This window comes from Leuciscus leuciscus (assembly GCF_965113295.1).
Source record: "Leuciscus leuciscus genome assembly, chromosome: 13".
Taxonomy (NCBI): domain Eukaryota; kingdom Metazoa; phylum Chordata; class Actinopteri; order Cypriniformes; family Leuciscidae; genus Leuciscus; species Leuciscus leuciscus.
The window spans coordinates 16,589,381-16,719,097 of record NC_138737.1 but is presented as its reverse complement, the minus strand read 5'-3'; the positions used below and the strand labels follow the sequence as shown (position 1 = coordinate 16,719,097).

Sequence of the window (129,717 nt, the reverse complement as noted above, 5' to 3'; positions counted from 1 at the left end):
TATCGTATGGATTAGGAAATGACCTGAGCAGACCTCGGGACACCCCAACGTAAAAATTCATTGTAAGACGCGATAAGACCATGCGCATCTTGATACAGTGATAAGATGGTAGGGATAAATGGTAAGAATGATACTGAGACATGACGTGAAACAGATTCAAACCTATATTTCCAACATGAGCACCAAGGCTCAATGTGTTGGGTCATGGCTCCAATGAGGGTTATTTGTTGCAAGATACAGCACAAGTTTATCAAATGGTTGAAAAACAAAAACTGGGCATGCATGATAAGACCAGTACTGTTAAAAATGCCTATTATGAATGTACTTTAATTTGTGCCTTCAGACGTGTACTGGCGATCAGCCAATGTTAGAGCGCACTGTCAATGCTGCAGCATAAAGACATACTGGCATACTAATATTCGTTGTTTAAAGGACACTTTACACAGAAGTAGTCATTTGATTGTGTTTGTATATTTACATGTGAATGCTGATTATTGTTTATGGAAGGGTTTATGCTATATTTACTATGTGTATCCATTTAGTTAGTGGGTTTATTCCAATTCTGTAATATATTCTATTATGGTTAAATATATCTATTATATGCTCTGTTTCAGACCACACACACACACACACACACACCAATCTAATCGTTTTTACTCATGTGCTCAAACTATTGAGCTAAGGTGGAAACTAATGGAAACATCAAAAGTTAGTTGTACAGCAGGTTTAACATGCAATTTCAATGAGACAACCTTGAGACGACCTCAATTAAACAGATAATGGCTCATTTCAAGTCTAGGCCACAATGTATTGAGCAAAATAAGACCTGATTCAATAAGAAAGCTTTCTCGTAAGTAAAACACATACAGCTACATAACTCGCTGCTTAATCGGCATTGTACGATGCATCATTGGAGAACTCCGGCACGTCCGACGCTACTAGAGCTACGTACTCCTCAAAAACCAACCACACAAATTTGCGATGCTGTTTGTCAATGTTCGTTGGATCTATGGTTTTAGGAAAAAACTAATCTTTGAACTATGCTGGTAACAATGGAACTTGTGGCCATAGTTGGCAAACGATGCTTTGGGGAAACACACTGCAACACTGTTTCATTAGTAAGACCAAGTTCTCCTGCTATACTCAAGGTTGATATAAAATAATAAGGATGTATCAAACAAGCACCATCTTGATGCAAATTAAGCTGCAGAAGGCAACGCAAAATTACAGAACAATGGTTATGTGATTTACAAGCATGCTGGCCAAAGATAACAGAAACTGGAAACTACTGTAGTTCCTCAAATGTTACTGTTTGAAGAACATTAGAAGAGTAGTGAATGGCATGCTTCCCTTGAGAGCAGTGAGCATGACCACAAATTCTCACTATGACAATGGAACACTTCCCTTTTCCTACATGTCTTTGTGTTTACACAAAAAAAAGTTGTGTGTGTCTGCCTCATAAAAAAGTATGTTAATGAGCATTTACATTCCTTGGCGATCAGAGTTAACTAGAAAATCTACAAACAGAAAAAAATCAGTTTTTAATGGGGAACAATAAAAGTGCTTAAGTTCATGCTTAAGTTCATTTTGAAAATGACTCAGACAAGTATTTGTGTCTCACTGATTCATTTAAATAACTTGTGAGTTAAAGGGATACTTCACCATTTTTTCACATTAAAGGGGTGGTTGAGTGTGATTTCACTTTTCTAACTTTAGTTAGTGTGTAATGTTGCTGTTTGAGCATAAACAACATCTGCAAAGTTACAACGCTCAAAGTTCAAAGCAAAGGGAGATATTTGCTTTTAAAGAAAAGGACTACAACAAACGGCTGGGTGGGACTACACGACATTCCTCTCGGGTTAGTGACATCACTAACCCTAGAATTTACATAAACCCCGCCCCCGGGAACACGCAGTCCATGTTGAGAAGAGGAAAAGTTGTTGTATAAGAGTACATTTGTGAGTCAGCTCAAACTCTAGCATCCATCTTTTCACATGCAATAGAAAGTCACTCTGTGTGCATCTCACAACAGTTCATATATGAGCAATTTATAGATTTATCATGACAGAATATCCTAATTGAAGATAGTTAACTCCACATCAGCAACATAAATTCATCAACTAACCATTCAGAGACGTCCTGTTGCATTCTACATGTTCACTTCTTCTTGAGTCTCTCCATCCTTATCTGACTCCGTTTAACATTAAAGGCAGAACAGTTTCTGTCATTTTAGTGTGTCTGCGTGAGGTAACAGCAGCTGCTAACAGACAGGAGCTCTTGAAACCCCGCCCTCTGCAGCAGCTCATTTGCATTTAAAGGGCCAGGCACAAAACGGTGCGTTTTTGCAAACCCTCAAAAAGTGACAACTTTAACTTGCTATATAAAAATATCTGTGGGGTATTTTGCGCTAAAACTTCACACACACACTCTGGGGACATCATAGATATATTTTACATCTTGTGAAAAGGGCATTATACCACCCCTTTAAACTATGTTATTCCCTTAACTAAGACGAGTTGATACATACCTCTCTCGTCTCAGTGCGTGCACTCAATCGCTCTGGCGCGCAGCAACACTTTGATAGCACTTAGCTTAGCCCAGTTCATTCATTAGGATCCAAACCGAGATGAAGTTAGAAGCGACCAAAACCCTCCACGGTTTTGGTCGCTTCTAACTTCATCTCGGTTTGGACCCTAATGAATGAACTGGTGAAGTATCCCTTTAAGGATTCAAGACTGATTCGTTAGCCAATCGGACATCACGGATGACAATGTTCATTCTTTCTTTCAGCAAGCACAACGCAAAAAGCTGCCCTTTCTCTGAACTTTGACTGGAGCCGTCGATTTCAGAACGATTGCACCGTAGGAGGGGATTTTCCTTCACCTAATCCGTTTCATCCTTCAATTAAAATGTGGGCTTATATATCTCTTTATCTTTATCAGGCACAGCATCAAAAATACAAGAATCAGGATCCTCAAACTCAACCAAAACATGCAGCATGTTCGCTAAGATTTCCCAAGTCTGTTGGCAAACCCTTGATCAGACATGCTGCTTCAGGACGTAGCCTCGTCCAAGAACAACTGGCAAACAGGAGAATGTAACTGAAAAGGTCAGGTCAGAGTCAGCCCACAGCCACAGTGAAGGTAAACTTCACTCACAAATTTTGCACAGCACATGATTTGATGACAAATTAGCAGTGGCACCTTAGCAAGCATTAAAGAACAATAACACAGGATATGGCGTTTTCCTCCACTGCGCTGGAAAACAAGAGCAATTAGTTTGGCCTCAAGCTGTGCAGGTGCAGACTACAGTATTCAGAAACAAAACAAAAGCTTTATGACTTTGTAGGAACTAGCCAAAAGTATGAGCAATTGTTTCTTGTTACTGATTGAAAATGTTTTCCTGTAAGGGTTTTGCCCATACAACATAAAATCTCTCTGAAGGTTAATTGTTTTGATTTATCTGCTAGCCCTATGACACCAATGACCGGCACCAACTAAAAATAGTCACTTCTAACTTAACTGCACTACCATTCACTTTGTGGTCAGTAAGGTTTTTTTGTGTGTTTTTTTTTTTTGGAAAGAAATTAATACTTTTATTAAATCAAGGATTCAACTAATCAAAAGGGACAGAAAAGACATTTAAATAATACAAAAGATTTCCATTTCATTAAGCAGCACAACAGTTTTCACCAAAAACAGGATATTAGAATTATTTCTGAAGAATTATGTGACACTAAAGACTGGAATAATGGATGCTGAAAATTCTGTTTTATTATCAGAAGAATAAAATACATTTAAAAAAAACATTAAAATAGAAAGGATAAAAGGATATCCCCATTTTAAAGTAGCAAGCTACTTTTTTCAAGTGAATAGGCATGGGCCAGTATGGTTGACTATCCTATTAGACATTTAATAACCAACTAGTTAAGTCAACTAGTGAATGTTTTCAGAATTGGTTTTTAAATATTTAAAAGACACAATTTATCGAAATAGTGGTTTAGCATGCTCAAAGTGTGCTGTGCTCCAGCATGCTAACAGCAGAGTATTTGTTCTCAGTGAAAACCTCAACACTACAGGCTTTTCAACACAATCTCTGTTGGACTTCAAATGTCCTGTTGTTAGCAATGCGCATGTTATTATGCATAATCCACAGGTTTATTGTGAGGTCTTGTGGAAAGATTAAAGGATAGGAATTTTCTGGTGTCTGCTTTTTAATAAACAGATGGTGGCTTTAATAAGCTTGCAGCAGACAAAAGGTTCAAACTATTGGACAATGTGAACTATATGTTTTACAACCATAACATTTCAATTCAAACTGTTTGAACTTTTGAATGAGGAATGAGAATCCATGAGACTAAGTCATTAGGTTAAAATGAAGGATCACAAGACTTCTCGCATGCTCGCTCAGTTTTTTGAGAACAGTATGTTCTAGGTAGATTCACAGCAGTGCCATACTTTCCCATTTCAGAATTATTGATTTAACTGTACTTTACAGCATATTCAACGATTTGGAAATGTTCTTATATCCATCTTCTGCTTTGGGCTTTTTAATTACTTCTCAGAGTTGATTCAATTGTTATTTTTCTTCAGGTCCAAGTTCTGACACAATACTGCCTCAATGCAGGAAGATGAGTGATGAGGTATTTTGCAAAAAATTCAAATATTGTGTTTATCATGCATAAATTGCATTTGTGTGTGTGTGTGTGTGTGTGTGTGTGTGTGTGTGTGTGTGTGTGTGTGTGTGTGTGTGTGTGTGTGTGTGTGTGTGTGTGTGTGTGTGTGTGTGTGTGTGTGTGTGTGTGTGTGTGTGTGTGTGTGTGTGTGTGTGTGTGTGTGTGTGTGTGTGTGTGTGTGAACAGGTATGCTAATAGTTAAATGACTGGCTGTCAGTGTAGCTTGCTATATAACTATAATTATATGTCATCATAAAAACTTAATTACAATGCTTAATAATCTGTTGAGTCACAGAATGCAGTCAATAAGGCAATAGCAATATTAGCGAATTGTTTTCGTGTAGAGACAGGAGAACTTAGAGTTTCCAGAGCTTCAGACAGATGAAAAAGTCCCGCCCTCAGCTGCGCAGCGCGTCGTTATTGGCCAATGGTTGCAGCCCAGAAACATCCCGGGCACAATTCAAGAAGAATATAACAAAATACAGGCACAGGGCAGTGTCTCTGTAGACAGAAACACCACCACACACTTCTAGTGGATCATAAGTAATGATTGGGAGGGTTTATTTTTGCTTGAGTCTACAGAACATAACACGAATATGCAGATGGTTGAATACATTTAGGTGGCACTCTACATGGTCAGATGAAAGTTCAGGGAAAGTGGCCAGTGGATACTGGCCTTGCTGACCTGCTGGCTAAAATGGTGAGAGAGGATTTGTCTGTTTAATTAAGCACTGTGATTATATCGCCGTGTGGGAATTTAATCCCTCTGAAGACGCAGAGAATCTACATCGTTGGTTTTCAAAGACACACATTTAGATCAAATAAACCAATTCAACTACAGTCAATTCTTGAAAATGTGAGTTTGAGCAGTGAAATCGGATTCATACTTACCAGGCTGCCCAATTTAGAAGATGAGGAACTGGTTCTCTGCTTGTATAAAGTGTGGCCCTCCATGCAGTGAGGATCCCTGAGGTTGAGGTGAAGTCTGGGTTCTCCTGCGCCCTCAGAGGCCGACCGTAGACGTCTCTCCATGCGCATCACCTCATGGTATGGGCTCACGCTGCTGCACATGGACACTGCGAAGGATACAACACATAGATTAGAGACAGAAATAATCACAAAAATAGAGACAAAACAAAGAGATAAATGGCCAACAGTACTGAGTTATGAAGCAGTTCTGGAATGTGTACAATAACAATGACAATTCATAATTTACAACAAATCTCATTAGTAGGCACCAGGGGAGTAACGATTCACTCGTTTTGTCGATGCATCGATTACGAAACCTGACTATGCAAGTGCGTCAATCTTGAAACATGGATTTTTGAATCGTGAATGGTTCAGTCAATAATCGTTTTAAAATGCAAAGAATTGAATGGATCTCAATTCGATAACGATTCAAACATTAAACTACTACATGAATGTTTCATAGTCTGACAAAGCTGCTCCATCACAGCTTCCTGTCAGACCCGCACAAGGAATTTGGAAACTAAGTTCTGAACAAAATGCAGGGTTTAGAAAGTAAGCACCACAGTGACAGGCAACCTCCTCCCTAGATGGGTCTCCATTCAGCAGGAAGACTAGTGGTCTTGTACACAAAACGAAATAGTCAATGTTTACTTGATATGGAACACACAGAGCCTGAGTTGGCAACACAAAGTCAATTTATCACTTGAGCTGGGAGAAGAGAACTCGTGGAGTGAACTTCCAGACGGCTTAAATACTCTCCGCGGGAACACCACCATCACTCCACCTCTGACGACCGTAACTCACTGCACCTGTGCGCTCTTAACAGGCGAAGAGACAGATGGAAGTGCACAACACAGCACTAAGCAACATCACATACATAAATGAAAATGTTACGTAACAGTGAATTAATGGAGATGTTGTGCGGCTTTGTTCACGCCCTCAAAGATATGTACAAAACAAAAGAAGCAGAGAGTGCTACACAGGTGTCTTTACGTAGCCACTGGTGCTTATTGGATAAACCTTATTGGAGGTGGACATCAAATTATTAAGATGAAATAGTCCAAGGCACTTATGTGAACTAAAAAGCCTTTAATTAACTGGGCTAAATCATTAAAAACAGTTAAAAGTGTAGATACACATTTCAAATAAACAGCCTTCTTCAGGATAACAAATGTATTGCTGCTCATTAGCTATTACTTCATGTTAGTTAATACATTAACAAATGTTAAAAAAAATGAGAGACCTCATTGTAAAGTGTTACCAATAAAATATTTTAAGATATTATAATATAGATAAATATTTAACATTAGTATCTCCTATAAGCAAATATCAGTAAAAAATAAATAAAATATTATATATATATATATATATATATATATATATATATATACACACACAAAGCTTTTACTCAGCAAGAATGCATTAAATTGATCAAAACGTGACACTAAAGGCATTTAGAATGTTACAAAAGTTTCTTGAGCACCAAAATCAGCATATTAATATAATTTCTGATGGATCATGTGACAGACAGACTGGCGTAATGGCTGCTGAAGACTCAGTTAAATATATTAAAACAGAAAACATGAGTTATACATTTTATATATCCAAGTTATTATAAGTCTTACAGAAAATACTTATGAATGGCTTTAAATTGCATTTCTATGGAAAACAATATCCAGTGAAAAAAATTTAAAAAATTATAAAAACAACTGTTTTCCACGTTTCCTCCAAATGATTAAAAAGTCTTCAGTATCTTGTTGTGTACAGAGACAGACCTCAATCAGGTTGTAGGTCACAATCTGAAGAATATGTAATGCATCAAACAAAAAAGTTAAGCCTGGGGCACAAACTACAATTCACCAACCTACTGCACCAGATTTGCATAAAATTCATTCAGCTCTTAAACAAGATATCAAAGCTAAACACGGATAGGTGAAACAGTTCAGCAAAACATTAATAGTTTTATTTTTAGTACAGTCCAGTACAGTATCAAACAATTAAAAGCCTGGATCCTATTGACACAAATACACACTGCAGAGAAAATACAGTGATGTTCAGTTAAAAAGCCCAAAACCTACACAGTCACAAGAAAAGCTGCAGGACAGACCCAATAATACTGATTACTGTAAATATATTCACAAGGAAACAACATACAAAACACAAAATAAAATTTCTAGCAAATTAAACCAAGAACCACAATAATCTGCTGTCAACATGGTAAACAGATTTAACTGCATCCATACATCTTTCCGCCTATAAAAATACGAGAGTATGAATAAAACATCTTAATATCCTTAAAAAAAGCTTAATCATTGGCATGAATATTAATGAATCACCCCAAGCCAATAATTGTAAATGAACACAGAGTGTAGAGTTCACTCTCTCCTGCAAGAGGATCCGTAGTAAAGCCAATATCAAGTCACCACTAGAGGAAATTCAATACTGTGGAGCTGGTTAGTTTCCCATAAACCTTCTAAGCCACAGGCACTCTGGAGTGAAAGCACTCGCAACGTAAAAGTATAATTTACGAAAAAGAGAAAACATGGGTCATAAGAAAAATGCAGCCAAAGTGAAGCATAATACATTGTTACAGGAGGGGGCTCACAGTTTTTGTATGCGTTTATAAAAGCTTTCAGTAGTTCTAGAACTGATCAGTTACACATTCAGTTTAAGGCTACATGCTATGCAGTGCCTTTATAGCTCAATACTTGAGGGCATACATGTAATTTGTGTTCTGATGTTTAATATTTCTCAGCAGTAACAGGCTTCTCAATCAGCATATCACACAGATCTCTGGAATACTTTAGAGGAACTGGTTTGAAGATCAAAGATTAACTTGTTTTCGTCATGGAACAAGCAGGTGAATCATTTCCCTCAATACGTCTTTCTTAAAACAGAAAATAGCCTCTATAAAAACTCAGAACAGCAACTGAGTTCACTGACATTACCTGTGTGTGGCTTTCTTAGGTGGCTTGGCCTGGTCTCCAGTTTGCTCAGGCCAGATGACCTTCCTGCCTGCTGGATGAGAACAGCATTCCGGGACCTCCTCTCACGAGTGTCAGGATTGGAGCTGCTTTCCTCACTCAATTCTGGAGCTTGTTCAATCTCACTGGCCTCTGACTGTTCAGGGTTAGCATCTGCATTAGGATAAGTGTCAGGGTTCAGCTCTTTCACTGTCTGCAGCGTTACTGGTTCCGTACGGGCAGTTGTGCTCTCGCACTGTGTGTTGGCTGTGTGGCTGGTATCTGGCAGTAAGGGCTTTTCCGTGGTGGCCTGGGCTGGGGTGAGGGACACCTGCGAGGTAGAAACAGCTTGGCTAAAGTTTTCAGGTGGAGCAGCTGGACTGGGAGCCGGCAAAGCGTCCACTTCCGAGACAGAGTCTTCGGTGGCGTGAACAAAATCTGATGGCGTGATTGCTGTGGTGCGGTCTTCTGAGATCATGGGCGACTGTAGAGAACTCTCAGCCAATTCTCCAGGCCAGGAACCTGGGGTACCAGTTTTAGGAGGCTCTTCTGTACTATCCTGACCTTTACACTGGTCCAGAACATTGGACGAGTTCTTGGAAAACCGTTGGTGAGCTGAGAAGGACTTAGGCAGCATCTTCTTATGCTTAGAAGACCTCTTGCTGCTCACGTCATCGAGGAACCCTGAATCATCTCCCTCGTTCGTCCGTGAGCTGATGCAGTTAATGAACACACTGCGGTTGGCCGACGTTTTCTCAAGGTTTTCTGTCTGAGATCGGGGGATCTTCTTCTTGTGTCCGCCGAATCCGAACGAATGCCGTGTCTTTGAGATGCAACTCTCTCGAAAGATGACTTCAGACCCCTGGCTGCTATTGTCCAGGCTGAGCTGGGTCGGGTCGCTGTTCCTCTTGCAGTGGAAGCTGAGTGACGGAGTGCGGAATAGGCTGCGCCGTTTGCCTGTGCTGCTGGAGCTGGAGTTCGTGCTGGAGGGAGAGGAAGTGTGGACGCCATTGCCGACACCACCGGAGGAGGGCGAGGACGGGAGCGAGTCCTGTCTCTTTCCCACACTACGTCTGAAGATGGGAAGCCTGGAGACCAGGGTGGAGCGCCGTGACCCTGATTCGCCCATGAAGATCGAGCACCAAATCAGACACTCTGCAGACAAGAAAAAAAGACAATCAGCATTAGCATGATGGCCTGAAAACAGACACAATCAGGAATGGAAGTTACCACCAAACGGCTGTACAGTAAAGTGTGTATCGGTCACCCTGCACTGTAAGATAACAGCTCAGCCATTTAAAAAAAAAATTTTTTAAACTGTACTGTATATCAAATGACTATTATAAATGTAAAAGCACCCCAGGTTCACTTGATTTTAGACATTTGCACAATTCCAGATAATTTAAAATATTATTTAAAATGTCTAATATGTCTAAAACAAATAAAGAAAAAAAGAACAGTGATAAAAACAATGTTTTGTTAATTATTGTTCTTGTATTATTCTTGTATTTTTTTGGGAAAGGGAAAGGTAAAATACTGTCTCAAAGCTTTTTGGCTAACCTAAAATGGGTTCCAAAAACAACAGCGGACACAGACCCATCATGAAAAATAGGTCAGCATCCATGTATAAGGTCAGCCACAGTGTCACTTTTTGTTCCTCAAATGTGGAAATAAATCTGAATTAAAATGCTGTATCAGTTCATTGGTTAATTTAACAAATAAACGGCTAGTAAAAACTTGAGTGGCTGGTAAAACTCACTATATCTCACTGCATTCACTGTATCTGGTAGGCAAAAATTCCCACAGACACAAAGATTTAGATTCACAAGGGAAAAATCCAGTAGGGCTGCATTACTGTTTGCTGAGCACAATTAATTTCAGCACATTAAGCACACTGTATTTCAGTATTGTCTTATACTGAAAATCACAGTAAAGTTAGAGTGAAGGTGTTCCCTCTGACAAATTTACAAAACATGTAGGCCTACACACCCCATAATACAGTAGTGACGGTTGGAGATACACCCTTGACAGCATTACTTAGCTTGATTGACCTGATGTGTTTTAATGGGTAATGACAAAGACTAGAGCACACTTAATCATTTTTAGATAACTTAATAATCATGATAATGCCAATGTAATAAACAACAGACCAATTCAGTGAACTTTTATGTAATAATAAAAATAAAATAAAATATAATAATCAAGGTTTTGTGGAGACAGGTGCATAACATTTAGAGGCGTTATACGCTAGAAAAAAAAATCAAATAAGTAATTAAGCTGAAATAAAATCTGACAAACGATGCAAAGAAAGCAAGAATATCCATAAAGTGCGATGATCAGTGAATCAAAGCAAAAAGGGCCCATAACCTACAACAAGCTGATGCGAGCTGACTCTCTAAACATCATTTTTCAGCACATTTATCATATTTGGGAATCTTAGCACTTCTACTGAGTCCAAAAATGCTTCCTATTTAGGTAACTCGCCATGTTTTAGACTCAGCAATTGCGGGCTACAGACATATAATTATTATAAATAGCCATCATATCATCCTCACTGATGGACACGGCGTCAGGAAACACTGGATAACCAATAAAACAGCGACATTCAGCAGCCGCCTGCAGCAAGAGCTCTGACCGCAGTACAGCTCCGCATACAAACATTACCTTGAGACGAATCCTCCGTTTACAAGCCGCAGATATTCCGTTCGCTGTCAGTTTGAGCGTAAAGCCTAAATGCTCGTGGCATCACATCCGGCGAGTTTCACGTCAAAGCAAGCGCTATATTATCCTGTCAGAATCCTGGCTCGCTCGCGCTAAATCCACCTCAAGTGACGTGGAATGTTGCTTCCGCGTTTCCGCATCTGCGCGTGACGCAAGATACCTGCGTGAGCGTCATTTAAAGACGGCACACAGGTGCAGTGGCCCTGCTGGGATATTATATGCAATAAAATACAACAAAAGAATTGTGTTATAAAATGATACAACGGTGCTATCCTGCAAAATGTTTTTACAAAGGTTTATTTCTGACGACTTTGATGAAAATTGCTCCTTCTGTGGTAGCCCTTGAAGATTTGTCTCATCTGTTTTGGGATTGTGAGTTTACTAAGAATCTATGGAAAAACATTTCCATTGTTTGTGGTAGCCTATAATTCCTGATATCTCGTTGAAATATGAAAATGTTATTCTTGGTTATACACACTGATAGAGATGATTCTGATGTTTTTTTATTTATTTAATCTTATTTTGATCTTGGCTAAATATTTTCTAAGTGTAAATTAAATTGAGTAAGAATAAGCCTTTCTTCAGCCTTTTTCTTGACGATGTAAAACTCTGAGCTATATGTATCTGATTTCAGATTTTTGTAATAAGAAAGCTGTGAATCTTTTAAAAAGGTAGCCTACATAATTTTTGTTCAATAAAAAAAAAAAAAAGCCCTGGGATAGGGAATGAATTACAGAATTATCATCAGTATCATTATGTAATTTTCATATATTTACATGTAAAAAAAATCAATTTATAAATAGCTTTACACAATATTGTTGAATTTTGTGAAGGCTAAATGTTATTGATTGATAGGCTAAGTGGCATCCTTTTCCTCTTTATTTATTTATTTTATTTTATTTTTATTATGCCTTGGCTCTGGCACGTTTTTATTGTAGGCCTATGCTACTTTATTGTTTGCATAAATTATGTAGCGTGAATTTTATTCTGTAATGAATCGTTAAAACTATAGGAGTATTAGGCTATATATATATATTTTTTTAATAAAATCAAAATGGTCCGCTAAATAGCCTACTATAAGTCTACGAGCAAGATATAACATTAGTTAGCAGATCGAGTCCGGAAATACAAAAGTGCATGAGTTAAATCACGCCTAGTTTTTCAACGTAGGCTAGCCTACAACAACAAATGATGTTTATCCTTTCAAACCCAACATCACTGAGCTAAAATTCCCTCATAGCCGTAATTCTTTTAAATTCCACGCGGTGTCCCTGTTGCCACAACATTGAGCTTTAGAAGGCATATGTTAATGGAAAAGTAAACAAGTTATGTTTTAGAAGCAGCTAATGTTTGTCATTTGAGACTTCACTGGCTTTTCATTTATCATAACAGCCTTAAAGGAATACTTAAGCCAAAAAATGAAATGTCACTCATCATTTGTTAAGCAGAATGATGGGCTTAGTCACATATGGGAATTTTTATTTTTTATTTTAATTCTTATGAAGTAACTAATTATTGTTCAGTAAGCTGCGTAATCCTTTGCACAATGTGTAAGTGTCTGTGTGTAATGAGTGCAAAGGCTTGTGCATAGCCAGGGAAGGCTATTTATTTAAATATAGCTTAAGATAACTGAAGATCCAAAATGACACCCATATAAATAAATAAATAGGCCTATATAAACATCTTGAAATGCTATGAAAAAATCTCTAAATAATGAATATATTTTTTGAATTTATAAATGGTTTCATCATCTGTCTGCGTCACTGCCTGTCACTCGCTATAGCACTAATAAACCACATCTGAATCAAGACAACTTCTGTGTGTCTGAGGGCTGATTCATTAAATCACACACTGATATGTGCATAATAGCAAGCTCTTCCCTCTCTGTACCCATTCATCCTCACATAAAAGAAATCCAATAATGTTCTTGTTTTGTATTTAATGCATTTCTGATGATGTATGATTCAGATGTACCCAAATAAGTATATGCTATTTACAGAACATGTTGTTGGGGTGTAAGCTATTGTTTGAGGAAATGGAAGTGGGTTGCGGACAGCTCTCAGAAATAATAAAAACTGTGCAATTTGTCAGTTATTTTTAAAAGACAAAACAGTTGAGTCGGTACATGATTGATGTATAATGAGGTCAAGTTTGTTTTACATTATCAGAGAGAATTCTATATAAAATACCATAATGTTCCACTTTTTTTTACTTGAAAATAATTGCACCGTAGAACGTTCGTCAACCAATCAGAATCAAGCATTCAACAGCCCAGTATAATGTTCTCTATTGTCCTGAAAGTGTTTTTCAGAATCAGCTTCATTAATCTCCTCTTCCTAATGGACCTCATCCTCATAATCATCATCTTCTGTGGAAGCCTTTTCTTTTCTTTTCTTTTCTTTTCTTTTCTTTTCTTTTCTTTTCTTTTCTTTTCTTTTCTTTTCTTTTCTTTTCTTTTCTTTTCTTTTCTTTTCTTTTCTTTTCTTTTCTTTTCTTTTCTGCCTTTCATTTCTTGTTTTTGGTCTTCTCTGAGATGCTACAAATTTCCATTACCATCCGTTATTCTTTTTTATATCTGACCTCAATAAAGGGCTCTCGCTGGCTTTTCTCCTAAACATTTTAATGCTAGGCTAATAATTACCTTTCTATCTGCCTTTGATTTTATTTCTGTAGTTTCTTTGACTAATGCTTGCACTTTCTTTCCTTGAATATGGTTTTATCAGTGTATCAGCTTTAAAATGACATGATGATGTGGACAGCACAAAGAGGCAGTTGCTATGAGACAGGTGATAGTGCTACTGCAGCAGAGCTTTATAAGTGTGCCGGAATAATGCTGAGTTTAAAGTGACCACTGAAGTTAGCCCCCGATGGAGTTGGACAAAGGAACAAAGTAAGGGTATTCCTTTCCCACATGCACTCTTTGATGGACTTGAATAAAGAGTTAATAAAAGCCCAGTTAAAGTGGCAGCCAGTGTAGTCATAAATCTGTATGGCTGGACCACCTCCTCAGATGTATAAGGGCTAGAATTTGTGATCACCTTGAAGTTTCCATCAGAAATTTAGTGCAATATTTATTGTGCCATTTTGTCAGGCTCCAAAAGAAAAATCAATAGATTTGTGATGTTGAGCATCGATTATGCCCCTTTTTACAAGATGTAATATAAATCTCAGTTGCCCGCAGAAAGTTTCAGCTCAAAATACCCCACAGATCATTTATTCGTGAGATGTTATAAATGCCTATTTATGAGTGTAAGGAAAAACATGCTGTTTTCATGCATCTTTAATTGCAAATAAGCACTGCTCCCCAGTCACTTTTCAGAAGAGGGTGGAGCCTTTACAGCTCATGCTCTCTATAGTGAGAAATGTTGTGTAGCTTATAAGTTGCTGAGCTATTTTACTGATAAACTCGTCAGAGCAGCACTGACAACTGCAAGTGTGTGTCTGTACTGTATGTGTGTGCGTTTGTAATAATTTGTCGTTTTTATCCCATTGTTTACTATATTTATTTGCTTAGTCTGTGTCATTGTGGGTTTTTGGTATAAGGACCTTTGAAATTGAACAAGTGATATGGACATGTAATGCGGTCAAGACTTGCCTGGAACTACTTTAGCCGTGAGTTTCCCTGAAAATAATTGCACACCTCTGAACATTCGACTACCAGTCAGAATCAAGCATTCAACAGCCCCGTAGTAGAAAAGGCATTTAATCAGCCAACTGTGAATTATAAAATTAGTGCAAACCCTGATATGTGGTTTAAAGTGGTCATATTTAAAATCATTTCCACTGTTAGATCTGCTTTTAATGTTAATAAAGAATTTATGTGCCAAAAACAATCATAATTTAGCTTATGTATGACCATTTGTCTTATAATTTGCACCGCACAAACTGCTAAAATCAGACTGAAATAATCAGCGATCTTATTAAAAATTTACATCACATATTCAGATCTGTTTGACGTCAGTGAGACGTGAGAGGAAAAATGTATTCCCTCTGATAGCCTAACCCTTTATTATCTACAAGTTATTTAACATAGGCTACCAGACAGTCATAAGATAAACCACTGATACTGATGCACACACTGCAGCCCCCTAAAATTTTTTTTTTTTTCTGTGCTGTAAGACCTTTTTATTTCCTGTCCATTGTCATGTTTCCATCATCCAGTCCCTCCAGACCGAGCTCTGAGCTGCACTAACATGGTGCCTTAATGGATTGTGGACATTTAGGTAAAAGCAGAAAGATGTTGTCACTCTGTTAAACACTGAAGTCTGTTTACCTTTTTAAAATGTCATAGGTCAGATTACATGCCACTTACAGCAAGTAAACAAGAATTAAATATCAATTAAAAACATCAAAAGACAAAATAATAATAATTTAAAGTCGGCATAAAACAGAAGTTGCAATGGTGTTTTTTCCCCTGTTGTGACGTATATCCGAGTGAAATGGCTTCTCGAACAATAAAAATGTAGGGCGGGACTTGATTTTGGGTGCGTCTCAATCAGCTCCCTAGTTCAGTATTCAGGGCAGGAGGTCGGCCATTTTAAGGTCTGTCTCAAGTGCAAAATTCTTCCAGCACTGGAACGTTCACTCCCTAAAAAAATCCTACAATGCACCACAAAAACCAGGGAGTGCCGATGCTCTGAAGCGCGAAACATAAAATGCACGAGCCAACTCAATAAATATAATGACGCGTATATGGCTATATGTCAGCATAAACACACATCGCTAGACAGGTAGTGAACCCATCTAGAACATTTATAATTAATATTTGGCTGAAATGTTGTAAGGATATGTAACAGAACAATGTGTTTAAATAGCATTAAAAATAATATCAAAAAGATACCTGTGTTGATTAATACCAGCGGTGACGTTCTTCAACAATGTACTTTGATGTTGTACATAGTCATACCAGAAATCAAGTAATCACTGTCCCAATGTGTAGTGAGCCAGGGTCCTTACCACTGCCCGGATTCGTGAAAACGATATACTGATTCACGAGCTCGGGAGCTAATTGAGATGCTAATCGGGAAGTAAGTGACTTTCCCACGCCACGTAAAACGTAAACGTCAGATGTTGTTATAACATGCTCAAACTTGCTACAGAAGCGAGGTTGTGTTGTTGCAAAGTGCTGGACGAGCAGAAAAAGACAATATAGCAGAGACATGTTTTGAAACCGGTGGAGATGACAGCGCAGAATAATGCCGCTCATACCAGCCTCCTATGTTTCTGTCGCTGCCTCAGAGACGCAGTAGTCCACCATGTCGGCTACACATTTTCATGTGGTAAATAAGACAACATCTCTATTCCAAACCCCTCCATGTTGCTATTGCTGTTGTTGTTGTTGTTGTTGTTTTTTGCATGTAGGCCTACCTACCAACTCAATGCCATTGCCATAGAAAACAATGCAGATATTCTGGAAAACGAAAGAGCGGCATGGACACACAAATCGGATCTGAACACTTTGCTATATGGACACTGGACAGTCAATCATTTTAGATCATATTCCAATTGTAAACACAAATAATCGGATTTGAACTGACAGTGTGAATGTAGCCATAGACTCTATGCACAATTTCTTTCGCGTTTCTTCTCAGCCAGCTCAGTTACATCTGTGCCAGAAGCCGTTTTTGCTATTGGTGATAACTATGTGAAGATGGTGCTGGAGAGGATGACAAATTACACTCGCTGTTTACCAGAGCTTCTCCCCATTACTGTAAATGACTTTAATTGTATTGTGAGGCAGTAAGCTGTCACACACAACAGTAAGAAGGAGAAGGGCTTAAATGTATATATTTCGAGTTACATCAAGTGCGCCTTGGCCATTTCACTGGAACAAGATGGATACAGTTCCCTTCCTAATGAATGTCACTAATGAAGTGACAACTGCAGACCTTTTGTATGTGATGTGATGTTAAATCCCTCATGTCGAATGTTGTGTATCCACTTTCTACGTGTTTCTTCGTCCACAGGAAAAGTGTGGAAATATAGAGTTGGACTTTGAGAAGGTCTCACATAATGGGACACAACAATGTTTGGCCGAACTACTGTCTTCCCTCCGTTTGCTTTCTGGAAGCCAACTATAATGCTTAACTATATAATAAAGGAAGATATCTGGAAGAATGTTACCAAGCAGATCTCGGGCCCCATTGACTACCATAGTATTTTTTTTCCTACTATATGGTAGTCAATGGGGCCCAATATCTGCTTGGTTAATTTAAACATTCTTCAAAATATTTTCCTTTGTGTAGGCTACAGCAGAATGAGGAAATTTAGATATGTTTGGAACAACTTGAGGGTGAGTAAATGATGACAGAATAAAAAATGTTGGGTGAACTGGCCCTTTAAATAACGGATCATTGAATAATAAATAAATTGAATAGTATAACATTGTTTTTCCATAGTATGTCGCTGACCGCGGCTGACAGGCAGAAGCTGGCAGTGACCGAACGCGCCCTGGAGCGGCGGATGATCTGTGTCAAGAGGACGGACCACATCAGCAACGAGCTACTGAGGAAGACGAGCAAGGTCAAGGATGCCGTCAACCAGGCCGAACAGGCCAAGAAGCGCTGGGCCGGACACGTGGCCAGGAGGTCGGACAGGCGATGGACGCGGGCCGTGACCTAATGGCCTCTCGACATCAAAAAACTTTCGGCCGCCCCGCATCACGATGGCGGGACTCGCTTACACAAGACGTCTGGCCAGGGACCGAAAAGCCCGGCAAAGTTGTTTTGGCCTGCGTCGAAGGACCGAAGTACAGGCCGATTGAAGATTGAAGATTTTGCTATAGAACATGTTATGCAGAAGTAAAGTCGCTGGCTGAGATTCACTGGAAATATGGAAATAACTGCATAGAGAGGTGCAGGTATGACGTCACTTTTTAGGCCAGCCGGCAGTTCACACATCACACTGGTGATGTCACACTGGTCAACAAAAAACCCAATAGGAATTTTCCATTTTGGATTAAAGCAACAAAAAAAAAACAAGCTCTGTGATCAACAAAGGTTTATGATACTTACACATTTTGTCCATCAAGATCATTTTCACTGATAAACACTACTTTTATGAATTTTGAAGCCTAAATGCAGTTGCCAGAAGTAAAAAGCTAAAGGTAGGCTATAAATGAATTACAACAAGGTCCCACGAGTCACGACTTCAATGTTACCACCACTAAGCTTTCAACAACTCTTTCAGTTTTTATAAAACATTTTTTTTGAGTTAGAATAGTTTTTAAGACCATGATTCTAAGCATAACAAGGCTGTAAAAGCAGACTGAGCTAACATACCAACAGTCTTTGTTGTCTTATTTAGCAACCACCTTTTTCAAGACACATAGCAGCTAAAAAAAAATCACGAATGGGGTAATACTGATTTATTTTAAGTTGTAGAATAAAACGTGAAAGTATCTTGAGCTTGTGTTAACCACAGACCTTATTTCAACCACATTTAAAAAAACCCAATTGACTTCGGGATGATGGAACCGGAAGTGCTACAATGCTAACTTATTTCCGTGTTTTGGCCACTGATCTATATAGATCAGTGGTTTTAGCCTACAAATTTACGTCATGCCTGCTGTGGTGCTGTGTTCTGATATGAGTGACAGGTTAACCCATCCTCACGCCAGAAGAGAAGATATGTTGTTGTGAGAGGGAGGGAAATTATTTTGATTAAAGATTATGAGCACACATATATATAAAAAAATATAAAAAAATGATGTGGACAGATAAATAATTTATAATGAATACTGCAGTTTTCCATAAAATATAAAAATTCAACTTTAATAGTCTATTTTGTACATGAGAACTGCGAAGTCTAGGAAAAAATATTTCAACAAAATACTTGATTCACAAATGTGAATATGTACATTTATTATGTATACGATAATATACAGTATGTACTAATATATGATAATATACAGTATGTACTAGTCAGTAAAATTGTAGGCTAGACCTATTATTTATGTAACTGATCTGTCATCCCAGAGACATATTCATCTTGATGTTTGGTTTCTATAAAGAAAACATTTTGTTTTTCTTTTTGTTTACTTAGAATTTTCTTCATAAGGAATTCAACCCTTCTCTCCTCCTGCTGCTGGAAAAAAGAAGCTGCTACTTTCCTCCGAAGGCGTCGAGCGTAAACCTCCAGCGGCAGCAGGGTGTAGCTGAACAGATAGAGGAACACCAGCGCCATCACTACACTTGGGTTCAACTTACTGGATTGGGCCTCACACATGTTTGGATCAGAGTGAATGAGGGCTGTGTAAGGTCTGTTGAAGTTGACATATTCTACCATACAGTTTGAGTTGAAGAGCTGACAAAGGTCCACCTTTGATTCAACCTGAGATGATTAGAAATATAGGGGAAGAGAAGAGAGAAGGGTTATTGTTTTTCACAAAAGTGAACAGTAACTATTTACTTTCTTTATTGGAGTATTTTCATTTTGGGAAACGTGTAGGCCTACTTCACTTAACTACATTAAATGAATTTTGTGGGAATTCATACAATGTGATTCTTACTGAAACCTAATTTCTATGAAAAATATGAAGGTCCACCCCTTAAACTAACCATCAGTGAGGCATAAGTATCATACAATGGTGTAGCCTGTGAATGAGGTTTTTCATTAGCCATACATTCGACAAAACGTAAAATAGCTAGGCTTGTGTTGGGCCTATACTAACGAATTTTGAAATGGTTTATTGTAAATGGAATTCGTATTTAGCTTATAAATTACATGTAAGATGTTTATGCGCAAAATTAGTTAAAGTCTCATAATAATTAATAAACATGACAGACTAAGCTCAAATCTTCTAACGCTCTATACAGTATATGTGAGAGATCTTATGTATTTTGAGCAGGAGCCTGGATATCAAAATGCAATAAGTTAAGTAATGATGTACAAAATTGTCATTATATACTGGTACTTAATTACTTTTTGAACATTTACATTGGTAGAAATTGAAAAGAAATGCAATTTTTTTTTATATATTTTTTTATATTTCATCAGTATATCTGTATTTTAAGGAGAAACTGGTGGAGTGGATTACCTTGAAGTTGACATTGATGCTGATGTTAGTGGATGGCATGTTTGAAATCCAAGGGCCTCCTGATTTCACCAAGTAATACAAGAAATGGTCCAGCACTATCAAAAAGATTGTCATTAACAGATACAGAGTGATCCCCAGGGCAGGAACCAGACATTTGAAAAGTTCCCTTTTAGTTATTCTGAAACTGGTGGAGTTTACTCCATTTTTCACATCCTTTGCTTCAACCGCGATCCCTTTTTCGACTGCTTTCCTCCTGAGCCCACCTGTGATATACGTGTTGTCAAATCTTACAGACGTCAAATAAGAGCGAAGGTACATGACAGACTCTGTCAACAAATACAGAACAAAAACAGCTGCAAAGATTCTGCTGAATAGCAGCTTCAGATCCTGTACTTCACTTTTAACTTCAGAAAAATCCTCCTGCACTCGCTGACTCAAGAAATGCAACCGTCCCTTCACTTCTGAGACATTAATGTTTGTGGTGTGATCAAAATCACGTAGTGTTAAACTGCTTTTCCCTTGCTCTGCGCTTCTGACTAAATCGCCCTTGATGGTGTTGATGAGCTCTGAGCTGCTTAAAATACTTTGAGAGAGTTTTTCTGATGCACATTTCACAACATGTGTTAGAGTTGCAATGTTGGCAGCCATGTTGGGTAGAACGTAGAGCACTACAATCATCACAGATGCGGACAAGAGCAGTTTACGGCCCTGTCGGGTAAACAGTGTCGGGAAGATTAGTGTGAAGGCACATCGGAACGGATGGATGAGAGATGACAGGATAAACACAGCTGTGGCATAGATACCAACTGCAACAAATGCCGTCTGGATGTCATATTTCAAAAGGTCTGTGAGCCAGTGGAAAAGTAGTGAGGCAGTCACAGCAGCCATTAAGAGACAGAGAACCAGTAGAGCGAGCAGATGACCTGAACTCTGAGGAGTTGGAGAAGAGTAGCACAACCAGAGCCTCTCCATAATGTTCCTCACTGAGGCTCTAACACACACAAACACATAAATAGGAAAAGAGATGAGAACATAGACGAAGGGAAAATATTTGTCTCTATAGCAGAGTCAGTATAGCCTGAAGGTGCTGTAAACGATTTTTATGGAATGGTATGCAGAAAGAATACTAATTTTGTGGGGAAATTTCTGATTAAAGCTGTACATCTAAATAATAATTCAAAAATAAAGACAAACAAGTATAGCAACTTTGATAACTCATTTCACAGCGTTACACAGTATTGTAATGAATTGCTATAGCAAAATCAACACCTACATGTATGTAACTAAATGTAGTGCAATAATATTATATACACACTGTAATATAAAGTGTGACAGAACATATTGACATACCTGAGGGAAAACAAAGAGAGACGGTAGTTTCTTAAGGGCATCATTATTGTCGATTAAAAGGAGGCTTGAAGAAGATCATGGATTTATCTCAACATTAAAAGGTCGGTCATCATCATCAAAGCAAAACTGGTCAGCTCATATTGAGCTTGGCACCAAATACACCCATATATATACTGTACACTCAATCCTATGACTCTGAGCTGGATGCTGAACACACATGTACACTGACTCATACAGTTGCTAAGATTCACATGAGACCCAAACACAGATCACACCGCTAAGTCGCTATGATCAGATGACATGAAGAAAAAACGAAACTGCTCTTTTAATGAACCGTAAAAGGAAGATGTACAAAAACAACATTTTAAAAGGGAAGTCTGTAAGTGCTGTGCTTGTTGGTTTCAAATGGTTTTCATGTAACGTGTATTAAAACTGTGTTCTCATACAGTTTAATAAAAAAGGCTTTTTGGTTGGTCCCACAATCCCACTATATTTTCTTATGTACTGGCAATTTTCATATTTTCTTTCTATGGATTTGAGTGTTAAGTCTGTAAAAATGGTTGTGTTTTGTCAACAACTCTACATCATTTTGTTGGATCCAAGCTTTAATTACGATTTATGGATGATGAACACAAGATTATAAACATTTAACACAGAAATGATACACAATTATTAATTACTTGCATACTTTACATAAATACAATAAAATTTACATTCATACATTTGACATTAATACAACAAACTTACAATCTAAAACATAGACATAAGATTATTTATTAAAAATATTTGAGATTTTCATTGTTAAATTTCAAACATGTTTCCTATTAGTTTAAAACTACATAAATATGATATATTTTAAAACATTTTTAAATGTCCTGCCCCTAATTGGTGAAGTGGCATCAAGGCACAAGAGAGCAGTGCTGAACAGGAAGTGAGGTTGTGATAGTGTTGATCCATCATCCTGTGGGAATCCCTCAGTTAAGCAATTTTTCCACTTCTTTTTAGTCTTATATCTACACACAGAATCTGGACTGAATGTGTATGTATGCATGGATGCCCTTACAAAAAATGTTTTCAAGTGTACTACTGGTATACTTCTTTTAAACAAAAAAATAAGATTTCTGTGCATTATGTTAAGTCTTTGTATGTACTTCTCTGAACTTAAAACTACACTTAAGTATACTTGACTTAAGAGAAATGTCTAAGTATATTTGGCCTATACTTGTACTCAATCTTTTGATCGAGATATACTTAAAAGTTTAAATAAGTATTCTAAGTATACCTTGTTGTTGTTTACTCTTTTGATTGAGGAGTAAATACAATAAATACTATTTTCCACATAGTTTTACATACTGTGTTATATACTTACATTGTTTGAAAATACTGATTTATAAAGAAAACAGATGTGTTCCTAATTCTGAGTATGTGAATCTTTGTGCAGTCCACTGGTAGTGTATGTACGTTCCTATTTAGGTAAAAATTACCTAAAGAGGAACATAGTACTATATTTAAAGTGCAAAAATAATATATAAATAGTAAACTATAAGTTTGATGTTAAGTTCACTTAACAAAAACTTACAGGAATACTTGCAATGTAAAACTACTGAACTAGTTGTTTACTGAGAGTAAGTGTACTTTCATAAACTAAAAAATGTGCTACAAGTATTTAACTATCAGTATACCTATAGTTGCAGTACAAACAAAAAACGTTGTGAACTAGTTGTGTACTCAAAGTTTACTACTGATACAAATCAAAGTGTACTTTTATATACTAAAAAAGGGGGCCAATTTAGTCCCAAGTAGTATTGAAATAGTACACAAGTATACTACTAGTACATGGATATTACTTACTACATAAAGTATACCTAAAATTAACTTGAAGTGTAATTATTTTTGTAAGGGTGTCCATCTCTGTAGTTGTTCTCTAGCCTGTCATATTCATAGCTGATACAGTATGTGTAGCCACAGTTGCTAAGGAAGCATTCAAAGGTCTTGCCCAATCAGGGTACACATGTAGATTGAACATTTTAAGACCCCATGTGTTCATGGCAAGAGACACGCACAGAATTCCTAGGATGTTCATCACAAACCCTGTCTTCACCTGTAAACATCACACATCTTATGTTGCAACTGAAAACAAAATCTGTGAATAATGATATAATGATTTTAATGTGTTTTTGTAGTTGTCTTCTTACCATATCCTTGACCATAAGATGTCCAGAGGCAAATGCAATTGAGTTAGGGGGTGTGGACACCGGAAGCATGAAAGCGTAAGAGCAACCAGTCGTTGCTGGAATCATGAAGTACAGTGGGTTGACTTTCACACGGATGGCCTGAAAATAAAGTATTTGGTTGATGTAATGTCACAATGTAATACTACAGTATCTACAGTACTACAGTACAGTATCAAATTCATCACAATTTGGCAGCATATACGGTATGTTTGGGTCAGTAAGATACATTTTTTATTACAGTTATTAATTCTTTTATTTAACAAGGATGCATTAAATTGACCAAAAGTGAAAGTAAAGACATTTAGAAACTCTGTTCACTAAAAAAAACTGTTTTGAACTGAAATCAGTATATTATAATGAATTTGAAGGATCATGTCACACTGAAGACTGAAATAATAATGCTGAAAATTTAGTTTTGCCATCACATGAATAATTTACATTGTAAAATATATTTAAATAGAAAATACATTTAATAATTTATGATAATATAACTAATATTAGTTTTTTTTAAATCAAATATTAAATATACATACCTATACATATACTTAATGTTTATGTAAGTCACACATAGCAAACTGAACTAGTTGTTTACACACATAGTAAACAACTAGTTCAGTATACTGCAAGTATACTTGTAAGTTTTCTTTATGTGAACTTAACTATTTATATATTATTTTTGCACTTTAAGTGTAGTATGTTCCTATTTTGGTATTCATTTTTAGACTTGAAATATACCTTTAACTGTACTTTAAGTAGATTTGAAGTAAATTCCTACATTCCAGCTTGTAATCAAATATTATATATACATACACAGTGTAAATCACACATAGCAACAAACTGGTAACACAAAGTTGTACTTTAAGTTTGTCTGTACCAGTTCAGCGATGACAGGGAGAAAGATGATGATGGTGGCCGTGTTACTGGCAAATTCAGTGAAGCAGGCGATGAAGGCTGTGATGAGCATGACTGCGACTGCGGGAGGGACCTGGGCGAGAGGCTGCAAGTGGTTTCCTATCCATACTGCTAACCCTGACTCCTATTGCCAAAAAAAAGTCTTCATGGTTTAGGTCAAGGTAAGGTTGTTTTGTTCAGATATTTACATTTGTTCTAATTTCAACATTGCCTTCAAGTGAATTATCAACAATACAACTGCATTAGAAGAACCTTTTATGCGTTAATTACAATTTGAACTTTTAGCCTTGTAATGTCAAGTTCCAGCTTGTAATTCAGCGAAAAGCAGATAATGAGGTACCTCACAGCCTTTGGCCATTGCAAATCCACCACCCAACAGCAAAATAATATTCCATGGCACACACTCTTGAGCTCTTCTCCATGACAACAGGGGCACATATGGAGTATTTGAGGCTGGAGACAGAGTAGAAATTAAAATGACCTCAAGCCAACTGACGATCATTGATCAAATTAAATGTTTACTGTATATATATATGTTTAAAACTACATTGATTTTAAGACAGTTAATTCTACAACTTGCTCAACATTCAAAACCTCTGAGTTTTATTTCTGAATTTGATTACATCTTTTGAACTGCACAAGGGAAGAAAATTTATTGCAGCATCTGACAGCAGATTAAATAAATACATTATCCTCATCCTCAACATGGTAATGTGGACTCCAGAATGTCTGATGGTGGCCACTTTTCACAGCCTTTAATATAAAATGCAGCCTATGACCAACAGAGGGATTTATACAAGTATGTTTTAAACAGCATATTTACTTCTTACTATACAGAGAATAATACTATCACAATATTCATGTTTTACATGTGGTGTAAATTTAACTTGAAGTACAAAGTAGTACTATGCTGAATCAATCTCTAAAGTTCAGCACAAAAACCTATTATAGGTAAACAACAGGGAACATGTTGAATGTGCTCAGCCAAAAAATATGACGTTACAAAACACTTTACAAATTCACACTTCAGACAGAAAGCCATAGAAGACATCTCAGCAAAGCTGGTGACGATAATAATGCTACAGTTTTTTTTTCTGTTGCTCAACTGGCCAAGCAATAACAAGGTCATGGGTTCAGTTCAGTTTACAAGAAAACTAGTACAAAGATAAAACGTAAACAGTGAATGTAACTTGCTCTGGATAACAGCCTCTGGCAAATGTATAAATGTACAATTTACAATGCTGTTCCACCTCCAGAAACAGTTTAAAGTGGCAGAAACATATGTATTTTCATTTGAGCACACACAATTTATCACTAATACTCAAATGTATTATTTTACAGAATTTTTAATGAGCCAACTAGATTTTAAAAGCAACCAGCCACTAAAAATATGCAACTAGAGAGGGATTTGTTTTGCAAAGTGGATTATTGAAAACGAAGAAACTGATTTTCCAAATATAGACTATAGAAATGTACACAGTGTAAAAGAAAGGTAATAACTTGGGAGATTTGTGTGAGATTAATATAATCTCTCTGCACACAGTTCTCTGCTGGATCTCTCTAGACACGCTAATCTAAATCATTAACATTCCTCGTCTTATTCAACATTAACCACACTCACACGTTTTCTAGAAACCTTTTTGACTGGCAGAATAAACTGTGCAACTGGAAAGTTACTGAGGTAACTGAATGTAGCGACGATGTTTGTGCCTGCTAAAAATTCACAACAGAAAACAGTGTCTCAATTTACGAAATTCAAGCCTAATGAAGCCTATTATGTCTTAGGGGCATGATTTATTCTATAAATATTAATAATATTGATTGATTGCTGAGTTTTCTCAATTTAAAGTTTATAATTTCATAGTCCAAACTCAATCTCTCAGCTGACAAAACAGAAAATCAATAAACCACCCACTGACCTCTTGAATCAAACCACCAGCGAAGAGATGGACGCTGGGATGGAAAGAAAAAGAGGATGGAGATAATGATGACTCCAGTAACAGCGTCAGATACATAGCTGAAGGGAAATAAACACACAGACATTCAGAGAGAAGCAGTTATCATTCAGTGTTGCGTATTTCAAGCTCCAATTAGCAACATTGGGGCAAAGTGAAATTATTCAGTGTGACTTTCTGATAAAAAAGCTTTCCCGTTTTGAAATGTTCTACTGAGAATTAAGTCATGGACTACTGATGCTTTTAGGGTGAATACTTACTGACTGTACCTTTAATATTAGCTTCATATGCATCCAACTGGGATGAACATCAAATGTTCATTGTGGATTATAAAAAGACATTCCAGACAACATGAATTATTCCTTATAATCAACCTCCAAATGTCTTACTTTTAGTTGTAAGTATTTTAAAATAGAAAAAAAAAAAAACTCACTTCCCCTTTAAATAATTTACAGCTGGAAATATGATATGATGTCAAATGTCGAAACAATTTTACAGACAAGACATTAATGCCAGCAGCAATCCTGATTTCACATCTCAGCACATTAATATGAACCACTGAATCAATGTAATTGCCATAACCCAGCTAACCAATTCATCATCTCGTTTAGAAACAGCGTGCTTTCAGTCATGTTCCTCTCATATAGGTGTTGAATAACGCATGCACACATTATAATGATCTCTCTGTTTCTATTTCTCCTTAAGTTGTGGGTTTATCTTGGGTCTTAACTGAAGGGATGACTCAAGATGAACTGACATCCTGCAGATAGAGAAAGGTTAGCTCAGTGGGAGTGAGCAGATCAACTGGTCCATATTTTTGAACCTCTTTGTCTAAGTGCATTAGTGTGATGGACCACGAAAGAAAAAAAGAATAAACAGTGTCTATAAACAAGTGTAAACCTGCTTAAACATAACAGAAAATGTATGATTGACTAATATAAACAGCACAATTTTTTTCTATATCTTAGAATCCCCCCCCCAAAAAAACCCATAAAAACAATTAAAGCAGTAACTCCTAATTGCATTAATTTTTCATCATGAACAATAGACCAAATCCTAATGGCACAGGTTAGCACACATTAAATGCATTTGACCTTTACATAATGGAGGATGGAATAAATACGTTTAATATGTCTAAATGTGACACTCAAAATACGTAATGCAACAGAAAATATAACTGCACACTGCAGAGTAATGACATCCAAATCATCATCCAATAATTAACTAATTGCTGTTTCTGTATTTATCATTCTTTTCTCATATAAACTTTTGTTAAGAGAGAATAATTGTTAATTAGTTCATTATTGGATGATGATTTGGATGTCATTACTCACTTCCGTGATTTGGGAAAAGCCCTTAAAAGTCCTGGCAGAAAGCGATGCAAAAGGATGTAGTGATATTTTGTTGGTAGTACCAGTTTGTTAACTAATAATTGTTGCAAACTGGTACTACCAACAAAATATTAGTGCATTCCTGAAACTGGGCGTCGTTACACTACATCCTTATGCATCACTTTCTGCCAGGACTTTTACGTGCTTTTCCCAAATCTCGGAAGTGACCTCGACGTCCAGGTTAGTGGTAGCATAAGCCATGAGGCAAGTGTTATTTAAATAAACTTCTTTTTTCTTTTTTTTTTTTTTTTCCCTCGGGGTGAGATGTTAAACCGAGGTCCTGACTCTATGTGGTCATTAAAAATCCCAGGATGTCCTTCGAAAAAGAGTAGGGGTGTAACCCCGGCATTCTGGCCAAATTTGGCCATTGGCCCCTGTCCATCATGGCCTCCTAATCATCCCCATATACTGATTGGCTTCATCACTGTCTCCTCTCCACCAGTAAGCTGGTGTGTGGTGAGCGTTCTGGCGCAATATGGCTGCCGTCGCATCATCCAGGTGGATGCTGCACATTGGTGGTGGTTGAGGAGATTCCCCCCTTCCATATGTGAAGCGCTTTGAGGACCCTGAAAAGCGCTATATAAATGTAACAAATTATTTATTATTATAATTATTATTGTTATTAAACTCCTGATGTACTTACAAACTTTCCAATGCCTCGTTTTATGAGGACAGAACCTGTTTGTACTACTGTAGAAGTTTGGTACCATTCCGGGCATTATTAGTGGGGTAATTTATGAGATAAAACCTTGGATCCATTAGCGCCTGCACTAAGCCATTCGGCTGATATCTCAAAATAAGCTCTAACTTTAATAATGTTCGACCAAGAGAAAAAAAGCTTCTGGGAGGGTGTTTGGCTCGAGGTCATGGTGCAAAGGACATGGTTGATTTTACTCCGAACCATCCCTTTAAGAGAGTGTGCAGTTATTTATTTTTTTGCATTAAGGTTTCCCTTTTAATTTGCACTTCTTAAGGTGTGCGTTTTCTTTTCTTTTCTTTTCTTTTGACTCATAATAAGTCCGTTTTATAATAATGACATAACAAGTCAGACTCATAATTTTTCAGTATCTGCCTGTCACTGAGATGTGTCTTACCCTTTGGTGAAGAAAACCGACCATCCTGTTACAAACTTCGGATCTCGCGTGAACAGAAGGATGGCAAAAATTACGAAGAAGAAAGCGATAGATCCTTCTGCAAACCTAGGAGAGGGGAAGAATATATTTTAATTTAATTAATGTCAGAAAGCACAACAGAGGGAAGTACAAGTATTTAGGATGTTAAAATGCTCCACAACCTACTTTATTGGGCCCAGTTTCTTATAGTCCTCATCAATAACAGCTTGTGCTTTTACTTCTGCGGCTGCCCGTTCATCATGTTTGCTAATACAAAGTCTGTGTAGAAAAAAACAGGCAGTAGTACATGTACATTGGCATGGCATGTGGGTTTTCAAACTGGGGGCCCAAGAGAGTACTACGGGGTCTGTTCAGACAAAAACATGTTAAAATATATATTAAACTGAGTAATTTAACCAAAATAAAATAAATAAATACATCTAACAGTACAGTACTATAATTAATAGCGGAAAAAACATTATAATGTAATGTAATAGAAATAATAATATAGTATTTTACAAAATAATAATAATATTTTACACATTCATAATATTAATTTTCATGTATAAATTGGGTCTTTATACATACAAATATATAGCTGCCTTATAATTTTAGGATGGGGTCCCTTGCATGAGGATGATCATATTTTTGGGCATGTGGCTTATAAAAGATACAGTAGTATACGTGTGTCATTTTCTACATTTAGACTGCGTATTTACCGTGTGTTGATCCCGCCATAGAGGAAAGCGATCCAGATCCAGCCCAGAAAGAGGAAGAGGAGCATGAGCGGGAAGGCGAAGACAAACCATGAGCCGAAGTTTATGAGGTCACATTCAGGGAAGTAGCTACAGATACAAACATGGCAAGACACTGCAATTAGTTTGACTGTTTTTTTTCTCCGCTCATGAAAATAGTTTTAACTATTTTCCACAGACCCCCTAGTACCCCCTTGGGGCCCTCTGGGGGTCCCCGGACGCCACAGCAGAAACGCTAGTATCCGAGAAACATGCAGGTGTTTCGTTCCTGAAATATTCACTTTCGTTTTCGAATGACTCGTTTAAGTAAATGATTCAATGACTCACTCATAAAGGCGTTCATGCCACCTACTGGCATTAATCAAAGTAACCTGCAGAAAGAGTCGCTGAAAAAAACATCACTAATGCGCTTGCGCTATACTTAGCGTTTATAAGTAGGCCTTTATACACTTTATATAAATTATATAAATCTTTTTTGCTTCACTTTTTGTCCTTATCACAACTTTAAGATAAGGCTGTCTAGAGAACATAACAACAGGAGTTTTAATTAGCTAGATATTCAGTGTCATTTTTAAACTAAGGAGGAATAATTGAGTGTCAGCTGTTTTGTATCTATGTATTAAGTGTTGTCTTGATCAATCTTTTCTTACAGAGCCAGATTCATTTTTATTTTTTAATTCTAATTCATTCTAATACATTTTTCATTTAAAGGCCGGCCAAAGCAGAAGTAAAAAATGGTGATCATATCAGCTGTAAAGCGTGTTTTTGTGTAACCTCAGCTCTTCTTTTGTCTCTCCTTTTTGTCTAGTCATTATGAGACATGTTCTTAGCCGATTAAACATCAGTGATGAAATATGGTAAATGATTGGAGGCTGTAGCCAAATGAGTTACTGCATTACATTCACAAAACCTAATCTAATCACATCTGAAGTATGCAAGAAACTAAAACAAATATACACTGCATTATTCTCTCAGTAAGTAAGTTTCCATTTGAGATATACTCTATACAGCTCACCTTAAGGCTTTTAAACAAAGACTCTATCACTTAACATGATAAAGGTTGAACCACAACACTGCATTGGTTTTATTTTAACAAAACAGTACCTTTGATCTCTCACTTCATGACATAATTATATGTAAGCCAAAGGACAGTCAGTTCAGTTTGAGGTCTTCATGCTTATCCAGCCAATAAGTTAAAGCAAGAAAAGTTAAATGTCTATTTGGTATAATCTGATTCTAGACTCACAATTTTGGTTTACAATGCATCATTTACATGCAAGTCATGAACAAACTAGCTCAACAGCTGCAATAAACTACATCCACTAAACTAGCTCTCAGTCTTTCCCCACAGCAGGTGCTACACTTTCAGATCTTTATGTCCTGATGGCAGCACATTTAGACTCTTTAGCTACGTTTTATGTACCAAAAAATCTGGACCCTTTTAAACCTATTTGAATAAATAGAATGATTTTGAAAAAAAGTCATGACAATGACGAAGAACTGGAAGATTCTGTACTATTTCTTAGGTTACTTGGGTAAATCTGTGACACTGATCATGTGAACGCCTTTGTTGAAAAGGTCAAACCAAAGCACACAAGATGTTCTTTGACCATTCTCAAATCATGATTGGTAAGATGGATTCTTAGGTTTTTCACGAACTTTTATAGTGCTGGAATTTTGCATCAAATTAGAACATTTCTAAATATAAGCACCATCACTTGTGGTCTCTAAATTCTTGAACCCACTGTACATCTATTTTTAAAAGTTCCTTTATGAACATTGCAGATTTGATCCTAGAATAATTTTTTATTTCATTTCATTTAATGAAAAGACCACAAATATGTTCATTAAAATGTTCTCAATTGGATCTAAAAAGCTAATATCTCATGTCACATCTCATGCAATGTCTTTGCTTGCTACAAAAGTACAATTACTCTGGTCTTGCCTGGGAAAACTGAAGCTGGGATTTCAGCCATCTCAAACTCTGTGGTAATCGTGAATGGAAACCAAACTATGTTCCATTTTGGCTTGTTGTTGGTGACCTAATTACTTGGATAAACGGCTTTGTCAAAGGTACGTGGCACCCAAAATTCTTGTTAGTACATTAGTTGAAACAGTGCAGTACATAAATGGCACAATCACTGCGACTGTTCAACAGGGTTTTTATTTTGTTTACTTAAGTGCAAGATTGTGTGTCACATAGTAATCATTATGAAGGCAGACTACATGAATAAGTGAGCCAAGAAAATAAACCGACAAATGAAGTCAATTTAGTGGCACTGAGAAATGTATTCATATTAGCGTTAATTAAAGCTAATGCACTCATTTGGATAGCGCTGATTTAATTCTGTAAACTGGAGCCTGCATGGCCTGAATAAAGATTCTCATCTTTGACATTGTTTCATTTGAGTTAATGGAGATGACTGCAGATAAAAACTGAGGGGGGACACTATAGTGTCTTCCAGGACTGAAACTGAAAAAATCATATAGCCATTGTGCTGTCAAAAGACAAATTTTCTGCCATTTAAGTATTTTAGAGCTGAACATATTCATTATAGACATTTCCATAACTACACAAAATAACCACAACTCTTCCATGAGCACTTATAGTAGTTTTTCTTGTTATTCTTTTACTGTTCTTTCACTGTGCCTCTGTGTCTAGCCTGCATGTGCTCTTCAAAGCAATTTGGACCTTTGTATTGCAGCACTTTTTTTCATGAGCACTTTTCACTTTTAAGTTGAATTGCTCATGTTGTATTCCTCTTATGCAAGTCAACTTGAATATAAGCATCTGGTAAATGAATATACATATGAATAAAAGAATGAATGCACAATTGCATCCATGGAAAAAATGGTATACCTCTTGAGCTGACCCACCAGGATCAGGTTGGGGGCTGTGCCAGTGAGGGTTGCAGTTCCTCCAATGCTTGCAGCATAAGGTATGCATATCAGAAATCCTTTCCACACTTTCATCTGGTATTCCGACTCTCTTCTGACCACTTCCAGATTCGTTTGCTCTGATCTGTCTGTCCAGTCAGGTCTGTGAGGTTACAGAGGGGACTGAATCTCTTAGTAATGACTCAGACTTTAATATTTAAGGTTATGAAAGGATGATCTAACAAGTTTTCATATTCACGTAGTAACATTCATAAGCTTAAAAAACTCCAGACTATCATTACACTAATTTTGTTGCTGCAATAACTGCAAGTCACATTATACTGATGATGATGTTGAACTTTTAATGGTACATTTATTTCAATCATTACAACTCTTGTAATAGTTTTAGCATGTTAATGTAGTTGGCCTTGGCAGACTAAATCGAAGCGTGCATAATACACTAATCTATATAAATGATATATAGATCAGTGGCATCAAACTGTCATGTGATTTCAGTAGTTTTCTGTAATCTCTTTGAACCCATAAACTAGTGTCTATATGATTTTTACCTGATCTCAGATCAGTTTTATACATTTGTAGACATTTAATGACATGATAAATTAACTAAAAATGAAGAGTTGTAGGTTGCTGGTCTGATTAACCAAGCTCTACATAAAACAAACAAAACAAGCCCTACAATTTAATAATTATAGAGACACATCATTTTTAGTGGTATTAGATGATTTGTTAGTAGATTACACCTACAATAAAACATTTGCAGTTGGTTTGTAAAAGGTGCTTTTATGGATATTTGGGCTGGGTTTTCATTGCATTTACACTGTTCTGACACCCGTGTGTGGCGTTTTGAGCATGAATCATTTTGCGAAGCAATTGGTTAAATTAATTAAAAGTTTTGAAACACTTCGTTTCTCCCATCATTACTGCTAATGCAGACATGCAAAATAATGCTGCTACTGTATAAATAGAAACACATAATTCCTGTAGCAGATCTAGGCAGGTGGAGCTGGGGGAGGTGGAAGGTTTCAGAGGAACTCTGGTAGCAAGCTGAAGGACTAGCCTACAGCAAACACTGAACCAGACTATTTAAATGTTTAAAAAATGTAAATGATCAGCAGAGGCCAATCAGCTTGTGCCATGAAGTAATGATGTAATTGCTCGCAGCTTGCATGTAAAGGACCTATCAGACTGTGCCCTGTAGTTTCATGACTGAACTAGATATATCAAATCTTCAAGTTCTTGTTCAAAGAAAGTCAAAAATTTATTCTCACTTACCTGTCATCTGTGGTTAATATCTGTTTTTCAAAAGGAAGCACATGCATCTTCACCTGAGAATCACCTGCAATGGAATGTTTTATTTGCATAACTTAGAATTAAAATATATATATATATTTACTTTTTTAAATAAAAGTAGGCTTCTCAGTATCTTTACACATTAAAGAAATCTTGACTGACAAAAAAAGAAAAAAAAGAAGAAGCTTTGTTCAGTTCAAAGTTCTCTTTAAGGTTGTAGGGCCTATATCATGTTATCATGTGTGCGTGTTGATTACACACACAAATAATAAAATAAATATTCTCAGACCAAATCAATCTAAATTGTATGCTGATGTCATTATTACATTCAATAAAAACTTTCATTTCCTAATTAGCTTGCAACACACAGAATATAAATTTTCCCCCACTCTACCAACCCTCTGGGTCCCGCTTGCCCTTGCAGTTCTCTTTTAGAGTCTCCAGATTTCCAAACAGACTTTCCAGTATGGCGTTAGCAATGGGCAGCATCATGGCTGTTGTGGCTGTATTACTCAACCACATTGACAGGAAAGAGGAAGTGATCATCATGCCTAAAATCAGCCTGGATAGGAAACAAAGACAAGTAGAGTCATACCTTATATATTATTACGCAACCATTCCTACAATAATTAGTGCAATAAAATGTGACCACACAGTACACACTGTGTACATAGTAAAACTGTGTCAAATGGTGAAGCTTAAAAGTAATTTTATTGCCTATAAAACTGACAGTAGAATTTATATTCTATCAAAACTACTTTTCTGTCTGCACACACTGTCCAATAAATAAAGATAAACAACTCCACAATCAATAAAGTATAAAAAGTATGTTATGTATGAAAACATTGTGAAAAGAATATCACGCTGTGAAATACTACAATTTATTCGCAGAAACACATTCAGTATTAAATTACGTTTGACTTTTTTCTTTCAGTTTTTGTGTCTGAGAAAACTTAAGATAAATATGTGGAATGAGAAAAGCTATATAAATAAGCAGAAATACTTTTGTTGCATTGTTTCCGATTTATCAAATGTTGCACCGACTAATATAATTGATTTCTGACACAGATATTTGAGTAAATGACCAGATTTTATATTTGTGTAAAAGATCAAATTTCCGTGTTTACCATCTACAATTGCTAAAACTTAAAGACAACCTATCGATCTCCACGATCAACTTAGCTCACGATGCTTTAAAAAAACGCAGCCCTGTTTAGTTCCTTTCTCTATGAAGCCCCTCATTTTGAAAAACGCACTGTGCTCTCATTGGTCGACTGGATTAGTGTGTTCCAATTGGTCAACCACTTTGAATTTCAACACAATACTAATGCAACTCAACCAGGCCTCGCCCCCTTTTTTTCATATGCCTTTGCAGGAATTATTTAAATGAGGAATATTGTGACGTGTACGTTCCTGGAAGAAAACTCAAGACTACAATCGAGGTGGTTCAGGGAGTTCAGAATCAGTGTTTACTTATATAAAAAATAACTTTGTGCTTTGTAACTTAGTAGACCTTATTCATGCTCAAACAGCAACATTAAATGAAAGAAAGTTGAAAATGTAAAGAAAAAAGCGTAATAGGTCCTCTTTAAGACAGAATCTTTCTCACCAGGCGGGTTTCACTCCTACAATCTTCAGCACCTTGAGGGCTATACGGCGATGGAGACCCCACTCCTCTATAGCAGATGCCATCACTAAACCACTCAGGAACAGGAAGTTAGTCTCCAGGAAGTACTGCGGACAGACCTTCGAAGAAGGCAGGATTCCCATGGTGGGGAAGAGGCACACGGGAAGCATGGCAGTCACCGCCAGCGGGAGCGCTTCGGTACACCAGTACACTGCCATCAGAAGCACCACATACAAACATTTGCCCTCCTGGACAAAGAAACAGATAGATGTGTAGATGCAGGGATGAGTTAATAAGGATTACTGTGACTGAATGGAAATTCATTTTCTGCAGATGTAGATGTATGTGCAAATATGCGTCAGCAAAACATTCACTAGGCACATTCTCAGAGCAGAGAGTAGCACATTCATTTTAGTGTAAACCTGTCTAAGAGTTAAAGTCCTTGTAGGTATATTAAATATTCTAAATAAAGTCCTGCATTGTATTAAAGATACATCATATTCTGACACCTTTAGAAGGCACTATGAAATATGGCATTGGCATGATGCTAGACCTTTTCTCACTAATTTCCCTTTTCTAAGCCATTTTGCAATCACTTATAACCAAGTCATTCTCGGTTCATTATTAATCAGATCATTCTTGGAGGATGAAGTGTACAGTGGCTTGTTAATAATCTCATAAATTATGAACAGAAAGCTTTTGCCTTAATTTTGGACAATATATCGCTTCATCATTCAAAACATAATAAACTTCTTTTTGTTCAATTTTCTGCTTTTCAGCTTCAATGGTGCCTTTGTGTTGTCTTTCTTACAAATTATTTTCACCTTTTGTCAAAGGTCAAAGACGTTTAGGCATTTTTGTATGCCTAGGTGTTCAAATAATTTTGGGGCAACCAAAAAAAAAAAAAAAAAAAAACATTCTATAATTCAAACATGCATGACTTTCTTCTGTGGAACACAAATGAAGATATTTTGAGAAATATCTCACTGTTTTTTGCAATGGAAGCTTGTCACTAGAGCAGTACCTTTAAAGGGTAAGTTTACCCCAAAATTAAAATTCTGTCATTAATTACTCACCCTCATGTTGTTCCAAACCTGTAAGACCTTCGTTCAGCTTTGGAACACAAATGAAGGTATTTTTGAAGAAATCCGAGAGCATTCTGACCCCCCATAGACTGCAACATAATTGCCACTTTCAAAGCCCAGAAAGGTAGTAAAGAAATCGTTAAAATAGACCATGTGACAGTGTTTCAACCTTAATTTTATGAAGCGACAAGAAGACTTTTTGTGCGTAGAAAAAAGAAAAGAAAAAATTATTATTCAACAATGTCTTCTCTTCCGTGTCAGTCTCTGACGCTGTTCATGTGAGCACCACAATGCAGGTGTGTGATGCTGATGCAGGAGCCGGCCAATACTGAGCTGGCCATCTGAAGTAGAACCCAGAAAAGACTGTCATGGAAGAGAAGAAATTGTTAAATATAGTCGGGTTGTTTTTTTCCGCACAAAAAGTATTCTCGTTGCTTCATAAAATCAAGGCTGAACCACTGTAGTCACATGGACTATTTTAATAATGTCATACCTTTCTGGGCCTTGAAAGTGGTGATGACATTGACATTGCAGTCTATACCTTACTCTAAGAAACTAATACGCACTTTTTAGGTGTAAAAAATGTCATGTCATTTTAAGGGTAGGCTACTGCCCCAGTGACAATCTATTGTACCCCTAAAGATACATTTTTGGAAAGTTTGTAACAACATTAGCTTGAGATTTTACATTTTTGGTCCCTAACTATCCCTTTAAGAAACAGGTGCCCATGCTCTTTTTCGTCTACTGATAGAAAATAATTTCCTAAATAGGTCAATATCTGCGAATATTTACACAATTTTAATCAGATGTGTGACAATTCTGCTGCTGTAACGCATAATTAACAATCCTCTGTGTTCAAACGGCCGTAGCATAAGGTGACTGATTTTAACAGCTCTTTACCTTTGTTGGCACAACGAAGAGCAGCGGGAGCAGCAGTAGCGGGGCGAGTATAAGAATGAGCTGTTTGCGCGCGCACCAGAGCTTCTTGGAAAACTTTGCAGAGTCCATTGCGGCATAAAACCTTTTTTCCTTTCCGACTTGTCTTTGCACTGGGACAGGCTGAGGCTCTGGCGCTTGGTCTCCAACTTTATTACTTTTGCTTTATTATTTTTTAGCACAGCGGGAGAAGATTAACTATTGGCTTACTCGTTAACTCCCTTAAAGACCCCTCGACTTTAGCCTTCAACGTGAGTCGGTCTACAGCGCCAAGAAAGATGAAGAGCAAAGTGTTCTGCTTCACACAGACTACAAAGAGAGAGTAAGCATTAAATGTATACTCCGTGTGAACTGAAGAAGTGTTTGTAAAGCTTTGATATTAGCAGTGTGACAGGTTAAGGGTTAAGGTTATAGGTCCCGCGTGCTGATGATTATTTTGACCTCAGTTTGCTGTAGGCTAGTGCTGAGTCATTATACTTTTGAATACCAGTATTATTAAGATATTTATATATAGGTTTCCACTTAGTTATAATAGTAGGCTGCATAAATCAGATAGCCTAAATTATTTCTTTTGGTCAGCTTATAGGCTATTATTTTTGGTAATAACTCAAATTAATAGACTGTAATGTATGGTACACTGTGCCTGTGTGCCATGAATTTATGTGTGCAGATGTTATGCGATGGCATTTTAGTGCCTGTGTACTTCATTCAACTGATAAAACATACTACTTAACTAAACCAAATATGTTTTGACCTTAAAACTGATAGCTATCATAAGGTGCTTTAGGGCCATGTGATGAATCAAAGTTCATTATAAGTGACCTATTCATAAACTGTATGTGACTAATATTTGTATATAGACTGTAAATAGTGTACTATTTACAAAAAAAAATCATGGTATAGTATAGCCTACACATGACAATAAATGATTGCAGTAAACATTAACTAAAAGCATAAAATGCAACCTAAAACACCCTAATGTACATAATAAAATAAAATAAAATATATATATAGCAGTGTTTATTGTTAATGATTTATCTGTGCATCATTATTGAATTTTTTTACGTGCCCTGACTGCCCTCACAATCTTTCTTAAAAATAACTATCCCTCCTCTTTAAACAACATCTCTTCTCTTCTCTGATGACGTGTTTACTGGGACGAGGGTGGGACAACCTGTCATGAGATCACAACAATAGCAAACCACACTGATCCAACAATCCCATCAATTCCCGATGGACAAAAATCAAGCCCCGCCCTAAAAAAATTCTTGTTCAAGAAGCAGCTTTTACTCTGACATACGTCACAATATGGCAAAGAAAAGACTTGGCCTATATACTTCTTAGTATCATATAGTATATAGTACTATATTAGACTTCCGTTTCATGTCAACCTTAAAGCAATAACAATTTAATATGAATGAAATGTGATAAAATACACCGGGACTTCTGGGAAATATTTTTCCATTTTATTTTTTTATTGTGGAGCACATTAAGGGCAGGTGGTGTTTAGTCATTTATTTTCCTTCCACAACCTCACATTTTGTTTTTATTTCATTAAGCTAAAAGATTTTTTGATTGCTTGAGGTTTTTATGTTTGTGAGTTTTATGTTCATTAATGATAAAAGCCTTGATGCTCTCCATTTGTTGACAAATAATTTTTATCAGTGAATGAAACTTTTATTTTTTAATTTAATACTCTTTCACTGGAAACACACTGAGCCACACTATTCTGCTATACCAGGGATCTCACGTCATTCTTATAATACACACTGTTTTTAATGCTGCATTCACTTTTTCATGGTAAATGGTAGGCAACCATGGCATCCTTACCACCAGCAACACAAGGACAAATGCACTGTCTGACCCTGCAGTTTAGATTATTACTCATTGCGGCTGACTCAGATCCTGTTAGCAGCAGCAGTATTGCAAAAAGTGCCGTTGTTCTGTACAATTCAGCTATTGTCTAGGTTACTTGATGGGGCTGTAGCATGTTTTTCCAAACAAATAATTGATTATTGACTTTCTCTGTAGCTATACATTGATTATTGACTATAGAAGTATTTATTAGCTAAAAAGTTTGATCCCCTGGGAATATATCATTAACTGCTGTCCGGTAGACTGGAAATCTAGACGCACCCTAGCGGCAGCAAAATTTATTTTGCAGCCAGTGTGGTCTAGCAACTCGCCGTTGACTTTAGAGCAGGAAAAACCAATCTCAGGTCAGGCCAATCACATCGTGTATAGGCGGGGCGGGCTTAACATAATGACGACAGAGTTGCGACGGTTCCCTGCTACTTGAAAACAAAGAATGGCTGCTGCTGCTGGCGAACAGCGGTCTTTCGAATCGGCTTTGGCCGCGACTCTGGAGGACTTGGAGTTAAGCTTTTCTTTGAGAAAAGAGCAAAGAACGGCACTTAAGTCATTTTAAAAAAAGGAAGATGTGTTGTTCGGAGTTTTGCCGACTAGATACTGCAAAAGTTTAATATACCAACTAGCCTTCTTCGTTGCTCTGATTGGTTGTAGCGCTATCCTATTGCGTGCAGAGGGATTTTGAGAGACAACCGTTTATCCCGCCTCTCGGATTGAGCCGTGCCAATGGTGTGTTGCCAGACCTAACATCTTGATGTAGGTCTGGCTTGCCAGGCTATCTGTCTGGTGCATATTTTCTTGCATCTTTTGAAACATCTTTTGAGGCTCTGGGCCCTATCTTGCACCCAGCGCAAGTGACTTTGTACAGCGACGCATGTATCATTCCTATTTTGCACCCGCGCAAAGCGGACTTTTCCCTCCACAGAAGCACGTCGGTAAGTTAGGAAATACACTTGCGCTCCTGGGGGCGGTTCAGCGCAAAGAGGAGGCGTGTTCCGGCACAAACGTTCCTTCATGCTATTTTGCAGGTTTAGAAAACAATTGCGCCACTAACCAGGAAAAAATAGTTTAAAGTCAGTGGCGCGTTGCGCATGTTATTCATATGCTATTTTAAGGGCGCATGCTTGGCCATAATCAATGTAGTGTGTGCACACTTTGATTCTCTCATCTACACAGAAGCAGCAGTTTTCATTTTTGCAAATCATACATTATTACGATAGATAGATAGATAGATAGATAGATAGATAGATAGATAGATAGATAGATAGATAGATAGATAGATAGATAGACAATTTATTATAAAAGCATACATCTAGCTTACACATTTACCCAAATTATCATACGCCTGTTTAACCGAAGTTAATTTGGGTGGGTTTCTCCATTTCAATGTAACTTCTCTCTTTTACGGCCGTGACGAGAGCGTTGCTCTCCTTGGCTGTGAACCGCTCCTGGCGCACGCTTGGCAAATCCGCCGTTACAATAGCAATCCGCTATGGAAAAAGCGCGTCTGCTCTTAAAGGGAATGTGAGATGACGCTCTGATTGGTTTATTTCACGTTACGCCCAAACCACACCTATGAATAATGAAGCTACTTCAGACCAACCCATTTTAGATTTGCGCCTGGCGCAAGAGTCATTTATCCCGCCGGGAAAATAGCAACATCGCCGAGACCCGCCCACAAAGTTACTTGCGCTTTGCGATTGACACTTGCGTTTCAGATCGTTAAAATAGGGCCCTCTGTGTGGAACTAAATCAAACAGGCAGGGCTCAATGATGTGCAGCCTCAGCAGGACAAGGACTTAGCCAGAGCAACAGATTAAACCCTTATACTGTATTCATATATATATATATATATAAGAAGATTGATACTGATACTGCATGTGTTCAAGAATGCCCACCTGAGGCATATCAAGATGTTCATACAAACAGAGCATGTTTCAAAAGTGCCACGTTGTTTTCACTTTTTTGGGGAATTAAACCAGATAGCTGACTTACAGTTACCTGTGCATATTGAGCTGAAATCAGCTTCAAAGGCACCTTAAGCAGTTTCCGTTTTTCTCAAACAGCGACCCCTAGACTTGCTGTGGAGTGCTTGTATTTAACGTTACTGTCGTAAATACCACTCATAGTGTCCTCCATAGAGGCTGCTTCATATGTTGTTGATGTACGTGACGTGGTGCCGTAAAGCAAGTCGTGATTCTCACGAGATTTGGTGGGGCGCCACCTCTCAAACCTGCATTGCTGGTTTTGCCAGCGGTTTCCCCTGCTATCGGGATGATTCGCCCTACTACGAGTTCGTTTACCATCGAAATTATTTCGAAGCTGTTATATTAAGGTACAAATCTTGGATAGTGTGCCTTTAAGGTTACACAAACTTTCCCCTCCCATATTCTTAAACCAAAATCTCTTAAACTGGCCAATGAATGCAGAGTGAGTTCTCAAGCACTGGGATGTCTGCTGAACCTCAAGGCTCTGTCTGTTTTTTTTATTGTATTGTATTTTCTCTTGGTAAAACATTACTAAATGAATGATAAATGTTGTTGTGGAATTACAAGAAATGTTTACTTACCAGATAACAAAATCTTATTGCTTTAATCTAATTTTGCATCTCTCAACCTTATTTTTGCCTATAGGCAGCAAAACAGCTGCAACAAGAATACAGTTAAACAATAGACAGTACAAAATATTTCAAAACCGCACATATAAGGTAGATGCATTCATTAGTTATGCAACTTGTGAGTGTGAAAAACCTACATGTGCTGACTTTAGACCTGAATGGACTGAATCAGATAAATTGGGTCTGAGTGAGAAAGGGAAAAGAAAACTCACTTCTTTGAACATAAACGTAGGAGCAAAGGTGTTCCAAGAAAGACCTCGATGAAGAGGATGTGACAAATTTGTGATGATGGACCCCAATTTTACCATCATTATCTTCTCTTATTATGCTACAAAGACCCTTTTAGTCAATATAATTTGTTTGATTAGGAATACAAATCCTTATACTCATTGGGGGGGGGGGGGAGATTTATAAAAGCCCAGTGCGAAGAAAAATAGACCAGAAGAGGAGGCGAAGCATGACTCAATATCAGCCTGCTTTCCTTGTAAAACAATGACATTTTCTTTAAATGTCACTGACATGGCTCTAAAGGGCACACATGAGAATGAATCTCCTACTCATGAGATAGGAAAATTGGTCATATTTAAGATCAGGTTATGCGTCCTCGAGCGTTAACATGATGGTATCTGGAACATTGATGTTGTCTTTTATTAACAAAAAACAAACAAACATAGAAAACATAAAAAAAAAAGAGCACCAGACTCTATAACTGTTGATTTTAGAGACCAGTATAGTTTTTTTTTTTTATGTTTTAGTTGTTATAGTTCTTCAACTTCAAAAAAAAAAAAAATGTAACTAGCTAAGTTTATAATATAATATATATATATATATATATATATATTTTTTTTTTTTATTTTTTATTTTTTTTTTTTTTTAGTTAATCCCAAATTCTCATTTTGCCCCATGTACTGCTCTTACACCCTCTAGTGGACAAATTATCAACTCTGTCTCCCAAAAGTGATATGTGCTCATTAAAATAAAACTGGCTAAATGGTAGGTTGTGTAAGTATGAGAGCAAACATGAAAATGATTGTAGATTTTATTGTTGAATAGTTCATAACCATAATCATCTGAAAATACTGAAAAGGGCAAAACAGTTGCATCTTTAAAGGCTCTGTGAAATAAAGCACATGCACTGCTGCTTAAACTACTTAAAGTATTTTAAAGAAAAGGCGATTTGTGCGAGAGAAATGTCTCAAGCGGCTTTAATTCAGAAAGAACATTTAGTCTTTAGTCTGGATCTGTATTTTTGCAGGTTTGTGTGTGGCAAGGGTCATGAAACTAACAAATAATGTGAAGAGACTTAAATACACCCACATAAATTTGAGACTTTATGCAAAAACCTTTTTAAAGTCAGTCTTTCTGGGTTTGATAACTGTGTTTTAGCAAACACACTTTAACACTAACATAATTTTATTCATTCACATGCAGGCTCAAAATAGAGTAAATGTGATTAAATTGCTGAATGATGCAGAAATTGCAGGTGAACAATGCATCAAATTTCTTATTATATTATGTGACAGCTGTCAGAGGGTTTTAATATCGTGAAATTCAGTAATATGGGTAATGTTAGAAGGGCCTAGTTAAACCTATCCTTTATGAAATAGTGCCTCTAGGGCGCCAAAAAATCTGCACAGTTAGTCGCAATAGCTTGCAAAAATATGAAATCAAGAAACAATTGCTCTCACATGACAAAGCCATTCCACTTCAAGAACAAAAACACTCAGTGATAGAACAAATATGAGCCACACTCTTTAAAAAAGTTATTTTGCAAGAGACCTTAACTCAGAAACCTAGCTGTAATTCCAAAGTAGCAGTTACAGAAACATCCACCTCTGTAGAAACTGAATATACTGTTATACAGTATTACACCATGGACATATCAGTAAAACCTCAAAGATGTCCTGTTCATGAAATATTGAAACATGTCCCCAGGAGACGAAAGCTTTACTTTGTGCTCCATGAGTCAGAGAGAGGTGCAAGTCAGGGGGGATTTGATTAAGACACGAGTGGACTCCTGAGCAAAGGTTATATTCCTCCCCCCATTCCTTGTTGCTACACGTACTGACAGGTGTGCAATGACGAACAGGAATTTACATGGCTAAGAATTAGAGTAAACCACAGTGTATTATGAGGATTGTAAGAAATAAAGAATGTCCAGGCAGTCGTGATGTGAAGATGGTTAAGTCTTTATTGCAAAGTGTGTAATGTGTCTGTTTTAATTGATTCCTGTCACCAGTGTTCCACGGTATAAAAATACTGTTTTACAATGATTTAATAAAAAAAATGTGATTAACCCTTAAATGCATGAATGTTTCGCTAATCATAATTACATTCTGGTCTTTAGCGACCCAAATCTATATCTAACACAGGTAGGTGGATCTCTACCTGTCGCGATAATAAAAAAACTTGAGTAGCAATTGCAGAAGAATAAAATAAAGCATATTTTGTTACCTTTTGGAGCTTGGACGGGTTCAGTTTGAGCAGATGTTTTAATTTATACCATCATCACTGTCCTCGTCAGACCTAATTTCCCCGTACATTCAGCATCTGGCTCATATTTGCGATCTCAAACATATTCTCAAAACTATAATTTTCAACATCTTCAAATCAATATTTTGATCGCTGACAGCTTCTTCACCAGATCCAAGTGACAGTGATACTAATATCTGATTGTGTTCAGTACTTGCTCTGCAGTAAATAGCTGAGCCATTTCAAGTTTTGCTGATATTCTTCCTATTCTTTTGTTTTCTGCCTGCGGTAACTAGTGAAACATCTCTTCATCATTGTGCATCAGACATTGCCACCTTGTGGAATAAAGGTGAATTAATTTGCACTTATTCAGTCATCAAATATTCAATTATTGTTGTGCAGAAAAAAATTATACTAACACTGTACACACCTCGGGTCATAAGCGACCCTATACAATTTTTACAAAAATTTAAGGGGAAAACAATTTTTTTTAATAAAATTTTATTATTTTTCTTCTTGTTATATTGTTTATAATGAATTGATTGAGGAATACTAAGAAGGTTGTTGTCTATCTTTAAATAATTAATGAGGAGGAGGGTAGTGAATGACGCCCCAAGTCACTAAAGACACTAAAGATTAGGGGTGAGGAGGGCGTGCATATTACACGCCATAAAGTGCGTATCATATGCACGCGAAAACACGTTTTGGCGTATAAATTATACGACAAAGATCATTCGTGCTATAGATACGCACTTTCATGAGTTTAAAGGCAGTGTAACAAAGGCTTATTCTTGTTACAGTAATGAGAATAAAACTGCATTTTGGGGGTAAAATAAAAACGGGATAAAATGAGCTTAAAGGCACAGTATGTAAATTTTGCTGCTAGACGTCGCTTATTCAAAACACTAACAAAGGTGTAGCTTGCTGATACCGTAAATGAGCATGGAATCGTGGAAGGTGTCGTCTTCACCTCCACAACCGATGGTAAGCAATTGCTCATGAGCTAATGTATTCAAGTTTTATTGACGTTACTGTGGTATGAAGCAGGGCGGGGCTGAGAGCCTGGGACATTTTACATCGCTGTTTTAAATGCCGCAGTTGGCCGCTGCATGCCGCTCTTTCGCTTTGTTGTTTATGCATATTTTACGATTAGAGTTACGTTTAACGCTCGCCTCCTTCCATGAATTTGAAGTTTGTTACAGTTGCGTTTGATCATTTAAATCCACATTATTTTATTTAATTCTAATGAAACAGCTGCAATGCTGAATACAGGTCACTTTATTAGACTAATTAAAATTGTGGGGTAACGCAGCACTGTTTTACTTGGTCAAAACAATCATACTAAATATATATTTGAGCATGTGAAAGTTATGTTATAAAGCTACTTGCGTATGAGACGCTTGTTGCACATTGTATTAAGCTAGATCTATATAAGAATATCATATTAATAAAAGCTGGATGACTTGTTTTGCTAAATGGCATGCAATTCTTTTTAAAACGTATTGTTGAGTAAATGATGCATACTTACAAATAAAGCTCTTTCTGTCATGACAACTCTTAGAGTGGTTGGCATGGTAATGTGTATGACAATGTTGTATGTTTGGTCTTTGTGGAATAGATCTACGCTGTTGCTGCTTTTATTGCTGCTGCTGCTGCTGCTGCAGAGCAAGTACAGGACTTGCTACGGCCAATGCACACACGACACGCTGCTGTGAGCAAGTAAGACATGCTGCTGCTGCACAATATAGCGTACATGAATTACCCGTAGCAGATCAATTCAGGTGGAGCTGGGGATGACGTCATTGACAGGCAACATAATGACACGGTGACAGGACTTTATAACGGTTAAAATAGCAGATTTCTCTGGATTTATTCATTGTTGGAAACATTTGGGATACTGTCAGTTTAATCCAAAAATCTTATATTGTGCCCTTAATTATCCTGTACAATTTCTAAATGTATTAACAATCCTAATAATGGACATTATTTTTCTTAATGAAAAATATGATTTAGGCTATTTTTATATTTGGGGTAAAATGTGACCTGGACACCTCCTCGTGCTTCGACCACCCACCTGTTGAGCTGGTTTCAAGGGGGCTAAAACTGTAGTTTGAATCTGGATTTGTATTCCACAGGCAATGTAGTGAACGCTCAGACTGAGTTTAAGCATCATTAGTATTCTAACCCTGACCTTGCTGTACTCATGGACCGGTGTTAGTTAAATATTCAGATTAAATATTCAAATGTTGCTGAGGCTGGTTTGTCCTTGATGGATTTATCCAGTGGAGAGTAGGGTTGGGAGATACAATAATAAGAGATCCCAAATTATCCTAGAGAATGCAGAAATGTTCAGAAATTAATATATGTTGAATTTGTTGACATTGTCTGTTAAACTCATTTGACAAGTATAAGAAATAGGCTTAAACACAAAAAGGATTGTGCATTTTTCCCTAACCTACTATTTTTTGTTATTATAATTCTACTTTAATTTTTATTGAATGGGAACCGGAATCGTTTGGCCGAACCGGTATCGTTTTTTTTTTTTCTTCTTCTTCCCTCTTCTCTTTGTATTATGTCTATTTGTATTATATTGGTTATGTTGTGTGTGTTAAACAAGTGCAGTGCTGTGGAAAATAATTTCCCCCTGGGGACAATAAAGTTAAAGTAACCGGAAAATTTCTTACGATTCCGGTTTCGGTTCCGGCAAACGCAGAATATTTGTATATCGATAGCCTACTGTGTGGTTGAAAAGACTATGAAAGTAAAGCTGTTTCATATATATTGACAACTGCTCTCTCAGGGTCAATGACAGGGCAAACAGATTTGAATGTTCCGGTGTGAAGTTTTTGTCATTTAGGAATAAGATTGCGTGGGTGTTTGAATTGAGATCTTTTAAAGATTAATCATGCAGCTCTACTGTCTTTACACTCTCTCACTCTCACTCTCACTCTCACTCTCTCTCTCTTTTTCTTTCTTTCTTTCTTTCTTTCTTTCTTTCTTTCTTTCTTTCTTTCTTTCTTTCTTTCTTTTCTCTCTCTCTCTCTCTCTCTCTCTCTCTCTCTCTCTCTCTCTCTCTCTAATAAAAATATTTAAAAAAAATAATACCCTTCTCAAACAAAAGTCCATTAATTCTGACTGAATCTCTGTAGGCTATATTAGTTTAATGGTCAGGTTCATTTATTCACTTAAATTTAACATGCTACATCTCTCCTGTAAACAATTTGGTAGGCTACTCTTAGATTAACTGATAAATTTAGCTTATGTTTTCTTCCTGTTTTTTTCTGACAAGGCACCAATCAGAGTCAGTATTGATAAATGATTGTCTGCTGGAGTGTGAACTGTGCACCATGTGAAACAGTCTGGTCTATAACTTGTCATGAAGTCATTGAAGCAGGTGATGAGGTGTGAAACAAATCAATCAATATCCTGTGGGAATATTACTCTTCACATGGACCCACTCTAAAACTACTTTTACAAACACACACTATTTGCTCAAACTCAATTTATTCACTTCAAATAGGCTCCTGTAGTTTTTCATGTAGCGTATAACGTGTCTCTCCTCAAGGTTTCACAAGTAAAAGCTTTTGTCAGTAAAATAAATACCATACAGTTACCTGGATACTGCTGCATGATTTCTCTTGTAAGTGGAGAAAGTGACTGCACAGTTCTGCAAGAACATATTTCGAATACAGCTGTGCACAAACAAGTCAGCAAAATCAAGATATTACAAAATCACTTCCATGCAAGAGCTGAAACAAAATAATTCGTTTTATTATAACGCATTAACCCTCTGATATATAAAAAAATCACAAAAAAAAAAATTATAATGTTTAAAAAAACATGAATCTCTCCCAACCTTTGTGTGTGTTTCCAGTGCACTGCTTTGTAATTGTTTTTCTGTGTAAAAATGCACCAGATGGATAAATTTGACTGTTTTTGCGCATGAGCAGTGTTTTAGTGTTAAAGTCAGCATTAAACGGATGTTGTGTGATAGTCTTTTCTTCCTATTGTGACGTATGTCCGAGTGAAGTGGCTTTTTGTTTGCTTGTAATGTTTGCTAAGTGATCTCATGTGAGTGACAGGTTGTCTTGTCCTCACACCGAAAAACACATTATCAGAGAAGAGAAGAGACTTGAAGTTACAAGAACTGCAACCTTTAGAAACTCCTCTCGTTCCTTTATGTCCCTTTACATTTATAGTTCCTTTCCTTTACAGTTAAAAGTAGTGTGTTATTTTACAACGGACTGATTCCTAAACACGCTTCAGGACTCTCTTGGTATTTGGTGCTTTACAGCTTTCATTAGCCATTTTCAATGTATATTGTCATTAATAACACACACAATGACATATGAAGTGAATTAGAGGGTTAATATAACATATAAACGATAGCTTTGGAAAATAAATGAATGATTTGATCATTTGGATCAAAGAAACCACATACCTGCCTGTTGCCATGCACTATAAATGTGTGTGTCTGTACTCGTATCTTTCATTTAAAGTCTTAAGCAATCACACAAAGAGCAGGCGGAGGCTGCATCTGCTGACGTACAGTCAGTGGCTGTGAGAGAGTCGGTTTACTCCGAGCCACTGAATCACAGAGCATCTCTACACGAGCATCTCCAACAAACAAGCAGCAGAGGATTTTCGAAAAAACTGCAACATCTGATTCTTCAACTACATCTGCAGCTCTCAGCTTCCTTTATTGTTATTCATCCCATCATCTGAACCAGTTTTGTTCTTTATTTGCCTATTCTTTTTCCTCTCTAATTTCTATCTCTCATCTGTTGTCTGTTCTTCCCAGTCTCTTTATCTTCACAAATCCTGATGAACGACTCAAACCTGCAGTTTCTTAAAGGGCAGAAACCTGCAAACAGCACATCTTTGCCTCCTAATGGCAGTACTGTGGATCCTCCGGCAGGGGCGCTGTGCGAGCAGGTCCAGATCCAGGCGGTGGTTTTTCTCACCTTGGGTATTGTGAGTCTCCTGGAGAACATCCTCGTCATCTCGGCTGTGGTCAAAAACAAAAACCTTCACTCTCCAATGTACTTTTTCCTGTGCAGCCTGGCTGCTGCGGACATGTTGGTAAGTGTATCGAACTCTCTGGAGACCATTTTCATCGCAGTACTAAACAGTCGCCTTTTGGTGGCCAGTGACTATTTTGTGCGTTTGATGGACAATGTGTTTGACTCGATGATCTGCATTTCTCTTGTGGCATCCATCTGCAACCTTCTGGCCATTGCCGTCGACCGCTACGTCACGATTTTCTACGCCTTACGCTACCACAGCATAGTGACCGTACGCAGAGCGCTGGTCGCCATCAGCGCGATCTGGCTGGCGTGTGTGGTTTGTGGGATCGTCTTTATAGTGTACTCGGAGAGCAAGACCGTGATCGTGTGTCTAATCACAATGTTTTTTGCCATGCTGGTTCTCATGGCAACTCTCTACGTACACATGTTTCTTCTCGCCAGACTTCATGTCCAGAGAATCGCAGCATTACCCCCAGCAGCAGCTGCCGCCGGCAACCCGGCCCCACGTCGACACAGCTGCATGAAGGGAGCCGTGACCATCTCCATCCTCCTCGGAGTGTTTGTGTGTTGCTGGGCGCCCTTTTTTCTCCACCTCATTCTGCTGGTGTCCTGTCCGCACCATCCGCTCTGCCTCTGCTACATGTCTCACTTCACCACATACCTGGTCCTCATTATGTGCAACTCTGTGATTGACCCCCTCATCTATGCCTGCCGCAGCCTTGAAATGAGGAAGACCTTTAAGGAGATACTCTGCTGCTTTGGCTGCCAGTCTCCAGTTTAGACGTCAGTAAAGAATGTCTGATTTGAAACAAAGACTGGATGTGTCAAGAAATCGTTTACCTTGATGTAAGATGCCAAAAGCTTGGTGGTCAGAATAATTTTGCACATCCTGAGATGAGGGTATGAAAGGAAAGCTTTAAACCTGGAAGGTTCAGGTGCTGTAAGAAAATCAGAGAGCTTGAGGGTAGATTGAATGTCTTGCTGAAAAAAGCAGATCAATTATTTGTTACACTGACTCTTAGAAGAAAAGATTCAATGGAATCTTAAAGGGTTCTGTTGGGTGCTTCATATAAAAGGGTTCCCATCAAGGGATAATTTTATGGATTTCATTTTAATTTGTTATAATTAGTTTTATAATGAAATTTTATCAATTAAATAAGTAAATTAATCACATTGATCATGTGACTCTACATGTTCTTTCATTGAAGCCATATCAATACATACATATTTTGCGTTTTGGCAAATTTTTGTGGCGAATTTGTATGATCTTGAACCACTTGCTTAATTTTTCCTATAAATCATAGTACAAATCAAATAGTCAAGAATTTGCCAAAAAATAAAATAGTCATGTGTTCTCATGAGAACGGGTTGTTGAATCATCTCAATTTATGTTGGATCACATGATCATGAGTTTTAAACAAACTTGTGGCGTTCATGCAGCTTGAGTGCAAAAGGACAAACCAAATAAAAAGAATTATAATAAAGATTTAGAATAACCTTTTCACTAGTGGTATTATACTTTTATACCCCACAGTACAGTTTATAGTACAATAGTATATTTTATGTATCTGTGACAATGTTCAGACCATTCTGTCTGATAACGGTGTGTAAATGCTTGTGTTCAAAGTTGCTGAAGTGAAATCTTACTAACAGTCATGTGGTGAAACTTGCTTTTGGGACATTAAATAAATCAGGGCACATCCTAAACATATGACTGGATCTGTTCATCTTTAATGGTGTCCAACTTTGTTGCTTATAGTTGTCAGAATCAGACTTTGACTTTCTCCCATCAGCATCAATATGCAGTCAAACTCAGCCCAACTTCAGCGGTGGAATGTGACTGGGGACTGAGCCAACTGAACATGTCAGTTCCAACACCAAATATCCCTCATTTTTGGTGTTTTTGCCTTTTACTCTGAAGGGGGAGAGAGAGAGAGAAAAACAGGATCAGAAAAGCAGGATTTAAACTCAGGTTGCCAAAAGCATAACTGCAATGTGTAACAGAATGCTGCCCACAAGACTCTGACCAAATATCCCTCTTATTCCACTAGACTGCATTATAGTTTAGCTTTTTATGGTTACAAAGTGGTTTAAGTTTAATATTCTGCTTATTTAGCTGACCTTTTTGTATTGAGTCTCACTGCAATGTTATTTGGACTGTGCTTGCCACTCTATTAACACTTTTAGCGCATGAGCTTTAGCACTTGACTTGTAACTGTGGCCACAAGCTTCAGCAAATATCTGCAAAAAAAGTAAAATAAAAAGAATAAGCATATCATAGCATGTGTTCTCTGTTCCTTCTTGTGGGAAACATGAAACTGTGTGTGTGGTTCTGGAACTTAATACCAGGATATGTTGATGTATTGGGGACATTTTTGGTCCCTGTGAGGGAAAACGGCTTTTAAATCATTTAAGGGATATATATAATATTTTATATTTATTTATTTATTTATTTATTTCACACTTTAGAATTTATATATATATATATATATATATATATATATATATATATATATATATAGCACACCGGGGGCCTATACCATGAAGCCAGTTTACGTGGCTAGCCAGCTATGTTTCAGTTTAGTTTCCGCCAACCCTGGGTTTTAGGTACTATGAAAGTAGAGTGGCTTTAATCGGAGTTCGTCGCCATGGTATCTTACGCCGCACGGCTAACCTGCTCCGGGGCAGGTTATGTTCTGGATTCAAGATCTCAGACTGAAGTTTGACCAATCAGCTGAGAGCAAAGAAACATATAGGTGACGTAACTTATTCCCAGTGTCTGTTGCAATGACTTCACCTTTTCTTCCAAATCCGGTGGACATCTCAGCGCAAATTGTTTGACGAGCACTTCGTAGAGAAAGAGTTTTTAGCCAGACAAAATCCCCTTGCCTTTCCTGATAGTTAGGCCTACTTGTATGAAAGATAGCCTACAGATTTTCCGCGGAAGGAATGTCTTATCTTTGCGAACTTCTTGAGCCGCACATAAAGAATTTAACACGTCGAATTCATGCACTTACTGTACCGCAAATGGTATTGCATTGCGGGTTTTTTTGCAAATGGTACATACTTGCACGCTGGGTGACGCACAGAAGCTAGGGGAAAACACGGTTTGTCGAACCATTCGCAAGGTGGTCCTCGCTCTGCAGGAGTACATACATGAATAGTTTCATTAATAGTGTTCCCCGGACATTTATCGACCATGTCCATAAAAGAGGGCTTTTATAAAATTGCCAGTAAGATATTGATAGGGTGACATCACATGAACAAAATTTTTTTTTTTTTTTTTTTTTTAAAAGCAAATTTCACAAATGTACTATACAATATTATACATGTTAAGAATTATTTTAAATCTTTTTATTATTATTATTATTCTGTTAATCTTATGATAGGATTCCCTAGAGTCATTGCAACATGTATGCTGTCTATTGCTCCAATCTCCACTGCTCTAGGGGAACATGAGGCAGATTATGTTATTAGGAAGTCCTATCCTATCACAGCCTTAATGTTCAGGTAGAGATGATGTGAATATGTGAGATGATTATTTTCTGTGAGATGAATCTTTAAATTAATAGTAACATTAACAGATATAACAATGATCTACTAAACATTTCATCTGCAGACGACTTGTGGTCATGAACGTATGATCACAAGTTTGGATGCCAAATGGCCTGGCTCCAGTGCTTGTCTCACAAATTTTCTGTGAGTCTGTGTTGTGTCAGCGCTTTGAGGAAAGCAAGTTAAATTTGGTACAGTACAAAACACTGTTAATTTGAACTGAGATAGAAAAACCTACACAATAACCCCCTATCATGACCCTCAGGCCACAGCACCGCTTCAATGTGGCCCTCAGTAAAACCAGAGCTCCTTTGAGACCTTTGGCATCCTAAAGGCACATTTCAACTGTGTTCGGCGCTTAAGAGTCACCAGAGCGGGCATCACAGATAGTGGCTGCATGGGCCATTCTGCACAATATAGCCACCAGTAGAAAGGAGCGAGAAACACCACAAAACCAGCTTCTCCCCGATGAAACTGACCCGATCACACTTGGCCACCCAGCTGGTGCAGATGTAGATGCAATCACCATACAATATTACACTTAATAAAAGCACATTGAAACTGCAGATAGGTCTCAAACTGTTTTATTGGTTTTGTGGGATGGGAGGGAGAAAGAGAGCAAGAGAAAGTTGCATTAATAAATATTCATACTAAAGTGTTACTTGGTTAAATAAGTTCACATACTGAGATCAGTTTTATCCAGCTGTTTGATCTCCAAATTTTTTTTGGAGCCTCCTCAGCTCACAGTCCAGCTCCTTTAGTGAACAGTCTAGTTCAAGTCTCCCTTAGTGTGCAGTCTAGTTCAAGACTCCTTTTGTACAGGGCCCTGAGTCTGTTTCCACCTGAAACATAATTCCACCACAAACATGATCATTACAAGTTTTCTGGAGGCTCATCAAATCACAAAAAGTTCCTTGACTTCCTACAAACACAGGACTGACTGTAATTTATGTCAAGGGTTTTAAATCCTTACCTTGTTCACATTTCTTATGAAGCCCATTGAGGTAGAGGCCTCAGTTTCTGGGGCAGGTTGTGAAAAATCCTACAATAAAAGAGATGTGTAAGGGCCAGTCCCTTTTTTATGCCACACATTCAAATGTTTGCCATAATAAAAAGCCCAGTGCATTCACATCAGCAACTGTCTGAGTTCCATACAGACAGAGTGTCTTCATCATTTCCTCCACCCTAATAAAAAAAATAAAAATAGGCCAATGTAAAGCATAATTGTTGTAAAGCAGGTTATGTTTGGTGTTCTGTCTGCTGCATACTGACCTCTGTGTATGTGTGCTGGCTTCAACAGGGACACTGTATTTCCCTCTACTGCAGAACATACAGTCAGCCATATTTAAAACTTAAAAAAAGTAGTAATGTATTGCACACGAACCCAGTGTTACTTGCTTAGAGGAGCCAGCACCAGGGTCAGATTGTACAGCACCTGTAATCCCATCCATAATCGGCCGTCCCTTATTGCCTACTCAGAGCCAACTCCTCCGCCACAGTGTATTCTGGTTTTCTGAATTTAACTCTTTATTTCTGTTTGCTGCAAACAAGTGTTTGTGATAAAATGTTCACAAAAGTAATAAAAGGTTGTGGTAAATACTCACCACTTTGAATTATATTTTTATATTTTGTCTTTATCTGCTGCCAAGAACATTTGGAGTTGGGGTTGCATCTAAAAATCTAAAAATATTAATCTTTCTTAGTAGCCTACATACATGCACATTTTTTATATATTATAAAAATAGGCTATAGGCTATATTACACATAGGCTACACATACATAATTTTACATAAATATAGAACGTATTTGTTTAACTTACACATTAACAATCAGCAATCTTTCTCCAACAGTCTTCTCTTGCTTTGGCAGCAGAGACCGTATTGTTTCGAGCTTGAAATACATATTTAAATTCATCGTAATTATGAATGATTATCTCTTGCTCCTCCGCGGAAAAATATATCGCTCTCGCTCTACCCGCGATTGGTTGTTCAGTGTCGACGTCACTCTTTTATGTGCACGTGCGCGTGGAGTAATCATAGCTTGAGGATCAAAGCCTGAGTTGACAGAGAAAGTTGATGAGCTGCATCATGGTACCAATAAAGCCTGATTGCATCGGTTTGGTTTTGTCAACTCAAAACTAATCCTGTAACCCCGAGTTTGTTCAGCTACCTTCATGGTACAGGCCCCAGGACTTAAATCATGATTATGAGGCATTTTGGGAGACACAACAAGTGAATAAAGCCACAAAATCACTTTCCAGAACATTCTCATTTACAGTTCCATGCTGGTGGAACGCTCTCCCCACCCTCATCCGGAATGCAGAATCCCTGACAACATTCAAAAAACAGCTGAAAACCAATCTCTTCCGTGAGCACTTAACCTTATAAAAAAATAAATAATAAATAAAAAATAAAAATAAAAAATAAATAAAAAATAAAATCCTTTCCCTTTGAAACATCACTTATCAGGCTTATGCTACTCTGAATAATACCAGAACTTCGTATTTTGAGCACTTCCTGCGTTGTTGTTGCTTTTGCCTCTTTATGATGACTCGCTGAACTTAGTCCTAATTTGTAAGTCGCTTTGGATAAGGGCGTCTGCTAAATGACTAAATGTAAATGTAAATGTGAATATGGAAATAAGTTATACATCAATATTCCTATGAAATATTAGATTATTGTTAAAATGTTGCTAATTATTACTCCAATTATTACACTTCTTTTTTCATTAAATGTTGCTCCGAGAACACATTAATGTGCACATTAGATACAGTGTATAGATACAGTCCACAACAGAGGACATTGCATAACATATGAATAAAATATCATTTTTCAAAAATGTTTTTTTTACCTTTTGTTTCTTATGCTCTTAACAATGTCAAAAACTAAATAAAAACAAACAAACATTTTTTCTGGGTCTCAGGAGGATATATATGTTTATATATACACATACATACATGCATACATACTACATATACACAGTGGGGAGAACAAGTATTTGATACACTGCCGATTTTGCAGGTTTTCCCACTTACAAAGCATGTAGAAGTCTGTAATTTTGATCATAGGTACTCTTCAACTGTGAGTGACGGAAAAACAAAAATCCACAAAATCACATTGTATGATTTTTAAGTAATTAATTTGCATTTTATTGCATGACATAAGTATTTGATACATCAGAAAAGCAGAACTTAATATTTGGTACAGAAACCTTTGTTTGCAATTACAGAGATCATGCGTTTCCTGTAGTTCTTGAGCAGGTTTGCACACACTGCAGCAGGGATTTTGGCCCACTACTCCATACAGACCTTCTCCAGATCCTTCAGGTTTCGGGGCTGTCGCTGGGCAATACGGACTTTCAGCTCCCTCCAAAGATTTTCTATTAGGTTCAGGTCTGGAGACTGGCTAGGCCACTCCAGGACCTTGAGATGCTTCTTACGGAGCCACTTCTTAGTTGCCCTGGCTCTGTGTTTCGGGTCGTTGTCATGCTGGAAGACCCAGCCACGACTCATCTTCAAGGTAAGGAGATTGTTGGCCAAGATCTCGCGATACATGGCCCCATCCATCCTCCCCTCAATACGGTGCAGTCGTCCTGTCCCCTTTGCAGAAAAGCATCCCCAAAGAATGATGTTTCCACCTCCATGCTTCACGGTTGGGATGGTGTTCTTGGGGTTGTACTCATCCTTCTTCCCACAAACACGGCGAGTAGAGTTTAGACCAAAAAGCTCTATTTTTGTCTCATCAGACCACATGACCTTCTCCCATTCCTCCTCTGGATCATCCAGATGGTCACTGGCAAACTTCAGACGGGCCTGGACATGCGCTGGCTTGAGCAGGGGGACCTTGCGTGCGCTGCAGGATTTTAATCCACGACGGCGTAGTGTGTTACTAATGGTTTTCTTTGAGACTGTAGTTCTGGGCTGATCCCTCACCTTCCTCATGATCATTGATGCCCCACGAGGTGAGATCTTGCATGGTGCCCCAGACCTAGGGAGATTGACCGTCATCTTGAACTTCTTCCATTTTCTAATAATTGCACCAACAGTTGTTGCCTTCTCACCAAGCTGCTTGCCTATTGTCCTGTAGCCCATCCCAGCCTTGTGCAGGTCTACAATTTTATCCCTGATGTCCTTACACAGCTCTCTGGTCTTGGCCATTGTGGAGAGGTTGAAGTCTGTTTGATTAAGTGTGTGGACAGGTGTCTTTTATACAGGTAACGAGTTCAAACAGGTGCAGTTAATACAGGGAATGAGTGGAGAACAGGAGGGCTTCTTAAAGAAAAACGAACAGGTCTGTGAGAGCCGGAATTCTTACTGGTTGGTAGGTGATCAAATATTTATGTCATGCAATAAAATGCAAATTAATTATTTAAAAATCATACAATGTGATTTTCTGGATTTTTGTTTTAGATTCCGTATCTCACAGTTGAAGAGTACCTATGATAAAAATTACAGACCGCTACATGCTTTGTAAGTATGAAAACCTTAAAAAGTATTTCAGAATACAGTTATTTCTATCATATAAAAAACTTTTTTAGTAATTTGTTTTTTAGTATTCCCTCCCACCCTTTAGTACAGCAAGTCAGTGGAACTCTGTGCACTATATTGTACTGAATAAACACCTCTGTGTCCTGAAAGATGAACTATTACGTGAGAAAATGATCAAAGTCCTTCCATAATGAATGATCAGTTAATGGTTACCTGTATGAATACAGCAAAGAATTCATAAAACACTGGATCAAATGAAAAACTGAGCAGTGCAATGAGCAGTGTAAATACAGTTTGCTATAGGTTGGACTAAAATGCTTTGGCCTTCCCCTAGTGATGTATTTTAGAAAGAACTACACTGCCAAATCTTGAGAAATTTCTTAACGACATTCCACAAGTTGTTGGATACATTAAAGCATATGCATATATATATTTATGCATATATATATATATATCTGAAGTCTTCATGCGAACAAAATGCTGAGTTTTGCGTTCATTTAATTCTACCCCACCTTAAAATAACATTAAAACTGACCATGTATTTCTAGCAGGTAAAATGCTGTAAATACATGACATCCGATCAAATTACCTTATCTTTTGCTGTCAAAACTGACTGCATTTACTCAACAATGCTGCCTTGGCTAATCGCACTATAGCCTACTGCCGTTCTCGACCATGTACCTTTGTAAAATTGGGGATTTAGCACTTAGCATGAAGAACAAATAGACACAGACTGTGAATAGAGATCGATTTAAGATTTAAACTCTCTTCGGTACAAAAACATACCGTGTGAGTTCCTGTGTTTAATGTTGATCACATTAATCGAATATCCACACGATTGCAAATGTGACATTGATTTTGTACAACAGTGCAACAAACGAAAGGCATTAATATTAAGTGATGTTAATTTTAAACACAGAATTGTCAGTATTTTTTTCAACAAAATAATGGCTCCACGAAAGCCATAGCAGACACACAGCAGTGTTTGTGAATGAATCTGCGACTTTGGACAAATCATGAGTCAATGCTTCAATGATTCATTTATAATTACAGCCACTTGCTTCCTTACTGAATGAATGAAAGACTCGATGACTCACTCATAAAGACAGTGACTTGCCGCCACCTAATGGCGGTTTTAATTTAATATTTAAAAGCATCACTTCGTTTTTTACCATCATTGCATATTTCTCTATTGAATATTTTCTTTATTTAAAGCATTATTTATATTATAATGGAATTTGTAAAGGTAAAAAATGCACTGGAAAAATCGATTTAAGGGGGCAAATACTGCCCCTTACTGAAAAAGGTGTGACTGCAGAGAGGGGGTACACAGAAGGATGTTAAAAGCCTTAGGGGGTACGATACTCTAAAAAGTTTGAGAACTTAACTGTACAAATGGTAGCTTATGTTTACAAAAATGTTTTATTTTTTGTTTTGGTTGTATTGTGTTTTCATTTGATAACTACGACAGCTGAGAAGGCCATTATTTGTGTTCTTTTTGAAGAATTTTCGGAGTAAATCGGAAAATACGTGTTTAATACTGCAAAACACGCTCGATGTTACAGTCACTGCCCTTGCCGTCCAGAATAAAAGAGAACATCCCAATCGAGTGAAGGGATTTGTGGAAACTGACAAAACAAAAACAAACTAATAAATAAATAAACAATGAGGCGTTTCTCTGGCTGGATGTTCTTCCTCCATTTTTGGCCTATACTGGTGCTAAAAAAGGAGTATGGGAAATCCAGTTCTCATTAATATTCATAAACTCATTACCATAGCTATTCTTACCTGTAAAAAATACATTTCTAGATATCTGTAATACTATTTTCACTAGTTAAAATGCTTTAAATTTCAACCAGTTTCAACTTGTAAAACCTATAATTCTTGATATCTATAATTGCATTTTCACTATGTATAGCCTATATATGTGTGTATGTGTAGGCTATATGTGTACATACATGCATATATTGAACTAGCTGTGAACATTCATTTGGCAGATATTTTTATAAAGTAAATTCAATGACAGGGAATCAAACCCATGACCTAGTATTGCTTGCGCTTAGATCTAACAGATGAGCTACAAAGATGATGCACTTGAAGGTTGAACACCCCTTAAGGCTAATACTGTACATAGCCTGCTAATAGAGACTCAAGAGACAACACATCAGTAATAATACTGGAGGGGGAAATAAGAACATAATACACAGAAATGTTTATTACTTATCAATGAGGGCCAATAGCTAATGATGTTAATGATCCTGCCTTCACACTTTCTGGACATTAATTATCGGTGCTGGAGGAAGAGCAAGCTGTACACACTGGTTTAGATGGTGTCTTGGAGTTTAGCATGTGTAATTTGCATCATTTATGCTCTGATTCAAACCCCAAAGCAATTTATAACTTACAACCACAGGGGTCAATAATGGCCAAATCCAGAACTTATAGTTCTGCATATTCTATGCCTTGAACACACAACACCACCTCCATGGCAGGGGGAAGGTCATTGGGTTTCTACACACATCAGCAATGTTACTTGAGAGTACATGAGAGTTGGCAGAAATCCTATGACAGTGATCTGAGAGAAAGAACATCAGTTCTTCTTCCATAGGGCTTTTTAAACACTCACTTAACCCGTTATCGTAATCCCAGGATTACAAGACCCTGCTCCCGAGCAGCAATGTTGTTAAAGGGTTATTTCACCCAAAAATTATCCCATAATTTACTCACCCTCAAGCCATCCTAGGTTTATATGACTTCCTTCTTTCAGCCAAACACAATCAGTTATATTAAAAAAATATCCTGGGCTTTATAATGGGAGTAACTGAGATTTTGAAGCCCAAAAAAGCACATCCATCCATCACAAAAGTAACCCATACTGCTCCAGTGGGTTAATAAATGCCTTCTGAAGCGAAGCGCTGTGTTTTTGTAAGAAAAATATCCATAATTATAACTTTATAAACTGTAATCACTAGCTCCTGGATAGCGGCCATCCGCGCGTTCACAAGAGTCGAGTTCCGGTGTATGACGTAGTGTAAGCTTATGCGAGTTCACACTGCACGATTTTTAAAGTAGTCGGGTCACTGTTCTTTTCACACTGCACGACTTTCTGGGGTAGCATTCAGTTGCTGGTGTGTTCACACTACACGATGGATCAGCGACAGGGGTTTTCACACTGCAAGACTTTACAAAAGAAAGAATCGCCGACAACTTCTGTCTGGTCTGCAAACTACGTTTCGCAACCAATACGTGAGAAGTGATAAGGATATAACGCAAGATCACGCGTGCGTGAGACCGGAGTTCTCGTGCGACACTGAAATAGGCTCTATGCACGATCGCTTCGGCGTTTTGTCTCAGCCTGCCCAGTTACATCCGGTGCTGCGTCGGAAGCTGTTTTTGGTACTACAATACTAAAGTATTCGGAGATAATGGTAAATTACACTCGCTGTTTACAAGAACTTCAAGCGGTTAACGTGAATAATGTTAAAGGGATACTCCACTTTTTTTGGAAATATGCTCATTTTACAACTCCCCCAGAGTTAAACAGTTGAGTTTTACCGTTTTAGAATCCATTCAGCCGAACTCCGGGTCTGACGGTACCACTTTTAGCATAGCTTAGCATAGATCATTGATTCTGACGAGTCCAGTAGCATTTCTTTCAAAATGACCAAAGAGTTTCAATATTTTTCCTATTTAAAACTTGACTCTTCTGTAGTTAAACCGTGTACTAAGATCGACGGAAAATGAAAAGTTGCGATTTTCTAAGCCTATAAGGCTAGGAACTATACTCTCATTCCGGCGTAATAATCAAGGAACTGTGCGGCCGTACCATGGGTCCAGCAGGCGTAATGATATGACACAGCGCCGATGTAGTTTTCAGTCAGAACGCATTCACACAGCAGGATTGTGAATCGCCGACAGGTCGAGATATTTAGCATGCCAAATATCTCACGGGCGTCTGCGATTCTCTCAGATCGCGTCTTTGATCATTCACACTGTGTGATTGTCACTCACGTGAACGAGCACCAATTTGCCTATGATTTCGGGCATTTGTCGGCGATCTCACAAAACCTGTCGGCGAGCGAAAATCGGGCCTAGAATCGTTCAGTGTGAATTCGGCATTAGGTGAGAGCAGATGCCTCTCACGGTTCAAACAAATAGGGCTGGGCAATAAACTCAAGCTCCTCTTACATTCCTCTTTAAAAATGATCGTTTTAGACTTCTAATTCGTGACCGGTGTTTTGTTTTGCTCTATTCATGCGTCGGGTCAGAGGCTGTTACCGGAAGCCCGTTTATATAGTTATGCATATGGATATTTTTCTTACAAAAACACATCACTTCACTTCAGAAGGCCTTGATTAACCCCTTGATTAACTTTTATGATGGATGAATGCACTTTTTTGGGCTTCAAAATCTAAAGTACCATTCACTCCCATTATAAAGCTTGGAAGAGCCTGGATATTTTTTTTTATATATAACTATGATTGTGTTTGGCTGAAATAAGAAAGTCATATACACCTAGGATGGCTTGAGGTTGAGTAAATTATGGGATAATTTTCATTTTTTGGTGAACTAACCCTTTAACCCCGCATTGCGGTGCCAAACATTAGCTATGTCCCAATAGAGTGCATATGTAGTGGGAAACAATTTGATTGTTGAAAAAAAAAAACACATACCTGAATGAGGCCAAACCGAATGTGGGTTTGCTAAAAAGGATAACTGAATAGATTCATGGCTATTGGTTACAATTTTATAATAATAGCCACCAAGATGAGTGATGTTAAAGGAACATTTTAAAGGACATTTTATTTCCCCTTTGGAGTAACATCCACCGTTGAATCGTTCACAATAAAGACAGCAATGCACATTAAGAAAGTCCATTTTAATTTGTCCACAATCAGTCAACACAAGAGGGAGCTATAAAGTCATTTCACATTCACGTCATTAATCGAATGAATTTAAGGCATTGAATTAGCTGCCATCTATACTGGCCAACAACTTCTCTCTTGCTGCTGAAAATATTGTCGGTGATAGTTTAGATTTAGCTGAGTATGACATTTCCTAGCCTAATCACAAATAAAAGCAAATGCTGTCAGTAGAGCTTGTACTGAACCTGGAATATTCCTTTAAATAGATAGTAATCTGCAGATGGCATTGGTCTCCGAGAGATATGGCAGCTAAATCCTTGTTTCTGATATAGATATGACATAGGGGAAGAAATTGAGCAGGTGGATTTAGGTGGATTGGTCCTGGGTTTTAATGCCATCAGAAGTGGCCTGAAACAGAAAGTTTTCAGGTGTGATTTCTTTTTTTTTTTCTGGAACAGAAGGCTATAGATTTGTGAGGGAAAGGAGCTGGCAACGGCTTATCTTCTCAGCACATCACAAGTGCAGTGATATCAAGCTGGAACAGACAAACTGATTCAATTATAGCCAAGAGGTGTACCAGAGGTGCTTTTGGCACACCAAAAAATAATAATAATTCTTCAGTAAAACACGCACAACAACACTCGCTTAATCTAGGTCATTAACCCTATTACTCATCCATTTAATGCAGTAATACAGATACAAATGTATTAATATAATTGTTTAAATACTGTAAGAAGCTGTATTGTAATTTTTAACTAAAATTACCAGTTTTTGTAAATTAAAATAGAACTAAAATCATGACTAAAACTGAAACAAAAATAACAAAATAACAAAAATAAAAAATATATACAAATAATATCTAAATAATAATATCTAAATAAAAAATATATACTATATATATATATATATAATATTTGTCAAAATATAATATTAAAAAATAATAAAAATTACTAAAGCATAATAAAATTAGTCAAATTTAAACTAAAATGAAATTGAAAACAATATATAAAAATAAAAGCTAATTCAAAATATTAATAAATACTATAATAGTGTATACATAGATCGTGCAGTGTCGTAAATCGTCGCAAAACAGAATTATCATTTGCGCATGTGCGTTTTCTACTGCGTCTACTACGCATGCGTGAAACGGATCGTGCAGGTGGAACGGATCGTGTACCGACAGGGACCAATCACAGAACGGGGAGGGAGCAGCAAGACGATGACGACGTCTATGCGACACACCGAAGCAGTTTGTTTATATCTATGTATCTAACATGGCAGCAGACGCGAAGTTACCTTTCGATGCAGCCTTAGATAGTGTTCTAAGCATGGTTCAAAGTAGTTTAGAACGCAAGTTTATTTCGTCTTCTTCCTCGTCGAATTTCTGTCGCTCTACATACGTCATCTGGTATAATTGAAACGATTGGCTATGAGGTACGTGCGCATTTGATAGACATTCGTGGCGTCCAATAAACGGCTCTGAGCATTTGTAAACCACGCCTCAAATATGAGAAAATGAACATGTGGTTCCCAGACCTTTTCTCTTTTGAGAAAGAGGTCTGACGTTAGCCAGGCTAAGTTCACCCAGAAATGATTTTAAAATGTACAAGTTCTTCCATTATTTACTCACCCTTCCTTTTCATTCCAAATAAATTATTATTATTTGTATTAATTATGGGATTAAAGAGTGAATAAAAACTTAAATATCAGTCTGGCCATCCCATAAAGCTGTCGTATGAGGATTCAGAAGTCTTGGAATATACAGTAATATTGACCACTATGATGCTTTTGATTTTTGGAGTGTGATAAAACTCTTGTTCTTTTATACGGGTTTGGAGCAATATATGGTTGAGTAAATAATTTTCATTTATGGAAATAAATATAACGGATACAAAGCACAGATCAGTTGTGCTTTGAACAGAACCGCAACAATACGGTTTCATCATGACTGTCTCATTAAATGTATTATTTACAGGCAAATTCAAATTATTAAAATAATAAATGAGTAAAACATCAAATGATCTATCCACAAGTTAGCAGAATGTAAGGAAAGTCTATATGGACGATATAGAAACAAATGATTGGTGATGATAAACAATGGTTGATCTTAGGTCTGTCTTCTTCTTCTAAGTTGTCTGAACTCAACAAGAACCTTAAAAATAGAAACATCTCATTACCTTTATAGCTTAAACTTAATTTTTCACATTAACAGCAAAAGGATCAGGCTTCCAAAGTCATTTTTTGCTATAATTTAGGACATTGATTCAGCACAATACTGTTACAACCTTAGTGATCTGTCTGTTTGGATACATCTGCTGCAGTGCTAAATTACTTAATTACTTCTAATAATTAAAATAATGCCAAAGGAGATGAGGTAAATAAGCTATTTAGAAATACTTACCCATATGCACATAGCACTGAGGACAAGTTTCATAGCTAGTCCTACACAACCCCAGAAGACAAAGAGCTCTGATTCATCCACATGAGTCACTTGGCTGCTAATGTTTGCCCATGACCCATTAATAAACTTAGTGGTGGAGAAATCAACGATAATGGGTGAAGGTGTTGACACACAATCTGGGGAGACAAATAGATCTATTTTATCTCAGCAGAAATTGATGAGTGAAAGAACAACAAAGTAAAAAAAATATTGTGAAAAAAGCCATATGAAAAGCCATAATTATTTAGATACTGGAAACTTGCCAAAGCTGTATGTTTTGTGCATTTTTGTGTATACACACCATTTCACAACCAAAATACAGTATGTATAACTATGCAAAAAAAGTGTTAATTTTCTCTGTTTATTAAAAGTGAAATACCTGAGATATTCAGTCTAAAGGACGTTTGACAGTTCTTTCCTCCAGCCTTGGCTCTAATTAAACACTTGTAGATCCCAGAATCTGAAGGAGCAACTTTCCTTAAGACCAAAGATGCGTTTTTATCCAGTAACGCAGAATGATTGTGCTTATCAGTTTGAATGACATTTTCTGACTTTTTGAGGATTGTCTTTTTGACAGATTTATCACTGCTGTTATTGTATAACTTTTAAAAAGAGAGAAAAAGAACATAGTGAGTTCATATAATAGCTCTGCTCTTCATTAGAATAGATTTGTGATGAATACTAGTTAGTATGTAAAAAATGTAGTCGTGGTATCGCAATACATGTTATTGTCTGAAGAAATTGAAAACACAGTGTAAAAAAAAAGTTGCTGCCTTAAATTTTTAAGTAGGCTACAATCAACTTGGATTTTTAAGTCATTTCAACTTGAATTACATAAAACTGACAAAACAATAGTTGAATGAATCTTGTATAACAAAAAAAAAAAGGTTAAATTGTTTAACTTATTTTGATAAGTTAAAGCAATGTAAAAACATATGTTGTCAACTTATTGATATAGGCCTATTTTTTATGGTGCACACTAATTATTTTATTCTCTTATGAAGGCCAATTTCTTTTCTCCATATCTTTCACTATCGCATGCACAGATCAAATTACAAGTAAAATGAAGAGGAATGGGTGTAAAGGAAATGCATTTCAGCATGTTTCCTGCTTAAAGCCACAGACATTAAAGGCCGTTCGAAATGTTCCGTTGTTTTTCTATGTGTTTTGCAGACACATGAAGATTTGTTGAAGAACATTTCGTACGAAAAACTTAATTTACTTCTTTTTTTTTTTTATCCCATTGTTCCGCGGCTCATATGTGTGAGTAAAATTAGAAAATAGCCTTCACAAGGTTAACTATAAAACCAATTAGGCCAGCGTTTTGTTTCAAGCCATGCGGTCAGACATGTAAACATGCGAGGTGTTCATCAAATTAGATAAGAAAGTTTGAGAAAGTAGGCAGTGGTAAATATGACATGATATATAGATATGACTCACCTTGTACCACGTAACAGAGGTGTAATTCTTACAGTTTTGAAGGGCAGTACAAGGCAAAATTATATCAGCTGCACAATCAGCGGTGGCGAAGGGGAGTTCATCATTGCCGACTACTACACCAAGGCTCAACGCTAGAACAGACATTACAGATCAAAAACACTGGGGATAAAATCAAGAGCACAGAGAGCCTGACGTAGGTAAACTTTGCTTGCTTGGTTTTTGTCAAAGCCTATAGGATACAGATAGGCTATTGTAGCCAAATACACACGTGTTACATTCTGGAGTTATTATGTAAAATGATTGTTGCCATTTACTGCTTTTAGCTTGGAACAAATAAAATTATTTGAAGGGCCTTTAAAAATGAACTAAAAGCTGTGAGTAAAATAACGAGTAGAAGAAAGCGATATCTTACTCACCCAACACTATCAAGCAAATCATGGTGAAATGCGTGATGCTCGTGGTTCCTCTGAAGTTGCCTCCTGCTTCCCACAGTTCTTAAGAATGACTTTTTCTAAAAACTCCAGAAATAATTGTGTGGGTTTCGCAATGCTGTCTTGCGGTTATGTCAAGATCATCTTAACCGCTTTGTTTTATTGCAAAGTATATAACTCAAACCATTAAAAAACACTTGTAAATTGTTTTGACATCAGATTTAAAAAAAAGGTAGGAAGCTGAACATTTCCCCCCTTATATAGGCTAGGCTTCTGTACAGTAACAGTAAACGCAGGTGAACAATTTTTTTGTAGTTGTGTATACACTGATTTTCAAGGAATTCAGATTTACAGAATTATGAAATCAAATGGTTTACTTGTCTTCCTTAAAGGGTTAGTTCACCCAAAAATGAAAATTCTGTCAGTAATTACACACCCTCATGTTGTTCCAACCCCGTAAGACCTTCGTTCATCTTCGTTCATCAAGCGACGAGAATACTTTTTGTGCGCAAAACCCCCCCAAAATAACGACTTTATTCCACTATTAATTTCCTTCTCTCTGGGCCTCGAGTTTTTTCACGTAGTGTAACTGCGTAGCGCTTCTGTGTTGCACGTCACACGCATGACACACATGACCAGCGTCGGCCAATAGTGAGCCTACGTGTGACGTACAACACAGATGCGCTGCGCAGTTATACTACGTGAAAAAACTCGAGGCCCAGAGAGAAGGAAATGAATAGTGGAAAAAAGTCGTTATTTTTGTTTGTTTTTGAGCACAAAAACTATTCTCGTCGCTTTATAAACTTAAGACTGAGCCACTGTAGTCACTTGGACTATATTAACGATGTCTTTAATGCATTTTCTGGGCCAGCAAGTTATAGTGTCTTAGAAGCCTATGGAGGAGTGAGCCAGCTCTCAGATTTAATAAAAAAAAATCTTAATTTGTGTTCCGAAGATGAACGAAGGTCTTACGGGGTTGGAACAACATGAGGGTGAGTAATTACTGACAGAATCTTCATTTTTGGGTGAACTAACCCTTTAAGTAACACTGTCCTTCAGCAACACCGGTCGGTAAAGAAAGTGTAGCATATTTTGCCTCCTTTGAGCCTATTGAGACCACGCTGAGGGAGATAAAAGCGAAAATTAAATGATTGGCTCGTTTCCCTGTCATTGCAATTATGCCCGCCTAACGAAGTTAGTGAATTTAACAAATTAAAATTAATTTGAAATTATGTATTGAGAGTAATTAATAATAATAATAATGATAATAATTCATTACATTTATATAGCGCTTTTCTCGGCACTCAAAGCGCTTTACATAGAAGGGGGGAATCTCCTCAACCAGTAAGTATTCGGCTCAGTAAAATTAGAGCAGCATCTCCATCATCATTACACTTGCTGTGTTTATTAAGAATGATCATAGAAGGTGACTATTAATAATAATTGCTTAAATCAGTCATAGTAACAACTAAAAACAAGAAAAAATGCTACTTGATTGTTGTACATTGATTTAATAATATCAATTTAATAACATATGGTACATTTGCAATATTTAGTTTATTGTTGAGAGTGTAAGATGCTATTCCATTAAAACAGTAACTGTTTGAAAAAATGCAAAATGAATTTACAAAAAAACAGTTAGTCTACTTTCATCAGTTTGCACAAGTTTTTTCATAATATTATTTTTCTTAATCATTTTGAGGTTCAGAAACATGATAACAGCACAAGCCATCAGACTCAGCACACATCCGACTATGATGAATTGATGATTGGAAGACTGTGTGTCCTTCTTGCTGCTTACCGCTTGCACTTGAGGCTTTATGCAATCTAAGCACAAAAAAAAAACACACACAAAAGTTTCACATCACTTATAGGCTATCATTTAAGATGAACTGTGGAAATGAAACAAATATATCATGGTAGTCCTACTTCTCCTATAATACTTCACCAAAAACACAAGAAGATATTTTGAAGAATGTGTTGACGGTAGCCATTAACTTCCAAATGAAAATTATTTTTATTTTTTTAAACTATCTAAGTCAATGGGGCCCATCAACTGTCTGGTTACCAACATTCTTCAAAATATCTTCTTTTGTGTTCAGCAGAAGAAAGAAACTCATACAGGTTTGGAACAACTTGAGGGTGAGTAAATTATTACAGAATTATCATTTTTGGGTGAACTATCCCTTTAAGATTTCAGGCAGTCTCTTTATGTCACCATGAACTCAAAATTAACCATTCCTTTTTATGGAATATAGCAATATGCTATTTATAAATGATTTATCCACACTGTAAAAAATTATATGATCAATAAGTAATGACAACATATGTTTTAACATTGCTTTAACTCATCAAAATAAGTTAAGTAATTTTCAGCTTTTTTATTATGTTAAACAAGATTCAACTTAATGTAATTTAACTTGAAATGACTAAGTTGATTGTTATAAAAAATTTAAGGCAGCAACTTTTTTTTCACAGTGCATGCACATCACAATTTTTTTATATAGTTTGTGTGCCCTTGTAATCTTTAATCAAAATAACTTCCACTCCCCTACTCACCTGCTGCATAATACTCTGTATTTCCTTCCTGAATGTAATGACCCAGTGGAGGCCACAAGGTGCATCTGTAAACACCACAGTCTTCTTCAGCAGTACCAGGGACCAGGAGAGAGTTGTCCTCCCTCACCTCATAGGAATGATGTGCAAACTTAAAGAGTGTTGTAATGTTTTTTAACAGATCCTTCGAAACAAGTCCAGCTAGCACATCAGAACCCTCTTCAACCTGTAAAATAAGCTTGCTTTAATAACAGACTGCTCCAGGAAACATTCCTCCTAATGTGTATCCAAAGTAAATGTAGCCTATCTGAGCGAATATTATTGTTGACAGGTTGAATTGCAGGTTGCAGTTACTGTTAACAGTTTTTTTGGGGGGGGGGGGGGAAAGACAGTCAGACACAAACCTTGTACCAGGTGATTCTCCTGTACTTTACACCTTGTTCAATGGTAGCATTGCATGGTATTTTAATCCAGCGTTGCTCCTCAATCGACATTGAGAAGTAAACCAGATGGACTGAAGGACAGAAATTATAACATCATTTAATGTATTTATTAGAGGCTGCACTTGTATGAAAACACACTCAATCGAGATCATTCTGTAGCTTTTTTGTTTTTGTTTTGGAGAAGCGGAAACTTTGTTCATGTAAACATAGCCTACACTAGGTTACTTTCACTTTAGTATTTACTTGTTCTTTTTACGTGTTTCTCTTTCTTGCAATCATGCAATACATGACGGTGTGCGTGTAAGAATAAATGCATTTTCTACTTACACATTAAAAAGTAGATGTGCAGCATGATTATGTTTCTATAAGATTTCTCCTTTCTGCAGCAGAACTGAAATGGTGCTATTTCATAAACCCGGAAATGACGATGTGCGATCTTATTGGTCGATTCGAATAACAACAACAACAAACACAAACGTTCATTTTAGCATTTACTAATTTTATTGTTTGCGCAATTTAATACAGTTAACAGTTATATTTGTAAAGTGTTGTCCGGTAGGCTACATATTGTGAATGAACACCTCCTTTGGTAGTATTAGGGTATGCATATGCATAATTGTATCAGTAAAACACACACACACACACACACACGCGCACACACACACACACACACACACACACACACACACAAATGGGTCTACATACAGGATGTAAAGAAAAAAGGGGTAAATATGTGACAATTTTTTTTTTTTTTTTTTTTTTTTAAATAACCAAAACCTGGACTCCTGATATTTAGGCTAGTTGTGTTTCTTTCTTTCATTTTCATTTCTCTCTGTGTCTCAGTATCACTTCTACTTTTCACTACAATGGTATAATTGTGAAACCACAAAACTGGTTACAAAACCTTGAAAAAGAATTCCAGTGAAAGTATCAGAATTAGATTAGAACTGAACTGAAAAATGTTCTCAGCAATTTAGCTACGGATGATCCTCATAATACTGAGAAATGAACTGAACTGAATTCAAACTATAAGCCAACATAAATATGAATCTGTCCATAACACGATGGCTATATGAATATCTATACAAATACATATTTAGCCTATTGCCAATTTATTTATCCATTTAATATTTATAATTGATTCATATATAAGAAGACATATTCACTCTTGCGATCCATAAAGCACATAATTTTGCTACTGACAGTAAAATATTTACAGAGGATGTACAAATACAAAAACAAACAAAATGCAACAGTGTGCATTTTGGCCGTCCCTCCTCCCCTAGGAATAATCCATCTATAAAAAATAATGAAGAATAGCAAAACCACACAGAGAAGAAACAAACACCATCAACCCAACCTTGAGCCAACAACCTTGTAATTGTTGACAGGCTTGCGTAAATGCAGATGCGTAAAACTAAATAGACCCCATCAGCTTTTTTGTGAACCCTTACGAAAAAGAAGTATAGGCTACTTCAAGTTAATTTTATGAAGTGTACTTAAGTAATGTTTATATATAGTAAAGTATATTTTTAAGTATACTTTATGTAGTAAATATACTAATATCAATGTGTACTTGTAGTAAACTTGTAAGTGTACTATTTCAATACTGCTTGGGACTAAATTTGCCCACTTTTAGTATATAAAAGTAAACGTTTAAGTGTACTATATGTGTAACAGTAGTAAACAACTAGGTTTCTCATTTGTAATGCATCTCTGTATTTTTATAAAATGAAATTACACTGTAGTGTAGCCTACTCTCAGTAAACTACTAGTTTAGTTTAAGTTTTAGTTTAGTTTTCTTTAAATGAACATAACATTGTAGCCTACTTATAGTTTACTATTTATATGCTATTTTTGCACTTGCAGTATACTACTATGTTCAAATGTAGATATTATTTTTTATAGGCCTACTTGAAAAATACCTTTAACACAACTTTAATTTTAAAAACATTTTATTAGCTTCATGCATCCTTTTTTATCAACACTTGAATGTCGGTAAGTTTTATAAAGAAAGTCAACATTTTAAACAAAAAAGATGAGAAAATCTAAATTTTGTCAAAGACTACGCCTTGATCAGATTCAGAACGATGATCAAAACACAAATGGAGTAGGTCGAATCCAACACCCCTAAAGCTTCAGTCTTTTCTCTTCATGGGTTACGCTTCATTTCATTTGGTATTAAGCCGTTTTGATTTACACGCTGTTTAATGTTTTGATGATCACGTTATTTTCCATTAGAGTGAGCAATCTTCTATCACTTGTTTCAGCTTCTTCTTCTCCTGTGTTTTGATCCGGAGATTCTGTACTAGAAGATAGTGTCATAGCGCCCCCTACCGTATAACAGTGAAAACATGGATAGCTGGAAAATTCAGTCAATGGTGGGGAAAAGTAGAATTAAAGTACATTTCTATACACTACCAGTGGACTAGCCTACACAAAAATTCAAATACGCAGAATTAGAAACATATCTGTTTTATATAAACATTCTGATCAATATTTTCAAACAATGTAAGTTTCATAAGACTGTATATGGAAAACTATGAAAAAAAAAGTATATTTAATAGGCTACTCGATCAAAAGTGTTAACACAACTACAAGCCAAGTATACTTTGAATACTTAATTATACATTTAAGTATATCTCGATCAAAAGATACAGAAGTACAGGCAAAACATACTTGGACTTTTTTCTCAGTATAAGTCAAGTACATTTAAGTGTAATTTGAAGTATATTTCTGAGAAGTACATAAAGTATATTTTTGAGAGTATATAAAATGTAGACTGAAAGTGTACTTTCTTATTTTTAGTTTAAAAGAAGGATACTAATAGAACACTTGAATAAACTTCTTTTTCGTGGGGAAATCTCAGTCTTTCCAGCTTGACCTTGTTCCAGTCTTGCTTCCCCTTACTTCCTGTTTTCTTCTTGCTGTGCTAAATATGACTTGATCACACACCTGTGAAAGGAAATTTTACATCAGACAGGCTTCAGAAAACACTCTCCCACATATCCTACACTTAGCAAACAGCCATGTGGTTTATGTCATTTCAACAATCTCTGAAATCAAAAGGTTTGTCATTGTTTGCTAAATCAATCAGGTGGTAAAAGAATTGAAAATCTGAAGTGCATACACAGTCTACAATGTTATCTTATTGCTATAACACCATCACAGGGTTCTGCAGAAAGAAAGAAAAAACCCATTATTTCCTGTGATGGGGTGGGTGTATGTAAGCGAGTGGGATACGTTTGAAGCGAGGGGAGCTGACTTATAGGCCTCACCATCTCTGTTTCCTGTTGTGTAACAGTTTCTGAAGAAGTGCAACAAAAAAAAAAGTGCAAAAAAAATGTATAATAAAAAATATTCACTGCAGGTCTCTGAGCTTTATAAAGTGTGGCTATATATCTCAAAATGTGACTTCCTTGTAGGCTATACACTACTGTTCAAAAGATTAGGGGTGGTAAGAGTTTTAAAATATTTTTGAAAGAAGTCTCCCATGCTCAACAAGGCTGCATTTATTAGATTAAACTACTATAAAAACAGAAATATTGTGAAATATTTCAATAAAAAAAGTTTTCTATTTTAAAAACAAAGCTTTTCAGCATCATTACTCCAGTCTTCAGTGTCACATGATCCTGGTGGTTAATGTTTTGCTAGAAACTGTGCTAATTCTGTGATGAATAGATAGTTCAAAAGAACAGCATTTGTTTGAAATAGAAATCTTTTTTAATTTGTCCTTTCTGAATAAAAGTATTAATTTCTTCAACAAAAAAAACAACAACAACAACTTAATGATCCAAACCTCAAGTTAAAAAAGTCTCTGATATTATCACGTGGCCAAGCATTGATTTAATTCCAGAGTTGTTTGCATGTGTTGCGCAGTGCTGTTTGTACGTTTCCTGGAAATCATTGCGGGGAATGTGAAATAAAGGTAGTTTGTTTCACCGATTTGAGCTGCTATTATACTCACCCCCACAGTTACAATACAAAGGATGATTTTGGCCATGCTGAAGAGAGAAAGGCCGAGCACAGCCCAGTTAACAGTTATATCATCTACAGCAGGACAAGAGTAATCAGGGATCATGGTGGAGGGATAAACTGTGCTCACATGCAAACATTCTGAAAATGAAGAGAAACATTTATTAATGCTTAGCTTTCTGAGATCTCGCATGCAATTACAAATTGAATAAGAAGAGATTTGGTTTTGGTGACACCAACATAAAGAATATCAATAGTAAAGTCAAATAGATTAGAAAACTAACTAGATTGAATGGGGTTCTAAATTACCTGAGATATTCAGTCTAATAAGAGATTCATCATTTCGACCCCCAACCTCTGCAGCCAGGTAGCATTTATATTCTCCCGAGTCTGAAGGCTGCACGTTATGAAACTCCAAGGCCTCTTTCTCTCTCAGAGAAACAGATGTGAAGTTAGTAAAGATTGTATCCTCTCCATTTTTTCTCTTGATGATAGGATTAGCCGTACTCTATAAAGAAAGACACAGCTGTGTTAGGGGATTTTGTTGTGGTGTGGTGTTTTCTGGTTGGTTGGTTGGTTGGACAGACCAACCAGGTCAAAATGTTTCACTTGTCAGATGATATGTGCAGAGTTCCTTCTCATCAAAGGAAATGCTCTGTTTGCTGGCTAACCATTCTTTTTGACTTAAAAAAATCATTGGTAGAAATAAAACAAACTGACAAACTACACAAGCATTTTAATAATGCCAAGCAAATTAAGCCATCAAGGTTACTCACCTCTATTTTGTACCATATGACATAACGGTACGTTGTTGTTCGGTTAGTAGCTTCACAAGGTAGTCTGATGACATCGTTACAGTTTCCCTTAATGAGGTCCATGCTTTCTGATATCCCACAGTGCAATGCTGCCATTGCAAACAACAGCAATGCTGCAAACAGGGACCAATACATAACGTCAAACTAGATGTGAGTATTTCTCAAGATATTTCCAATTCACATCAGCAAAAAAAAGTTCCATTTTGGTAGTACTGGGGTCCTTGTTTGAACTTATAAAACGACTTACTATTACGCTATGCAGAGCTTAGATATTTCCTAATAGCCATCTTTAGAATTTTATGTTAGAACTTCCGTTTTTGCGGTAGCTCTGTATATTTATATGGTTTTGCTGTTGAAGTGTAATTGGTAAAGTGGATTTACTTATTGTAGAGTTAATGAAAGATATCATGAGCATTGTAATGTATGAAGCGGATGTCATAACAATAGTCAGTATACTGGGAAGATTTTAAAACAAGTGGTTCATTCATAAATCCGTAATGATCTTATCTTCATGCTTTGGAAATACAAACCGAAAGACAGAACACAACGAGTGCAGTGCTGAAAAGGAGTGGGGTTACAAAAGCTCAATTTTTTGACAATGGTGAAATTAAATTTGTTTAACACAGTTAAATGTTAAAAAACTTCAGACTTGCTTGTTCCACAAAATAGACCTGGCTTTATAATTTTTGTATGTAACAAAGAAATGATACCTTATTTTAATAATTCATTTCTTACAAATGTGGCTTTATATCTTAAAATGTGACTTCCAGATATATACTACCATTCAAAAGATTGGGGATGGTAAGATTTCTAATTGTTTTTGCTTCTGAGCATAAGACACTTCTTTCAAAAATAAAGGCCTTCTGAAGTGTTTTGTGTAAAAAATATCCCATTCCGTCAGAAGGCCGTATGCATCGATTTACTGCGAAAAAGTAACCCTTAACCTGACGCATGACACACTGACGAATGCGGAAGCGCAGAGGATAGAGCAAAACAATAAAACGGTCACGAATAAGAAGTTGTGTAAGAATAAGAATTCGAATAAGAATTTTTAAAGAGAAATGTCGGAGGAGCTTGAGTTTGTTGCCCAGCCCTGTTTGTTTGAACCGTGAAAGGCGTCCAAGCTTACGCTACTCCTACATCCTACGTCATACATGGCGTCAAGTGTTCATTTTTCGACTTGCGTAGGCCGTCTGCCGGAAGCTAGTAAGTTGATTTGGAATAAGAATATTTTTCTTACACAAACACATCGCTTCGCTTCGCTTCGCTTCAGAAGGCCTTTATTAACCCCATGGAGCCAGATGGATTACTTTTATCATGGATGGATGCACTTTTTTGGGCTTCATTTACTGCCATTATAAAGCTCGGAAGAGCCAGGAGATTTTTTTTATATATATAACTCCGATTGTATTAATCTGAAAGAAAAAAAATCATATACACCTAGGAAGGCTTGAGGGTGTTAAATCAAGGGGTAATTTTCATTTTTGGGTGAACTATCCCTTTAACTGAGAGAGAGAGAACGTGCAAAAGGACAAAAGTTTAATTTTCACTGTGAAGTAACATGAACAAACAATGAACAGCTGTATTTGTATTAACTAACATTAACAAAGATGAATAAATACAGTAACAAATGTATTGCTCATGGTTAGTTCATGTTAGTTAGCAAATTACTGACATGTAAAGCAATGTTCATTTGAAAAAAGCACAAAGCAAGTTGTTGTTAGCTAGTTGCTTTTTTTTCCAAGTATAGGCTATTGGTAGAAAATTAGACTATTAGTTAAAATAAACTTTTTTATGCTACTTTTTTAATTCTACTATTTAATATTGAGATGATTATATACCAAAATTGATCAGGTCTAGCAAAGAAGGATTTTTTCTTACAAAGCTATGCAATCCAGGGCAAGAAAGGATGACAGCCTTTCGGCCAACTCCGAAGACCCTATTATTTTGTAAAACTAGGCACTTTAATAACAGGAACAAATGTTTGTTTTTTTTTGTTTTTTTTTTACTTAACTCATAAACCTCAACCCCATTTCCTTAACAGAAAAGAGAACAAGACTATAAAGTGAAAATCTCTTCCCTTCTGTGTGGCTCTAAGTCAGGCATCTTGATTTCAACGTAAATAAGCATCCACGAAGCACTTAAAATCACCACACAAATACATTTCAGTGGAATATTATTCCTAAATAATATGGTATATTGTATTATTAGTTATTTTAAAGAAGTTATGTTTCAAAATGGGGAGTAAAAAAGCTTCATGAGCTAAAGCAAAATATTCTGAAATAATGTCTGATTTTGACTTACCTAAAATATTTTGATTTCCCATTCTTAGTTCTTTACCGTGGGTAAAATGTAGCCATCAGTGATGATGGGGAAACAGCTGTTTCTTAACACTCCATCTACAAACAGAAATAATATGTCATAAGTCGGAAACGACTCGGAGAATCTGCTTGAACAGAAAAAAAAAAAAAAAAAAAAAAATCTTGTCGATGTCTCAATTCTGCCCTCTAGTGCTACTCTGACACGATGACCAAAAAAAAAAAAGGTTTTACGTTAAACACAATATAAAATAAAAAGATAATTGACTTGAACTAAACATTTCTATCAGTTTAAAACTCAATCATTGACTTTCATGCTATGCAAATTTGACCATTTCATCACTGACTTAAGTATCTATCCATATCTTTCTGTTAAGTTCATAATGCCTAATTTTCTGTACTAAAACACTTTTATACTTTCATTTACTTATAATAAAGATGTATAGAAAAACAGTAGGCTATACCTTCTCTGTCATGATGTCTTGAACCCATTATATATTTTTAGCATTATCACGGTCAGCCCCTGAAAGTTGTTGTTCAAATCAACAACAATTGGTCAAAAATAATCATATAAAAAGGCTATTAAACACAGGGAAATTTCATTCATAAGATTCATAAATATGTTTTCACTAGTGAGAACTGAATTGATCACACCATGGCAGATTTGACATGTTTGTCAAGTCTAATTCTGTTAAATATAATGTGATGGTATAATGGAAATACTGACAGTTTAGAAACTGCTGCGCACATAAAGAAATGGAAAAAATTCGCATATTTTCACAGCGTCATAGTAGGTGACTGGAAAAAAAACAACTTTAAATTGGGTTTAGTCAGTGGTGCACTTTGCAGAGTCTGCACTTGTAATGGAACGTTACAGTCATCATTATGTTGAACTAACGGAAGTATTATTTAATAAACACATTCTTAATGTAGCTAATTTCATTTTTGCTCATGCAGACTGACATTAGAGAGACACCTGCTCCTGTGGTGGAAGTTACATATTTCACCAAAGTTTTTCACCACTATCTTCTCCTGTTTCTCTCTTTCACTCACTCTGTCCTGCTCTTTTGAAGTCTTTGTTTTCCTTTGAGTCCCATTTGCAGCCACAAATGGCTGAATCACAGAGCTGTAAAGCTGCTCTTCCCCTGCAGTAAATAAGTTGTCTGTGAAAGAGTGACGGTGGACTTGCTTTTCCTCAGTCCGGAACTCAGCCCTCTCCTCTCTCTGGACGCAGAGACCCTTCTGCCCGTAACTGACCGTACGACATGCTTTCTCCTCCATCCTGTTGTTCTTCATGTTGGGGATCCCCTATACTTTTCTCCTTTTCCTCTCTCCTTCTCTCCCTCTCGCCATCTCCTTTTCTTGCTGACAGGATAGTGAAGGATCAGGATATTAATAGGAGGCTGTATGAAAGGGAAGAGGAAGACAGCGAGAGAGGGTTGTGATTACGCCATCTGGATTAAACAATGCCTGAGCTACCTCAAGACGGACACAATGAATGAGAGGACAGCAGGGGGAAGTGAAAAAGGAGGAGATTCTTGGCTTCATTTTACCATCTATACAAAGATTTCTGCACATTATATATGAATTGTGTCTTCTCTAACCCAAAGTTCTGGTCATCTGTTTGGTTATATAGCATCTGCTTGTACAATTTTGTGTGAATTTACAGTTTATTCTTGGCTATAGTTACCATTCTTTCACGAATTTTACAGTAGTTCTAAAATTACATGACAACTGCAGTGCATATGCTGCATCCAAAACTGCATACTACAGACCACAGACCCCCAAATATGTGACCCTTGATCACAAAACCAGTCACAAGTAGCACGGGTATATTTGTGGCAATAGCCAACAATACATTGTGTGGGTCAAAATTATCGATTTTTCTTTTATGCCAAAAAATCATTAGGATATTAAGTAAAGATCATGTTCCACAAAGATATTTATTACATTTCCTACCGTAAATATATAAACATTTATTTTGGTGAGCGAATGCAGCACAATCGCGAACATAAATGTAGAAATTTAAAGGCGATTTTCTCAATGTTTTGATTTTTTTGCACCTTTGATTTTCAAAAAGTTGTATTCCGACCAAATATTGCCTATAACAAACCATACATCAATGGAAAGCTTGTTTAGTCAGCATTCAGGTGATGTATAAATCTCAATTGAAAAAAAATTACCCATGTGACTGGTTTTGTGGTCCAGGGTCACATATGATCATTCTCATTTGACCCCAAACTTTTTTTTTTTTACGAATAGCCTACTATGAATTTGGACATGCTCTTTTCAGACTCTTTTCATGCACATACAGTTATTCACATATGGAAGTAGGCACATTCGGAAGCACGGCGTATCTTTGAATAGGGCCAGGAAGTGACTGTAATATATTTAATCGAGCTACAGAGGGTAATTGCATTGTTGCTCAACAGACTTCATCTCTTTGTCAAAGTATGCAACTCTCTGGGAAATTCAACTGTTTTACATTTGGCGAATTAGCAGCTATCATTGGCCAAAGACCGCCCAGAGGCCGTCTGACTGACATGTAAAGCAACCAATCACAGTTTGTTTTGTTCCATGTCATGTTTAGGGGTGTTTATATATGCATAGTGCGGCCTCTCTCCTACTTTATGTTTAGGGGTGTTAACATGTAAGGCCAATGTCCAAGCAATAACTGACCGGTGTGTAAAACTCTTGGACGTATTTTAAAGACACACTTTTGAAAATACAGCGTTTAGATGATCCCATTGTCACAGTTGTAAACATGACGACGTTCTTCTTTCATGAGGGGGTGTGATCTTTGTTTCCAGGTGGATCGTTAATGAACACGACACACGGGTCTCCCGGACATCCTGTAGAATTCAACCAATCAGATGACGACTTCAAAAATCCTGAAGTGTTTCCAGTTAAGTGTGCCATATGCATCAGACGTTCAGTCAGCGGTCCGTGGTCGTGACGTCTGAGTCTGAGACTACCCCTAACCCTATACCTAAATATGTATAGCGCACACCCTGAAAGCTTTCGCAACCAATGATAAAGGCCTTTCTCCACGCCCCTAACTTTCGGCACGCTCCAACCTTTCTTCACACCTATTACTCCAACCTGCAGATCACACTTGGAATTGGTGGCTAATAAATGTTGTTGTTTTTTCGATCTCATTTGTACATTTTCGTATGATCTCCTGACACCCACTGACAGTTTAGGGGTGGGGTTACTTTTTTCCAAAAAATCATACATGATATAATGTGATACAAAATGGCCACCTCAAAAAATAGTTACGTTTGCACATCACCTCTGTCTTTCGGTGTTTCGGAACATGCACACAACGTCAAAGCCCATTGTAGTCCAATGATGCTGGACAAAGCAAAGCTGCAGTCATTATTTCCAGTCTGTTAGTTCTTCCTAAACTTTGGCCGATTTACACAAATCTCTTAACTACAATAGTGCACTATGTCCACAGTACTCAGTTATCATGAGGTTGCTTTTTAAAATATTCATTGTTTTATTTTGCTGTTGCTTTTCATGTTTTTGTTATCAGTAACTTGTTTTGTAGTGTATCTAAAATGATCTCACCACATCACACGTCTCACCACATCAGCACTGAAAACACCCCGTCTTTTTGAGATTTTCTAAAATGATGTACAATATTGCCTTATAGGCCTAATTACAAATTATGGTCAGCTTTAGAAGTTTGGTACAGGCCTGTTTTACAAGATCCTCTTTGTGACTTTTTATGGAATTTAAAATCTGGCCACCGGAGATGTTCAACTATTGAACATGTAAAGCGCTTTGAGCGCAGAGAAAAGCGTTATATCAATGTAACGAATTATTATTCAACATGAGTGTACTAGTGTGTATCATATTGTACACGAATGGCAAGAAAGGAGACTGACGTAATTAAATAAGAATTAATAAAAAATAAACTGCAAAAAGCTGTAAATAGTTATATCTGTTTGCAGGTAGTAATGTGTTTGTAGTCATGGAAATATTGGTTTATTATTTAGTTTGACTATTCGTGTATCTGTGTGGGTGTGTGTGTGTTTTGTGCGGTCGGCAGCAGCTCCCTGAGGTTGTTATCAGCCACAGCTGTGTGTGTGTGTGTGTGTGTGTGTGTGTGTGTGTGTGTGTGTGTGTGTGTGTGTGTGTGTGTGTGTGTGTGTGTGTGTGTGTGTGTGTGTGTGTGTGTGTGTGTGTGTGTGTGCTTGTAAAGGCCTATGTTTCTGTCAGTGAGCTTGTTCAGAGCACTTTTTCTGGCGTCTGATTGAGGATTTCCTCTAGATGATCGTTACCTCTGAACACACAGAAACACACACATACACACACATAGAGGAACGCCCCAAATGTTCCATCAATACACAGCAGACTCTCAAAGCCTCCACAGCTGGGAGATTTTCCCATGTGAAAACACAGTACAAAAATGCACTTGTATACACATAGACACACATCGGTGACGTAATTAACAATAACGTTAACAATTATAATGACAATACTGTGTATATTTCAGTTAAGTATAACAATTGCAAACTCCTATATCAGATATTAAAGGTTTTGTAATCAAATCTTGTTACTGCATCACTACAAACAAAAAGAGATGCAACAGAGATTTTTCTTTTGACTGATTTTTTAAATGCATGACTACGGTTTTGCTTAAATAGTTTTTGCTGATATCAGATATTATGAGTCTTATTATTTTGGCATGGATACGTCACCCTGGACCCTGTGTGTGTGTGTGTGTGTGTGTGTGTGTGTGTGTGTGTGTGTGTGTGTGTGTGTGTGTGTGTGTGTGTGTGTGTGTGTGTGTGTGTGTGTGTGTGTGTGTGTGTGTGTGTGTGTGTGTGTGTGTGTGTGTGTGTGTGTGTGTGTGTGTGTGTGTGTGTGTGAGAGCTGACTCCACTGACCCAGTTTTGTCATGGTCCTTATTAAAAATACTTTGATGATGCTTGATGGTGATGGTGATGATGATAATGATGATGATGATGATGATGATGGCCTGTCTCCCTCTGCACCCCTCCTGCTGTGTGGGTGTCTTATTGTTTGATTGTTTTCTTTCGGAAGCATCACTAGCACGATACCGAAACTGACCCCTGCACGGTTAATGTCTGGGAGGGTCACATCTTCTGCTCGACGGCATTCCGCGCTGATAGCTGTGGAGCGTTTACATTGTCCAGCAATTCCCAACTCAGGGAATTCCGCTTCCAGACTCCTGAACACACACACAAAAAAAAATGTGTGAGAGAGAGACTGAGAATGTGAGTCAGTAAGTGTGTGTATTAATGATGCTTCCTCCTTCTTCCTTCTGAAAGCTTGAGAGGTAAAATGTTGTAAATGTTTGAGTTTATCATTTTAACTGAGAGAAAGAGAGAGAGAGAGAGAGAGAGAGAGATTTAAGTCCAAGTTTATTGAAATGCCAAAATAAATATATCATGCATTATGGGGGCAAAAATATATAATAAATATATCATGCATTATGGGGGAAAATATATATCATAAATATATCATGCATTATGGGGGCAAAAAAAAAACAATGTGAATGTGGAATTTGGTTCTGCCTCATCTCCACAAGCCTCTTCCATTGTGGTTGGTGGTCCAGTTTAACAATGACTCTTATTCCATTAAAAACAAACGTATAGTCATCTTGGTTCAAGTATTTTATGTAGTAAATTTCAATGGACTACTAGTATACTTGTAAGTGTACTATTTCAATATTACTTGGGACTAAATTGGCCCACTTTTTAGTACATAAACTTATACTACACTTGAGACTTTTTGGACTATTACACTTAAGTACACTTTAAATGTAATAATAGTAAACTTTGAATACACAAACTAGTTTACATCAAAATTCTTTTGTTTGTGCTGCAACTACAAGTGAACATATAGGTATACTTATAGTTTACTAGATAAATACTTGTGGCACATTTGTTAGTTTATGAAAGTACATTTTGAAGTATTCTCTCAGTAAACTAGTTTAGTAGTTTTATACTGCAAGTATACATTTATGTTTTATTTAAGTGAACTTAACATCAAACGTATAGGCCTGGTTTCACAGACAATGCTTAGAATAAGCCAGAATTAGACCTTATGATTAGATATTTAAGTAGTTTTTATATATAATGTTCTTTAGAAGAAGAAATCAATATGGTACTGACATATTTTAATATTTGTCACTGTAAGTTGCTTTCAGTTAAAACAGCTCAAACTATTTTAGTCTGGGACAAGTAATACTTAACTATACTGTTAAATATATCTCAATCAAAATAATGAGTACAAGTATAGGCCAAATATACTTAGAAATATACTGTACCTAAAATTACACTTTAAGTAGGCCTACTTATACTGGCAGAAAAGTATATTTCTAAAAAGTAGTGTGAAGTTTACTTTCTAATATTTAGTTAAATATACTAATAGCACACTTGAATAAACTTAGTTTTTTGTAAGGGCTTCATTTCTGTTCATGTCTTCTTACAATCTTTCCACTACACAAATTCCCTCCACTTTACCCATCTCTTCTCCCTCTCCTTGCATTCTACTCTTGCTCTCTCATTTTCTTAAACTCTCTCCTCCTCTCCAATTACAATTACAAGATACGTCTTCAGATCACTGTGTTAATTGTTTTGAGAGCAGTGATCTGAGTTTGGAGAAATGTTAAAGAATATTTTAAAATACAATAAAAATACAGCTTATACAAAAAAAATGGCTTGAGATGCCTACAAACATTTGTAATTTTGCAATTACATAATTTTAATGTATTTTATTCATATTTATGTATATTGCTTAAGCTCAAAAATTATTCTTAAAAAAGGAATAGTTTCATTAAAATGCTTAAATTCATGAAGAAAAACACATTAATTTGCCTTTATAGTTTGGCATAATATTTTATTATCATTTATCAAAAAAGATAAGCAGTGAAACAGTTGTGTTTTAAAATATTATTCATATTTGAAAAAATTTGTCTGCCAAATCAATGTCAGTGTGGTGTAACCAACACGCAGTAATACCATTTTTTGTTAAGGCTAAATATATATATATATATTAAAAAATATTTTAGATTTATATTATCGAAATATTCCTGATTCAAACTTGTTTTTATTTTATCTTTTTTTTTACCCTGATTTTGTCATATGTGTGTGGTTCTTTATTTCCCCTGTGAACTCTAATCCATTTGTCGATTTTTCTAAAGCAACTGTATTTTACTTACCCTTCTTGCAGTTAGAAGGGTCCCAAAGCAGAATTGGTTAGAAACACATCATGTTTTTATTTCAGTATTGATATAATTACCATGGAGGTCAGAGTTCTCTTTGTTGGCCGGATACAGTCCTGTCAGTGAATTATGGTGTCTGGGAATCATCCATCTGCTGGGCTGGTGTGTGTGTGTGTGTGTGTGTGTGTGTGTGAGAGAGAGAGAGAGAAAGAGAGAGAGAGAGAGGCATGGTGAGACAGTCACGGTAGGGTTGGACATGCATGTTTTGCTTTCCTGTGTGCCCGTGACAACTTCCTGCAAAACAGAAACCTTGGGGAGCCATCTCACATCGGACATATGAGCCAAAAATGCACACACCGGAAAAAAACAATTCTTTTTTATTCATGAATGGTAATGGAGTTTACATGAACCCACAAGTACTGGGGAGTCTTCCTCAACCATTTACTGACCTGTCTGTCAAACCTGTGTGTGTGTGTGTGTGTGTGTGTGTGTGTGTGTGTGTGTGCAGAGCCGGATTAACGCAAAGGCAAACTAGGCACGTGCCTAGGGCCCGATTGGCGGGATGGGGCCCAGACAGAAGAGGGACAAAAAAAAAAAAAAAAAAAAAATTACAAATGTCCTATCTACAATTTATTTCAATATTTAACTAAAAATAGTGACGATGTTTATCTTAACCATAGACTGTTACATTACTGCAGTTAAACCAATTAATGTGTCCGTTACAAAGCGGGTGCCGGCTTCTGAAAGTATGTGTAACGAACGCATCCATCAGGTGCTGCGAGGCAAAAGCCTAATAAGCACACAAAGAAGCACAGCTCATAATGCAGGTGTGTGAGTTGTCGTCATCTATTTTGGAGTGATTGCAATGTATTCTAAATATAAACTTGTACTGTAGATCAGCGTCATTTCTGGAAAAATCATTCACCGCTTTATTACGAGTTTAAAAGAGCGCGAGCGTCATTAACGTGCCCAGACGCGACGCTTTGAATTTGCGCGTACAATGAATAACATCGCGTCGGGAGCTGACTAGTAAAAAAGCTACAAAATTAAAAGACAAGACGTCTGTATTCTAAGTTAAAAAGCCAACACACTACAACATTTTTAAATGTTTCAAATAAAGGATCTCATATCTATGGGTCTATCTTCTAAATTCTGCTGATGATTAGATTATACCCTGACATTACGCCAATAATATCAGTTTATATATATTTTTTCTGCTCAGTTGCGATCGTGTCTTTCTCTTCCACTTGATTTGTGTAGGCTATAGCATATTTAAGGTAGCAATGCAATATAAAAGCACTTATGCTCATCTACTGAAGTGGGATTCTGGAACTGTGAATAAATTGAATAAAACAGCAAAATAACAAAAACAACAATAACATCTTCATTAAACAAAAAAGAGATTACCTTAGATAAAGTTTGATTAATATGTACATACAGTACCGGTAAAAGTCTGGACCCATTACTATTTTTAATGTTTTTGAAAGAAGTTTATTATTATGCTCTACAAGCCTGCATTTATTTGATCAAAAATACAGAAAAAAACAGGAATATTCAGCAAGGATGTGTTAAATATATAAAAAGTGATAGTGAAGACTTTTTTAAAACAACTTTTTAATAATCAAAAATCCTGAAAAAAAGTATCACAGGTTATAAAATAAATATTAAAGGAGAAGTTAACTTTTAAAATGAAAATTCTGTCATCATATACTCACCCTCATGTTGTTTCAAACCTGTATGAATTTCTTTCTTCTGCTGAACACAAAGGAAGATATTTAGAAGAATGTCAGTAACCAGACAGTTTTTGGGTCCCATTGACTTCCATAGTATTTTTTTTTCCTACTATGGAAGTCAATGGGACCCAAAAACTGTCTGGTTACTGACATTCTTCTAAATATCTTCCTTTGTGTTCAGCAGAAGAAAGAAATTCATACAGGTTTGAAACAACATGAGGGTGAGTATATGATGACAGAATTTTCATTTTAAAAGTGAACTTCTCCTTTAAGCACAATTTCTAACATTTGATAATAAATCAGAATATTATAAAGTTTTCTGAAGGATCACGTGACACTAAATTCAGCTTTGCATCACAGAAATATAAAGTATAGTAAAATAGAAAACCATTATTTTAAATTTTAATAATATTTCACTATATTATTTTTCTGTATTTTTGATCAAATAAATCCAGGCTTGATGAGCATAAGAGACTTCTTTCAAAAACAATAAAAAATAGTAATGTGTCCAAACTTATGCACTTTTTAAAATGAAATGTTGTATAAATAAAAAGGTTAGGAATCATATTTGTTTCAAGTGTTTTTTTATTGGGGGTGGGGGGCCTCCAACATGAATTTTGCCTAGGGCCTCCTAATGTCTAGAACCGGCCCTGTGTGTGTGTGTGTGTGTGTGTGTGTGTGTGTGTGTGTGTGTGTGTGTGTGTGTGTGTGTGTGTGTGTGTGTGTGTGTGTGTGTGTGTGTGTGTGTGTGTGTGTGTGTGTGTGTGTGTGTGTGTGTGTGTGTGTGTGTGTGTGTGTGTGTGTGTGTGTGTGTGTGTGTGTGTGTGTGTGTGTGTGTGTGTGGATCCATAAACTGGATGTAGACTCTGTGTTCTTGCCAAAATACAGAAGAGAGAGTTTCCTTCTGGGACAAGTGTCACTAGGCAACCGCTCAGTCATTAGTAAACGAGTGTCAGGGTTTGGGGTCTGACAGGAAAGAGGTTTTTGGGTTTTGTTATGAAATGCTTCTAATAAGCCAAATGAAAGACCCAAAGAAATCATATCAAACTCGATTTATGAAACTTCAGATAATGCTAAGACAAAGTTAATGCTATAGAATCTGCTGTGAAATGATGAAATCCCAGCAGAGACAGTAAGATTACACTGCAGGACATACGGCTGGGAGACATCAGTCACACGTTTGACACTGCGGATCTGCATCTTATGAGGGGAATTCAGACTGACCCAGCTGCCAAAACACTGAAGTACCATCACTACACACTGCTGAACCGATTCATTATCATTAAACATATACAGTGGGGTTCAAAAGTCTTCTGAGTGCACTTGTGAAAATGTGTCTCTAATTTAATATAAATCTTTTCATTACAAATTAATTTAGAATTTCAGAATTTATTAGTATTAGGGGGAAGTTGTCTCATTTTTAACTCCATGTAATATTTCTCTATATAGTAATTTCTGTATAGGCATGAACCTTATTGTCTTGCCTACAAAAAAGTGCTAAAAGTTGGATCCTAGTATTGCCCACACTTAAGTTTTTGAAAACGATATTTCTCCAGATTTTGGTGTTGATTGTGACCACTGCATTTTTTTTCTTGTGTCACTGATTTAAGTGGTTGTTGAGGGTGACTCCAACTCTTATGCTTGTTGTAGTTTAAGTATGGGTTAACATTTATATTTTGTTTATTTTTGTTTTTAATGCTTAAAATGTATTGCATGTGCCCAGTTTTACAGACAAGGCTTAAGTCCCAGACTAAAAGGCATTTTTGAGCTGTTTTAAAATCAACTTGCACTGACAATAAGATGCACTCCAGTGCCTAATAGGCACATTTATAAAATGTCCTAATTGAACTAAGGCTAAACCTATAGCCACCTTAACTGTTGTTTTGTTTTGTTTATTTCTCTAATAGAAGCTGTAGGGAGGTGGGTGCCATTTTTGTAGTATCCTGTTTTTCTCCTGTTTTGTGGCTAGTTAGTATAGCCTATATTTCTGTTGTTAATGAATTTTTCTTTAAGTAGTTTAGTTAAAGGTTTTACATTCAAGGCAGAATTATTTTGTTTGTAATTTTGGTCTTGCTCCCTTCTGAAGCAAACGCTTCCTATTTAAGTTATTTTAAATAACTTGTTTCTGTGTTACGGGCTGTAAATAAAAAAATATTAAATGTGATCTGTGGTGCAGTGGCAGAGCTCAGGATAGCGCTCTTTATATCCATTAATATTGTTGCGTCTGCTTAAAACCCTAGACTCGTATAGGACGTAACACTGTGAAACACTGTCTCCAGTGACCTTCACTATTGATCTGGATAAAAATATTTAAAACCTGGAAAACTTTGAATGTGTAATGTCACTGCTGTTTTCATGTTTATTATTGTTTGTTCATGTAATGATTTTTATTTTATTTTTCTGAGCAGATCCAAAATTCAGTCTGGACCGTCACGGAAAAAGAAAAGCCCACAATCGGGGGCTGTTTCATATGAAACATGCATGCATGTGTAGCTCTGGTGGAATGAATGTCTCTATCTTCGTTCTGATCGCTGCATGTGGGATGGAACAACAGCTTTAAAACTAGAGCAGTGGAGGAGAGATCAGACACAACATATTTGCTGTCTCTTGGGTTATTTAAGGTTTTCCTTTCTCAGCCAGTTCACCCAATGTTAGTCTTTTTTTATTAACGGCATAAAGTTCACCGAATCGGGTTATTAACAATTGTACAGATCTATTTTTGACCCACTCGACTTGTATGTACAGTAACCTATGACTTTCATCCAAGAGCTTGGATGCTTAATCCTCACCCAGACCTTCGACCCTGCTTTCTCTTTATCAATCCCCCCTCTTACACTTTCCCTTGCTCTATATTACCCCCACCCCACCTTCCAAGTTGACCCTCATGGTGATTTATGCAGCTCACAGATGCACAGCTGCAGCAGGTCCCCATGCTGACCGAAGGGTAGTATTTACCGTGACTAATACATCCCAGATCTCCAAAACACATGGAGACAGAATGAGAGATATGTATAAAAGAATTAAAAAAGCATTTTGTTTCTGTCCTTCACAAAAGTTACATACTAAACAATGACAAAAGGACCACATAGAGAATGAGAGGAGTTAATAGTTATGTAATGAGATGATTAATGAGTTTTATCTGAATTTGAATTAATGTTTTAGCTTCTGATTGATTTGAAGCCCTGCCTAAAACCATGACTGTTCTTCCATCTTTTGGTTGTATTTGTTCTGGACATGTTTGGATTTTTAACCCTGAAGGAAAGGGATACATTGGCCTACCCAGAAAGCACCAGCCAACAAAAGTCACTAAGCTGAATCATCCATACTATTATATAGCAATAATGTAATTATGTTAAAGTCCCACTGAGCTGATTTTTGTGCAATACATTTATGAAAACTTAATTGATGCTTAAATCTAAGGACCGTATTCTATTGGTCAGGAGATTTATTGGAGAAATGACATTTTAAAGACAAATCCTTTCAACCCAAAACATTTACAAAAGTGCTTATTTTTTGCTTGTGCCATCCACGCATAACTGACAGAGGACATTTGAAATTTGAAAAAATATATTTTATTTCACCATGGTGTTCTCACAATTTGTGTATAAAATGTATAAATTCTCTTTTTAAAAAAGAAAACGAAAAAGGAAAAAAAAATATTTTATGCACTGCATTTTAAATGTTCGTATCTCTGTACAAAACACACACAGAAAAGTACAAATACAAAAACCAACGCTTGTTTGAATGGCGAGTCTTCCGAAAATCTCCGTCGCGAGGAATCTCGCTCACCTCTCGCGCTCCCTGAGTGGCGGTTTCATCTCACGCGCTGCTGCCGCTGCTACCGGCGTGTCACGCGCAATGAAGTGATTCCCCGCATGCGGACGCAGTCAGTCCCGTCCTTTATCTGCAAAAGCACACATAGACAAAACAAAAGGTTATATTAATGTCAGGTCAAACAAATATATCATCTAGGCCATCCTTCTGATATTTTGGCCAATTCTGTTCTATCATTTTATTTTTATTGGGCCAACTCAATAACCAACTCACTTGTGGTTTACATTTAAAGTGAGTAGCCTATTGCAGGGAAATTAATTTTTGATAGGGAACTTAAATGATTTTACACTTTACACTTTTTATTATCTTCTGGCACCAACTATGTAACCAAATGTATTAGCAAGGGTGCATGCACAAGTAAAAAAAAAAGTATAAAAGCTTAATTTAGACTATTTTAGTGTACATTGTTTCATTCTTAAAATGTCTCTCTTTAATTTCATTGTATTACATTTCAAGCGTCCTTCACACTTAGTGCGTATATCCCCACATCCTACCCATTTGCCATCCATCAATGTTTATTATTATTGCTCTTTTCAGACAATATCAGTAACTAAATGCATTATCTCCCATTATCATAATTTTGAATGGTCTCTTACCCCTTTTCTCTGGCTGCTGAGGCAGAAAGTACATATGGTGCGCGGCTGCTTTCCTCCGCTGTCGCCCTGCGCGCTGTACACCGCGCTCACGCACGGCTGCGCGTCCTCTCCTCCATCCCCTATCAGGAGCACATTGGCCAGATGTGAGATGTAACTGGAGGCTAAGCGCAGAGTCTCAATCTTTGACAGCTTTCTGTCTACCGGCTCGGTGGGAATAAGAGTCCGTAACGCCGTGAAAGCCGTGTTGACGCTCTGCGTCCTATCGCGTTCCCGCGCGTTCGCTGCGTTCCGTTGCTTTACTATAACCACACCGCCCACCGTGGACTTGAGTGTCACCCGCCGCCGCTTCTCCGCACTGGGACAGCAACCGTAGCTCTGCTCCGAGCTGCCGTCGCTCTCGCTGCGGTTTTCCTCATCCTCGGACATCATGGCAACATCCGAGTACGCTAGATGAGTCGCTATGGGCCGCAGCATGGCAAATGCCATTACTAAAAAATGTTTGGACAAGAGCTCGATGAAACCGAGAGGGAAGTATCCAAAGTATCCAAAAGGAAATTATGGCTTGTTGTCAAGCACTAGCCACGCAAACACTGCATCGCCAAACCCTGATGTGTGTTTCTCTGATGTTACTTTCAACAGTTGATCGACCTCATAACATGTTAAAAGATCCTCTTGATGTGCGTCCTTACAGTCATTCCATGCGCGAGCAGTTATAGCAGGAGAAGTGCGCGCGGTCTTTTATAGGGAGGAGCGGTCAGTCATATGCAAATAAACAAAGCTACGGTCTCTCACACACTCGCTAAATCATATTTGAGCACAAAATACCTCATTTTAATAGTTAATCTTTTTACAAAAAAATAAAAAATCCAATGACAGACATATTAAATGATAAAGAAAAACATAAATTAGGCTATATGCATTCACATTAAAGTAGGCTTAGGCTACTGAACGGCATGTTTTTGGACAGGTAAGGCTACAGGGCAGTTACCATGGTATTATATGAAGTACTTTGGAGCACCATGTAAACACCATGAAATACATTTCGGTAACACTTTATTTTACATTGTTGTTGTTGTTGTTATTGTTGTTGTTGTTGTTGTTTTTACACGTTACATAGTTACTGTGTAAATAAATATAAATGACTCATTATTAAATGCAACTAACCCAAATCCAAATCCTACCCTACCCCTATAGTAAGTACATGTAGTTAATTATTATTACAAAGTTCTTAAATGCATAATTACACTGGAACGCAGACACCTTAAAATCAAGTGTGTGGGCTGAATTTCAGTAGCCTGATGCCATGTTATTTTCTTCTGTACCATCACTATATCATGGTATTTTGCCACAGTAAAAGGCTAAGGGTTTTGTGTTTCGATTTATTTGTAAATGTAATTATAATCTCCAATTTATATTTATAATATTAAATGTAGCCTAATTAAATTAGTTTATTCAACGTCTTATATTGTTGTTGAAATATTACAGTTCTGTTTCATGTCGTTTGTCATTGTTTCTTGTTGCTAGATTGTTTCCCCTCAGTTTTAACATCACTTATAATCTTACAAACTTATTTTATTTGTATGTTGTGTCTAGATGTAGGCCTACTGTAAAATAAAATAAAATAAACCCAATAAAATTGAAAACTTCTGTTTAATTGCTGCCCTAAATGTTTAAACAATTATATGGCATTTATTGAACACGTTTTAGACTTTGGATTTAATTATTAATTATCATTATTATTATGGAAAGAGATCAAGAAAATAGACTTTTAAGAGCTCGTGGAGTAATATGAACCTTCACTGGGAAAAAAAACAGAAGCTGCACCTGCAAAGTAGGCTAACTCATGGCCGGTGATTATCCTCTGAATTTACTGCTTTTATTGCGCGGCCATTTGACAGCGAGGCGTTTAAAACAACAGTGGGCCTGTAATGAACGTGCAACAAACAACCTGGCAAACGCACTGCTAATGCTGCAAAAACCAACATGTTTATTTACACAAACACTTGTCGTTGCAATGAACTTAATAAGAATTTGAAAAACAAATTTAAAAAGTCATATTCATCCGCGAATCGAGTTTTTTAAGTCAACCCGAACAGGAGAGTAGCCTACATTTGTTTTTAAACAATTTTTTTTTTTTTTTTTTTTGCACACAAAATCACATTAGGCTATTACTGTCTTTGTTAAGTGAGAGTTTTAGACCCGCTGCGGTTTGTTTTCATTCAGTGGCTCAAAGAGCACGAGGCCATGATAAAGAACAGTAGGGGTCTCTCTCTCTCTCTCTCTCTCTCTCTCTCTCTCTCTCTCTCTCTCTCTCTCTCTCTCAACCTTTTTCTTTTTCTCACTCTCTTTTTCTTCGTCATTTTTGGCTTCTTTTTCTTCTATACACACACACTTCATATTTACATATATTTCAAATTTGCTCTCTTTCTCAGTTTTCTACTACACTGTGCTGTATATATATATATACACACAAACATATCAAATAAACACAAACTTTTATGTTAGATGCAATTAGGCAAGGCAAGTTTATTTTATATAGCACATTTCATACACAATGGCAATTCAAAGTGCTTTACATAGAAGAAATTAAAATAATAAAAAGAAATAAGAATAATTAAAACAGTTTAGAAAAATAAAATAAAATACAGTACAGTACAAACAGTCGGACGAACAGCGTCCGACTGTTTGTATTAATCGCAAACAGATTAATTTGTATTAATGTTTGTATTAATCGCAAATTAATTGCGATTAATCGATTTGACAGCTCTAGTTCACACATTACATTTAGTTTAAGTTTAACCCATTTAAGTTTTCACTTTCCTTCCTGTCATAATTCATGACTAGCCTTGTCATGTAAAAAAAAAACATGTCTCACTGCTTAACAATCATGCTCTGACTGCATTACTGTTTCAGTGCAAAGGAATGCAAGACCTTAAATCATCCATATGGGCTTATGTACTCACTAACCTGTGACCTCTAATCTTTGACCTGAGGTTATGTGCCCGAGCAATGTGACCATTCTCATTTGGTCCAATAATCGCTCTGTTGCAATATACATAATTAACAGTGCTTTATTGGAACAAAGACATTTTTATGTAAATTAATATTCCTTATCTGGGCCTTTTGACTGGGATTTTGAACTGGATCTTGTTCAGAAACTCTGTGTTTTGACAGCGTAACAACAGCTAAAAGCACAGTTTTACTCCAGCTCTAACTCACAGGTTATGTCCTCTGCAAGATAACAAGTAAAATTAAATTCACATAACTATGTTTGTTGGTCTCTCAACTGTTTGGTTTGTGGCCGAGTGGCAGAAGTTCTGCTGAAGGCTATGAGCTTCTGCAGGGGCTGAGCTCATGCAGAGATGGTTTGTTTATAGCCAGAAGCGGGTGTTGGGTAAATAAACATGAGGCAGATGTTAAGAATGATCTAAGAAAGAGAGAGTGAGACAGTGGCAAATGGCTTCCAGACCCTTTTTCTCTGTCTCATTTATTTTCTCTGTGCTTCCATGGCCCGTATATGTCACTTTGAGCAGCTTTCACAAACATGCCAGTGTCACTTAAACCCGGGACTTTCTGTCCCCTCAGCTGCACCAACAACCCCCTCCCACCATCTACGACACTTACGACATTTTCAAAACACCTGCACGCTGTTTTTACAAGCCCAGGGGGCAATAATCAATAAAGCTCTGCCGATCCATCACTGAAAAAAAAGAAATGGTGTAGAAGCAATATCCTCTCAGAAATTGCTAGTAAATTTCACAATTACAAAGAAACAGCAAGTAACACATTTAATTAAATGTGCAATTTTGAAGAATACAAACTGAAAGTGTGCTTTCTAAAACATACTACAGTAATCTTTGCTTTATTTACAACTTAAAAAAAAAAAAAAAACTAATATAAATGTTCCAAACAATCACCGAACAATTTAATAGTATTTTTAATATTATCTTTTTTAGAAATAAATTGTATTGAACGTAAATAGTATTAAAAAAAGAGTATTTTTTAAAATAATTTTTAGGTTGTATAATTTCATTAACCTATATGTTAAATTTAAAACGTCATTGCTAGTCATTCTTTTCTATGTTATGTATTTATCATGAAATGGCAGATTCAGTGTTCTCATGAATAAGTGAGGTAAGACTGCAGCTGAACACACAGATTTACAGGACCAACAACATTATGTCATGAGAAACCAACAGTCTTGTTTAGGAAGAAGAGAGAGACTGGTTAGGCTGTATAGGGTTCATGCATTTGAGTGAGAAGAGCAGGTGTGTGTGTGTGTGTGTGTGTGTGGGAAGTGGGGGTAGACTATGCTATAACTCTAAGAACTCCTCCTCCATAATGCAACCCATAATCTATGGCATTATATTAAAGGAATATTCCAGGTTTAATAACAACAGCATTTTGATAATGTGTATTACCACAAAAAAATATTTAGACACTTTAAAATAAATTGCAAAAAATTGAGGTTACAATAAGGCACTCATAATGGGGCCAATTTTTAGAGGATTTAAAAATAGAAATTTGTATTGTATAATTTTATCATATAATTAATCTGTTCAAATTTAGACATTATTTGAGCTATAAGGCTGTTCTTTTCCTTTTACAGTGGTTTTGAATATTTAATATTGAAGAATTGAATATAACTTTACTCAGAAAAGTAGGCTAAATAATTTTTCAAGCTATTAAAATTATTTTAATGCAAATATTGTTTAGGTCTTGTGGCTACTAGGCTACTAATGAAACAGTGAGTATTTTAACAGATTATCCCCATTCTCTTCAATTGCAAGTGTCTCGCTGTAACCCAGATGTTTGTTTTAAAAATATGCCACAAATACTGTTGATTGAGCTCAACTTGTTTTAACCTCTGTAATAACATTCCTTTGATAAGCTGCTGTCATAGAGAAATACACATTTGAATTTAAAAAATGTGAATTTCAGCTGTATGACTATAGGATCAGTGTCTGATGACTCATATTGTGGCCACATGTGATGGAGGTGTGTGTGTGTGTGTGAGAGAGAGAGAGAGAGAGAGAGAGAGAGAGAGAGAGAGAGAGAGAGAGAGAGAGAGAGAGAGAGAGAGAGAGAGAGAGAGAGGAGGAAAAAACGTGTTTTCAGGACAGCTAATTCTTCCCAGCATTTGCAAGTCTAATGTAAGTCCATCCAGAGGGGATGAGAAGTCCATTATTCATTTGCATGTAACTCTACAAATATGCTGAAATGGTTTGGTAATTTTCCCTGTGTGAGAGTGCAAGTATATGTCATCACATAACCCTCCTGGACTGCAGCGTCAGCAGGGGATTCTTACAGCGCACAGATCCACAGTGTGAAATCAGACGCTATTCAGGGAAATGTTGACTGACCCCTGCAGGTAAGGGTCAATGGTAGGATCCTGCCAAAAGCTGTACAGGAAAAGGAAGTCTATTCATGTCCTATTGCTCCATAACTCTTGGACTCTGACATACAAAACAAGACCATACAGCAGGAGCACCAACACACACTTAATGGACACTTTAAATTAAGTTTTTAAGTTATTTTAAGACAAAGTGACATGTGAAGGCCAAGTATGGTAACCTATACTCAGAATTTGTCCTCTGCATTTAACCCTGCAACCTTCGTGTTACCAGTCTGACTCTCTAACCATTAGCCTATGAGAGAATGAAGCAAGTCTATGTCATTGTCCTGTTTTACTATTATATTTTATCATACATAATTTGTTTGTAAATTACTCCTGCGTAAATTTTTGCATTCAATTCAACAAGAAATGTATGTAAGATGACGTTTATGAACGAATCATTCTGCACGTCTTTTATGAATAAAATTCTGTATGTGAAAAATTAACAGGACAAAAAAATAAAACAATTTCACACCTAGCTTGTCATTTAAATCTATTTTCTATATTTTCTTATTGTGAACAATTTAACCATGCATGCGTTTCATTTAAAAAAAAGGGAAAAAAAGGCCATGCCATTTTTAGTCGCGACAGCCCCTCCTTGGCCCATTCCTCTGAGGAAGGACCTGCTTTCTCTAAGACGGGGCACTCTATGGCATCTGTGTCCAGATCTCTGGAAACTCCATGTCTGGTCCTTGGATGGGACGTGGAGGTTCTAGGTGACTTACCTCAGGTGGTGGTAGACACCATATCACTTCTGCTAGAGCCCCCTCAATGAGGCGCCTCTATGCACTGAAGTGGGACCTGTTCGTTGAATGGTGTTCTTCCCACCGGGAAGAACCCCGAGGATGTCCGATCGTGCTTTCTTTCCTGCAAGATGGGTTGGAGCGAAGGCTGTCTCCCTCCACCCTCAAAGTGTATGTTGCCGCTATTGCCGCACATCACGATGCAGTTGAAGGTAAGTCGTTGGGAAAGCATGACCTGATCGTCAGGTTCCTGAGGGGAGCGAGGAGACTGAAGAGACTGAATCACGCCTTGCCCGTCCGCTCCTTGTGGTTATACGTGGACAGAACGCAAAGCTTCAGGACCTCAGATCACCTCTTCGTCTGTTACGGAGGCCAGCAAAAGCGAAAGGCTGTCTCCAAGCAGAGGTTAGCCCACTGGATAGTGGTATCAGACCCAAGACATGCCTTGCCCATTCAGGTTGCGAGCACACTCAACTAGAAGTGTTGCTTCCTCCTGGGCGCTGGCTCAAGGCGACCGATGACAGATATATGTGGAGCTGCTGGCTAGGCGACACCTAACACATTCGCTAATTTCTATAGCCTCCGTGTAGAGACGGTATCTTCCCGTATACTTGGATACATCCAAGATGGCGCCGCGGATGGCTGCCTCGGTGTTGAGCTCTCCAGTTGTTACACTGTTTTTGTTAGTTTGTCCTGTTTTATGTTTGTCATACGCTATCAGTTATACCAGGGACGAACTGCTGAACATTCGGCAGTGCACACCAACTGATCACCAACCAGTTTTTGATTCTTCTGGCGTTTTGCGGAACATTGTCGTCGGTTGCGCCGCTGCACTGTGGAAACAGTATAAGACGCGCAGGCGTGGGAAGCGAGCCGGCACACTCGTTAAGCTCAGGCAGCGCGGATTCAGAACGGCGCTGCCTAGCATCCATCTGGCGAATGTCCGCTCTCTCCCTAACAAAATGGACGAACTACTTCTGCTCTCACGCAAAAACAAGGACTTTACCAACTCTGCTGCTCTTTGTTTCACGGAAACCTGGCTGAACGAAGCCATTCCGGACAGCGCGTTACATCTACCGGACTTTCAGCTGTTCAGAGCAGATCGCGATATGGAGTCAACGGGTAAAACGCGCGGTGGTGGGACATGCTTTTACATCAACAGAAGGTGGTGTACTGATGTAACTGTGTTAAGGAAGATGTGCTGTCCTGATGTGGAAGTGCTTTTCCTTAACTGTAAGCCGTTCTACTCGCCGCGGGAGTTTTCCTCGCTCGTTCTCATCAGTGTTTACATTCCACCGCAAGCACACGTGAGTACGGCGCTGCAACAGCTGGCTGATCTGATCACAGAAACAGAACAACAACACCCGGACTCTGTTCTTATCATTCTCGGAGACTTTAATCAGGCAAAACTCACACGTGAACTGCCTAAATTCAAACAGCACATTACATGCCCCACCAGAGACAATAATATTTTGGACCATTGCTACACCACAACAAAGGATGCATATCGCTCCGTCGCCAGAGCAGCTCTAGGACTTTCCGATCACTGCCTGGTTCATCTTCTACCAACTTACAGGCAAAAACTTAAAACTGCTAAGCCAGTAATAAGGACTGTAAAGAGATGGACCAACGACACAGAGCAGGTCTTACAAGCCTGTTTTGAATGCACTGACTGGAGTGTTTTTGAAGCTGCTGCCAGCGATCTGGACGAGCTCACAGAGACTGTAACATCATACATCAGTTTCTGTGAGGATTTATGCATCCCTACCAGGACTTACTTATCATTCAACAATGATAAACCATGGTTCACACCAAAACTCAGACAGCTTCGTCAGGTCAAAGAAGATGCCTACAGGAGTGGGGATAGGATCTTGTATAATCAGGCCAGGAACACATTGACAAAGGAGATTGAAGTGGCTAAGAAGAGCTATGCCAAAAAGCTGGAAAACCAGTTTTCCTCCAACGACCCTGCATCAGTGTGGAAAGGCCTGAAAGACATTACCAACTACAAGACACCATCCCCCAGCATCGACAGCAACAAGCATCTTGCGAACGAGCTGAATGTCTTTTACTGTAGATTTGAGACCCCCGATCAGACACCCCATACCCGCCCTGACCATCTCTCTACACAGCCATCAACACCTCCAGCCATCCCCCTCCCCTCCCTCCCTGCACTTCAGATCAGTGAGGATAATGTGCGTCAGATCTTCAGGAAACAGAAGAGAAGGAAAGCACCAGGCCCAGACGGTGTTTCACCAGCCTGTCTGAAAACCTGCGCTGACCAGCTGGCCTCTATCTTCTCACTGATCTTCAACAGATCACTGGAGCAGTGCAAAGTCCCTTTCTGCTTTAAACGCTCCACCATCATCCCAATCCCGAAGAAACCAAAGATCACAGGACTCAATGACTACAGACCTGTTGCCTTAACATCTGTGGCCATGAAGTCACTCGAAAGACTGGTGTTAGCATATCTGAAGGACATCACTGGACCCTTGCTGGACCCCCTGCAGTTTGCCTACAGAGCAAACCGGTCTGTGGATGATGTGGTCAATATGGGACTGCATTACACCCTACAACATCTGGACAAACCAGGGACCTATGCAAGGATTCTGTTCGTGGACTTTAGTTCTGCCTTCAACACCATCGTCCCATCACTGCTCCAGACCAAACTGACCCAGCTCTCTGTCCCTAGCTCCATCTGTCAATGGATCACCAGCTTTCTGACAGACAGACAACAGCTAGTCAGAATGGGCAAAATCACGTCCGACAGCCGCACCATCAGCACCGGTGCTCCACAGGGATGTGTTCTCTCACCACTGCTCTTCTCCCTGTACACAAATGACTGCACCTCTAAAGACACCTCTGTCAAGCTCCTGAAGTTTGCAGACGACACTACTGTTATCGGACTCATCCGGAACGGTGACGAGTCTGCGTACAGACAGGAGGTGGAGCAGCTGGCTCTTTGGTGCAGTTATAACAACCTGGAGCTGAACACGCTCAAAACAGTGGAGATGATCGTGGACTTCAGGAGAAACCCCCCTGCACTCCCTTCACTCACCATCATGGACAGCACTGTGACTGCAGTAGAGTCATTCAGGTTCCTGGGCACCACCATCTCTCAGGATCTGAAGTGGGACACTCACATAGACTCTATTGTGAAGAAAGCCCAACAGAGACTGTACTTCCTGCGTCAGCTGAGGAAATTCAACCTGCCACAGGAGCTGCTCGTACAGTTCTACTCAGCTGTCATCCAGTCCATCCTCTGCACTTCCATCACCGTCTGGTTCGGCTCTGCTACCAAAACCGACCTCCGTAGACTACAGCGGATAGTTCGGACTGCTGAGCGAATCACTGGCACTACCCTTCCCACACTCAAAGTACTGCACTCATCCAGAGTGAGTAAAAGGGCTCGCAAAATCACTCTGGACCCGTCACACCCAGCACACTCTCTGTTTGAACTGTTACCGTCTGGTCGACGCTACAGAGCACCGAGCACAAAAACAACCAGACACAGGAAAAGTTTCTTTCCCCAGGCCATCTACCTCATGAACACTTAAATGTTCCCCTACTGTGGAACAAACATGTGCAATACTTCCCTCAGACATTTCATTATAGCACCTTATAACTTTATATATATTTATAATTTATAATCTTTTTATTTTATTTTTTCTATTTTTTTATTTTATTTTTTATTTATACCTGTTACTTGTCACTTGTCTTGTCACTTTGTATTGTATGTGTACTGGAAGCTACTGTCACCAAGACAAATTCCTCGTATGCGCAAGCATACTTGGCAATAAAGCTCTTTCTGATTCTGATTCTGATTCTGATTCTTAATGTCGGCTTGCAACGCCACTCCCGCCCCGCTGGGCCGGATACGTGCGTCTATTTGCTCCAGTGGTGTTCCCCAGAAATGGCTAACCCTGTTGAGTTCCTCCGTCACCCCTGCGGCAGTCAGACGTTGCGGAGCATCTGACGCAAGGCCTACACTCGTATGCATTGTGGAACTTGTGCTAGGCTGGGTGTCCATATGTAGCGGTCCCTGCAGCAACCCCATATGTGTATTCCTCCACGATCAGCTCCTCTGCGGACGAGCCTGTGTCTTTCCCTCGACAGAGCCCGCTCTGTCGGTGTTCTTCTCCCCTATAACTAGGCAGGAACCACCCCAGAGACTGCCATATGTTGTACTACCCTGCTTGGCTAGTCCATATGTGTAACCGTCACAGTGCCTCCCTCTGGGGTAGGATGTGGTTCCCGCAGCGTTCCCTTCCCCAAGGGCACGCTTTCCCAGGGTTATCGAATAAGTCACACTGAGTGGGTCTTGCGGAACAGCAGTGACTGACCTTCTCTGCTTAGAGCTCCTACTTCTGCCCAAACACTGCGGTCAGGCCAGGAGGCTCAAGCGGAGCGCTGGAAGGGCCAGTAGCGGTGGCGTTTTGGTATTTATTTATTTGGTTTGGTTTTGGTAGATATCCCCATTCGTCAGAATCACTTCTGACGTACGTCATAGTGAGCTGACGAAGGGGAACGTCTCGGTTATGTATGGTAACCCTCGTTCCCCGAGGAGGGAACAGAGACGTACGTCCCCTTGCCACAGTTGCTGAGCTTCCGCTGTAACAAGTCCGGCTCCACAGCGGAAAAACAAGGATGCGATGCACCTGCCGCTCATTATATGCTTGCGCCGCGATGCACAGCAGCTGGTGGAATTATCGCATGCCTTTGTGCATTGGCTCGTTTAGTTACACTCGAAGTACATAGGCTCTCGAGCGAGATCCCCATTCGTCAGAATCACTTCTGACGTACGTCTCCGTTCCCTCCTCGGGGATCGAGGGTTACCATACGTAACTGAGACGTTCTCCTCTATTACAAGTCAGTAAGGAGAATTACATTATCAGCAAAATATATAAATGGTAAAGTGCATAAATATAACAAGTTCTACAAAATATCATTCAGAATCTCACACTCATGATCTTACGCTCAAGAACAAGAGGAGGGAAGATCGGCTTCCAGGTCAAAGCCTGTGTCTTGTGCCCTTCTGATCCTCAGACAGAATGGATTTGTCTGAGAGAGATGATTTCTCACGCCTGTCAAAAGCAGAGCAGTGGAATTACATCGGTACAATGACAGGTGACTGAGGTTGAAATATTCATGAGACTTTCAAACATAAGTATACTCACAATGATGTTACAAATTATGTAAGTGAAACCTTACCTTAAGTACCCGTAACCATTTCTTCTCCCACCATCTGTCATTGTTCATCTTTCTCCTCCTAGTTAGGATGAAAAATCTTTGGGAAGTAAAAGACAATCTTACAGCTTCCTTTATTTCCCCAAAAAGCAGCAGGTGTAGCCCACGCTTCCCAAATTGGGTGTGTGTTGTCTCTCTTTCTTTGTGTCTCCTCAATCAGGGGTTATGCGTGTCAGGACACTTCTAAGGATACATTTTTTCCAGACCGTGAGGAAGCCACAGGAAGTCTTCTCACACGCGACCATTCTTTTGCCAGAAATTTACAGTCAGTCAGGTTTGTTCCGCCGAGGCCCGGGGCCCCCTCTTCACTTCCTGAGGGGCCCCAAAGGGAGGCCAAGATCAGGGCCGGGACCCCAGGGACTCGTATATCGCCAATGGATAAACTCTGTTATCTAACAGCAGAGATCTACAGGGCAGTAATCGCCAATCACAGGCCTGTACCTTCCGCCACGATCAAAGGATGCGACTGTAAATACATGATTCCTGCAATCAGCAGCTGTTGATCTTCAGCTGAACACTGTTGCTATAAAGATCCCAAGGTAACACAATATCTCTTAAAGGGATAGTTCACCCAAAAATTAAATGCTATTATGTACTGACCCTCACGTCATTCTGAACCTATATGACATTTTTTATTAATTTTTTTACTTCAGAACACAAAATAAGATATTTTGAAGATATTTTGTCTATAAAGTGCTGCAGGGATGATGTATTTTTGTAAGCCAAAACCAAGAAACGAGTTAGAATTCTTGCGATTCTGGTTCCATTATCCTCAAGTCATAGGTTTTTGGTTTAATGCCAGAAATAAGGTCTGTGGTAAACACAAGGTCAATATATTTTCACAGTTTAGTCATAAAATACATCATTAAAACCCTCTTGTGTTTTTTTAAAAGCTTTTACTTGTCTTGGAAAAGGTGGCTGCTAACAAGCGGCTAAATGGGACTACAGAGGCTGACATTAAACATCATCAGCTAAACAGGAAAACTCATCTACTCACTATTCCGCTTTTACAACCTCGTATTTGTAATCGTGCTCTTGCAAGCTATTATACCTCAAACTTACAGGATAAGTGTTTTTTAAATAAAGACTGAAAGAGTTTGTCGGAAGCTTAGTGATGTGACGTAGAAGTCTACGTTTAGCTTTTTACCAATGCCGATTGTATTTAGGCTACAATATTCATAAAAGTTGTGTTCATTTGAGAACATTATCATGATGAACAAAACTTTTAAGAATCATAAACTTTTGTTTATGAGCTTATTTTCTGCAATAATCCAAAAGCCAATGGAAAATTCCTATTGGATTTTGCTGAGGCAACCAGGGTGATGCTAACTTCCAGGTTAGCCTACAGAAATACGTCATCACTGCAGCACTCTATGTTGTTTTGGACCCCATTGACTATCATTGTATGGACCAAATGTTTTTTCCAATATGGATAGGTAAGGCAATTTTGGAGCGCTAGCAATAGCAAGCTAGCTTTGAAGCATTAGATCCCACCCTCCCTTCAGAGCGCTCTCAAAGCCACGCCTCCTCCAAAACACATGAACGCATACAGCAGGAGCAGATTCAGCAAAGTGTCATGAGAGACGGCATTAAATGACCTCATGTCTCAAAACACACAGCATTACAGTAGTAATGAACATAAACAGAGCTCTTACATGTACCACGTGACCTGACTGTTGAAGATTCATTTTGGTGTTGATAGTGTTGACACAGAAACACATTAATCCGAATCTGAGGACGTGAGCAGCTCCGGGTAGAATTCATGAGGACATGGCATGAAAGCAGCATAAGCTTGTTGTTTTGGTTCAAGAAGAACTGTAAAAGGCAGCTGCTGTTTGTCTGCGGTGCTCGGTCACTTTCTACAACTCTGAACAGCCTTACGGGACGTGTGCGCAGAAATACATATGTTGACAGGCAGGTAGGGCATCATATCAGATTTTTGGTCCTGAGACTTCCACAGACGATATATCATGTGTACATTTTTTTATATTTAGAGCACTTCTATCATTGATTTCTGTTAGGATGTGAAGAGAGTTTCAACCAGAATAACAAAAAGTGTTTATGAAAAAAATAGCCTATAGCCCTTTAAGAAGATTTACATATGCAAAACTTTGAAGCTGCTGACATTTGCAAAGGTTTTTTATTATGAAGCCATTCCATAAAAAATGTTGCAACATTCAGAAATACACAATAAAATTTGTCATTTTTATTATATTATTGACTGAGCCACCTGCAATTTTTACGGTCAGAGATTCTAGGGTTCAAAAGCTTCAGTCATTGCTGTTGTAGAGTCTGAGAGGCCTTTCGCTATGGATATTAGGCCAAGGTCAAGGGTCAAAAGGAAATGAAATGCCATTACAAGGAAAAAATATGAGGTGCCCGTCCTCTGATATCCTGACAACAGCTGAAAGTACAAATAATTGAGACCAGTTTTATGTCAGATTAGCGGTTTCACTATATGTCCTCTACACCAGTCTGACTGTGAGCTTCAATCCATCTATATATAGCAGTGTAATAAAACGGAGCATTCATTCTTTTCCTTCATTCCAGCCTGCAGAGGAGAAGAATGCTGGCCAGTTCTCATGACACATGACCCCCAACATGTCCTGCCGTTATAGATGAGCTTCAGAGAGCGTCCTAAAATTCTCATGCCCCTCCACTGGCATATAAAAAAATTAATTGTAATTTTTAAAAATGCTGTGAAGAAATTTAGTGCATCTAAAAATACACTAAGTACATAGTTTGCTGTGGTTTTATTAAAATGTGCTGATTAAGATTGGCAGAATCAGATTGTAATATTGAAAGCAGAACAGTAAAAAAGTAAATAGTGAAATTCTTATGACTCTGACTGTGCCAGACAATCATCTGACATCAGAGTCCACCCATGAGACTCAATCTCAAAGCTTTTGGTCCAGAGCACAGACATAACCAAGTCCAATGGTCACCAGACAGGCACATGGCTGTGGTCATCTTGCGGATGGTCATGGTGTGGTTTGGCATAGGAATGTGAATGTAACAAAATGAAAACAATCATCAAAGGTCAGATAACCCTGAGCATCAAATGGAAGCATACAATACAAATCTGCATTTTATTTTAACCAATTAAATGCATTCATACAAATAGAACAGAATAAAGTTCGGAATAAACAGAATTTCGCTTTATTTTTGTAATAAAATAGATCAATAGATAGATAGATTAAATAGCCTTTAGGTTGTTCTACAAACTGATTTTGTGACTGAATAGCTCTATAGGGGACAAAACATTGGACAAGTTTTCCCCAAGAGAACTGGAGGGGGGGCAAAAAAAAAAAAATCAAAAAAAATTACAAATCATAATGAACACTTACTAAAAAAGATGAAATATTTTATTTGTTTACCTTTATATTATATTAACCAATAACAGAACCAAACACGAATGTGTTGTTAAATAACTGGTCAAAAAAAGTTTGGGAAGCCTAGCTCTAATCCATCAGTGTTGTAATGCTGCCATCTGATGGTCAGGCTAAGAACTGACAGATGAATGGAGACTTGTTTAGTCATCATGACTTGAATCACACAGTGACCAAGCAAAAGGATGTTGGGCAAAAGGAATATAAATATGCATATGACATTTGTTTTGGATGATTCAAAACTCATAGCTCATTCATAAGAATGAAACACCTTTAGAGATATAACTGACACATCATGAAACAGCTGCAGGAACATCAGTGCCATTTTCATCAGAATCCACATTTCAGAGTTATAGAAAACACAATCATCAGGGATAAATGTGCCTGAACATCATCCAGATGGCTGTCAGTGAAGGTTTTCCAACATCAGTGCTCGTCTCTTATGCGTGTCGTATGTCCACTGATCTATATAGATCTATCTAGGTGGCCGTGTCACTCACAGTAGATTCGGCGTGGATGCTCCCAGGTAGGTGCGCAGGTCTGAGATGTTAGATTTTATGATCTTGGCTGGTATGGATTTCATCTTTAATCTCTGATAGGCAGCAAATCGATGACAGCCTCCAAAAGAATAGTAATAATTGCCCCCCTTTTCTCCAGTGATCCAAAGCACGTCTATGGGAGGCACATCGGAGATATCTGAGCCCTCCTGGAAAATCATCACATCATTTTCTACGGCGACCTTATATAATGTCACAAACTGATTAAGCACATTTAAACGTTAAATGTAGTCAATAGTAATTATTCTAACCTTTATGCTGGTCATGAGGCTTTGGACCTTCTGCTCGTCTAAAACAGGCGGAATGGGTCGTATGATTACGTCCATTGGGATGTTATGGACGTCTTGGATGTTGTCTGAATGGATAGAGCGGTTTTCGCTGCGTAAACTGCCCATGTTTCGACTGAAAATCGTGAATGGATTCACGCTTGAGGTGCCGATGTGCTTCCGGAAAACACCGCTCAGAGTTTGAAACATCACCAGAAAAGTTTTACCAGACGTCAGGGAAGTAGGCTACTGTGTCTGCGCATGCGCGAGTAATATTTCCTTCTGGTCCTAATCTTTTCCCCTTCCTGTCTGTTTTATCAGCAGAACAAAATAATAGTCAGTGCATTATAATTAAAATGTTTTGTTTAAATCTTGTATCTATATCTATTAGTCATAAAAAATTATATAAATTATATAAATTATGGATATTGATAATAATTATAAATATATATATATATATATTAAATTAATTATCATTAATAAAATAATAATAAAAGTTGTATTTTACTAAGTAAGTGTGATGTACCAAGAGTGCTATCAATCCTGTGATTCAACCGGATTCAACACTGATCCTTTCCGAAAAAAAAAAAAAAAAACGAAAACGGTTACATCGTTACACCAGTAGGTGGGCAACAACCTGGCCACTTCATGCGCTATCCGATCGTGGAAAGACCTATTCATGGGTTTCATCAGGTCCCTTTCCACAGGTGTATAAAATCAAGCACCTAGATTATGAATGCAGACTGCATTGTGCTTGATTAATACACCTGTGGAAAGGGACCTGATGAAATCCATGAATAGGCGGCTGCATATATGGGGAAAAAAACACCTCACCCTAAAAAAATTCTAACAAAAGGTTTCGCAGCTGTTTTTTGTAGTATTAGGTGTCCTTAATAACATACTAAAAGTTTACCAAAGTTTGACCAATAGAAAGGTGTAATTTTCAAGATGGCGTCCAAGATGGGCAGGAAGCCCTTAAAATATCCTAACTCCTTCATTATTTGACCTAGCCAAGTAATCTTGGTGTCTAACCCCATGTTTTCTGGGTCTATAAATCCATTGGACTTGTCTAAATTGCACTGACATGATTACATACTTATGGAATACATGATTTTGTGCGATAACTGTAAGGTTTTATCTTTGTTTGGGGTGAACCAGAGATGTAAACGATTTAGCCTATGTCATGTACATGTAACTACTCAGTACGTGTTTTTGGACACATACCCTTTTTTTTTGTTGCTAAAACACAGACTTGACATTCAATGTAAAAGTTATTGCACCCAAAAGTAACTTAAATTGGAGTTGTATAACTTTGATCATAAACAACTCTGAATTAGCCCGAACCGAGGCCTGTGTGTGAACCCTCTAAAATGGTCACTCATTTCAATTTGAATAAGGTAATACATATTTAATACATAGATGTTTTTGAGTAAAGGTGGCATTATGCTAAACCTCAGGTTAGATACATCTTTGGGGGAAAGGCGTATCAGTATCGGGTCCTTCCATTTGGTCCAGCTTTGGCTCCGCGGACATTCTCCAAGTGCATGGATGCAGCTCTGGCAGCTCTACTAAATTATCTAGACAACTAGCTCATTCTGGCTCATTCCAGAGAGTTGGTGTTTCGTCACAGGGACGTCATTCTCCACCACCTCCGGTCTCTTGGTCTCAGGTTGAATGCTCAGAAGAATGTCTTAACAGCAGATCACTTTCCTGGGTGTCCAACTCGATTCTCTCTCGACGCAGGCCCGTCTGGCCCCTGCTCGAGTTTCCAGTCTCCGTGCGTGCTTGGCCCGTTTCAGGCTCGGCCATCATGTAGCGGTGGGCATATGTCGCAGGCTTCTGGGGCTCATGGCAGCAGCCTCTCCTGTGCTGCCCTTGGGTCTCCCTCATATGAGACCATTCCTGTGCTGGATGAAACTCAGGGGCATCCGCCTTTCTTGGTCTGCCTTCCGCCTGCTGAGAGTGTTGCGCAGTTGCCTTCACGCTCTTTGGAGGTGGAAAGACTCCCCCTTTTTACTTCAGGGGGTCAAGATGGGTGTAGTTTGCCGTTGGCAGGTTGTCACGACGGACGCCTCTTTGACTTGTTAGGGTGCGGTCTTCGAGGGCAGACCGGCGTACAATGTTTGGATGGGCGAGCTTCTCTCGTGGCACATAAATTGCCTCAAGTTGCAAGCTGTCTCTCTGGCCCTGGATCAATTTCTCCCGGCCCTGATGGACTCATGTCATTGTCAGGACGGACAACATGGCAGTGGTTTGGAGCATGTTTGGCGAGGCAGACCTCTTTGCGTCGCAGAGCTCGACACAGTGCCCCCTATGGTTTTCCCTGTCTCAGCTCATCCGACACCTCTGTGGATAGATGCCCTCGCTCATCCGTGGCTGGAGTTGAGACTGTATGTATTCCCTCCGGTCAAGCAAATCCCTGCAGTCCTTTGCAGAGTGAGGAAGTGTGGGATCCGTCCCTCCTTCTGGTAGCCCCATTCTGGCCATCCCAGACGTGGTTCTCGGAACTGAGCTCCCTGTTGGAGGAGTCCACTTGGCAGATTCCTATCAGGAGAGATCTGCTGTCTCAGCTCCAGGGCAGGAATTGGCATCCTTGACCCGAGATATTGATGACCATTGATAATGCTCATGCGCCTTCTACTAGACTGCTGTATTTCTCTAAGTGCAAGGTTTTTGAGTCTTGGTGTTCGGCTCATGCAGTGGACCCTGTCAGCTGCCCGGTCGGTTCAGTGCTGGAATTCCTGCAGAATAAATTAGTGGCTGGAGTGGCTGCAACTACCTTGAGAGTTTGTCAGCTATCGCTGCCTATCGGGAGTCAGACGAGGTCCCCTTAGGTAAACACTGTCTGGTCTCCTCGTTTAAGCGTGGAGATAGACACTTGAGGCCTGCACGTCCTATTAGTGTCCCCACCTGGGATTTATCAGTTGTTCTGGAGGGGCTATTAGAGCCTTCCTTTGAACCCTTGGAGTCAGCTCCGGACCGGATTCTTACTCTCAAGCGTTGGCCTCTCTCAAGCGTGTGGGGGATCTGCAGGCTCTTTCTGTGAGTGAGCCTTGTATGGAGTTTTCCCCAGGTGTTGTGAAGGTGTTTCTATGGCCTAGACCTGGTTATGTCACCAAAGTTTTGTCCACGTCATTCTGCTCTCAAGTTGCGCCACTGAGGAGGCGCCCGCGCCATCAGCCAATGAATTGGTGTGATTCTATACAGGTTCAGACAATCAGCACATGCCTTCACGTGGCAGCCCTGTTTTGACTAATTTGACAGTACCACACAGTTCTAATGAATTTTATTCTTTATTGGAATCAAAAGAATGGTTATGAACCACAGAAACCACCAACACTAGGCAAAACGATATGAGAAAGGAGAAATATGTAATTACTTAAAGGGATAGTTCACCCAAAAATGAAAATTCTGTCATCATTTACTCACCCTCAAGTTGTTTCAAACCTGTATGAATTTCTTTTTTCTGCTGAACACAAAAGAAGATATTGTGAAATATGTCTGTAACCAAACAGTTGATGGACCCCACTGACTTCCATAGTATTTTTTTTTCCTACTATGGAAGTCAATGGGGTCCATCAACTGTTTGGTTACCGACATTTTTCAAAATATCTTCTTTTATGCTCAGCAGAAAAAAGAAATTCATACAGGTTTGAAACAACTTGAGGGTGAGTAAATGATGACAGAATTTTCATTTTTGGGTGAACTATCCCTTTAAGGTGAGACACGGCAGGCAAAAGCATCGGGGTTTTTTTCCAGATTTTGGGATATTTGTCTTCAATAACATGTCGTCTTTCAGACTTGTGGCGAAAAAGAGTCTGAAATACACATTTAGGTCTTTATTTTACTACACTTTGTCTGTTTGTGTCTGTTGATTTCTCATAAATTCAACAAAAGTTGGCGTTCTAAATCATCCCGCTGCTCCGCGATTGCTGGAGCACCCTGCACCCTGTCATCACATACACCGTAATTTTTTCCCATCTAATATGTGAACACAATTAACTAATTCTTTTGAACCTGGCTTTATCCAATACTCAGATTTCGTTTTTTTTTTTTTTTATATGCAAATAAGCACATATTTAATTAGATAAACTTATTTTTCACATAAATAAGCTTGTAACCAATTGCTTTAATATATAATTGTACTTGTAATCACTTATCTATCATGCAAATATGTTAATTAGAATATTACATGGCCCAAACATGTATCAGGCACCAGTATTCCTGGTCTAGGAGGAATACAAAGGAGTAGGCCTAATGGTCATTTTAAGGGTCCTGACGGCCGCCATTTTGAAAATGGGGCCTTTCTTGGAGTCAAACTTTGGTAAACTTTTAGTATGTTTTTAAGGACATCTGATACTACTGTAAACCACTGAGAAACCTTTTGTTAGAGTTTTTTTGGGGTCAAGCCATATTTGCAGCTGACTACTAAATGCCCTCCGAAGCGCATTTGAGACGGATTTAAATCCTATCGCTGAAACCACTTAAGGAGGAGGTCTGGGCCGCATTCCAGACGAAATGGGACAAGTGTAAATGCATCTGGTTGTTGAAACCACATATGTAAATTGTACTCCTCCCAACAATGCTAAAAAAATAAACGTGTGAGAGCGTGTTTTAGGCAATGTGATGTTTTAGACAGATATATGACGGCGCTACTGCAACACGTAGGCTACGCATCACCACAGACGAGCATCTATTCATCAAGCCAATGTGCAAACTATAGCAAATCAAAGTGAAAGTAAGTTACAGACGCTTAACACACAATCATCTTCATTAAAAGTAAAGAAGCGAAATTATATTACCAGTGCTGTTGCCGCTCTTTCCTATTGCGCTCTTTGATTTTGAAATTAGCTGATAATCAATAAAATGAAGCTCGTTGCTTTCGGTGACGTGCAAATTTGCATATAGCGCGGGAACTGAAGATCGGTTTTATATCCGTTTTGGAAAAACACATTTATGTTACCAGGTGTAAATGGAATCGTTTTGATAAATCAGATACCTATCCAATCTGAGAAAACGCACGAAGTGGTCAGGTGTAAACAGGCCCTACGACTGTCATTAAATCATTTATTCATAACACAGATTCATGCAGAAATCAACAACTGTATTTGAGTGAGTCATTTTAAATCTTCATTCAACCGATTCATCCATAATAATGATTCATAATGAGTATCTGAATCATTCACTCAAACGATTCATTCAAAACTTACTGATTCAAAAGTAAAACAAACGACTGATGTGTGATTCAACTGTTTACTAGCTTCGGCTTCGCTTGAATTTTTTTCGTTAGCGGAGAAAGAAATGGACAAAGTAACTGGCAATATTGTGTCTAAAATGTAAGTTTTAACTTCTTGTATAATTAACTTGTTGCTTCTATGATATAGAGACAGAGGAAAACGTTTAAGATCCGTGTATGAGCTTAGCTTACCGTCTCTTTTTCTCCTCAGAGATGGGAAACTAAATGTTTAGTTATGAGTTGACAAATATTGCTTTATATGTAAAAGTGCAGTGCCAAAGGGACTTTGTCAATGCACGGTACATATTGTGTATTTTGGATATTTATGAGAAGAACTGATATAGCATATTGCAAAATCTGCTCATTTCTCCTCACTTTTGTTGGCAATAAAGATATTAAAATATGAGGTATTTAAAAAAAAATAGCATACAGTATAAGACGTCTGAAGCTTGTTCTGTCATTTCTGATTTTATTTCTCAGCTGGCCCCCCAAAAAAGTCTCCCCAGAAATGATCAATCATTTGTGTAAAAGTTGGCCTGACAACATAACCATTGCCACATGCCAAGACAATTTACAGCAAATTTGTCCCTGCAGTACACTGGACATTTGGCATGAGAAGGAATGAGATCGGTCTACAGTAGGTGAGGTTTTTTGGAGCTCGGCTCACTCTGTCTCTCACTGTGGATCATTAATGGAAAGGAAAATGAACATTTGGATCTCTAAATGCTGTGAACTGATTCTTCTGACAGGAGCAGAAGGGGCGTTTGGACCTACTGCCAGCAGGCTGTAACAGACAGATGGGTTTTCACACAAACAACAGAAAACATCAAGAGCAGTCAGGCTGGCACACACAGAAGAATCAGCAAAGGGAAGAAAGTCTGGATAATGAGGCACTGCTAGCAGGAGATGATAATTCACTCTGTGCTGTGAGAAGACAAACTGTCCACTCCATTTAGAGTTCAACTCCACAGTTACAAAGCCATATGGTGAGTTCACTAATATGATTTAGTGAGTTGTCTTATTTTAATTTTATTTAGTGCGCCATCAGGTTTTATAAAATATATAGGGTTTTGAAGGAAATAACAATTTCATACAACATTTTTAAAGCCACAATGAAATGGAAATTTCATTGACAGATCTTTTCTTTCATATTGTGACGTACATCCAAGTAAACTGGATTAACAGTAAAGAAAAAGAAAAAAATAGGACAGGGACTTTTATTCACCGGTTTTTGATTGGATGAAGTCAGATCTCAATGAGCATGTCACCAGAGATCTGTCCTTCCACTGGAATAAGTTACGAAATAAACATGAAAATATATGTATGGATTAAATCAAAAACATACATTTAGAAAATATTAATTTCATTCATTTTCATTCATGTATTGTTAAAGCACAATATTAATTATATATACACTCACCTAAAGGATTATTAGGAACACCATACTAATACTGTGTTTGACCCCCTTTCGCCTTCAGAACTGCCTTAATTCTATGTGGCATTGATTCAACAAGGTGCTGAAAGCATTCTTTAGAAATGTTGGCCCATATTGATAGGATAGCATCTTGCAGTTGATGGAGATTTGTGGGATGCACATCCAGGGCACGAAGCTCCCATTCCACCACATCCCAAAGATGCTCTATTGGGTTTTTGTGATCTGGTGACTGTGGGGGCCATTTTAGTACAGTGAACTCATTGTCATGTTCAAGAAACCAATTTGAAATGATTCGAGCTTTGTGACATGGTGCATTATCCTGCTGGAAGTAGCCATCAGAGGATGGGTACATGGTGGTCATAAAGGGATGGACATGGTCAGAAACAATGCTCAGGTAGGCCGTGGCATTTAAACGATTCCCAATTGGCACTAAGGGGCCTAAAGTGTGCCAAGAAAACATCCCCCACACCATTACACCACCACCACCAGCCTGCACAGTGGTAACAAGGCATGATGGATCCATGTTCTCATTCTGTTTACGCCAAATTCTGACTCTACCATCTGAATGTCTCAACAGAAATCGAGACTCATCAGACCAGGCAACATTTTTCCAGTCTTCAACTGTCCAATTTTGGTGAGCTCGTGCAAATTGTAGCCTCTTTTTCCTATTTGTAGTGGAGATGAGTGGTACCCGGTGGGGTCTTCTGCTGTTGTAGCCCATCCGCCTCAAGGGTGTGCGTGTTGTGGCTTCACAAATGCTTTGCTGCATACCTCGGTTGTAACGAGTGGTTATTTCAGTCAAAGTTGCTCTTCTATCAGCTTGAATCAGTCGGCCCATTCTCCTCTGACCTCTAGCATCAACAAGCATCAACTGACCTTTCGCCCACAGGACTGCCGCATACTGGATGTTTTTCACTTTTCACACCATTCTTTGTAAACCCTAGAAATGGTTGTGCGTGAAAATCCCAGGAACTGAGCAGATTGTGAAATACTCAGACCGGCCCGTCTGGCACCAACAACCATGCCACGCTCAAAATTGCTTAAATCACCTTTCTTTCCCATTCTGACATTCAGTTTGGAGTTCAGGAGATTGTCTTGACCAGGACCACACCCCTAAATGCATTGAAGCAACTGCCATGTGATTGGTTGATTAGATAATTGCATTAATGAGAAATTGAACAGGTGTTCCTAATAATCCTTTAGGTGAGTGTGTGTGTATATATATATATATATACACAGTACAGGCCAAAAGTTTGGAAACATTACTATTTTTAATGATTTTGAAAGAAGTTTCTTCTGCTCATCAAGTCTGCATTTATTTGATCAAAAATACAGAAAAAAACAGTAATATTGTGAAATATTATTACAACTTAAAATAATAGTTTTCTAATTGAATATACTTTAAAAAATAATTTATTCCTGTGATGCAAAGCTGAATTTTCAGGATCATTACTCCAGTCCATGATCCTTTAGAAATCATTCTAATATGATGATTCATTCTCAAAGTTGGAAACAGTTCTGTTGCCTAATATATTTGATGAATAAAAGGTTAAAAAGAACTGCATTTATTCAAAATAAAAAAATATTTTCTAATAATATAAATCTTCTTTACTATCACTTTTTATCAATTTAACACATCCTTGCTGAATAAAAGTATTGATTTATTTCAAAAAAAGAAAGAAAAGAATTACTGACCCCAAATTACTGACCAGTAGTGTATATTGTTGTTATAAAAGATTTCAAATTTTTTTTTAATTTGCTTATTAAGCAGCAGAACTGTTTCCAACTGTTTATATATATATATAGCAAAGACTAATATTGTTACTCTAAATCCGACTGCAGTGAAATATAAACACCAGCAGATGGCGGGCAAACCTCAGAATCCTGTTGATATTAAGGTATCAAAACCACACACACCAATGAAGTTTTGAATGCAAAGGACAATACTGAGTAAGTACTGACATCCAAATATGCAGCACAAATATCATTATTAGTCCCTTACAAAAATGACTATGGTGGTACCATTGTACAGTGATTACATCAGATAGTGATGATATTGTCACATACCATTCACATTTTTGCATTTAACAAGCGGCTTACAAAAGGCATTTATATGGCACATCATGTCCAAAAACACATGGTAGTAATACGATACTTATTTTGGTGGTGACTGGTGTTGACTGGTGTACTTCTCACCACAAAAAAACTCGTAACGCCTTGATATGGAGCATTTTACCTTCTGAGGTATTTTACCATAATTTTACCTGAGTTGTTTTACCTAACTCATTTTACAATTCAATTTCCATTCGCCACATCTACAAGTGAGGGGAGAATTAGGTGTTCTTATCTCTTAAAGTGTAATCAGTAACTACTGTAGCCTACTAAACGCATCCATGCCCAGAGCACATGCACACACACACACACACACACACACACACACTGCTCTTACACGTACTGTGTGTGTTGACTCCACATGGATTTTATCTTATGAATGTGCTGGAACGCTGCGATTCTCTTTTGACCTTGTTCTTGTTTCTTGTATTAGGATCAATGATAGCAAGTTAAACCTTAACGTCATGTGCCAGTAAAGGGTAAAGCTCAGTAGGATAGCATGTTATCAGGGCTCTGAGAGTTGAGTGGTTTAGGGTTGCATGTTCAATATTGCAGATGATAGTGTTTAATAATTTATTCTTATGAAATCTAATGGTAGCATCACCACACTGCCACTTCAGTTACAGTGACCTCTTTATTCATGGTGATATTCACTACTAAACCTGGAAAATATATTCTTTCAGAAGGAAACATTTAATTTTAATTTTATATATAAATGTGCACTGTAACCACTAAGGCTAAGCTTTGATTATGTTTACTGAATTAGAATATATAATGTAATAAGTGAAATAATACATTTTTATAATTTTATCTTTAATATATAAATAACATTAAATATATATAAACAATGACATCTAATTTAAACTAAATTAAATATGTTTCTGGTACCCACGAAATCTAACTGAAGGTTTTTTTTTATTTTTTATTATTCCTAAGGGGACTTTTAAGGAATACTAGAAAACTTTAAGATTAATTAAATTAAATTCAAGATTAATTAAATTACATATGATTTTATTTAAAAAAAGAAATTATTAATCCAATAAAATATCAACTATACTGTACATTTGTCCGAATTCTATTAGACTATTCTGACTGAGGTGGTTGTCTCCATCAATGTTTATGGTAGTTTCGGCCTAAAGTAGTAATTGGAGAGTCGGACTTATCCTTTATTTACATTTTTAAATACACCAGTTAATCAATATCAAGCAGTGTAATCCATTAAATCAGTCAAACAGACAGAATGAAAACTAAGCCAAAACACTGTAGGACAGTGAAGGACATAATGGTTGAGCCTGACTCGTGTTTCTGGTTTCTTGGACATCAGTCCTCCTCTATCCTGATGACAGTGTCTCTCCCTCAGCATCAGTAATCGGTCTCATTCAGCTCTGAGTGCTGCATCTTGGTAAGGCCAGAGTGTAACATAAAATCAATGTTTCATTAACATTTAATGACTTGGACTGGCTTAACAGCTCCAGGACAGATGCTTGTGCGTCAGGTTTCAGAGTGACTTTAGCTGCTGACTTGATTACAGTTTGGATGTTCTTCCGGTGAGAGTTATAGCACTGATGAATGCAGGGAAGGCTGATCCCAGTTCAGCAGCGCCATTGGTGAGATAGGTGGGCGTTGTCAGGGAGGAGCACAGGGAGAACTCGCTCAGTCATTCTGATCTGTGACTCCTTAGTCTTGTGTTGTGATCAGAATTGATATCTGTCTAACTGTAAGAAGTACAGACTACAAGTTGGAAACTCAGAATATACAGTTCTGCTAATGCAGGGGGTTTAAACTAGGGCCAGGGGTCCGTGAGAGGAATCTAAAAGCACTTTCAGTGTACATTTCATGTTCTGTGTTTGAGAGAAATGGGAGTAAAACATTAAGTCAGTTAAATAAATGACAACGGACTGCTTGTGCTATTGATTTTATTGTTCATAAACATCACTATTGGCTTTACCCTTCATAACAGGCAAAATGTAATATCAGAAGTGGAAAAATCTTTATGTTTTTACACAGGGAGGAAGGAAGGAAGGAAGATAGAGAGAGAAGGCAAGGGCAAAGAAGAGAGACAATCTGAAATCTCTCAAGGACCATATGGAGGGCTGTGAGTTGCCTACCATATGCTGAAGGCTTTTGTCATGGAAATAACTCTTTAATTTTTTGGCACTTCATATTATTGTTCAGCCAGGCTGGGCACTTCCACAAAAGAAGAAAAAAATAACGAGAGAAATAGAGAGAAAGAGAGAGAGAGACAAAGAAATATCGGTAGATCCTGGTGAACAGAGAGAGAATGATTAGCATTGTTAATATTGCTGGTAGCTAGTACAGCAGGTAATGAGCTAATGAAGTCCCTGATCCTGTTCAGCCTGTCCAGGGTTAAACGGCTCAGAAAAGGTAAAAGCAAAAGGGATCGGCTCACATGCGGTGTCTCATTATTGCTGAGATATATATACACACATATTTACATTTGTCTAAAACGCGTTCACTTTCTCAGTCTCTTCAGTTATCTCACATTTCTGAACATTTGTGGAAAAAGATTTTTCTGAAAACAAAGAGATGATGGTAGTCCTTTGGAATAGCCTTTAGAAGAGCTCATCATTACATCAAGCTTTGCATAATTTGAACTGACTCTGAATTCAAGCCTTATTAATATGGAAAATATCCAGATGGAAATTCATAACAGATAGTCTGTTGATTCTTCACAGCTGTGGGTGTGTCAGAAATATGAGGGGATGAGGAATAAAAGCAGGATGAATGTCCATCAGGGTCAGAAATGAATCAGTGCCACCAAATGTGCTCCAAATAGTTAAAATGACAAAGATTTCTACATAGTATATCTGTTAGATAACATCTCTTTCTATTTCATATACACTACCGTTCAAAAGTAAGACTTTTTAATGTTTTTAATAAAGGTCTCTTATGTGCACCAAGGCTGCATTTATTTGATCAAAAATAATTATAAACAGTAATATTGCGAAATAGTATTACAATTTAAAATAACTGTTTTCTGTTTTTAATATATTTTAAAATGTATTTTATTCCTGTGATTTTCAGCAGCCAGATTACATCTGTCTTCAGTGTCACATGATCCTTAAGAAATCATTATAATATGCTGATTTGCTGTTCAAGAAACATTTATTATTATCAATGTTGAAAACAGATTGATTGATTTGAAATATAAATATTTTATAACATTATACATGTCTTTTCTGTCAATTTTGATAAATGTAATGTATACTTACTGAATAAAAGTATACATTTCTTAAAAAAAAAAAATCTTACTGACCCCAAACTTTTGAATGGCAGTGTATATAGTACATAATATTTTATTCTATTGGCCTATCTAACAAGCTGCTATAAAATATATCAATTTATTTGATATATTTTGAATATTTAACACTTTAAACATTTTAAATATTGATCATTGTATCAGGAATCAAGTATTAATTTTAAATTTTAACTGTAGTTATTATATTTCTGACACTGATGTCCATCAGCAATGAGAGTGAAATACAATACAGAAATCTGCTAGGACACGGCGTTCCAATGTACGAGGTCAGGAATGGGTGGATAAGAGGCGAAGAGCAGAAGAAAAGTGGGAGGAGAAACTCATTATCTATTCCCCGCAGGTTTTGGCCCATTACTGAGATTGTGCCGTCCTTTTTACAATATGCAAAACGCTGACAGAGCCTTTGGCTGCTGCTGCTCGACCTTCCTCACAAGGTCAAACTCAGACTCAATTATGCTCTCAGACTACTGTCTGTCCACCAACACCTGTTAACCCTTTAGGGGAGTGGACACTGCCTCTATTCATTTTGACATGAGCTGCATCATATATGCTGATGCATATTTTCTTATGCAAGGTTTCATTCCTCATGATGGTGCTAAATGTATTTTCATTATGAAACAAGCAGTTTTGTTTCCGCTTTTTCTGCTTCATGGGACTGACAGCAAAGAGACAGCTGATTTACACCGTCGCATTTTATGATTGCACTTCTCATCCTTTCATCTCCTAACATCTTTCAGATCTTTATTATACAGGCAGTGGCACATTGGCGCCATATGCTCAGCTATTTCCATCAATGCTGCCATTAAGCCTCTATTTTGTTTCATCTCTGTCCTGAACCCAGCACTCCTTTCACTCAAACACTGAATAATCCATCCTGATTGGCATTTCAGGGGGGTCATTATTTCTGGGTCTAGGATTTGGGACTTCTATTTCACATGTCACTGAAACTCTGTCATATTCATGTCATCGTCTGGCGGCCGCAGCTTATGATGGGATTTATTTGGACAGCTAAAGCCAAATGCTTGAAATATGTCATGCTGTGGGTTAGTCTTTTTATAATTACATTCAAAACTACTTAGATGCAAGACAGTTATATTAAATTTGTGATAATAGTAATAGTAAAAAATATTATTAGAAAAAGGCTTATTGCTGCGGTTTTTATTATTAAAATTTCATTTAAATTTGTAAGAACAACAAAAAAAAGGGGTTTTAATATCTGTTCGATTTGCACCGTCCGGGACTGATTTTGCTTTATTTTTTATTAGTGTTTAGATGTAAAATACATTTCTGGAATACTAAATTGTTTGGCATTTGAGCAATGAGATGAATTGTGATGTCACAAATGTGGGTGGAGTCACACAAACACACCATAGACATAGGCTGCATCTGAAATCGCATACTATCTTCAGTAGGTACTTATTTTGAATAAGTACTTTGTGAGCGCTAAAAAAGTATGTTCTATTTAGTATTAATGTGTGTGGTATGAACGTAATCTGGATGCACTACATTCGGCGTGTTGCCCTTATCACATGACCTACTGCATCAGTCGCGTCACCGCCATTCATAAATCCTCTCCCGTGGCCTTATGGGATAGTAAAGTGTCGGACATACTTGTTTAGTCACATACTGTTTTTCGCCTACTATATAGTAGGGAAGTATGCGATTTCAGATGCAGCCCTAGACATTTTGAATGGTCTCACTCTCAGCAGGAAATGGAGTTCTAGAAACGACGAAATGAGATATGACCTTTGAGATATTAAGGAGATTTCTGTTTATTGCCCTACATTGACTGCTAACAGGACAGCTGTGATTATACAAGTTGCTGTACCTAAGAAGAATTATTGCCCATTAAACAAAGCATCATCACCTGAATTCATCTGCTTTTAAACACTGCATACCGTCCCTCTCGAAAAAGAATAAAATCCCTCTACAGCTGAATCATGCATATAAAGATTTTCATTAAAGAGCAGCATTTTAAAAGGTCAACGGCAGTTCAGTATCCGATAACACAGAGAATAGTCAACCAAATAAATAAATAAATAGATAGATAGGTACATAAATAAATAAATACACATTAAATAAATAGGGAAATGAAAATAGTGCATAAATAAATACATAAGTACTCAACAATACTGGAATGGTAAATGAGGTTTGTATGATGGATGCTTTGAGAGCTTGGACAGAGCAGAGGTTAGAGGTCATACCTGCCTCTGGGTGAGGTAATCATGGAGCAGGAAGACAAGGGGCGGAGCCCCAGGCATCTGGAGCACATGCAGTCTGTTTTAGTGTGAGGAAGCCCAGCAGAGCGAGCAGAGATGCACGAAAGAAGTCGTTGAAAGTCCCTGTCGTCCGTGTTATAAGTGTTTCGAATGTTTGGTGATCATTGTCTTGAGTGCTGTTTCCTCCATATGGTAAAACGAAAGTGATGGTTGCTCTGCTCGAACAGTTACAGGACACGATTGGCACAAATAAATAAACAAATAAATAATGAAACTGCAGGAAACATTGAATATAAAAATAACAATTATAAATAAAATACCAAAAGTGTAACAAAAGTTTGCACCTTTTCAGAGGTCTACAATCTTTTTTTTTTTGTTCTTTTTTTTTTGCAAATACTGTCGTTATTCACATTTTCATAAAAAGTTTATGTTGGCAGTTGCAAAAGAATTCAAAATAAAAGAGCAGCATAAAAATACAAATTGATTTTCATTTCTCAAAAAGCACAAACCTGTTGCTGTCTTTTTTTATGTCGTTTTTATGATTTGCTATAAAACATCAGTAATCTAAATATTATTACTATCGTTATTAATAGGATTATGTTCATAAAAATTTGCATGCCAGGCCTCATAATTGTACGTGTCTATATGAGAGGGTCTTTTTTTTTTCTTTTTTTTTTACCAAAGAAAAAAAATCCAGCATCTATTCATTATTGTCTTATTATTATTGGGTTGGTTTGGGCTTTTTTCTTGGTGAAAATATTGCTTTCTAAAAAAGGGATAGTGGGGTCTGTGAATGGGGAGTCTGTGGGGGGGATTTTTGAGAGCGTTAACTCATCTTCATCTTTTCTCTTGTTAATTCTCGGAGCCAGACTCGTCCTCGTCTCCGGAGCCTCTGAAGCAGGCGGACTCGTAGTGCTTGTTCAGGTAGGACTTCAGCGCGAAGGTCTTATTGCAGCGCTTGCAGCTGTAGTGTTTGAAGGCCGAATGTGTCTGCATGTGCGCTCGTAGGTTGGATCGGTCGGCGAAGGCTTTCCCGCAGTGGGCGCAGGCGAAGGGTTTTTCTCCCGTATGCGATCGCATGTGCCCCTGCAGCAGCCAGGGCCGACTGAAGGCTTTACTACACACGTGACATTTGTGCTTGAGGTCGTGAGTGAGGATGTGCATGGCCAGCGCCGGCATGGACACGTAAACCTTGTCGCAGGTGGGACACTTGCGCGCCATCTTGCTGTCGAGGCTGCGGTGGGTCTGCTTGTGTCTGCTCAGGTTGGATGAAGTGGCGTAGGTCTTTCCGCACTCATTGCAGGTGTGTCGTGGACCTCCGTTGTTCGCCCCGGCCATTTCTTTCTCCTCTACTTCAACATTTTTCGTTTCCGCGACCTCGCCCTTCCTCCTCGAGCGGCCGTCAGATATGAAGAATGCATCCATGGTGTAGCCCTCGCTGAGAGATTCGCTCTCGCTGCTGAAGTATCCGCGGGCCGTGAGGCCAGACTGAGGGCTGTCCGGGTGCTCCAGGTCCGGTTGGCAGTACTCCCCACCTCCACTGCTGACGGGGGAGTACAGTGGATCCGAGCTCGGTTTCATGTCGGCCTGCTTCTCCTCTGTGTACTCAGAAGAGCTGATGTAATCTTGGATGTAGCCTGCAGCAGGACAGAGAACATGAACTGGTTATTAACTCATTCACATATTCTCTGAAGTCCAGGTGTAAAGCAATTAAAGACACAGAATGTGACTACACTAAAGACACAGGGCCTATTTTAACAATCTAAGCGCATGGTCTAAAGTGCACGGTGCAAGCGCACTTAGGGCGTGTCCGAATCCACTTTTGCTAGTTTTCCGACGGGAAAAATGCACCAGGCGCATGGTCTAAAAGGGTTGTCCCTATTCTCTTAATGAGTAATGGGTGTGTTTTGGGAGTAACGTAAAATAAACCAATCAGAGTCTCATCTCCAATTCCCTTTAAAAGCCAGTTGCGCTGGCGCCATGGCGGATTCGCTATTTACATGGCGGAATTTGCAAGCGGAAAATTTACCGCTTCTCTAGCGAGGAAACGGATCTGCTCGTGCGCAAGGTGAAAGCGTGTATGCGCGTTGTGGACGGATCTTGCTAACGCGCTCTTTAAATAACAAAAAAAATTTGCGGCCTATTACAGTTACCTCAAAATAGCAACGCGCCAACAACGCGCCTGAACACGCCTCGTTTTCAGACCAGCACGCCCATGGGCGCACTAATGGGCGCAAACGCATTTGCTATTTAAACAACGTGGTGCAGGATGTGAAAATGATAACTGTGTCGGGCTGAAACTAGCAAAAAACACTTGCATCATGCCTGGCGCCACATTGCACCGGGTGTATGATAGGGCCCACAATGTTAGACACAACAAAATAGAAGTACAACAAATGACAACACGCCTAAAAAAAAAAGGTTCTTTTTTGACAACGATGGTTCCATGAAAAACCTTTAACATCCATAAAACCTTTCCATTCCACAAAAGGTTCTTTATGGTTGTTCTTGTGTTATTAAATGTTCTTTGGATTATTAAAATGTTCTTCACATGAAGGGAAAAAAAATGGTTCTTTTAAGAACTGTTCACTGAAAGTTTATTTGGGGATAGCTGGCATCATGCGAAAACGCCCTTTTGGAACCTTTAAGTTTCCATGAGACTTTCCTAAAACACCTCACATCATATCTGCCTTAAGCTGCAAGTCTTTAGTTTAAAAGTCTTTGGTAAAATAATACTGGAAACCAATTTGACTATATTTTGTGCTATGCTATATGGAAGTCTGTTTTTGCTTAAAAGTAAAAAAAAAGAAGAAAAAAAACTTTTTAATTAATTTATCTATTCATTCATTCATTCATTTTCTCATAATTTTTTTATAGCTCACATTTGTGTCTTTATATCTCACAGTGAGACTTTATATTTCATAGTATGACTTTATTTCACACAATTGAAACAGGCTTCCATAGTTCCTTCTGCATACCTCACTCATGTGTGTGTGTGTGTGTGTGTGTGTGTGTGTGTGTGTGTGTGTGTGTGTGTGTGTGTGTGTGTGTGTGTGTGTGTGTGTGTGTGTGTGTGTGTGTGTGTGTGTGTGTGTGTGTGTGTGTGTGTGTGATTGAGACCCAGAGGGTTTTAACATGGTTAATAGCTAATTAAGCAGGTTAACTGTGGTGGAAGCACAAGTGTCTCTCTTTCCCTCCTTGAGATGAAGAAGCCACTCAGACTCTCTTTTTCTTTGATAAGATTAGCCAAGGGCTCCTGTAGAGTTTGGTGTTTATTCGTCTATTATGCACAACGTAATCTTTTAAAAGTGGAAGTAAATGGAGGATGATGTTATGAATGGTCCTTAAAAACCATTTTAAGGAAATCGGGAATTTACAAAGCATTTTCACTTCTGTTAGAAGATAACCAAAGCTCTTTCCCAGATTTCAAAACCTCCTGAAATAGTTTCAAACATTGAAGTATATTACAAATATGAAAATATACTCCCTAATACAGGATGTCTCGTTTCCTCTCTATCCGCTGAAACAAATAAACTCCCTCGTAACTTCTCTAAACTGATTATGGAGCCCTCTGACCGCGAAGAGCGAGTCTTAATGCATCGTGAGGGTCATTCAGTAGCTGCTAAAAGGATTTCTGGCAGCCGTGGGGCTCAGACGCGTTTATTGCCATTGGAATTTCACCGACATAATACCCCTTCCAAGGTGCCATGTCTTTGACAAAATGTTTCTAATTCAATCTGCTTGCTAAAAGGGAAACCCAAAAGGCATTTAATGCAGTGCAGTATCAGTTTGGGCGAGTTATACAGTGAAATTAAAGAAAGCGATGCGCAACAATGGTGGAGCTAACCAGGGGAAAAAGTCAACAGGATCAGTAGAGAGAGAATGTTATTTGGGGATATAACTGTGTTGTCCACAAAAGACCGCTCAGAAGTTATTAGGATATATATATAATATTATAAAAACATTTTGGTAACTATTTGGTAACTATATTTTCTGTCAGAATAGCAACCAGCTACTACAGGTATTGTTCCCCTACCAAACAAAACCTGTGGTATTAGCCATGAAAAAAAAGAAAGAAAAAGATTATGAAAACTTGCACAGTTTGAACAAATAGCATGAATATAACTGTGATAGTAAAAAAATTTTTTTATCATATAATATTGCTATTAATATAAAAATATAATTGGGATTTTTACTGAAGCAAGTTTGAATGAATAAATAATAGAAATACTATATAGAATTAATTAATATTGCAAATATAATTATAATGGTTTTGATAATATAAGAAACAAATTTTCTTATATATAAAAAGAAAAAAAATATTAGAATGAATAATATAATAACAATAATTCATTTCATTATGATTTTGCAGATGCAACAATACTTGTAGGAACAGACATTTTAATGTGGATATATTTTTTGGGGGGGTTAGTCCATTGACTGACAGACGAGATGGAGTTGTTTGTTCTTTGTGCTCGACCTTCAAGATGAAGAATAAAGAAAAATGTCTTCTACAATAATTACAGCAACTGTTTGCGAATTATTATACAAAACCGATAGGGGAAGATTTTTTATTATTTATAAAATGAAGAAAAAATGCATGCTTTCGGTTTTGGAATTTCATATAAAAATACAATGCAATACAAAACAATATTGTAAAAGCATAAACCTAATTTTAAAAGGAGCAGCGCAGCTTATAAGTTCATATAATCTTACAATGACCCAAAAACAGATAAACAGTCTGTTGTGTTTTTTTTTTTTTATAACAGGTGGGAAGATATCCCTCATGTCTTATCTCGCTTATCTGTGAAAAACACCACAGCAGGACAGAGAGAGCCACACATCTGCTACCGAAATCTGTCTGTGAGGACACACAGAGCTCTCTGGACTCCCTTTAGTCTCTGTAGAATAGCTCAGTTTAGCTCAGCCTGTCCCATCATGTCCGCTCAGGGATGCTGGGCTTGCTCTGTGCGTGATGCTATTTGCCCTATTGTGCGAGTGCGTGCTGCTGCATCATGTGACAAAAGTCAGCACTGCCTCAAGCTTCTCTTTCCTTTCATCTCCCTCGTTGTCCTTCGAGCTGTACAGTACAGTACTCGGATGTCTCCTGTGGCGTCAATGATGGCTGAAACCCTACCTCCTCCTCCTCCACCACTTAGATTCATGTACCCGGAAGCAGGAGAGTGAAAGAGAAATAGTGAGATGAGGCAGAAAAGAAGGATGGGGGAGGAGAGCGAGAAAGAGAGAGTGCTGTTGGTGGTGGTGGTGGGGGGGAGGGTTTGGACCGAAACTCAAGGGCAGTATCAGCTAAGGACAAACACATCAGCCCCACAAAGCAGCGTGCTAGCGTTAGCATGAGCTACGCACAACAAACTGGTATCAAGCTCCTGTATGTACACTTTCGTACGGCTTTATTCGCATAAGCTGATCGCGCTGCGTGACCTGATTTGTGTCAGCATGAGTCAAAAAACAAAGTCTGGGGGGCACAATGGAGGACGAGGTTGGGGGTGAAAGGATGGAGGGTTTTACGGATTAGTTCGCGACAGAATGGGAAGATTTATGTAACATCTGTTGGACTACGTACAATGTTCCAAAAACACAGCATCAAATCTGAATTATGCCCTAGCAGATATTTTTCATAGGCTAACCATTTGGGAACATGGTTGAACATCAAGCACATATAGTGAAGCTACTGTATCTGTATGTAAACAATATATTTAGGCACCATACTCACCATTTTCACAGAGTCGGACGCCCAGGTTTGAGCGAGAACGTGTAAAGGAGTCATTGGGATGATGATGGTGATGATGATTAGACGCTGATACGGGAGATGAGGAAAAATCATCCAGTTTAATTTTCTTCACAAGAAATGAGCGAGGCATGGTTCACACACGGTCGCACGCGCACAGACGCAGCAGAAAATCCTTCACATCGGCCGCAGACGGACAAAAAAACCCTGGAGAAAACCGTCCCGAATGAAATCCGTCACATAAAAAAAGATCCACGTCCCAGAAACTAAAAAAAACAACCTGTGATTGTAGATGAAGGAAAAATGAAGAGCACGCAGGAGGAGAGAGATGTCTGATGGTACAATACTGTGTGTGTGTGTGTGTGTGTGTGTGACTGCTACTGTACACACACACACACCCGCTTACGCTGCTAAAAAAAAAAAAAAATTCACTTGTTCAGCACTGGATAGCTCCTGGCCTGCAGCGGAGGCGGCTGAGAGGAGGAAGAGATAGAGAGGAGAGAGAGAGAGAGAGAGAGAGACAGAGAGAGGAAGAAAGAGAGACAGACAGACAGAGAGAGAAGAGACTGTGAGACTAGCTGAGATCAGCAGTCAGGCAGGTTTTATAGAGGCAGACGGTGGGAGTGAGATCAGGTGGTACATCGCAATGAAGCTGCTCAGCATTAATCCATCAAACATCCCTCGGGACACACATCACATTACTACTGAACCGTCTGTGCCTTCACACACGCAGACAGACAGACCCCCCTCTGATACGCTCCCTCCCCTTCCTTGCACACCCCCATTCTGTGGGAGCGAGAGAGAGAAAGAGAAGGAAAGGCCTGAAATGTCACACAATCTCAAAGTGAGTTGATACAACAACCAGCGTACATTCTGTTCGGTTCTGTTCTGCGTCCCGTCTGTTTCGCTGACAGTTACATCAAATACTGGCAAGCTGTATTCGCTTCGATTTCCTCTCTAAATCTGCAGTGTCAACTAGAATTCATACTCTTCCTGTGTCTTTATTTACATTTATGCATTTGGCAGAAAGCTGTGCGTTTGTGTGTTTTCTGGGATTCGAACCCATGAGCATCATCGTTGCGAGCATCATTATTATGCATTAAATTCTGTTATTTTAGTATTATTTCTATACTATTATAGTAGGCCTATTTATTAAGATTTTAAATTAGCTATTATATTTTTTATTTAAATTTTAGTTCAGGTATTAGTTATTTTGTTATGTGCTTTTGTTATTTTTATTAGTATTTTATAGTATTTCTATATGGCTTTAGTTATTTTTTTTTCAGTATTAGTTTTTATAATTTTAGTACTTATTACTTTTAATTAGTTACCAAGGCAACATTTTTAATCTTCGTTTAAGTTTTTCATCTAATATTTATATTTTATTGCAGCTTCAATTACCAAAAACAATCTTTAGTAGTTTTAGTTAACAATAACAACAGTTTTTTCACTGTCTGCATATTCTTGAACAGCCATCAACAATGTTAATTGTTATGTGGAGAAACACAAGACTTCTTGAATCAATGCAATTTTGAAGCAAATATCCGGTACAGGTTGTCGCACACACTCACTCTCTCTCTCTCTCTCTCACACACACACACACACACACGCACACGCACACACATTCTCAGTGTGCACAATGATTACAAGTGCAGGCCACAGTTACTATGAATGGAGCTTCATAGGACAGGATGATGTCGGCATCTGCCTGCATGCTGAACCCTTTATGTTCTTTATGTCTTTGTGCTTACATGTAAAGCAAGTGGGAGTCTCTCAAACCGGCCCCCCATTCACTTAATGAAGTGTCTGAATACACCACACGCCACTATCGCTCTCCCTTTCTCTCCCTCTGAGCAGTTGTCTAAAATAATTATTATACACACACGTGTTCGATATAGCTTTACGATCATTTTTAGGATATTGTTTCAGATTGTCAGTATATTATTTATTTATAATATTTTGTATATGTACGTGCATTATGCATGTATTAATATGGATTCATTTTTACGAGTATTGCTGCTGTTTACATTAATAATTAAAGAAAAAAAACATTTAAAATATAAATATAAAATAATATAAGATTTACAAATAATTGAAACTATTTTGAAATAGAAACAGTATATATATATTAACTTGTAAGATTAAGAGTAAGATTAACTTGTTTATTTGTATCTGTATACATTTTATGTATAAAAATTTGTAACTACATTTAATAGTTCAATAATAATTTTTTTTAAATATAAATATAGAATAATATAATGTTAAAAATGAATAAAACATAAAAATAGTATAATTGTTTTTTCCCCTTTTTATCTTAATGTATTATTAATACTATTATTAGTATTATTATAAGATTGTTTTATAGTATTATAATTGTTAATTAGCTTTTTATGAATAGACATTTGCATATATGTTTGATATTATTAATCAATGTGCATATTTTCACATTTATCTGTATAAACTTATATATTTGAATGTTATATTTAGTTACTTTAATGCAAATGGATAATTTTTTTTAATTTATCTTAATAATCTTCCAAAATCACTGAAATTATCAACAAGTGAAATGTTACAGGTTGTGCCTATGACCCCCCAACCACATTCACACAATGAGAAACAATCCTAATCTTTCATGTGAGCATCTGGTCAGTGCCCCAGGACAGGCGGTCCCCCCCTCACCCCCCACCTCCAGTGCCTGTGGGCCAGAGGGCCAGATCAGGTCTGCCTGCTGTGTGCTATGAAAGGCTTTGGGTTTCATCCAGTGATTATTGTTTGGGGGGGGGGGGGGGATTTACTCGGTATCTCCATCTATCTCATCGTCTCTCTCTCTCTCTCGCTCCATCACTCTCTTTATCTCACTCTATCACTGCTTCTTTCTCCATCACTCTTTCTGGAATGCTTCCTGTTTCTCTGATCGCAGGTGTCTGATTCTCTCTTCCTCCGCTGTGGTTTCATTTATCCGGAAGGTTCTTCTTGCCTTGCTCAAAGGAGAAACACAAAACCCACGGTGGGAGATGCTCTCCTTCTCTTTCCTCCTCCTCCTCATTACTGTCTCTCTCCCTCTCATGTTCATTCTTTACATCCTACATTCCCTCATTGTTTTGTGACTTTGTAATTCGTAAAACAGCACGGTTCCTTTGAATGTTTCTCAATGATAAAGTGGATTGGATTTTCTAGATGTTTTTTTCTTTTTCTGCTCATATTGTTGCAGTTTTTTTCCTGTTGAGCAGTAAGAGATCAGCACTCTCTGAAAGCTCATTCTTTGGTCTTTCATCATCTTAAACATAAACGTAAAAGTATAGGGTAATATGTAGACAGTTCACTCTTTACTATTGTCATATTAACTTGCTATAGCCCTTAGTCAAGTTAGACAAAAAAAATGCATAATTTGTAATAAATGAAAATGAGGCTGTGAGGGCAGGGGCGCGGGAAGATGTTTTAGGTTGGGGGTGCTGCTTCTTCTTTTTTTTATTAAAGGGGGGGGGGGGGGTTCACCACTTTTGAAT

The 129,717-nt window shown here is 37.7% G+C and overlaps 9 protein-coding genes and 3 long non-coding RNA genes across 16 annotated transcripts in view; 3 read left to right on the top strand and 9 right to left on the bottom strand.

Moving 5' to 3' along the window:
- The window catches only part of ccser1 (coiled-coil serine-rich protein 1), a 70,121-nt gene extending 58,469 nt beyond the window's left edge, over nucleotides 1-11,652 (bottom strand). The window contains exons 1-3 of one of the 3 annotated variants that reach the window (XM_082188359.1): nucleotides 11,272-11,652; nucleotides 8,593-9,762; nucleotides 5,567-5,751 (exon numbers count right to left, since the gene is read on the bottom strand). In XM_082188359.1, the coding sequence (XP_082044485.1) occupies nucleotides 5,567-5,751; nucleotides 8,593-9,736 (1,329 nt within the window). In that variant the 5' untranslated portion in view covers nucleotides 9,737-9,762; nucleotides 11,272-11,652. Of the gene's footprint in view, nucleotides 1-5,566; nucleotides 5,752-8,592; nucleotides 10,014-11,271 lie in introns of those variants that run through there. The other 2 variants (XM_082188357.1, XM_082188358.1) reach the window with 2 other exon arrangements.
- A 7,509-nt stretch (nucleotides 11,653-19,161) lies between these two features.
- On the bottom strand, nucleotides 19,162-22,354 carry ocstamp (osteoclast stimulatory transmembrane protein). The gene is made up of 3 exons (XM_082188376.1): nucleotides 21,716-22,354; nucleotides 20,366-21,356; nucleotides 19,162-19,659 (listed from the first exon to the last, which is right to left on the bottom strand). Exons 1-3 carry the CDS (start codon nucleotides 21,757-21,759, stop codon nucleotides 19,276-19,278), a joined length of 1,419 nt encoding a protein of 472 aa, XP_082044502.1. The 5' UTR covers nucleotides 21,760-22,354; the 3' UTR covers nucleotides 19,162-19,275.
- Nucleotides 22,355-22,494: 140 nt separating this feature from the next.
- slc13a3 (solute carrier family 13 member 3) lies at nucleotides 22,495-38,077 on the bottom strand. Its single transcript, XM_082188372.1, has 13 exons — nucleotides 37,875-38,077; nucleotides 35,872-36,137; nucleotides 34,661-34,824; nucleotides 34,245-34,308; nucleotides 32,935-33,114; nucleotides 30,039-30,164; nucleotides 29,506-29,598; nucleotides 29,302-29,406; nucleotides 26,781-26,878; nucleotides 25,202-25,314; nucleotides 24,824-24,985; nucleotides 23,911-24,048; nucleotides 22,495-23,816 (listed from the first exon to the last, which is right to left on the bottom strand). Exons 1-13 carry the CDS (start codon nucleotides 37,980-37,982, stop codon nucleotides 23,640-23,642), a joined length of 1,794 nt encoding a protein of 597 aa, XP_082044498.1. The 5' UTR covers nucleotides 37,983-38,077; the 3' UTR covers nucleotides 22,495-23,639.
- Nucleotides 38,078-38,098: 21 nt separating this feature from the next.
- Nucleotides 38,099-52,173, top strand: mc3r (melanocortin 3 receptor). Its single transcript, XM_082188385.1, has 2 exons — nucleotides 38,099-38,232; nucleotides 49,670-52,173. The coding sequence occupies exon 2, from the start codon at nucleotides 49,693-49,695 to the stop codon at nucleotides 50,674-50,676; it is 984 nt and encodes a 327-aa protein (XP_082044511.1). The 5' UTR covers nucleotides 38,099-38,232; nucleotides 49,670-49,692; the 3' UTR covers nucleotides 50,677-52,173.
- Nucleotides 52,174-53,773: 1,600 nt separating this feature from the next.
- On the bottom strand, nucleotides 53,774-55,637 carry LOC309512692. 2 transcript variants are annotated; one of them, XR_014211141.1, is made up of 3 exons: nucleotides 55,270-55,637; nucleotides 54,835-55,122; nucleotides 53,774-54,492 (listed from the first exon to the last, which is right to left on the bottom strand). It is a non-coding gene; the product is annotated as an uncharacterized lncRNA (long non-coding RNA). The 2 variants fall into 2 exon arrangements; XR_014211142.1 differs by lacking the exon at nucleotides 53,774-54,492 and adding an exon at nucleotides 54,728-54,770.
- Nucleotides 55,638-62,796: 7,159 nt separating this feature from the next.
- On the bottom strand, nucleotides 62,797-67,590 carry LOC309512687 (uncharacterized protein). Its single transcript, XM_082188401.1, has 5 exons — nucleotides 67,098-67,590; nucleotides 66,682-66,812; nucleotides 65,621-65,843; nucleotides 65,203-65,378; nucleotides 62,797-64,953 (listed from the first exon to the last, which is right to left on the bottom strand). The coding sequence occupies exons 1-5, from the start codon at nucleotides 67,117-67,119 to the stop codon at nucleotides 64,909-64,911; spliced, it is 597 nt and encodes a 198-aa protein (XP_082044527.1). The 5' UTR covers nucleotides 67,120-67,590; the 3' UTR covers nucleotides 62,797-64,908.
- Nucleotides 67,591-72,048: 4,458 nt separating this feature from the next.
- LOC309512685 (uncharacterized protein) lies at nucleotides 72,049-78,355 on the bottom strand. 2 transcript variants are annotated; one of them, XM_082188400.1, is made up of 6 exons: nucleotides 78,273-78,355; nucleotides 77,206-77,300; nucleotides 74,863-75,014; nucleotides 74,396-74,594; nucleotides 74,079-74,227; nucleotides 72,049-73,066 (listed from the first exon to the last, which is right to left on the bottom strand). In XM_082188400.1, the coding sequence occupies exons 2-6, from the start codon at nucleotides 77,225-77,227 to the stop codon at nucleotides 72,977-72,979; spliced, it is 612 nt and encodes a 203-aa protein (XP_082044526.1). In that variant the 5' UTR covers nucleotides 77,228-77,300; nucleotides 78,273-78,355; the 3' UTR covers nucleotides 72,049-72,976. The 2 variants fall into 2 exon arrangements, with proteins under 2 accessions (XP_082044526.1, XP_082044525.1); XM_082188399.1 differs by lacking the exon at nucleotides 78,273-78,355 and having other exon boundaries at nucleotides 77,206-77,356.
- LOC309512694 lies at nucleotides 74,949-80,372 on the top strand. The gene is made up of 2 exons (XR_014211144.1): nucleotides 74,949-75,051; nucleotides 80,030-80,372. It is a non-coding gene; the product is annotated as an uncharacterized lncRNA (long non-coding RNA).
- A 9,147-nt stretch (nucleotides 80,373-89,519) lies between these two features.
- Nucleotides 89,520-91,301, bottom strand: tcf15 (transcription factor 15). Its single transcript, XM_082188402.1, has 2 exons — nucleotides 90,584-91,301; nucleotides 89,520-90,057 (listed from the first exon to the last, which is right to left on the bottom strand). Exons 1-2 carry the CDS (start codon nucleotides 91,067-91,069, stop codon nucleotides 89,992-89,994), a joined length of 552 nt encoding a protein of 183 aa, XP_082044528.1. The 5' UTR covers nucleotides 91,070-91,301; the 3' UTR covers nucleotides 89,520-89,991.
- Nucleotides 91,302-105,293: 13,992 nt separating this feature from the next.
- On the bottom strand, nucleotides 105,294-106,465 carry srxn1 (sulfiredoxin 1 homolog). The gene is made up of 2 exons (XM_082188404.1): nucleotides 106,166-106,465; nucleotides 105,294-106,063 (listed from the first exon to the last, which is right to left on the bottom strand). Exons 1-2 carry the CDS (start codon nucleotides 106,388-106,390, stop codon nucleotides 105,854-105,856), a joined length of 435 nt encoding a protein of 144 aa, XP_082044530.1. The 5' UTR covers nucleotides 106,391-106,465; the 3' UTR covers nucleotides 105,294-105,853.
- A 5,446-nt stretch (nucleotides 106,466-111,911) lies between these two features.
- Nucleotides 111,912-115,678, top strand: LOC309512696. Its single transcript, XR_014211146.1, has 3 exons — nucleotides 111,912-112,057; nucleotides 112,166-112,402; nucleotides 114,694-115,678. It is a non-coding gene; the product is annotated as an uncharacterized lncRNA (long non-coding RNA).
- Nucleotides 115,679-115,859: 181 nt separating this feature from the next.
- Nucleotides 115,860-127,407, bottom strand: scrt2 (scratch family zinc finger 2). Its single transcript, XM_082188386.1, has 2 exons — nucleotides 126,197-127,407; nucleotides 115,860-122,099 (listed from the first exon to the last, which is right to left on the bottom strand). The coding sequence occupies exons 1-2, from the start codon at nucleotides 126,342-126,344 to the stop codon at nucleotides 121,315-121,317; spliced, it is 933 nt and encodes a 310-aa protein (XP_082044512.1). The 5' UTR covers nucleotides 126,345-127,407; the 3' UTR covers nucleotides 115,860-121,314.
- Between the last annotated feature and the right edge of the window lie 2,310 nt (nucleotides 127,408-129,717).

Coding starts and splice junctions, on each gene's coding strand:
- ocstamp (XM_082188376.1), bottom strand. CDS start 21,759: ATGATGCCCTTAAGAAACTACCGTCTCTCTTTGTTTTCCCTCAG. Junction 21,357..21,715: donor CTCTCTTTGTTTTCCCTCAG/GTATGTCAATAT, acceptor TGTGTGTGTTAG/AGCCTCAGTGAGGAACATTA. Junction 19,660..20,365: donor GCATCAATGTCAACTTCAAG/GTAATCCACTCC, acceptor TAATCATCTCAG/GTTGAATCAAAGGTGGACCT.
- slc13a3 (XM_082188372.1), bottom strand. CDS start 37,982: ATGGACTCTGCAAAGTTTTCCAAGAAGCTCTGGTGCGCGCGCAAACAG. Junction 34,309..34,660: donor GGGCAAGCGGGACCCAGAGG/GTTGGTAGAGTG, acceptor ATTCCATTGCAG/GTGATTCTCAGGTGAAGATG. Junction 23,817..23,910: donor ATCTTATGGTCAAGGATATG/GTAAGAAGACAA, acceptor TGATGTTTACAG/GTGAAGACAGGGTTTGTGAT.
- mc3r (XM_082188385.1), top strand. CDS start 49,693: ATGAACGACTCAAACCTGCAGTTTCTTAAAGGGCAGAAACCTGCAAAC.
- LOC309512687 (XM_082188401.1), bottom strand. CDS start 67,119: ATGATTTGCTTGATAGTGTTGG. Junction 65,379..65,620: donor CTTTAGACTGAATATCTCAG/GTATTTCACTTT, acceptor TTGTCTCCCCAG/ATTGTGTGTCAACACCTTCA. Junction 64,954..65,202: donor TCAGTGCTATGTGCATATGG/GTAAGTATTTCT, acceptor TCTATTTTTAAG/GTTCTTGTTGAGTTCAGACA.
- LOC309512685 (XM_082188400.1), bottom strand. CDS start 77,227: ATGGGAAATCAAAATATTTTAG. Junction 75,015..77,205: donor GGGAAATCAAAATATTTTAG/GTAAGTCAAAAT, acceptor CCCTGTTTGCAG/CATTGCTGTTGTTTGCAATG. Junction 74,595..74,862: donor TCATATGGTACAAAATAGAG/GTGAGTAACCTT, acceptor CTTTCTTTATAG/AGTACGGCTAATCCTATCAT.
- tcf15 (XM_082188402.1), bottom strand. CDS start 91,069: ATGGCATTTGCCATGCTGCGGCCCATAGCGACTCATCTAGCGTACTCG. Junction 90,058..90,583: donor TCAGCAGCCAGAGAAAAGGG/GTAAGAGACCAT, acceptor GTGCTTTTGCAG/ATAAAGGACGGGACTGACTG.
- srxn1 (XM_082188404.1), bottom strand. CDS start 106,390: ATGTTTCAAACTCTGAGCGGTGTTTTCCGGAAGCACATCGGCACCTCA. Junction 106,064..106,165: donor GCCTCATGACCAGCATAAAG/GTTAGAATAATT, acceptor ATGATTTTCCAG/GAGGGCTCAGATATCTCCGA.
- scrt2 (XM_082188386.1), bottom strand. CDS start 126,344: ATGCCTCGCTCATTTCTTGTGAAGAAAATTAAACTGGATGATTTTTCC. Junction 122,100..126,196: donor CGTCCGACTCTGTGAAAATG/GTGAGTATGGTG, acceptor GTCCTGCTGCAG/GCTACATCCAAGATTACATC.